This window comes from Pyrgilauda ruficollis, unplaced genomic scaffold (assembly GCF_017590135.1).
Source record: "Pyrgilauda ruficollis isolate IOZ18807 unplaced genomic scaffold, ASM1759013v1 scaffold73, whole genome shotgun sequence".
NCBI classification, from domain to species: domain Eukaryota; kingdom Metazoa; phylum Chordata; class Aves; order Passeriformes; family Passeridae; genus Pyrgilauda; species Pyrgilauda ruficollis.
This window is the reverse complement of record NW_024529155.1, coordinates 1,934,763-2,078,941: the sequence shown is the minus strand read 5'-3', so window position 1 is coordinate 2,078,941 and position 144,179 is coordinate 1,934,763. Positions and strand designations below refer to the sequence as shown.

The following is a 144,179-nucleotide window of genomic DNA, read 5'->3' as shown; positions in this document are numbered from 1 at the left end:
TATCATGTGGCAACTATTTTAATACATTCAAATAACAAAAGAGACAAATACAGAGAATTTTCCTTTTAGGCTGGGTCTTCCACACCAAATGAGGGTATAAATGAACACAATTAATAGCTTCCCATTAAGCAGAAGCACAGAATAGCAGAAGCTGTTTCATTCAGGGCTTTTGAGTTCAAATTTGAATCCTGCTTGTAAGAGCTACACCGAGCGATGTTGCTTCTGTGAATATTGATCACATCACACCTTTAGAAGGCTGCAAAGGGATCCACAGCTCCCAACATCGTCCAAAATGCCTTGAATGTTATTTGATTTTGGGAAAATAAAATTCCTGCCCTGCAAATATTTATATTTTTACATAAATCTCTGAGTTGCTGCATCTGGAACCAGGTAACATAAATGAATCAATTAATGTGTTTAAAGCTGAGCATCTGCAGAAACACTTACAATCCCAAAATCTAAGGTGTCAGTGGTTTCTTTTAAGTGGTTTAGTTACCCCAGATTTCTAGAGAGAGAGTCTGAGTACCAAAGGGACCAAGGTGCCTAATCTACATTGAATCAAAATTCTAGGATGCCTTTAAAAAATGAGAAACCTCCTGGTGCCCTTTCATTAACACTGAGAAGGACCTAATTTTGCAACAGTGCCCCCAAGTTGTCAATATCAGGCTTGTGGAACACAGCCTAGGGATGTCATAGGTCCTTCTCTTCACAACACCAGAAGAGGAAGAAAAAGGACTGAGACCTTCACACCCCCTGACCTATATGTTAACCTCTGCAATAGTGTCTCTTCTGGAAGAATTCCCTTACGTTATTAAAACTGTTCAGTATTGAAGGGCTTGGTAGCTTATGTTCAGGAAAGTACTTAAGCAAGTACACATTGCCTAGATTTTGAAATTTTAGTGGGTGGGGGGGAATCAGCATTATTTCCTCCCTGAGTTGTTTCAGTGTGTATCAGTATTCCTGCTTCTAACACTGGATGAAAGCAGGAAGCACGGATGCTTGCAAAACCAGGGATCAGCCAGGGAATTGTGGAAATTAATTGCTCAGAGCTCGTAGGTGAACTGAGGCTGTGCTCAAACCCTATGACAATTGGTTGATATTTAAATCCCAAGAGTAACATACATAAGGTTCTTGGGATTTTTTCCCACTGGAGTAACAAAAGCAGTGCAACCAAAGGGCAGTTGTAAACTTCAATGCCATTGTTAAGAGAAAACTCTTAACTTCAATAAAAATCAAGCAACTTTGTGTAAGGTATTCTTAAGAATTACATTGATTTGTGTAAGGTATTCCTAAGAATTACATTGATTTCACAACAGGTTTTTAATTTGGCTTTAGCCTGCAGTCACCAGCATGGCTTCAATTCAGACGTGCATCTTGCACTTCCCAAAAACTTTCAATAAGGTAACTAGCAACCTAACCTGTGAAGAGAAGAGAAATAGAAAACTCTGCTCATAAAATAGAATTAAAACATCATTTGAAACAGATTGAAGTATATGCAAGTTGCAACAGATTCCCTTAGGCACACAAAACCTGTGTGCTTACAACAAGAGATAACTCAAACTGATGCTCAATTTGCCAGTTTATTGCGATGGGGATATTTTGACTTGTATTAAAGAGTCTTGACTGATGACCTCTCTAATTCGTTCAGTGCAAATGTTTTCTTTCAACATTTTTTAACCAACTACTTATTTGAGAGTAAAATCTATCATGGCCTGTGCAGACAATCTGGATTTTTAATTGTCTTAAGGGTTTTTGGAATCTGCTAGACAGTGCCTGAGAGCATTTGGTGATTTGATGCATTGATTAACCTGGAAACATGCTTGTTTCACAGGCTTGGTTCTACAGAGTTTTTGGCTCTTCTTTCAAATAGAATTTGCCAAAAAGCAATTACTAGCAAGAGGCAGAAAAACATGCCTTACGGATTTTAAATTCACTTTCTCCTTTAATGTACCAGGAATCTGAGCATGCCGCCTCCTGCTTCTTATCAGCTAAATATTTGCAGTGACACCAGAAAAAGCAACTGTGAATTCTGCAATCCTGGTTCATTGGAAGTCATCATATGGGGAGCATCTCTAAAAGCAAATGGTGCCAAGCCAGCATTTAAAGCTATTCATCAACTCTGGATTTAATAACTACCTTATTTATATCCCACATGCTAGGAAAAATATTGTAATTGGGATGGATTATATAAAACCTGAGGAACGGAATAATTGATGGAATAATTTAAAAATCTGCAGTCTGCTTTGCTTCTGAGATATTTGTTTGAGACTGGCTGATTCAGGGGTAACAATGGAATACCATTAGAGTCCAATTCCTTTTGCTTTTCTAGGCGACATCAGTGCTCAGGTGTGAGCATTTTAATGGAGGAGAGTGCTGGAAGATATTTCCTTCTGTCTCACCTGTAGGTGACAAGGGGCCTGCCCAGCTTGCTCCAGGTTTTTGTCCCTGAGTGCCCATCCCAGAGGCTGGTTTGCAGCAGGACAACCCAGAACACGTGCACCCCACATCTTAAAACTCTCTGAGAGTATGTGTGCAGCAAAGCAGGACAGGAGGGTGATGCCCTGACTTCCTTTCACCCTGCCTGGGCTTTGCAGGTTAAGGAAACGCCGTGTCCCTGACTGCCAGCGAGCCCTCGTCTGTCAGCACTAACCAGCCCCAAAACAAAGGGGAATTCAGTGTGTTGGGACTTGCACAGATATCTGATGCAATCTGAAAGGGAGACAGACCTGCTGCATTACCTAACATGTCTAAATGAATGTCCCATAACCCATTTTTTTGGGCTGAGGAGCTGCTGATTGCACCAGCTGTTCATGACTTACACCTCTACACCTCCAGGTCATAATCTAGCAAGAGAAGGCCTTTATAATCTGACATATTTAATATACATGCTTCTTATTTAAGGATATCAAGAACACTGAGAGGTGTTCCAGCAAAGGGGGACTTGTCCTGAAGTTCAAAGGTTGAACCTTAACCATGTGGGGAGGAACATCATCAGGATCCTTTGTCTTGCAAAAGCTCTCATGCAGGATTTCAAACAATACCTTCATTTTGAGTAGCACCTTAAGAGGGAAAAGATTTTTTAATAACCTAAAATAAAACTAATTAAAATACATTACACATTTTAATGGTTTTCTTGGTGTTATTTTTATTATTACCTTGAAGAGAAGAATGGATATAGCAGATTTAAATAAATAAATAAATCAAAAAAACCCCACCAAACCCAAAATGAAAACACCCCAAAAAAAACCCCAACAAAAAGCCCAACCAGCAAACCAAAAAAACCCACCCCAAATCTCACTTGTGGAGATACATAGATTTGTATCATGGATACATGGATACACGGCTATGCAATGAAACATTTAAAACATTCACTGACCCCTTATTAATATGCTTGTCAAAACCCTACATTTTGTAATGTACCTATCTGGAATCAACTCTTCACTTTTTTGTTGTAGGCAGAGTATTAAAAAAAACCCTCACAAATTAGATATTTGATCCTGGAGATAAAAAAGCAGAGAAAGTAGTGTGTGTGCACATTACAATTATATTATCAAGGCTTTCTGTAATGCTATTATAGGCTGTTCCAAGTTACCATGTATGAAAACAAACCACACTGATTCCAAGCCCCAAAATGAGAGAAGTTAGAGAAATATAATCAGTGCAGCTGTGGCAACAATACTATTGTTAAAGTACAGGGAGATTTTATAAACAGTGAGTAAGAAGTCAAGAAGGAAATAGTTGTAGACAAAATCATTGCTAGAAAACATGAAAGCAACTCTTTCTTTCCCATCCCATCCCATCCCCTCTCCACCCTGTGAAAAGATTATCCATGGAAGGGGAAAAAAGGGTGAGGTTGAGGGTGGTGTCCCACAGAAGGCCATAACACACAAAAAATATGTGTACTTTTTTTCTCTTGGAAGAAGATGAGGGGGGGAAAAAAGAGCCTGGAATTTCTTTTGGAACACATACTGTACTTTCAGGTGCCATCTGTGGACTATGAAAAAAACTCTATGTTAAAACAAGAATAAAAGAGGTAAAGGACAATCCATCACAGCCATTGCCTGCAGCACGACAGGGATGTTCCCAAGCAGGTTTGGAACAGCTCTGCTGGGAACACCAGTGGCACTTCAGCTTCTCTGCCAGTAATGTGTAAGACAGGGCAGCAAATATTTCAACAAACACTAATTTATCTTGCCCCTTATTGACAAAACTGCAGATGCCTTAGCAAAGAAAAACAAATGCCACTGAGTCAACAGCTGTGCTTTACAGCGGTTTCCATCCACTTTGCTTTGGCACTGTGTGGGGAACCTCAGTGGCATTGCTCCTGCTTTACATCACTGCACAAGAACCACTCATAGCCTGATCCTTTGATAAATCACATTTCAAAAGAAATTGATGGTGCAACTCCCCTCAGCATGAGAGGCCAGGCTTCAACCCCCACATTTTTAACTGCTTCTATGAGGCTTCAGTGGTGTGATAGAAGAAACCAAAGAGATGAAACTCGAGTAGTGTATCATCTATATGCACATTACAAAAAAAGATAACCTTCTCTCTGTAGGAAATAGGAACTGCAAATATATGAAATGTTAGAGCAGTGTTCCCTGATATCACCAAAACTAAAGGTATAGAGAAGGACAGTCTAGACAATTTTCACCTTCCAGTTTTTAACAGTGTTTGGATCATATACTCAGTTTAAAGCAGTTCTAGATTGAACCTGGGGAGTATGGCAGAGCTGCCTTTCTTCTCTGCCAAGATAAAATATTTTCATCATTTCTTTTGAAGTTTAGAGTCTATTAAGCAGCAATATAACATTCACATTTTGGAAAAATAGGGTTCTTGTGAACTGGCAGGAAGCATAACATGACTTCCTGGTAATTATTTCCATGATATTAAGCTATTCCCTTTTGAGGTTTGCTTTGAATATATGTATTTGGTGGAGCTAGGGAAGTTTATTGAGCAAATGTGCACACTGACGAGTGACAATGAAATTTTAAAAGAGCTGTGACTGTTTCTTCAGACCACTTTGATATGATGCAGACATTCCATGCCAGATCTTTGAGGGGAGATGTACAATGTCAATTCAACTCTGGAAATTGAAAGGCTCAGTAGAACTCAGTCCCACAGACAGTAGGAATTCTCCCTAAAGATTACTGTATCTCTTAGCAATAAAGATGATACCACCACTCCTATCTCACATCTTATCTTTTTCAGAACCAGGTTACTTTCCCTTAACCCCACCACCAGTTTAACAACTCCTCAAAAATAATTTCAGCCCTTTTTGACTGCACTTTCTCTGTAGTACCTTCAGCATGTCCTCTGTCTTCTCCCTGCCAAAAACACTTCCTGTCCCCCAGACACAGAGCTGGCAGTGAGGAGTTGGGTCAGCTGTGAGAGGTTTCCGTGGAAGCAATTCAGGCTTCCTGGCTGTGGGAAGGCAGACACTGTGGGATGTGATGGGACTCACTTCACACAGAGTTTTGACCTCATCCAGTCTCTGAAAGTGCTCCTTGACCTCCAGCCCAGCATCTCCACTGCTGCTACTGCCCAGAACACAGAGTTCCCAGACAGACCAGGTGTGCAGTGAGTTCTGTGCCTCCCTCTGGTACCGGAAATTGTTTGGGATTCAGCAGAATCCCAGAGCAACAATTAATGCTACTAATTTTTCTGACAGGAATCTAAATGGCTTAGAGCCAGTCATAGCATCAATAGAGTTGCTGCCAACTACTAAAAACAAGCAAGTCAACCATAATTTACTGGCATTCCTGACTCTTTTTCTGAATTAGATTAGTGCATTTTGAGAGTTTTCAGAGAACATTTGAAAGAATTCAGCTGGAAGAAGCACAAAAATTGTTTCACCGACATAATTTATTGGGATTTGTAAAGCACTTTTGACAATATACCTCACAAGAGGCTAGTAAGGAAACTGAGAGGTTGTGAGGTGGGAATTGCAGTTGTGTGTTGATCACAAGCTAGCTGGAAGAGAACAGCATGGAATAAAAAGCTCAGTTTTCAATATGGCAGTGGTTAGCAGCAGAGCACTGACAGAACTTCACTGTACTCATGGCTGTCCTGGAAAAGGCCTTAATCAGCCTGGTGGCATGGTTTGCCATGGAACTGTATTTTAACAAGGAACAATTATTTAACTGAGCAGTTGTTTAAGGTAGTCAAGACAAACCTAGGCAATTAGGCAGCACAATGGCAGAGGAAGTTCATGATGGAAAATTCAAAATAAGGTGTGTTGGAAGGATATTACTAACACACATTGTTGAATTTTGAATTAACAGTAACCACCCAATAAAATGACCTGTGTGTCACCTTGGAGAGCTTAATAAAAACATCTGCTTCGTGTGGAAAGGCAATCAAGAGCAAATGAAATGTTACCACAAATAGAGAAAGGGGTGGGGTCCCAGTGAACCTGCTCTGGCCAAGCCTGCCCAGGATGTGGGGACATGTTCTCACTCTGCTGAGCAATTCCAGGATGAGCTGGCCGCTCCCCCAGAGGAGAGGAAAACCTTGAGTACCTTTGACATTCCTTCCCCTCCTCTGCCCCCAGTTCTCTCCAAAAGGCCTTCCTGTGGCTGCAGAGCAGCTGTTCCCAGGCTTTTTGCTGTTGGAAAGAAGATGAGTTCATAAAGCAAGCCCACCAAAATGCAGTAATTTAACAGCATACAGGATTTCAAAACAGATGAATAACACCCCATCCACTTCAAAATAATAACAGAAAAATCAAGTAAGCAGAGTTTTCAATGCAGTTTTTTTGAAAATTGGTCCAAATGCAAGGGCTAATGTTCCCAAATATAGAGACCAAGATTTTTTTTTTTTTTTAATTCCATAACTCAGTAGTCTGTAGGCTCAAAAGCTGTGAATACTTACTATGTTGTCATGAAGAAAGATGGACAATACAGGGCAGCAGGGCTCATGAACTCCTGAAAGCCTAAATTAAAAACATCAAGCACCCACAATACCCAATTAATCACCAGGTTTTGTCTGTGGGAGTTCTTTGCACCTCCTATAAGCATAATCCCATAATGTCAAGATACTCCATTGCCTCAAACTTACACACTATTATTCTGCCTGTAAAATCTCATTCTCTTTGCAGGGAAGGTGGGGATTAGAAGGACTGATAGAACCAGTCCTGCTCAAACTTACAGCATGAGGCAGAGATCAAACTTTGATTATATCTAGTGGAGAATGCATTTTTACTCCACTTCACAGCACACTAAGTGTCCTGTACATGTCTGAAAACAGCCAAAATAATGCTGACTGGAGGTAAAACAAGAAAGCAGCTGATCAAAATGCATAGAGGTGAGGAAAAAAAACCCCAAGCAACACAAACCCCAGAATTATTGATTTACAGAAACAGTAGGGAACAGGGGTGTACTGGAAGGAGAACCAGTGGCCACATTCATTTGCCAGGATTACTTTGTGCTTGCCATACAGGTCAGGTTTAGGTTTAGGAGGCACATTTCAAAATATTTTGTCCCTTTAGTAAGTAAAGGCAGGGAGAGGGAAGGAGGATGCTTGAATAGACGGTGAGGAGAAGAAGAGGATTTAAGTCATGGAAGACTGGAGGAGGGAATAATACTGAATTGGACTTTGACAGGAAGAAAGGTCATATCATGGGAGATATTGGTGAGGTCTGGGCACAGCAGAGGAAGGGATTGATAAGCAGTCATTCCCATCAGTCTGGAACTGAAACTGCCTGAAATTCCAACTAAAGGAAAGCTGGGCCTAGACGTTCCCAGTGGGCTGGATGTACATAAGCATGAGTGAGAGGAGAAAGAGCTGTCCAGTGAATATCTGCTGGCCCTCCTGGTAGCTGTACAAAGAAAGTCAATCTGAATCAAAAAAAGAATCCCAGCGGGAAGCAAAGAGACTGGTCCTGGATGGAACCAGGATTTATCAGGGATCATGTTCTTACTTTGGTAGAAAAAAAAAAAAGTATTATTTCTGTTTATGCTGGTTCACCTAGACAATGGTTAGTCATCCTGCAATCAATCACTTTGTCAGTTCATGTAGGGCAAAGCAGTACAGTGGATTTGGGTTCCAATCCTGCTGACATTTCCATGCTGCCAGAATACAGTACTTTTTTCCAATTCATTTCTTAAAAATTTAAGAAGAAATAAAACATTACATGGCAATTATGCACTATGGTCATAATGTCAACTGTTAACATTTATGAAAAGCCCAAACTAGAATTATTTATGCAACCTTCATTTGGCCACCATATGCAGGGTTGCAATATCATATTTAATTACATAGTTGAAGAGTTATTATACAAAAGATCCAAAGTTTTTTTCAGTATAATGAAGGAAACTTTAGCTACAGCAGAAGTCCAAGGCAAAGGGAGTCATAAGGCAGAGAACACAGTTTAAGAGAATGTCCTAATGACTATTAGACACCAGCTTAGAGAATTCTCTTCCAGACTCTGGTACTTCCCATGGAATATCAGACAGCTGACTTAAATTCGTCTTTCCCAGGTGATCTGCAAGTATGTTCTCCATTTTTTAGGCATCTGCTTGGTTTATAGAAATACCTGCAGCTCAGGATCCCATTGGGTATGTATGGGACTTGTGCTTTGAGCACATGAAGTGGTAGATAATTCTGAAAAGATTGATTTCTAGGCATGCAAGATCCAACTCACAATCAGTGAAAACTTCTGACCTCGAGACCTTTGTGTTTCTCTACCCATAATACTGTGTTCCATGAGAATGTCTTGTGAAAATTATACCAGAAATATTTGTGAACCATTCATAAAGTGTAAGCATGAATATTAAGCAAAATAGGCCAGGGAGAAAGGAACAATTCCGTGTTTACATCAGGGATCCAAGGGCTTGCAATAAACAGGGCATTAAATCACATGCTGAAGAAAACTCTGTATTAAAGATGCCAGTTCATTAACTGAAGTCTCTTTACCCTCTGTCCTCAACGAGACAGAGATTCCCTGGAGAAAATTAAAAATCAATATGGTCTTTAATCTCACAATCTCAACGGACACGAAAAAGGTGACACAAAATTCTGACAGTCTAAGCACTTTATGATTTCATCATACTATAAAAAAGTTTAAGGCTTTTAACTCAATTTGACCTATGTGTGACGATATGCAAACTGCTCTTTTGTAACAAAGAAAGATGGACACAATGTTGGGTGACTTGATTAACTACCAACAATTATTTGCATCCTATTTTACATTAAAATCACATCAAAACCCATGGCAAAGAAAATTCCCAAGATTTCTCTATGTCAGAGCCCCATGATCCTCCTCAGTCCCTTTATTTGTGCAGCAATGGGATGGAAATTGCATTGGCTCCATCAGTCTGAGACTGAATTATGACTTCATGGCTATGGTAACACTGCAAGGCTTCTCTTCCACATTTCACTAGCTTTCATATTACACAACAGTGGTGAACATTGCTTTTGAATTGCTTATTTCTCCCCTAATTTGTTCTTCCCAGAGCATCTCATGCAAAATTCATTTCCTTCACTTGAAGGCTCTCTGAGGAGGGACTACACTGGAGATCTGCATTGTCATCTTTCCTGTCCAATGTGTATTTGAGACTGTTGGCTGAGAGGGAAGTACCTAGCATCCAGGTATTGTTTCTAGGGTGTTATCACAATTTTCTCACTCCTCCAACCACCAGAGCAGTAGTGCCTTGCCAAAAGTCTGGGCAAACTGCAGAAGGGGTGAAATCTGCTGATGCACCCAGTGCAAAAGGGATTAAATTGATGGCATGGTTGGGCATTGCAGCTGAATTTGTAAAACCCCTAAATCTTTCATTGTTTCACTATTTCTTACTTTTGCAAACCTGCGGTTTTGATGGGTAGCAGCTGCTCTCTGATCATAGAGCAGAAGCTACCAAAATGCTGTATTGCCTATGCTTGAAACATTAACTGTGGAATTTCCTGTTAGGATCCTTGCTTTCATACTTCAGAACTGGACTACCTCAAAGTAAACTACACTGGGTGCAATCCAAAATCCCACAAAACACAGCACCAGAGGGAATCTGTGGCTGTTAGCAGATCAATATATGCCCCCAGTGCTCCCTGCTGTGGAATGATTCCTAGCTGGAATATAAGAACTTGATTTTGGCTGCAAGGTGCTGGTTGTGAGTCCCGAGGACCTGGGTTCTCACGGCCTGAGTAGACACACTGTGTGTTTTTGGCCTAAGTCACCAAAGGCTGTCTCAGTGGAAATACCCTTGGAAAATCTCTCTTGACTTGAGGGACAGCAGGTTACCTGTGGAGTGTCCTCTGCTGACACGCCTCAGCTTGGGAAGGACTCTCTCTCCTCCTCTTCCTCACCCCACTGCATGACAGAAGTACTCAGCTGACTGCCACAGGAGTGGGATTTTGAGGGAGATTTGGGATGATATTCCTATGATATATGGCAGGGATAGCCAGAGGATTTACAGCCTTCTTCTTGTGCTTTCCCGTAAGTCTCATTAAACACAAATGTTGAAGATACCTGGGACGCAGAAGGTGCCTGGCATGTGCCAGGTGTCCTTGGGCAATGGGAGATGCAAAACCAGTTTCAGATTGCAACCCCATGCATAAAAAAAAAAAAAAAAAAAAAAAAAAAAAAAAAGGTGAAAGAAATCCTTCTGTAGGCAGAGAACACCATCACAGAGATGTTTTCTGTCATTCCTTTCTTTGGGCCAATAAAACCCTGCAAACTTATGAGAATCTGCACTTGTTATTTCATCACTTATGAGCAATGTAGCAATTCCAAACTCATGTTTATAAAACTGTTACATCCTTTCAACATCTGTTTCCAATATATGTGAGAGCTGGGCTTATCTTTGTTGTCTGCTTCAGTCTGGCGGTTTTACTTGGGATTTAAATCCCCTTTGAATGCACTGTTCTGTTGATCTGGAATTTTGGACCAATCCAAAAAAGCTCAAGTGGAAATGATAGATCCTTATGTTACATAAATGTCTTTCTGAACTTTTTAAAGTTCATTACACTGATGGACCAGAATATTCAATTATTGTCCTTCCTATCACTTTTTTCTTCTACTGTTTTCCTCTATTATGATTATAGAGTCAGAATCCATGACATGATGGCTGAGTAAGTTGTCTTGGCTATATTTCACACAACCCTATGAACCATCTAGATTAACCCTAAGTCTGTCACTTCCTAAGGAATTATTTCAAAATACATAATAATATGTGGTAAAAATTAATGCAGGGTAGATGATTTGAGGTAAATTGAACAGATTTGGTCATGTGAAATTTTATACTACTGGAAGTTAAAAGATAAAAGGCAATTTTTTACTGACCATTTTCATGATACTGATAGTTATTTTTTCCAAAAATGTTCAAAAATTGCATTAAATTTGGAACTAGTTTTCCCTACCTCAAGTAGATTTTTTATATAACATATTCATAAGGGTATATTCTTCCTTTCCTATTCCCATCCTTTCTGTTTTTCCTTACTAGCCACACTATTACTGTGGCTGCCAGATTGGCTGTGCTTATCACCTTTATGGGACAAATAAGGAGAAAGGAAATAGAGTTTGCTTCAACATGACTTGTGCCTGCCAGCACAAATATAGGCCTGAGATTGGAAAGACAATTTATTTCATTTTTTTAAATCAAAGACTGCCAACATATGATCTGATGGAAGTTGCATGAGAAGCTCCAAAAAGGGGATGATCAGAGACAAAAGGAATAAGATTGAATTTGATTTAAATTACTGTAATACACTGACACAACTACTTTTGTAACAACCTGGGATGAGTTCTGACAACTTTTCCTAGTTTTTATTCACTCATTATTCAGGCAAAACTCCCACTAACTTCTCTCCCACGGTCTGACTAATATTTATGTACATTATCTCTATGTCACCTTGTTATGGATCACACAGATCTTACTCATTTAGCTTCAGGAGACAAGTATTTCACACTCTGAGACAGGCAGAGCTGTTACAGCCTAAACATGAAAAAGGATTAGAAACATCATAACACTCATTACTGCTTCTCTGTGCAGCTTTATGCTCCCTTATGTAAAAACCTTTCTTTCCAGATGCAGAACTGATTTCATTATACCATTCTGACAAATAAGTATGTAGCCATATGATGGCAGCAATATGCTTAAATATGTGGATTCCAACATTTAATATGTTTTACTTGTCCAAAAAAGGAAGATACAACTCAAACCAGTGTTCTGGAGAGCAAGACACAGCAGTCAAACATCACATTCAGACTGAAGCTGTCTCAGTTTTTGACTACAAAATAAAGATTGGCTACAATTTTTGCTGCTGAGTACAATTCTAACGAATCCAGTCATTTGTTCCAAGACCATTTTAACCTCTTTAAATGCAGAAGAAGCATTTGACAAAACAATTTGCCTTAGCACGGTACATGCAATGAATGACATGGAATTACCTGTGCACTCATCACTCCACAGTAACCAAAGGAAGATTAAAAAGTGCCACAGTATCAAAATGAGGTCTAGAGGGAAGATCCTGGAAATTTAAACTTTCACTGGTTGATCTAAATTTCTCTGAAACAGATCTTTTAGCAGGTGATGAAATTGAATGAACACTAAATACAAGCCAAAATGGAAAAGAGATTTCATAAAAGTGCCATGCTTGATAAATTATTCAAATTATTTACCAGAGAATTCTTAAATTCTCAAAAAGATGGTGTAAAAAGAGAGGTATGTAAAACCTGCATGGACATACAATCATGCCTATAAGGCTTGGATAAATAATTACAGCATTGTCAAAGAACACCTTTCTTTGTAATTTCCTGGGTTTTCTCATCTTGTGATCACTGGCTTCCTTAGGAGATCATGCTATCTAGGCTGTACAAGAGAGCTCTTCTAAGACTAGAAGTACAAAAAAAAAGGAGGTAAGATCTGGAAGGATAAGGGGACACTGGAAATATATTCCCTTAACCCTCTGGTAGTAATTTACACTAATATTTTTCCCAGGACAGCTCCACTGAAAATTTATTGAACACATATTTCTAGCCAGTGAATTTGAACTCCTCTGATTCCAGGAGGAGAAATGCTTCATGGAAAGGAAGTGGCATGCCTACAGCCTGGCCAGTAAGAGACTCTTTAGATAAATACAGACAGATTCAAACAAAACTTGAGGTCCCTCTAGACTTTAGTTCAGAATAAAGGTCAGAGCAAATCAGAAATTGAGGGGTCAGTTCCCCTCTAGTACCTGCTGTGTAATTCCAAATAGACCTTAAGGGGCATAACAGTGTTTGAACAACTTGAAGGAAATTGGGTAACACAACTCCACACCTCTTCCTTCTTTATTTTAATTGCTCTCTCAGCCTTTTTTCCCTAATCTTTTACTAATTTGTGCTGCTATTAAACAAGGAAGATTATTCAGAAAAAAAAAAAAAAAAAAAACAAAACCAAAAGAAAACATATTTTCACTGATTTGATTTCTTGTTAGTGGAAAGAAGCATTTTTTAATTCAACAGCTTAAACATATTACAATAGCTTTTAATATTTTAAGAATGTTAAAGCACAATCTCTCATCAAGGGATCCAAATAATTTCTGGAAACAACTTTGTGGTAGGAGATGATATATGGAGAAGATTAGGGTGTTTTAAAAAACAATAAATATCCATTTGGTTTGTGTGTGTCTGTGAATTAAGAATACAGAAGACAATTCTTTCTTTTTAACAAATGTTTTCTTACAGATCATTTTGAGGGTCCTCTTGTATTGTCTACTTTCATGGCCATGAAAAGAAATGCAATTCATAATGAAATGGAGAACAGGAAGGTTTTGTACCTTAATAGAAATAATTAAAATCCAAAAAAAAATCCTGAAAACCACACGGTGCCTTGTTCTTGACAAATATACTTTTATGTATTTATCAGCAACCGAGCTCTGATATCTACTGAATGCTAAAGATTTCATGTCATTAATGGACAGGTTCCACCAAATGAAAAATACTAAAGTAATATGATTTTATTTTTTAAAAAGTAGCAACTTTTAGAGAATATAAATTATTTTCAGTGAACCTTTCAAAATTTAAGTATTTGTACAGGTTTTAGAAATTAATGTTTACAGCCAACAGGAGTTCACACAAACAGAAAATCAGTTAAATCCAGTAAAAAGTTCTTGTTCCATTAACCTCTCCCACATTAATATTATTTTATATAAGAAAGGGAGGTATGTCATGTTTTTCATCTCCCATTCTTGCACTATTTTCTGGTTTGATCCTGCAAGCTGCAGCTCCAAAGCTCAGATCTTTCTCAATGAGCTACACTTGTATAGAAAAAGTGTCTTGAAAGAAATGTGGCCTCATAGATTCATTCCCCAGTTATCAATCAACCTCACCTATCACCATCCTCACCATGTTTTCAAGTTAAAAAAAAAAAAAACAAAAAAAACCCTGTAATCTGCATTTAGGGAATTTCTTGTAATTGTTACAATCCTGTTTCATTCATAATTCAGGCATGAGAAGTGTCTGATCAACAAGTGCTTTATCAGAGAACACCTTGAACCAAAGCTGAAGAAGGCAGGGCTGGAGAACCTGCAGGGAACCCAGGTGTCTGTAGTCTAGCCTGACAGCCAGTCATCCTTGGTCTACAAACAACACTCTCAGCTTCTCCAAATCTTCACCTTTGGCCATCAGAAATCGCAGAAATGACCCGTGGACACTGCTGGCCTTTGGACCACATCTCAAATGTAAGGGAAATCTGTTTAAACAGGTGGCAGTACTACCATGTGAACTGAAAAACACCTATATAACAAGGTATAGCAATGTCACAGACACTTTACCAAATGTATACTTCCACACTTAACTATGACTTAATGGGTGCTTCCACTACATTCAAATTTTCCCTGTGTGTTTTGACCTTTTCTCCTCAGAATATTGCTTCTAATTTTCGGTTATTTGCCATATGAGACGAAATCCACACACAGTTCATAGAAGACTCTAACAGAGTTTCTGCTGCTTCTGTTTTCATTTTATTTAGGTTTATTTTTCTAAACCACATGTTACCTTATACCTTGCCAATGTAACTGGTTTGGAAATAACATATTAATTCAAACAATGTTTGTTTGGAGGAACTCTCTGATAGCTTTCAGCTGGCTAAACACACTTAGATAGCATCCTGTTGGTTTCTGAGACAGAAGTGAAAGGCTGATCTGCTTACCAAGCGACAGCTTTGATGCAATATCCTTACAATATATGAGTACTTACACTTCTGTGTTCCTGGTGGTAGCTTTTTCTCAGGAGTCCTTCAAGTGCCAAAGTTCACGCAGTTCATGTTTATATTCAATTAAAACCCCAACTAAAATATTTGCAGACAAATGCTGCATTCTCAAGCTCTACGGAAGCCATTCAGACACATCTTCTGCACAGATAACAGCATGGGCTAAGTAGATAATTCCATGACAAATCACCTCTACTGCTGTTTATTTTGGTAGAAAGTAGTTGCTAAATTTGTTTTCATGCATCCAAAATGAAATGTAACTTGATAACACTTCTACTGAAAATACAAAATGAGTTCAGAAAAGGAAACTGCAATTCAGATTTGTTTTAAAACATTTCACAAACTGACTGATTATTTTGTTTTCCAGGGGAAACAAAAATCTAAATGTGCCATGTGCAAAACTGTATGAAATTCAATGTGTTTCTAGAGTGAACTTGAAATACTAGTACTTAAATATAATTATTCATAACCATGTTTTGATAGTGCTTTTCTCTTTTACTGCTCTCTGAAAGCCTTGTAGGAGCAATCAAGGAAAGCAATTATAAACAAATGCAGTATGAATAACAATATACCTCTTTTTAGCATATTTCCCTTCCAACTGAAAAGAATTAAGCTATTTCATTAGTGTTGTGGCAACATATTTTATTATCTACTGTAATTAAGCTCAAACCCCCTGAAATTTACTTAGAGAATGGTCCAACAATATAAAATACCTTTATTATGGCACACCCATAGCCACACATTAAATGTTTCCTTTTCTAATGATTTCCTTTTTTTCTTTGTCTATGAGAATGGCATTGACTTAAAAGTAATTTGTAAAAGAAGGATACAGTAAATAAATGTGTTGAACTTTAGGTAGATATAATCATTATTATTACAGCACCATGTAATTTACTGCTTAACCATTATTTACTGCTAAACCACTAATGGTTCAGGTTGATCAGGACAGCATAATCAGGTGATCAGTAATTAATCATAATTAATAACATCCAAGTTCGATGATGGTAAGACAAAGCAAGTACAGAAAAACAGCATCCATCACTTGCCTGTCTCACAAATGCCCTGCTCTATTTATTGTCTTTATATAGAAGAAGAGCATCTTTTGTGGGATTGTGGGCAGGATATTTGATTTTCTGTGAAGGAAAAGGTCTCTTTCAACTACCCAGCTTTAAAAAAAAAAAACAAAAACAAAAATGAGAAAAAAAGAATTAAAGTGAAATACAAGTAAAAATACAGAATGTGAATAATTCCAAGATTCTCCAGTTTACCCATTTCTGGAAGCCATAAGCACTTTCCCACTCAAACCCCTGCCTTTGAATGTTATTTGGAGAGGTCCATGGTATGATTATTGATAGTACCCTTCCTTTCAAATCCCTGATAAGAAGCCATGACTGCCACTGACAGTCTGTCACAACCAGACACTGTCTACACATCATTCATGGGGGTTTTCTACTCTCATTTCATATTTGCTGCACAAAAGAATCATAACTGGCAGTGTTGATGTAAGTCTTAAGTAAATTTTGACTTCAGTCAAACCTCAGGATATTTGCTGGAGTAAAGCCAAAACCAACCCACTCTAAACAAAATGGAATCCCTGAGAATGAATCCCTTCCCAAAACTAAGAACAGGTTTGGTCCTGCGCTCCTGAAGCTGGATAGATTCTATCAGTACCATATAATTACTCTCATAGCTTCATACAATGCCTGCTAGAACAGAGCAGTAGACCTGAAATGTGTCAGTGGACATCAGAATGACAGCCATCTTCTGAATAAAGGATGTTTTCTGTCAGCAGGCCCTGTACCAGCGCATAAAATTTCCTGGTTCCTTGGGATAGACCTGCACTGCTGCTTGCGCACAATCTCAGGCTTAAAATGTAGTTTCTGCAGCAGCTTTATTGTCTGTGTGTAAATGCACGTTCAGACTCAGCTTCAGCATATACCACCATGCTCACTGGCAGGAAACTGTGTGCTGGAGAAGGAACACGATCAGAGGATTAGGTCTGATTTATGATTCAGCTCTATTGTTACAGAAAGCAATGGGCATGGCTGAATTAATTTGTCCTGGCTCAAGTCCTCCAAAAACCATATCAGCTTGCCATGTCCTTCCACCATGACTCAATAGCCACATAATCTCAGAATTCTATTAAAAATCTGTTAGGCATGAAACACACTTGTGCCTCCTGAGGGAGTCTTTATGGGATTACGTAGCTCTTACATGAAGCAGTTTAGTGAATTACAATATAGAAGAGAATTATGTGAGCCTAGGAGAAAAATAAAATTTTTGAAAATATTTAAAGGAAGAAAAACGTTTTCCTCTAACCGCCAAACAAAGGAGGCCACAGAGGGAATATGATTCTGATCTGGATGCTACAGGAGAATACAAGAGAAGATTAAAAACTGAAGAATTTAATATTTGCTCATACAGATCCTCAATATCAACCAGCCCTGCAGGGACACAGATGCCTGTTCCATGGAAAGCAGGGTGCATATAACCTACATGATTTAATTTTTGAGCCCTTGTAATTCAATGGCAGGACCACAAGTGAAATAGGTAAGTTAGGCATATCCCCCATGATGCACTCGAAGTATGAGACCACAGGGCATCAGTCCCTAAGAGGGTGGATTTTGGAAATCCCTCTGCCACAGCTGTGGATCCTACACACGCCTCAGTTGCAGACCATCACTGCAGGTCCTGTAGAGCAAACCCCACTGACTGCACAGGCGTAATGCAGATGTTTGCAGTGGTGAGCGCAGGTGTGAGGTCTGTCATGAAAGGTGCAGTACATACGGAAAAACTGGGAAATTTAAAATTCTATTGTGAAAATTTTCTAAGTGTTTGATCCCAGGATGAGTAAACATAAGCTGTGGGGACAGTCTGTGCACAACTCCGGGGGCTGCACCTTTCAGATCTTTCATATCTCTGTGAAACACAAAAATATGGACATACTAGAAGGTCAAAGTACAAGAGAATAGGTATCATACTCTAGAAAACAGGTATTTGAACAATTATCTGGTGAAAATTCCTATCCTACATACATCTCCTACTTTCCTTGGCATGACTGAAAATGAATTCTCTACAAACCTAGTTAGAATAGTGTGATGAATTGAAAAGCCATCACAAAGTAAACCTGAGCGAATAGAAAATGTACATTGCCTGGGATAGCACACCTTGCTTCACAAATAGGTATACAACCTATGTAGAAGAACATTACTAATGATGAACTTCAAAAAGTACAGGCACTTTTATGAGTGTGAGCTGGGTTTATCCCTGCAGTGTCTGTGGAATGTGAAGGGTTAGGTGCAGGCAAGCCCTACAGCCTGTGGGGTCAATCTCACATGAGACACACATGCAAGTGTCATTTATGTGCTACAGAGCTCGCTAACACTTGCTGACTTCAGAAAGTATGTGCACAAAACCGTGGGCAAGACTGAACAGCCACTTTTCAAACTGAAGTTTGTTCACAGAAATGCAAACACTTTTTGCAATCTGATTCTAATTAACAATAGAGTCATTCATTCATTCTCTAACAAATGAGCAGAAATCCCCTTCCTTTAGCAATACACAGACATTTGATAGTAACTGTGTATTTGAGGTGATTATATGTTACAAGATCTGATTCTCTTGTATTTAAGACTCAAGTCTTGTTTCCATCTCAGCTATACGCCACAAAATCCACTGTGCTGGATTATTTGCTTTGGGGCATTGGAAGAAGGAATCTTCTATACACAACTGCAAAGAAAGCAGTGTTTTGACACAATGAAGAGAACTTGAGTTGTCCTAATACTTAGCTCACAATCCACAGAACAGAATAGAAAAGTACCTGCTGAGTGTCAGCAGGAGCAGCTAGCACAGTTCTTTTTTATGGTCTGAGATCTCTCCCACATGAAGCATCCCAGTGATTCCATTGATCCCAACGAATAAAACTAGATCTGTGAGGAAGCATCCCTCAAGCTGCTGGCAAAGCCCAGTTGCTAGTAAGCACTTGATGGAGCTATCAAGCTATTGCCACTTAAAAAAAAACCCAACCAAACCAAAACCAAAGAAAAAACCCTGCTGACCATTAAGCAAGTGTTTTAATTACAAAAGAAAAAGCAAAATGTTTGCTACACTAGAAATTAAGATTCCTGCCACAAGAGCCTACTGTTGGCTTATGTTCAATTTGCTGTCCACCAGAACTCCCAGGTCTTTTCTAGCACAACTGCTTCTCCAAGAATCTTGTTTAAACCATAAAATCTTCAAGTTTGGAAGTACATTTTTGCTTTCTTCACTCATGCAAACAATATACTGGCGTGATATTCCATTATAATATGCTAATAAATAATGTTATTTCCAATGTACATAGTGTACTAAAATGTGGATCAATGGATTAAGGTCAAAATTCTCCTGAGTAATTTTGCAAGCATTTATCTAAATTTTTTTACCATGTGGACACATTTCTTAACACATATTTTCAAAAAGACAGATGTTTCCATTACTTTTAAGGTTTAATAATCTTTTGTACAACTGAAAAATGCAAATTTTATTTTATATGCATAAGTTATCTTACAAACATCTTGCAAGTAAACTGAGAGATTGTAACATTTCAGGCCATGCCAGGTGTTCAATACTTTCTCAAAAATTGTTGATTGCCCAAAGTAATTCTATGCAATTAATACGGCCCATGGCATAGGGTTTGGAAATAAATGATTTTTAAGGTCCCTTCCAACCCAAACCATTCAACGATTCTGTGATATTAAAGGATACAAAACCACAAAACACTGGGACCTAACTTTCAGGGCCCATGAATTTACCTGCAGTGTTCCCAACAGGAATATTCCTTTGCTCATTGTGAAATGAAAATTTTGGTTCATGAAAGCCACCAACAATAGTGGCCAGCACAATTTGCCCACTGAAATGTCTCACCAGAAAGCCAAGAATCCATTTTTTTAAATTGCTTTTTTTGGTAAAAATAATTGCCAAGCATTTCAAGTACCACTGGCAGATCATGAGTAGAGGTTAATTTCTAATGTTATAATGGCATCTTTTGAGGATTAGATGTAAGAATCTTAGTTTATAGTATAGCAAATATTTTACTTTTGCTTTTGTAATTAAAATACTTGCTAAATAGTCAACAGGGTTTTATGTTGGATGGGTTTATTTTTTTTTTTTTTGAAGTGGCAATATCTTGATAGCTGCATCAACAGAAGATTTTCCTTCTAAAAACAGTACCAGTTGCTAGCATTTAGAACCTGCTTAGCAATTTCTGGGTTTTCCCAAATAACCATTTTTAAAAAAATAATCATTAGGAGCATCTTTTTCACTCATTTTTCCTGTGTAACAATGTAATTTATGAGTGTCAAAAGTCTACAGTGCTACTTGTAATTCTTTCCTTGACAGGAGGTTTCTCTGATACACTTGCACATTAGCAAACATTTACCTATTTTCAATAAAAATATCCAGTCAAACTATCTTTTTATGGTCTTAAACTTTTGCATAGAAGCTTAACTACTTGGAAGTGTTTCAAATAGAAAAGAAACTCTAGTACATGAATGAATAATCAGGATCAGAATACCAATCACCTATTTGCTTGGCAGTTATTACTATAATGTTATTCCCCCAAAAAGGACCACGTGGTTAATCATTCTCCCTAAAATTTACTGTGAAGAGATGGCAAAACACGTCTTCATTCAGGAAAGAGAAGTGGAACAGGAGTATGTGTTCCTTTCAGCTCTGTAATTTCAAGCTCAGTCTTTGCCTATATGTAGACATGGGTATGACATTCCTGGCGGTGCAATGGCCCGGCACTGTCGGATTACTGCTGGAGAAAGGAATGGTCAGTCCCCTCTGACTGCCAGTGGAAGGAATGCCATTCCCTGGCTAAGAGCTGTCCAACAGTGATGGCTGCAGCCACCGCTGCTGACAAAGTCCAGGTCTCACAAAAAGGTGCACACTTTTTACGAGAACAAATTGAGGGCTTTTTTCTTCCAGAACCTTTCTGGCTGTTTGCCTGAGTCTGTCTCAAACATAACAAATTCATAGGTGGTTATAAATAACTCCAGGATTGCATTCAGACGCTTAGTCTGAAGATTTTTAGGTATTACCACAAACTATTTTTAACAGTGGATATTAAGACACTCATAAGGAACTACATGCTAATATGCTGAACAATCTGAGGCAGTACCTGGTTCCAGCAAGTTTGGTCAGAGAGGATTCCAGGACTGAATAATGTGGCACTGCATCTGGTTCAACTACTGCACTGGAGTCATGCTTTGCACAGTAGGACAGACAATTCCAAGCAGCTGTTCCAAAACAATAGTATTTGTCCTTCTTTGGGGCTCCAGCTTGTCCCCTGAGTAACTGAAATAGTTGCTCATGCAAGTTCTCTGTAATATTTTACATCCACCTTTTTAGCTATTGGATCATTTACCTGACATTTCTGAGATTCTAGAAATTCTGAGATTCAGCTCTGAGTTTCAACAGCTTGGAGGGAACTCTGCCAGTTCCTGCTTAAGGGAAGTTCAGGATGGACTGCATGACTTCCTAGATTACCTAATGTCTATTTCAAGTCCTTACTACTAACAGCAAACTCATTATTATAAATTTTCCCAGTAATCTTAGCAAAATAATAATAAACAGCCAAAATTCCTATGATAAAGCTCTATCCTTCAAATATATGTACAAATATATGTACAAATATATGTACTAAATGTAAAGAAGTGGCATGATTTAACTCTTTTCTTGAGTTAGCCTCCACAAAACTGTGTCAATAGCATAAATACAGTAGTGCTGCAAAGCCTGTAATTTTCTTTTCAAGTATTTATTAAAAATTAAAATAAATGCAGAAGAACAACAACGCAGCAAAAACTTAAAAAGAGGACCAAAAGCTTTAGGAAAACTTTTGGTATGTTGAATTTCTCTGCTACTGGACATTAACCCACAACATCTGCTTAACTTCATGCATTTTGGCAACATTGTGGAGAAGATACTGATGATGTTATAAATAAAGTTGTGTTTCAACCCAATCCATAGAAGTCTTGAATACTGAAGCTCTAAAAAAACCAAGTGTGAAAATAGAATTGTTTTCAAGTGGCAATACTTTTGTCCTCTGAAAGGATTTCTTCTGGGAGTTCTTACCCTAGGTGTTGAGAGAATTTATGGACCTTGCTTGTCCACTCTTTCAAACACCCACAAAATATGTGTACATTAGCTGCCAGCTGAAGAATCCAGTCCTACTTGTTGGTGAGGTCTGGCTGATTTTAAGTGCCCCAAGTATGTTCATAATGGCTTTAAAAAGAGCTACTTGGACATTTCCCTCACAGCTAAACCATTCTCCCAGCACTTGTGCAGTTCTCTGTGGTTAATTAGGTGACCTCTTTGTGCCCTATTGTTTACTCTGGAATTTCTGTAAACTCAAAAATTTATTTATTTTGACATTAAATAAGGGAATCTAAAATACTGTAGGAAATTACTACCTGAACTAAGAGCACCGTTCATAATTGCTCTTCCAGATGTAAGCAAAAGCTGATTTAAAAAGAACTGTGCTTGTGACCCAAAAATCTGTCTTAAACCTTTTAACATGATTTCAAAAAGATGTCTCCAGTGTAGCATTGCTGCTTATATAAATGCACTTAACATATAAATCAATTAAACCAGGAAAAAAAGGTAGCTGAAAAGTAGATCACTGATTGCAAATTCAAAAGTATTTCCATGGGATTTAAAAAACAGCAGGATCCAATATTTAAAACAAAAACACCCAACCCAGAAAAAGACCAAAAGACCAAACCACCTAGTACCATGTTTATTTAGATGCACAAAAGCCGTGATAATTAGAGAAGGTTAGTTAGGCAGATACTACTAATTGACTGCAAGGACAGGACTGCATGACTCGAGATGGCAGATACAGTACAACATGTTACCAGAATGATTCTTGGTGAAGCTGCAGAAACCTTGGCATTTCTGCTAATAAACAGATTCTATAAATGGTGGGAAAAAAAAACAACCAAAAAAAAAAAACAACCCAAAACCCAACACTTTAGAATGTGGCATCTGGGTTCTGCTACTGTCATCTAAGAGAATAAATATATTTTAATAGGTAGAGGAGAAACATTACTCTATAGCGGTTTTTGTTTTACAGCAAGAATTTTAACTGTCTACTTTTAGTAAATTTTCTTGAAAGGAAATGACAATGATTTCTATACTATGTTTTTTCCTATAAAACCCTAAAAGGCAAACAAGTACAGTATGCCTTGACTGTGGGTTTTTTAGTGGGTAGAAAAAGGTGGCAGAATTTTGCTAAGCTGGATTGTGGTCTAGCAACAAATACACTTTTGCTCTATTGCCAATTGTGAGATCTGAAGTACGTGAGTGCCTCAGTAGGGTAAAAATCAGAGATTTAAGTTGAAACAAATTAAATTATCCTACACATGACAGCTACTTTCACAGTTAATACAGCATTTTCTTCTTCTGCCCTTTCAAACTGACTCGACATTGCTCCTAATAGTGACCACAAGAATGAGAGAGGATGTTGGTTCTCGTGGAAAGGGTAGTGTGGCAACAAGATGAACTTGGTCCATTCTTCCCTGCTGATCACCAGTGGATCATAAAGACTTTAGATTCCCTAAGGTTTGACTGTGTTTGAAAGAAAAAAAATAGTGGTTACCTTTCATATAAAGAATCTCACTGTCCCACGCCCCATTGTCTCCGTCTGCTTCAGGGTAAGAAAAGTAAATAATTCATTTTTTTGTGTTCTATCGCCAAATTCCCTCAGTATGGAAGTCAGCCCTGTAGGTTAATGATGGCATTTAGTAGTGGTAAATCAATCCATATCTACTTTAAAAATCATGCTTGTTTAACAGTTTTGCTTATTTCTCTACTAGGATTTAAAAAAAAAAAAAAAAGCCTCGAACAGCATTACAAACATAGTTTCCTTTGGAAGACCCACAAATATGACTGGCTTCATACCACACAAAAATGCTCAAATTAAGGAGGGTAACATCCACCTATTTATAGCCAGCCAGTGTTACCATGTAAGGCTGAATGAATTAAAAAAAAAAAAAGTTCCAGAACTGACAGGAGTCTCTATAAACTTTGCTCTCTAGGAGACAAAACAATACCATTCAGCCCAAATAAAGATGTTTTTTGGTCTTAGATTGGTTCAAACTATTTTGGGTACAATTATACTGGACCTTCTGCTTTTCAGTATTATGAAAGGTCTTTTTCATATTTCATAAAGCTTTAGAGACAAACATAGTTTAAAGCTGAGTACAGCTAAAAAATATAAACAATCAACCTTTTGCTATTTACTACATGCAACCTTAAGCCAAAATACAAGCCTCTCATACAGCTTCTTCTTCCTGATTCGTTCTAAAAGCTGTAATCAGTGTATAATTTGCAATGTGTTTCCTCCTCTTGCTTTTTTCTCTATTTGCTGAATTTGCATTTAATAAATTGTCCACTTCAAGGAATGAGTCTGAGGCTGAGGCAAATGGATTTTCTTGTTTCCCTTTTGCTTCTTTGCTCTTCAGTTTCCCAAAATACAGTGGCTGTCGAAAATCAATACTGCTTTGGAAAAAAATGCCAACAATTTATACTGACAGTCTGCCCAAACTGGGGTATTCAATGAAATGCAGTGCAGGACAGTAATAAAATTTTGGCTCTATTTCCTCAGGGTGTGCTACAAAAAGAAATACTCCTAAATTTTAAGGGGCGTTATCCAGGGAGATTTTCAAAGTGAGCTTATGGATGCCCTGAGACAGGCCAGATGAAGTAAGAATTGAATTAGATTCACCAAAAGCAGTTTATTTCAATGACTACAGTGTGGCAAATCAGTAGGGAAGATAGGAAGACGATTATCAAAACAAAACCACATCAGACCACAAGAAAACCCCAATATTTCCAAAATTATAGCCTTAAAAAACCCAATAAACAAGTAAACAAAAAATCCCAACCAGAGATAGAGGCCTGTGTTACAAAGATCTAAATTGTGTGGAAGAGATGTTGAAATGGATTTTTGGACAAGCTAAATATAATCATACACAAAAAACCTTAATATTTGAATTATTTTTTGTGCTCCTGGTATATAAATTAAGAATAGAAGACACAAAATTAATGCAGCTGCTTCAGTGCAAAATCAAAACAAAAGTGTTTTCATTTTTCTCATCTACCAAATTCTGACATGGAAAAAAAAAGTAAGAAAAATCTGATATTGGTCATAGAAAGATTAACTAAATTCAGGAATAATAATATTGAAATAATAATAATAATAGTAGTAGTAGTAACAAATAATACATTTACTTCTACTAAATTTCAAAATGGAGAAAATAAGCTAATTAGAGAAGTCTTCATTTTGAGGGGACATTTTTCTTTAGATAAGAAGAAAAGTGTAAAGTTATATGTACTAAATATTAATTTTCACAACCCAAAAGGCACAGCTGTGCTTTAAAGACAGAGTGAAATTGTAATTATCTAATTTGGCTTGGTAAGAGCTACTTTTTCTTGGCTTTTTGCCCAGAATACACTTATTCTTCCTGCAAGAAAACAATATATCAAATTCTAAAACAGAAAAGAAACATGCTACAAAGATGCAATACAAGAACACATTGATGATAAACATAACATACTTGTGGATTACTGCCTTCAGTAATCCAAATTTACATTAATCTGTACAAAGAAAATAATATCTTGAAAGTAAAAATAAGCAAAATCTTCAATTTATTGACAAAACAGGAGCAGGCACTCCCAGCCTCAGAGCAGGTTTGAACACCACCCTGGAAAGAACCTCCTGAAGTCCTGAGAATCTAAACATTCACTTTTAGCATTATAGAAATCAACCAAATAACTACTGACTAAGACTTTATAAAACCTAGTGAATGTACCAACATTAATATAGAATATTGAGAAGGTGTTTTTAGGGAGATGTTTTTCCCCTCTACATCCAAGAAGAAATTCTACCGTATGACTGATATAATGGTCTTTAGCTGGGATAACACTGTGGTAGAAGATTAACTAATGCAGAAAACAAGACCTTAATTGCTGTTTTTGCCTGCTGAGTATGAATGTTTCAGAAACTTCTATCAAACTGTCAAATTTTATAGTGTTCAGCACACAGGCACAAGCTTTTTTTTTCATGGTGTATCTTAGAAGACTGATAAAGTTGCATGCTATTTACCCTTCCAAAAATTCATGCCCTATAACTACCTTCAGGAACACTGCGGTCAGGTATAACGGGACACAAAACCTACGCCATAATGTCTCTTTATTTTTAATAATATTTTGGTGAGGCCCTGGCACAGGTTGCCCGGAGAAGCTGCGGCTGCCTCATCCCTGGAAATGTTCAAGGCCAGGTTGGACAGGGCTTGGAGCAGTCTGGGGTAGTGGAAAGGTGTCCCTGCCTATGGCAGGGGTGGAAGATGATGAGCTTTAAGGTCCTTGCAAGCCAAACCAATCTGTAATTCTGTGATCTTATGTTTCTTCATGTAGTATGGAACAGCAAACTGCTGCAAGGTACTGCTGCAGTGGCACAATGTTACATCTTTTTCATTCTATGACTTTTAATGTACTGTTCATTAAGTATCTTTCTACTAGAAACTGACACAGTTCTGTTCACAAAAGAGTTCAGTAGTGAAATTACTGGAGGTTTTTTTCCTCCAGTTCATCACAATGTGTCATTCACAGCTCAGCAGCTTGCCCTTCCTTTGGCCTCATTATGCCATGTCCTCTCACAGAACAGCACAAAGGCTCATCTCCTCCTGCCCAGCCCAGGGCTGGCACAATCGTCACTGTCCTGCCAGTTCCCGATTCATTTCCATGCTTCTCAGCACAAGAAAGACAAGGAGAAGGGTCACAAAGGTGATGAGTGTGGAGCAGGTCTCTGATGAGGAGAGACTGCAGGAGCTGGGGCTGTTTATTCTGGAGAAGAGAGGACTGAGAGGGGACCTTGTTAATGCAGATAAATATCTCAAAGGAGTGCCAAGAGAAAGGACCAAACTCTTTCCAGTGGTACCCACTGACAGTATGAGGAACAAAGGCCATAAACTCAAACATGAGAAATTTCATTTTAACATGAGGAAGAACTTCTTCCCATTGAGGAGGGCAGAGCACTGGAACAGCTGCCCAGGGAGGGTGCGGATACTCCCACTCTGGAGACATTCCAAACCCACCTCTGTGTCACCTGCTCTGCGTGACCCTGTCCTGGCAGAGAGGTTGGACTGGATGATCTCCAGAGGTCCCTTCCAACCCTCAGAATCCTGTGATTCTGGGAAGACACTGAAGAGACACCGCTGCTGCTCTGCCACGCACCGAGCCTACGGCCGGGCTGGGTGAGCAAACACGGACCGGGAACCAAAGGGCAAGGGGCAGAGGCTCCATCGAGGGCCGGGGGTGATGCCAGCCGTGATCCCAGCCAGCATGCTTCCAGCCGTGGTGCCAGCCGTGATTCCAGCCGTGCTTGCAGCAGCTGCTCGGCAGGATCATGAGCGGCGGGGGCGGCCCCGAGCCCGGCCGGGATGAGCAGCAGCGCCCGGCGCTGCGGGGGCTGTTCCCGGCTTTAGGAGCTCCCTAAACATAAACAGAGCAGTCTAGAAAGTTTACAGAATAATTTCTGTTTATTCTCTAAAGGGCGCACAGTGAGGCTTTCCACAAACCGCGCTCAGGTGGTAATGACTCGCAATCTTTTGTAAAGCAAAACTCACATGGACCCGCCTATCTAATCCACGCTCTCCGCCTACTTAATGCATATTTATCCGATGATGCAATCTTACGCAATGCTACAAACACAAGGTTGTTTCCTTCATTAAGCAACTCGTATTGTAGAAGTTATCTGACGCCATCAGTTGCGTTTACACAAGGTGAGACAACCCAGCCTGGGGACAGACAATTCAGCTCGGAGGCATCAAGGTGACCTCGGCCGCGGGGAGCGGGGGGGCGGCGGATCCACATCCGGGTGAGGCCGCGCCGGCGGGAGCGGGGACGGGCCGGGGCAGGCCGGCAGGAGCGGCGCTGGTCCCGGCTGGGTCAGAGCCCTGCCAGCCCCGGCTCACAGCCCTGCCAGTCCTGGATCACAGCCCTACCCACCTAGGTCACAGCCAGGAGTCGTGCTGGCCGAGCGGGCGGCAGAGCCCGGCCGGAGCGTGGCCGCAGGGACGGGCCCTTCAAGGTCCGGCTCCACCTGCTGCCATTCTCCTGCCTCCAGCTGCTTGCAGTTTCACCTGCTTCCTCCTGCCTCCACCTGCTTCCACTTGCCTTCACCTGTCTCCTCCTGCCAGCACCTGCCCTCTCCTGCCTTTTCTTACTTTCCCCTGCCTTCTCTTTCCTTCATCTGCCCCCTCAGCTGCCTGCCCTGTCCGAGCCGGCTGTGCCGCAGCACTGACCGCCGTGTGTGGCGCTGGTGATGCCCTTAATGATGGGGCATAAGGGTCGCTACCAAAGGATACTTTAGAATTAGTTCAGAGGAGCAGCAGGGGCTTGCCTTCCTTCCCTACGCTTTCCTTCTCTGCACCAGAAAATTGGTGTCCCTATCAACGGGAGAATTCTTGGAGTAGTTCTCTAGCCCAGAGGTTTGGAAATCCTGGCTATGAGTTCTTTGCTCTTCTGCTTCCAAGGCCAAACTGTACATGGCCAAGCTTTCAAACATTGTCCAGAATCTTTTAGTTGGGAAATATCCTGCGTGATTTTTCAGAGGTGTGTGGGGACCTAGTATCTGTTACTGTAAATGGAGTTAGGTGTTGAAGTATTCCTGAAAATCTCTCCGAATCTTCAGGCATCTAAACCACTTTCTGTAAATATGGTCTTTAAATATTTTAGGAGTTTAGAGGCTTCTGATCTGTGTAACAGGGTTGATTGTATCCTCTTGATACCTCAGTGCCCGAGCCTACCCTTCTGCTCTGGGGTATTGTCATGATGAGCTCTGCCTGCAGCTGTGGTTCTTCTCAGTGGACTCTAGTTTATTTCGTGAGCAGTTTTTCTTTCCTGTCTTAGCAATTCTTTTTGCCTATCAGTTGCACAATGTGAGCGCATCTTTTGCCACCTTACTGCAGCATTTTAGTGGAACTTTGGGTAGTGTTTATCACAGTGCTTGAACACCTGTTTCAGTAGACCTGCTTAATAGTTTTTGTTCTCAGCACTTCCTGGCTCTTTGCCTTTCTGTTCTTCAGATTTTGCTCTTCCACATATATTTTTTTAATATATGACCATGATCTGAGCGCCTCCACATCCATGGCCTGACTGTCTAAAGTAAATGTTGATGCAAGTGTTGTAATTACTTCCTTGTTTTTCCTTCAGGGGCTATCAGTTTCTCACTCCCTAATACTGGAAGCAGACTGCTGACCATCCTCAAACACAGACTGCAGGGCAGACATTGTCTGTTGAGTGCAGTAGTCCTCATGCTGGTAGGATCTGAAAGAAGAAAATCACAGTAGCGTTCAAACAGGTGATGCTTGGAAGCTCAATGAAGGTTAGATAATGCCAGAGCCCTTTTTCAGAGCCTCTTAAAGAGATTCTTAAGCATATTTTGAAAGGAAGACGATTAAATACAGGAGATAAGTTTATGTGCCCTGTGCCTCAATGTGTCTGTGTGAATTGTTCCACCAGTAACACCTTCTGCTGTTAGTCTGGGACACTGAAGCTGAGATGGTGTTTTACTGAGGGGGTGGATGGGTCATGTGCACACCAGATTGAGACAATTGGCATTAAAATAGGGTCTGTTGCCTTTGGATTTGTTTTCATCCAGATCTTTCTCTGACCGTTGTTATAATTAAGTTTAAGACTTCTTACCAGCTTGATTCTACCTGGAATGGTTGAAAACTGAGCATACCAGATGACACATTTGCTTCTGTTGTGTTCACACAGAAACCTCCAGGAGGATTTGGAGACACAGTGATCAGACCATGCCTCACTAGAACTCTCAGTGCAGTTTTAGTTCTTTTGCAATTGATTAGGAACTTCTTGACTGTTTTCTGCATGTCTTTGGAAACAACCATGGGCTGTTGGGCCAGCTCCTTCACATTTCTTTCCAAGTGACACAGCTACTGCCAGAGCTTGGTGAAGCATATCTGCTGTCTAGGTACTGTTAGCTGCTTCTATGGTGTCAGGCTGATGACAACCACACGGATTTAGAGATGCCAAAATGCAGTTATGCTATGAAGCATGTTTCTGCTCCAGAGGAACAATTGGATTGCAGTCTTAAGGGCAATAACTCCCCAAATCTTTACGGTACTGCTGAGACAGATACCTAAGCGTGGTGTCTCTCTGAGGGCTTTGCTGGATGGCACTGAAAACCCAGCTTCCAGGAAAGCAACACCAGGTGGGAAAAGGTTTGTGGTATGATGGAAACACACTTTCTGTGAGTCCTTAAATGTAAAGTTCACAGTGCCTTCCTGCCCATATTCAGGTGCTCAAGGTGTGGTTTGTGTGTGCAGGGCATGATATCCTCATGTGTGCTGTAATCTGCTGCTGTCCATCTGTGCAGTGCTTCATGCTCAAGTGCCCTTACAGGGAAGTTCTTTCTGCTCAAGGAAAACTAATTTGGTTATAATAATGAAAGAGAAAAATTCTTGTTAAACCAGTCTTGATATTCAGAACTTCTACAGCTGGGTTTTTTTGTTTGTATGTTTGTTTGCTTGCTTTTTGTGTAGGGCTTTCCCCTCAGTACACTCCAAGTCTCATGCTACAGACTAAGTTTTAAGTCATGTGGATTAAATCTGCCTTTAAGTGCACTGTAAGTGGCAGATCATCTTAAAAAGTTTTTCAAGGTGACTTTCAGGCACTGTATTTTAACATCTGTTACGTTTCACTACTTTGTTACTTTGATATTTATGAATGTAAGAATACATCAGAAATTCAAAGTGCAGGACTTGTTTTTCTTTTTTCTACCTCATACTTCTAAAGACTTAACATTTATGTGGAAATAACCCCTGCTGGTGTTAGTAAAAATAAATACCTTAAATTTGAAGGTTGGATTTATCTTTTCTGATAAGGTCTCTTGCAACCCTAGTCTTCCCTCATCACTTTTCATCCTTTAAGCAAAGGTATCTGCTCTCCAGACCTTAGTCTTCAGAAGCAGTACTATTTTTACATATGAAATTTAAGTGGCTTGTAAATTTCTTAATGTAGGAGTATATTATCTAAACTTTCTTGTAGGATTTGTATTACTTTGTCCTGAAAAGTTGGGATTGACCAATGTGAAGAATTTTGCTTTTCTGACATAGCAGGCTTTTTTTCCTTTTCATTGTTCAGTTGGCAGATTTATTTTAGGTGTGACTGAAATGAATTCTGGGGATGCTGTCCACTCTTTCAATTAAACCATTAAAAATGTAAATTCCATTCTAGGGAGTGGTTGGAGAAACAGAATTATGTACCCATAAATTTCTTTATAAGTAATCACAGAGGACTTTCTGAATTAAGAAAAAAGTGAATTAAGTTTTTTTACTTACACATACAAGTAGCAATGGATGTTCCTCAAGTGGTTTTCAGGGATGTAATTTTTATAGAGTTTTTCTGCAGTTTTCCATCAGATTTATGTGACTTCTGTGTCTGCCTTAAGTTTGTTGGCATTCATGAGGCTAAAATTTCCTGTGATCACCTTGTTACAGACACTGTGTAGTAAACATTCCCATCCTTTGAATCACAGCTAGAGGAATGGATATAATATATATACAATAATATATATACAATATAATATTTTGGATCCTCAGAAAGAGAAATAGTTATCATACCTATATTATGCCCATAAGAGAAAAGCAGGTTTTTGTATTTGTCATTGGAATGATAAAAATTCATTCATTTGAATGTCTTTCAGAGAAGAATTTGGAAATGGATTTAGCTTAAAAATATGTCTTGTGTTATATTCGCAAAAGTTCTAATTTTCAGTTTTAAGAAAATCAAGTATGTCTAAACTATAGTGCTAATTTAGTAAGAAAAAAAAAAAAAACAACAAACCAAAACAAAACCAAAACAAAACAAAAAAACCCCAAAACCACACCTAAAATCTCAGGCAGTTTGTAGAACTCTGAGGTCTTTAAAAACCTTCCACTCAGTGAAAATGACATAGGGCTAAATCCTGATTTTTAAGGCTCCCATGAACAACTGGGGTAAGTTTTAGAATGTAGAGTTTTCACCTATTCAGAATTTTCTTTGATTAAAGAACCAAATTTGAACTTTTTTTCGATAACATATGGCATCATAATACTCAAATATTAAATAGCCAGGCAAGTCTTCACTTGTAGTGAAACATAAGTCAGGTTCAGACCCATTCAGACCCATTCTTCCATACACTCCAGGAATATTCCTCTCATTTTAGTGCAGTCCTGGAAAAGATGACAAAATTTTGTGCGCATACATAAATTGATTTACTGTGAAACAGTAATGGTTGGGGTTGTTTGTTTCCTTTCAGAAAAAGTAATTAAAATGCTGATAGCAGAGGTGGTTCCAAATGGAGACTTTTGCTTCTCTTCATCTTTCGTCTGGATGATAAGGCTGTAGCAGATCAATCACAGCAATATCTGCTGGGGGGTAGGTTGCTTACAGGAATACAGTTGGAATCTGGCACTAAGGGCTGACAGTATTTAAAACTTGGTATCTTTGGAAATGAAGGGTTTAGGGTGTGCAAGCACATTTTGAAGTGTAAATCATCCAAACTCAAATTATTCCAGTGTGAAAACTAGTAATTTCAAGGTTGTAGCCTTGGATCTGTTACTAGAGCTGTTGCTTTTCCTTCAACAAAGGGTTTAAAAAGGGATTTAACGTGCTGTGGTATTTCTAGAAAAGCAGTTCACAGGGACATTGCTATCAGTGTTTGAGCGTGCTGGCTGATTGGGTTTCGTTTTTGTACATACTGGAGAATTGTACTCTGGCTAGGAACCATGGCATGGCATTCATGAGAGCTCTCAGCACAGCCACACCAAAGCACTGCATCTTTTGGTCTGAGTAGAAGATGAAAAATTCACAAATGGCAATCATCTCTTTCAAGTGACAACAAGTGTGTATGAAAATGGAGTGGAAATTCCATACTTCAGTACGGATATGATAGAAGGCACGTCCTGTGAGGAGCAGCCAAGGACTTTGGATTTGTCCAATTTGGAGAGGGAGGCTGAGGGATGCCCTCCATGAGGGTGGCTAGGCAGGGCAGAGGCGTCCAGGTCGGTGCCCCGGGCGTGTCCATGTCTTGGAGGCACTTGGATAATGCCCTTCCTAATGTGCTCTGACTTTTGGTGAGGGCTCAGGCTGTTGGACCAGCCTGATAATTGTTGTATGTCTGTTGTAGCTGGAACTAGTCTGTTCTGTGAACACTCTGGGGAGGGGATGCAGCTGTGGGAGAGGATATTGAATAAATACGAGCTGAAAGGGATGACAGATGCTTGCCCTAAGCTGTGGATATTTCAAGAAAATCACTGCTGTAGACATCCTTGCTGTTGCACATGTGCTTTTGGACACATCAGCTGGAGGCAGAAGAAATCTGGAAGAAGGTGAACAGTTTTAGAGGTGCTTCATCAGTTAATAACCGTGCTCACAAAAAGAGAATATAATCTGCAGCAAAACAGGAGATAACCTAGCGCTGGAAGTAGTTTAACATTAAAAACCCAGCTGAACAAACCCCCTTCGTCTGGGAAGCAGAAACTAACAATCCATTACATCAATTCATAAGCAATTTGATCTCAATATACAAGATTATGAAAGGATTCTTTGTAACAACCTTACAAGCCTTAATATTAGAAGCTCATAAGTAATTTTTTTGTCTCCTTCCCAGGTGTTTATATTCAAGTGAAATGATTCCACATAAAATTTAAATATTTGAAATACAAAACTTCCAAAGGTTTAGAAATTATTTTGTTATCTAAACTTCTGTTAGATTGTAAATAAATAAATGCCCTAAATATTATGAGTTCATTCTGTGTTTCCTTAATGTTTATTCTGTGTCTCCTTAAGGTTTCTGAATAAAGTGAATGCAGGTAAAGGCTACCCAATATTATGTGTATTGTTGCAAAAACTTAGTCTTGTAGTTCTTTATTCCTAAATCCCACTTTGGCAGAATCCACTGCTAGAATTTTTTTATCTTGAGGTGAGTTTACAGAAAGATGGAATTGCTTTACTTTGAATTTGTTTTAGTATCCATTTATATTAAATACCTGTGTTTTCATATAAGTATCTTCTGTTTATTGCGGAACACAGTGATGTTTGGGATTTTTTAAACATTTCTGAGGAAGAGAGACCTACAGTCAAGTTCTTTGTGCTAGGCTTACTTTTTTAAAAATTTTAACAACACATTACTGTGTTACCGTTCTTGAGCTTGGTGTGTGTGTATAGAGAGAAATAAAGTGGAAATCCTGTCTCTGAGGATTGGAATTTAGTGTAGATTTAGATGGAAACCAAAATATTTTAGCATGCATTTGCCAGTTAAGCTTTTAAAAGGACTTTCCATGGGGTGCAGCTTCTGAAATAGTGCAGTAGTGAGTTTCTGAAGAGGTTTCCACATGATGCACATGCCATAGTCAGCTTGCTTTTACTTCATAAGTGAAAAATTAGTATCTTGGCCTGATCAACATACACTGAAGAAAAGTTGTACTTACTTTGAAATCTTGGAATTTTTAAGGTTGAAAAGACCTTCAAGATGGTCGGGTCCAACCATTAACCTCACACTGCCAAGTTCACCACTAACCCATGTCCCCAGGTGCCACATCCACATGTCTTTTAAATGCCTCCAGGGTCGGTGGCTCCACTACTGCCCTGGGCAGCCTTTTCCAGTGCTTGACCACCCTTTTGTGGAAGATTTTTTTCCCCCAATATTCCATCTAAGCATCTCCTGGCAGAGCTCTTTCCCCTTTTCCTGTCTCTTGTTCCCTGGCAGCAGAGCCTGACCCCCATCTGGCTGCACTCTCCTGAGTTGTGGAGAGCCAGAAGGTCCCCCCTAAGCATCCTTTTCTCCAGACCAGACATTCCCAGCTCCCTCAGCCACTCTATTCACTCTGTGCCTGTTCACCCAGCCACTTATTTTACCCAGCAAAGAGTGCACAAGTTCAAGCCAGCAGCAGCCAGTTTCTCTAGGTGAAGACGTTGGAAAAAGATAAGTTCTATTAAAGTCCAGGTAAAAAAAATCCAAAGCCTTTCCCTTATCCGAAAAGCAGGTCACCTTGCCACAGGAGATCAGGTCAGATCCTCCTTCCCTCTCTCTTTGTAGGTGGGAGGAATACTTCTAATGTCCAGCCAACTGGGACCTGCCTAAATAGCCAGGACTGCTGGTACACGGATGGAAGTGGCTCTGTGGGCTCTCAGCAGCTTGCTCAGCACCCTCATGTGGATCCCAGCCAGCCCTGTAGATCTGTGTGAGTCTGAGAGGCACAGCAGCATCATCTTCTGGAATGTGGGGGTTCATTCTGCTCCCTCTCGCTCTTTTCCAGCTCAGGGCTGGCTACTGTGGGGACACCTGGTCTTGCTACTGAAGACTGAGGCCAAGACAGCACTAAGTACCTCAGACTTTTCCTCATTCTTTCTCACTATTATTTTCCACTGCATCCAATGAGGATGGAGATTTAGCCCTCCTTTTCTTGTTGTTGTATTTATAAAATAATTTTTTAATTGTCTTTGGTGGTGGTAACCAGGTTAAGTTTTAGTTGGGCTTGGGCCCCCCTGAATTCCTCCCTGCAGAACCTCATGCCCTCTTTGCAGTCCTGATTCCCTTCTGCTGGGTTAGATTTCTAGCAGACACACAGTAAAAGGGCCAACAATCATGAGACTTTTCCAAGTCCTTTAGAGAATATTTCATCTGTCTCTATCCTGGTTGGGTGGGCTGTAACATATTCCCACTGGGATATCTGCCTTGTTCACCTTTCCTCTGATTTTTACCCAAAACACTTTCTGCCCCCCCCCCCCCCCCCCCTTCTTATTTTTTTTTTTCCCTCTGGACAAGTTCCTGCACATTTGTTTAGCACTGATGGACAATAGCATTGTAAAATGACTCTGGAAGGGGTCTCAGAAACTGAGTTTAAAACCACTTTTGTTTAATCCACTTAAAAATATTTTTACAGAAATTCAGAGTTAATCACAGTGCGATGAATGATAAAATGAGATATTGATACTCTGAGACCAGATTAAATTTATTATTAGGAGCTAAAAAATAGATTCTGCTTTACAACTTTCATAAACACATTTGCTAATTAAAGAGCGCTCAAAAAGTGCGATACAGCTATTTAACTTCCATCAGTATTGAATGTACCTGGGGTTTAGTTGAATTGTCCTTACAAATGCACTTATGAGCTGCCTTTAATAAAGAGGCCTGACTTGCTTTCTTGTTGGGGTTGAAAGAACAATATTGGTTTAAGAATTTTTAAGTGGAGAAGAGACAAGAACTAATATGCTTGAAAATTTCAAAAACCGAGTCAAATTATAATTATGTTTGGAAGCTATTTCATTTAAATTGACTGTGTGCCCTGAAGACTTTGCTATACATAGATCCTTTTGTTTTACTATCTGAAAATAAGTGTGTTCTTTGTCTTTATATATATATATATATATATATATATATATATACACACACACCTATATCTAGGTACACACACCTGTGCTACTTTCACAGTAGAGCCAAGTTAGTAGTTGTTTCTTTGGGTTTTGTTTTGTGTTTGTTTTTTTTTCTTTTTTATTACAGCAAGCTGAAATAATGTAGTATAAATCCCTAGTACTTTCACAGCATACCTTTAGAAGTTAGCTACCTTTGTCATTCATTTATGAGGGACCAAGGTAATACTGTTAAAAAGTGAACTTATCAGTAAAAGGTTTCAAAATGTTTTTACAAGATACTGGCTTGCTAAATTGCCTTAATGTATTCCAGAGTGTGTTAAGGAAAGATGGAAGAGGTTAATTTATTGATTATTGTGATGTGAACTGTATAAAGACATGTTTTTAGTAAAACAGATTAATACTGAGTAGCAAGAGTACTCTAAAATAGTTACAAAAATGTAAATCACTTTTTACAAATTATGATCTAGATGTAGTATCTGTAAAACAGATATGAATTACTGGAATATGAATTACTTGGAAATGAAGTAATTCTCCTTCTAACATACTTGAATTTTTTTTCTTTTTTTTTTTTTTTTTTTTTTGGAAAAAAAGGAAAAAAGTTAACAAAGTTGTTGCAAAAAAAGAATACATTTTGATTTTAAATGGTTGTCTTCCAGTAACATCTATGCTAAAATCTTTCCAATTTCCTCATAGTGTAAAATGCACCTAATAATCTGATTAGAGTGTCTAGTTAATAAATAAGGGTTTTGTGGAGTTATTTTAAAAAGATTTTTTTTTTAATGTTAATTTTTATGTCATTCAATTTTCCATTGAATCCCATGGAAAAATTATTGTATTAAAAAAATTATGTGTATTTAACCTGGTTTAACTCTACATGACTGCAGAACATATGACGTTGGTCAGGCTAACAAAGGATGGAACACTGACAGTGCTTTGGTACAGCGGGGGCTAATGATTAGTTTTTGCTTATTAATCCAGTCCAGGTTCCTCCATAAGGTTTGAATTACAAACCCACACACCAAATAAAAAAGTGAGGGAAGGCTAAAAGGAGACCAACAGTCTCAGAGCTGAGTTTAGTTCTAGTCTTAGGCAGACTAGAACAGGCAGGCTCCTGGTCAGAATTCTGGTGCCAGCCAGCCAGGCTCCCTCCTGAGCAGCTGCTCTCATGAAATGCACTGGGTCTGAATTTCTTAAAATTATTTTGGCATTTAAAAGGGTTTTTTCTTTGTTCTTATTTAGTGAAATGCTTTACAATATTAATTTTCTGTGTAAGTTGTGCAGTGTGCAATATTTGTCCTGGGGAAAGTAGTAGAAGTTTGATGATAGGAATAACCTATTAATTATGAGTGAAGGAAGATAGTTGTGAGTTTTTCAGTTGATTTTTTTTTAGAATCATATATTTTAGAAGATGGCTGGATTATCTTGAGGTTGGCCATTCACATACATTTCTTTGTCAAAGCTTCTACAGAAGATTATAGTTATCACCTGAAACTTTAAATTGCTAAATGTGTTGTTTTTTTTTTTTTAATTACTATTGAGTAGTGTAGTGATATTAATGGTTAGTGTTGTGATATTCAAGTTTTTTCTTGCTGACTTTAGTCAAGCAGAACTTGTTTTCATTGGGAATTTTGCTGACTGAAGACTATGTAATTGCCCAGTAATTAACATAGTTAAAAGATATCACTCTACGTGTAGTTTGCACTTTGGAACCCAAATGTTCTGTGGGTTTTTGCAGCATTGCCAGAAGGGATACTTTTGCATAGCAATTTGAATAAATTTCAGTAGTTCTCTTTAAACAGTTCTGGTTTCAAAACCCATTCGGCTCTGAGAATATATAAGGCGCTTGTTACCTTAAATAATTCCATGAATTCTCAAGTATATTATTTCTAATTTCACTGTGTGCTTCTATAAATAACTGTCCACTACAACTTGTTACTGTTTTGTTCTTGTACGTGCATGTTCTTGTATGTGCATATTCTACATGCATGGAAGTTTTATACTTTGGGATGAGTATCTGTTAGGCATGCATTTACTTCCAGTTTAGCAAAGGTCTTAGAGGACTTACAGAATTGTGGTTTAAAATAAATTAAAGCTGGGAGAAGGAAAAATTGGTTTCTTTTAAACTGGGAAGATGTGGAGCATTTTGCTTTTGTCTGTTTGGGGCTGGGGGGAGTTTAACTCTTCTTGAATGAGAAATAATTTTTTGCTTAATTGTTAACTGATGTGTGATATTCTTGGTATGTGCCTTCCTCACTTACTTGGTCCTTAAATGTCCTGGTAACTCGCTGAGTATGGAACCTCTTAGGAAACGTCTCCCTCTTCCTGAGAAGGGCCTGGTAGTTCTGACAAATCTTTGTCAAAAGCTTTGGGCCTGGAGAAGAGCTGTATTCTAGAAATGCATAGTAGGCATAAAGAATCAACCTGAAGTGATAAATTATTTTAAAGTATTGTGATCTGATTAAAAGAAAAGCATTTAGGTGTTGAGCTCAAATCCTGGTTTTGCTCTGGCCTAATCTGGAATCTCTGTTTGCAGCTCCCTCAGCATATTCCAAAGGCATTGATGGCAATCAGCCCTTTCTGTGACAAATAAATATTTTATATTTCTTGATTGCAACAGAGAACATACAATTATGATAATATCCATTTGGTCAAAGGTAATGTGATAAAAAGTGTTGTGTTGCATGCTTAGGAGCAGACCAAAAATGAAGATGAAAAAAAAGAAAATTAATGTGCACAGACATTCTGGCAGCACTGTTTTCTGTTGGAAAGCACATTAGCATTTTCATTTTACTTGTTTTTGAGTTGGGAGTTGGACAATGTGAAACCTCTCCAGTTTGCTTCATAAGAGTCATATGAAAAGGAATTTTAAGTCACGTCTGAGTTGCTTCTTCACGAACCGGACTATCTCTTTGGAGAGCATGGAAAATCAAGTTAATCTGATTAATATGTGAACAAAAAGTCATCAAATCTTCTTTTGAGTATTAGTAAATGGAGCAAAAGGTGCAATGATGATACATTCTTCTTTTTGTGTGGGAGGGAGAGTAATATCTGACTTTTTCTGCTTCTAACAGTATATTTAGAGTTTGCAAACAAAGGTTTAAAAGGGTTTTTAAATGATCAGTTGTTTGTACTTCAGTTTTTGCATTAAACTTCCATAAAATCTGAATTTCTAATAGGTGGGCAAAATGAATATTATTAGCGTTATTTAAGGTTTTCTTTTTCAAGACCAGAAACTGAGTCATATAAAATCAGAAGGACTTGAAAATTTGAGGCATAATGTCATGTCAAAGGAATAGATTAGTGTCTTTTTTCGTGCCTGAAATGAGTACCTTTTCCTGTGAGAGGTGCTGTGCTTTCAGGGTTTGGAGGAAGCTGAGGGGAGTTGTTTTATTAATTGGAAAAGTGAGTCTTCCAGTCCATTAGGAGACATAGAGGAATGATAAAAGAATGCTGTGTATTTTTATTTAGTACAATCCTATCTTAAATAATGTATTTATTTAGTATAATCCTATCTTACTATGCTCTGCTAATTTTTGGGTTTTTTTGGTTTTTTTTTTGAAGTATCCATGGTCATGTGTCAGCTTTTTTAACACAGGATTAGAATGATAACCTGTACACGCTGACATTTCACAGTTTTTGTGAACTGTCTATATGTAATTTAAAGAGTATCTTTTTCATAATATTTAACTATGAGGTGTACTGTTTATCCTTTGTATTTAGACCTTTACTATCTTATTTTACTTTTAATTAAGAGAAGAGGCCTCATTTTTAAGTGCATAACAAGATGATCTACAGAATTTTTAAAGGTTGGGCTTTTTTTTTTCTTTTTTTATTTAAAGATTCTTCTTCTTGTGAAAGAGTGTTGGTTTTAGAATAAGTGATTCACTCAGCACCAGATTTTCCTAGGCAGTGCATCCTGCCAAAACCTGGTATTACCCTGGGTTTGGTTTTGTTTAGTTGGGTTTTTTACTTTTTATTTTCCTGTAAAGCATATATTCCTTCTTAATGTAAAAGGTCTTGAGCACTCTTTTCATAACATTAATGACATTTATTAGTGCAAGTTACCACACATCCATATGAGCATGCATTCAAAGACTAGATTTTTGTTTGACATGTTGTTATATTAAATGGTGTTGCTGTGATGCTCTTACTGTTACTAAGATTGTGTCAAACCTTCTATTTTCACATACCTGTTCTGTGACAAAGTTCGCTTGAGGCAGAACTTGGTGCCTTTTACTCTTGGAAAGCTTCTCCATTGTGCAAACACCTCTTTTTAAGCTCTGTTAAAGCACATTACTGTGATTTGCTGGTAAAAATAATTGATTGCATTTGCTAATGCTGCTTATTAACAGTAACATGGAGAAGCAGGAGAATTTCAGTTGTCAGTCTGAGTTCTTGAAGCTCAATATTTTAAGTGGGAATGCATTTGAAACATGTGACCCTTTCTTTTTGCTTTTAAACTGTCCATTTCTTAAGTTTATCAGACATGAACTGTAGAAGAAAGGCCATGGTTTGTTCTAGCATTCCCAAACTCTTAACAGGAGGTGTTTCTGTACCCTCTATTTGCTTCTAGGTAAAAAGATTATGTTCCTAAATCAGCGCTGTACAAAGATCAAGCATATAGTTGGAGTGACTGGCTGCATGAAATTCTGGGAACTGATACCAGCTCTTCTCTTGAGAGGGAAGCCCTGAATTGCAAAGCACTGTATCTGTTCAAAGGCTGAGAGGAAGATGAAGGCTGAGACTACTGAAACTGGCTCAAAGAGCCACTGATTCATAATGAAGCGTTACACTTTTCTTGTTGAGAAAAAGAGTTATTTGTAATTGTCTTGCCATGTTCATGATCAAATAGTACCATTTAATGATTCCTAGGAGTGGTTTTGAATAAAGTAACGAATTAACAAAGTAATTTATTACTTCCAAAGAAGAAGCATCCCCATGCAGTTCTGCTTTCTTGTCGGGATATTTTTTCCTTAATGCCAAAAGTTCACCTCAGCCTTTCTCAAGAAACATTTCTGTGGGGTACAAAGATTTATGTAAGACATTTTTTTCTTTGAAATCATGATGAAAATATTTCTCAGAAACATAAAATCATAGAATAGTTTGGGTTGGAAGTGATGTCAAAGCTCATTCATTACCAGCCCCTGCCATGGTCAGGGACACCTTCCACTATCCCAGGTTGCTCAGAGCCCCATCCATGCTGGCCTTGGACACTTCCAGGATGGGGCAGCCACAGCTTCTCTGGGCACCCTGTGCCAGGGCCTGACCACCCTCATAGGGAAGAATTTCTTCCTGATAACCAATCTAAGCATCCTCTCTGTCAGTGTGAAGCCATTCTGCCTTGTCCTGTCACTCCAGGCCCTTGTCAATAGTCTGTCTCCATCTTTCCTGTGGGCTGCCTTCAGGTACATTTCATTAGGCATTCAGTCGTTTTATTCCTCCTACAACAATGAAGATTCTAGAGCTACTCTTTCCCCTTTATGCTCCTCTCTTGAGGTTGGTTCTTCTGCCATCAGCAAACACAGTCTGAAATGATCTTGGACAGATGTTGGTAGTTATGAGTACAGTTCAGCTGAAGAACAATGTCAAAAGTGTATTCACTTTTTCTTTTAATGATACTCTTGTGGATCAAACTGAATACATTGAAACACAGACCATCCATGGAAGGAGCATTTGGAATTTTCTAATCCAAACCACTGTGTAAAGCAGATCTGGTTAGAACAGGTGGGTCTTGGCACTTTCCAGTCAAATTCTTTATGATTATCCTCAGGAATAACTCTTTGTGGTAGGGTAATTCCTTTTGATTATCCTCAGGTCCAACATGTTTGTGGGCAGCCTGTTCCAATATCTGGTCACAATTTTCACTATTCCACCTTCTGTCCTAAGGGTTTTCTCCGATCCCAGTGCAGCTCTGAGAACAGCCTGGCTCTGTCTTTTAGAGGCCTGTGTTCAATTTATGGGTTCCAGTAAAATTAGAATACTTTATGTATGAGACTTTTTAGTATACCATGGTCACTTTTTCTCATTTGTGGGATTTCTGGTGTCTGATCTTTGTGACCTAATTAGCACATGACAAGTCAGGCTTTTATCACTTTTTTTTTTTTTTTTTAGTTTTGTTGTAGAATACAAGCTAAATTCCAGAATTCCAGACCTTCTGATTATCATTAGACTGAATCAGGTTTCAGAGATTGTTGTTCTGGACTAGGTGTTGATTAATTGTATGTATTGCCTACCTGTACTTAACACAAATGTTTAATTCCAGTTTAATTCAAGCTGCTTTCTGAGATTTTTTTGGATTGGCGAAAGGAAAGGGATTTCCTCCAAACACAGTATGTTTGAATTGTATGCACTTTGCCAGAATTCTCACAGAAGTTTATGTGCATTTTGTAAAAATGTGTGGCTTTTGAAGTAAAAGGATACTTGTGATAGAGAAAGCTCAGAGAAGGCCAATAGAGAAATGTGAAAAATAGTTAACGGTGTGATTTCTTATTTTTTTAAAGCAAAAACTAGCCTTTCCATGTTCTGGTCACAAGAAACCAATTATAGTGAAGACTGAAGCTCTAACCCTTGAGTTCCTGAAATTGTTAGAATTAAGTCTTGGGAAAGATAGTTTCTGCAGGTATTGAAATATGCTGAATAATACTATATTTTAATATTTCTGCTGGAGTAGGTAATGTATTACTTGAGACTATCTTTGGATATCTAAAGAGAAGAAGCTGGCATTTTTTAAGTAGATGATTGTCAAAGATGGGGGAAATCTCATAGAACATGGGTTTCCCAGTTTTCTCTGTTAGTTTTTTCTAGGATATGGTTGAGGAATTGACAGTTTTTGAATATGTTTTCCACACAAGGCTGTGGTGCTGTGGGTTGTTTTTTTCCCCCCCTCCTATGTCGTAAGTGAATTTGAAAACCAGTACTTGCCCTCTCTGTAGGAGCTCTCAGAGCTCATTTTCCTCTTGTGGGTAAAAGTGGAACTCTTAATTTCTTCTTGTGTGGTTGTGTTTGAACTATGGAAGTGAAATGGACTTGAAATTTGTGTTTCATTGCTTTGTCCTGCTTTGCTCGCTGTTTAAAAAAGCCAAAAGGTATATGATGAAGAATAGTGCCCTCAAATTCTAAACTACAAATTTTTGTGGAATTGATTTTGTAGATTATCTTAATACCAGTTTTTGTGGAGTTTCTGAGGTTTTTTCTCATACAAATTCTCATTGAAGATGAGAATATTATTTCTAATGATTATTCAAGTTTCTTTAATAAACGCTATATGAAACTCAGGTGTTTATTTATACAGTGTGGTTCTTTTTCCTTCTAAAAAGGCTTTTAACATTGGGAAAGGCAGTTATGGAAGTCCTACAAATCGTGTAAGATGGTCTTGCTACATGAAGCTGATACAAATGCTAGAGCTTTTTCTGTAACTATTTTGTTACTTGCAGCATTGGCAAGTGAAAGTAGAGTTATTTCAAAATTATTGGTGATTATAGGTGTGGAGCATCACATCATAGGATATGGAATCTTACATGTTTTTTGCAGTGTCTGGATCTTTCACTTCAGGGGATCTCCTGACAAAAGGACTAACTGGTAACGAAAGTCCCTTCCCTTCCCTTCCCCTTTCTTTCTCTTAAATTCACTGAAGGATTTGATAGAAGAATTTTAGGTATTGCCATTTGGTTTATAAATTCTGTTTTGTGTAAATTCATCCTTGACTTTTATTGTCTCATTCGTTAGTGTGTGTTCTTATCTCTAAACACTGAAACCTTCTGGAAACTCTTCAGAACAAATGGATCAATGTGTAGACCTGAAAGGTGAACAGGAAAAGAAAATTCTCTGGGTGTTTTCTCCAGTGCTTGACTGCTGCTGCTTCTTAGACCAAAGTTCCCAGTCCTTGCAGATATTCTGAACTTGACTGAGTGTAGCTTTAGGCAGTGCCAGAGCTAGCCTTTCTTTCAGGTTGGGTTACATGAGTTGTCCTGAGAGGCTTTGCAAACCAAATTGTGATTACTTTAATGTCAAGCTGCTTTATTTGGGCTGTGGAAGAAAATTCATTACAATGGGCTGGGCTTTAATTTTTTCTTAAAAGTACCATAGATTTGAGTGGAATCAATTGTAATGTAAGCAACTGCTACTGCAAAATAGATGGGTGTGCAACAGCTGTCTTTTTTTGGGTTTTGTTTTTTATCTATTAGAAAAGTTTTAACATTACTTAATGTACTAAGTGTTTATTGAGTCAGTACTGAAAGTGAAATCAGAGAATAATTTAGGTTAGCAAAGACCTTTAGGATCACGGAGTCCAACCATTAACCACCCACTGCCAAGTCCAGTCCTGAACCACATCCCCAAGTGCCACATCTACATGTCTTTTAAATACCTCCAGGGACTGTGATTTAACCACAGCCCTGGGCAGCCTGTTCCAATGCTTGACAACATTTTTGATGAAGAAATCTTCCCTGATATCCAATCTAAACCTCCCCTGGCACAACTTGAGGCCATCTCCTCTTCTCCTGTCACTTTCTGCACCCTCCTGTAAGGGAGTGGTAAGGACTGATAATATTCCCCTGATCCTCTTTTTCTCCAGGCTACATGAACCAGCCTCAGTTCCCAGGAAATATTGCTGTGACACATTCTGTGTTCTTTTTCCCCATAACCTTGAAGTATCTTAATTGTCAGTGTGGGTGGGCAGGCTCCTGTCCCCTGTTAAAGTGAAGGTGCTAACAGCCCTGTCACTGTGCCTGTCACTGCTTCCTGGCAGGACAGGTTTCCCACATGTCCCTTTTTTATGATGGGGTCCACACCAGAACATGATGGAGAAAACTGAATTGAGAAATGTGATAGAATTGAGGAATTTTGTATTTGGTCAAATTTTCAGCGTTGTTATCAGTTAAATTTATAGTGAATTATTAATACATTTAGTGTTGCCTGGTTTTCACTGCCTTATGATGGGGCAGGACACACAACATGCAGAATTGTTAGGGTGATTTTTCTTCTGTAGGAAATTCTACAAATGCTCTAAATGTATTTTAGTTTCCATTATGCTTTGCATTCATATTCTGTTCTTTCTTGAGCTAGGCATCCTTTGGGATATGTGTATTCAGTAATTAAATTTTTCCAATTGGTAAGATCAGGATGAAAGCCGGTATCAGCCAGGTAAAAAGAAGGAAGTTTGTTCCTGAATTTTAAAATTTGTAAGTGGTACTTGGAGTTTTGGTGAAAGCCATGGGGAAAAGTGCATGTGAGCTAGTTAGACCTTGGTGATACAGAAATTTATTATCTGCCCTGCTCTTTATCACAAAGGTATTGCCACTGTACATGCTTTCTAAATGACATCTTTTTAGTTTTGTTTGATTGGGGTTTTTTAGTTTTCTTTTTCTTATATATATATATATATATATATATATATATATTTTTTTTTTTTTACATCTCACATACTTATCCTGAGTAGACTTTTTAGAACCTGCAGTATTGGCCAATAATTTATTCTTCAAATGCTGTGGTCTGTGTTATGTCCAGTCAAGGGACAGCTAATGGCCTGTCCTGGACTGAACACATTGGATGAGGCATTTAGGAAACATAAGAATGAAAGTAAAACTGACAGGTTGTCATAGATAGGGAGTTACCCTGGGGTTTGCCAGAAATACAAATGCAGCAGCCCCACCCTCAGGCAGCTCCACATACACCATTCTGACAAAACAAAAAGCAGTATATTCTGCCAGTTTTTCCATTAAAATGTACAAAATCTGGCCTCAAACTCAAATTTATAGGCCAGGTTATACAGAAGTCACTTGATTGTACCTGGCAGAATCAGATCTCAATTACCTAGACAAATTTAGATTATCAAGACTTGATTAATTTGAATTCTCACTAACCAGAGGGGGATGTGAATGAGGAATTCTTCCTAATTCACAATTTGGTCTTTCCACCACTTTTGCCTTCTGGATATGAAGAATACCAGGATCTCTGGTGGGATTACAACATTCTTTCTCCCCCTAACTGTTGGAATGGGAAGGAGGGGCTTTTTTTTCCCGGCTTACATTTTTCTGCCGTATTTCTTGGGAATGGCTCTTGATCTTCCTGTGTATAAAAACATGCTTTTGGTGTGTCTGTTAGGTAAGTGCATTTCACAAAGTTGTCATGACCTGTTTTAGGCTGCTGTCCAGGCTTTGGGGACTGTATTTGGCACAGGAAAGCTTGTAAGCTTCTCAGGTATGAGAATAAATCTGAATAAATCCAACATGCAGCCTTACCAGCCATGCAGGAGAAAGTCTTGAGCAACCTCATCTGAAATGCAGTGTTGACCCTGCTTTGAGCAGGAGCTGGGGTTGGATGACCTGCTGGTCTGAATTTTGGCAGAATTTACTGTTCCATTTGGTGGATTCAAACTTGTTGATAAAACCTTCTCAAAATTCAGTGGCTTGCATATTCATTGTCCATGGAAAGTTTCCTTCTTTTCACGGCATGTGACTGGAGAGCTTCTCAAGCCTTTTAGGACATGATTGTCTGAGAACTGCAGTGTTTTGGAAATGACCTGGGCTGGATGACCTACTGTGTCTTTTCCAACCATAATTTCTATGACTCTGTAATTTTGAGGTTGACTTCTTGTTGCCCAATTTTACAGTTACTTAATTCCAGTATCGGGCATATTTCAAGAGACCACATTTAGTCATGGTAAGACTGTGTGGGTTGTTTTGTCTTTTTCCGTTATTTTTCAAATCCTGAGGATTGTCAGCACTTAATGTATTCCTTCCTATTCCAGTGCCACAAATAATGTTCCTGCCCTGTGAGGAAAGAAAAGTCTGATTCCCCATTTTGGAATAGATGGTTGATTAAAAGAACTTGCTCCCGGATTTATTGCAGCTCTAAGAAGAGGTGTTAGGCTACTTCTGTTATTCATTTGTACCAGAAATGTATTTCCATCTTGAGAATAAGGGATAGAATTGGGAAATTTTGTGTTTTGTCAGATTTTCAGCATTGTTATCAGTTAAATTTATAACGAATTATTAATACATTTTTAGAGCTAAATGCACATGTACTTTGAGGACTGTGAATGTCTCCTATTTCTTTTTCTAAACATTTTCTATTACATTGATGTGGCCCTATTCCCTGCAGAAGGCTCCATTTTATGCAAGAAGAGATCATAGTTTTGGGAAATGCATCGCCTAATAAGAACTCTTGCACCAACACTCTCTGAAGAGAACCTCAGCCTCTGAGTTTTTGAAGTGCCTTTTTGAGTTTTTGAAGTGCCTTATATCAGCACCCCTCAGGATTTATTCCATGCTTTCTATCTTAATGTGGTGCCTGCATATTTATGACACACGTCAAGTTTCTGGTATTTTTAGATTTTATTTTTTTTGTCCACAGCAATCAAAGCATGGAAACAAATCAGGATTTCATTTTGAAACAGAGGTGCATATACATGTATGAATATATGTTATACACACCCAAAGAGCAAGCAGACCTAGAATTCTCTCACCTGGGAGAGAATCACTTGACCTGGAATTCCTGTGGGGTTTTTGAAGAACAGGAAATTGGAGGATTAGCATCTAGGTGTGAAAACACCATTGGTACTACAGAGACTTGTTTGGGGTTTGTTTATCTTTTGTTCCATTGGAGTGATATGTGGAATAATTCATAAATTGATCATGCTGTTACAGCCACAAAATATTTGTGTTTAAAATTTGTGGGGTAAAGGTAATCTTAGGTCAGAATAGTCCTGGGATTGTTACCAGGCTTAAAAAACTGTATATGAAATGCAGTAAAAAAGATGATGGATTCAATAACAGGTTGCTCTCCAGTTTTTCTTCTGCCCTACATTCTTTTTCTCTATCAAAAGTTCCGTTTTATTTATGCATAGTTTCTTATAAATGTTCTTGAAGGAGAAATGGAAATCCTCACATGTTTTCCTTACAGGGCCTTCTGTCTTTACTGCCTCAGGTCAGTGTTGTATTTGAAGAGAAATCAAAGTAGTTAATCACTTCTTAGAACATGATTTTACATATTTTCTATTTTTGTTGCCTTTTATTTTTTTAGAGACTCTCCATTTTAGCATGCCTTTGCAAAATTGCTTTAATTCTTGTTGAACTCCTCTGAACTTGTTCCAGTTTGTGTTTTTTAAAATACAGTGCTGAATGTACTTTCCCTGGTTGAGATATAACCAGTTCTGAGATGATGGGAATAAGGTCTCATGCACTTTGTGGAGAAGATCTGCTTTGAAGGAACTTGGTGTAGAGCCTGTAAGACCTGTTGATGTGATACAGAATGTATCACAGATAGAACAGATAAAATACCTGTTTGCCTTCCTAAAGGCTCACTTTCTCCAGCTGGCTGCTCTGCCTGGTGTCTGAACACTGGGTTGTGCAGTGATTGTGTCAATCACCAGTCTGGTTTGGGTGGTTTTTCCCAGAATGTGGCATGAGTACAGCGACATTCTCAGTTTGTGCTGTCTCCATCTGCAGTCCTGCGCTGTCCACACAATCTCCATCCATCACCGGTGCACACACGTACTGCATTCTTCAGCTGTCTGTTAAAGCTCTGAATGTTGATAGACTGCATGAATGTTTAACAAATTAACCTTAACACCGATTGGAAAAATACCCAGCTACCTTCTTTGTCTCTTGGAAAATGAACCAGCACAAAACCCAACCAACACAAACCCAACAAACACCTCATAGTCCCTAGAAAGATACTTAGTTCTTGTGCCACATGAGACTATTGTACAGTATTTCAATTTAGACAAATATTTCTAGTTACACTGTGATAGTGATGATTTATCATTGAATCACAGAGAGGTTTGGGTTGGAAGGGATCTTAAAGATCACCCAGTCCCATGGCAGGGGCACCTTCCACTATACCAGGTTGCTTCAAGCTCCATCCAACCTGGCCTTGGACACTTCCAGGGATGAGGCAGCCACAGCTTCTCTGGGCAACCTGTGCCAGGGCCTCCCCCCCCCCGACATTAAAGAATTTCTTCCTGACATGCAATCTGAACCTACTCTCTTGTAAACAGTCCTTTTACATTTTTTTCTGCAGTAGTGAAAGTTTATCCAGCCTATAGACTGTTTTAACTGAAGTCAGTTAGCTTTATAAACATTTTAACATCCTAAAAAGACCATATAGGTTTTTTGGATCATCCTTCATTTACCTATCAGAATTACAGATATATATATTTTGTTAATACATAATACCTTTCTTTCAACAGCTTTGTGTATCTTGAGTTAGTTTCATTAGCTGAGTAACTTAGCCTGCTTTTTTTTTTTTAAAGGAACTGCAATTTAACTATAAATATATCCAAATGCCACAGAATTCAGGGCTGCAAGTCAAAAATGCTGATCAGTTTGTAAAATCTTAATCAGTCCCTCCACGAAACCTAGGGACAGACCTCTGTGGTAGCAGAAAAATTTCCAGAAATTCACCACAGTCTTTTTCCAAGCTGCAGTTTGTTCTGATGTTGCCAGACAGCTAAGAAGATATGGGAAAAGCAGGAAATCTTTTTGGATTTAATCACAGTGCTGATTTGGAAAAGCAACTTAACAATGGAAAATATTTTTTATGCTTTAAATCATAAACACAAAACTATGCGAGGTCCATGGTAGATCGTGACTGCATTAAGATAGATTTTTTTCCTTATGAGTAGAGATAACTCTTCAATTTGGAATCTGGTGGGCAGAAATCCTATTTCCTAGACATATTTATGAATTTATTTGTTTGATTTTTAATATATATATATATATTTCCAGACTAGATTATCTGATGGTTGTAGTACCATTTGTTGAGGTACAGGGACCAGTTTACTATACCTGAAATCTTTAGCTATAACTTTTAGGTAACATCTTCCTATTTTCCTCTATGAGGAAGCTTTTCCTGCATTTTTGCTTTCAAAAGATGTTGGACTATGTTGATGGGCAGTGATTGTGTTTTCCCCTGAAGTTATTCAAGTTCTGTTGTAAAACACCCAATGTTTACTATTTTATTCGATCAATAAAAAACCGCTTCTTAAGTGAGATCTTGCAGTTCTTGGCCTTGCATCTTCTGTGTGAAAAAGTTCTTATTTAGGCCCCTTTATCTGTTTTAGGACTTAAAAATGATGGAGACTTCGGGTGGACTGTGGAGATGAGACTGGAGGGAAAGACTGAATGCTCATTTCTGAGCGAGCAGGGGATGAGGTTATGAAAATGTTTTAAAATCAAGATTTCTTTTGTGTTCTAGTGCCTGCTGAAAGATGGATGATGATGACTTTGGAGGCTTTGAGGTATGCTGTTTGGATAACTTTGCTTTGAAATTTAACAATTTTCAACTATTTTATGGACATTTATAGAGTTTTATAAAATATGTAACAGTTTCTTCTTGTTTGCAGGCAGCAGAGAGTTATGAGTTTGGAAATGGTGAAAAGCAGACCACATCTCCTGCTATTGCTTGGGCAGCATTTCCTACAGGTATTGAGAGAGTCACTGTGAAAAATCTTAATATTCTATTCCTGTCCTTATGTACTCACTGTAAAAATCAGGACTTAGAAGGGTGTATACAATAAAATAATGCACAATAAAAGAGTAGCCAGCAGTCAAAACCTGAGCATAAGAATGTTCCTGAGCAATTATTTTGGGAAGCTGCACTTCTCAAAGTTAAACTTTAGAGAGGAATGAAAGAGAAATTCAGTTTATACAGTAGAAAAGGAATGGAACTTCTTCATTCAAAGGATAGTCTTTTCTACAGAGTGTGGAAGATCTGTTGCAAATTGTGGGAAAACAGAAAAGTTAAAAATAGGATTGTGATGAAGTCTTCTACTTGCTTTGGGGATGATGGGAGTGATGAGAATGATCGTTTTTACTTCAACCATTTATATAGTTGAAAAATATATTACATATTCTTTATCTCAAGCAGAAGCAGAAACATTAGGGAACTGATTTATTAATTTTTACACTGCCTGGTGCCTGTCTGGATTTTAGGAAATTGATAAATGTATATTATCAGTAGAACTAAAATATTATGGAGGTGTTACCGATTTTGTTGTGGTCTAGATTTCACCCTTTCCACAAAACAAAACAGCACTTTTGCTGCACCAGGGAAAAATGACCAACAACCCACATTGTGTTGTTATGAAGAATAAATTATGCAAAATAAGGCAGGGGTTTTTCTTAACATGAGCTCTCTATAAATCATGTTCTTAAAATGTTTTTATTAATTTATTTCTGGCTTTTATCTGTTACAGAATAATTAGTTTTATTTGTCATTGAAACAGAGGGAAACAAATACTAAGGAAACAATATTTTTCCAAATAACATTATTATTCATCTTGTCATTTTGACTGATATTTAAAATTACTGCTGAAATTCAGAAGCATGTTTTATTGTGTTTAATAAATTAAGTCCAATATAGCTGGGCAGTGTCTGTCAGTGAAGTCCATTAAAATCCTGTAAGGTGTGTAGAATTAAAATTATTTGTACGTAACACAGAAGCTTTTTGTATGATTTTAAGTGACACAGAAGTCATAAGATAAGTTATACCAAGGTATTTTAAGCATTTCAAAATTAAAAGAAAACTCCTGTATTCTGGATATTTTGTTACTGTAAAATCTTTATGTGACTTTTTCATGCAAATATTGCTGTGAATAAATTAGTTTATTGCAATAGGCAAAGTTTTAATAGTATTGGCCAAGTGTTTCTTGGGCACTGACTTGTAGATGAATGTTTTTAGTAACAGAATTAACTGAATTGTCTGCCCAATGTTATCTATATATAAAGATGTTCCTGTCTGACCCTAGAAATTTCTTAGTAAGGCCTTGCTGAAAAATTCAAATGTATTATGGTGCTATTGAGGTGATTTTTGATAAATTTGGGGGCTGAAAACATTGTATGCACCCAAGATTTGATAAACTTTCCAGAGGAGGAGTTACTCGTCTTCTGAATTTCCTACATATCTGCTGTTTGAAGTTATAAAACAAAACACTGAAGCCTGTGGCTGTATTTTTAAGTGTGCAGGCAGAATTCAGAAATTATTTCTAAGGCCCTCAGTGGTAACTTCATTACAGCCCTTGAAATTGGTCTTGAGCTTGTTACTATTTTTTTTTTTGGTAGTATGGACCACGTGGCTGTAGATTTAAAATGTTAGAGTAGTAGATGCAATTACTTTTCTTCTAGAATAGTTTGGCTTTGGAGGAATAAAATGTGGGGAAGAGCTTTGTGCTGTGAGTTACCAGAAATCATCTTGAGGGTGCATCAGAGTGGTTTTTCCCACTGTGGTCACAAACCAGTTTTAAACTCAAATTTTCTACCTGAGTGTTACTTATAATGAAAATGTTTAGGGATAGAATTTTCAGTGTATGCAGTATAACTGAAAGTGTCCTTGAATTATATTATCAAGAAAGGGGAGTTGAGGAAGGAAATTTAATTTTGTTTCTGGTTTTTTTTTTTATTTTTTTTATTTTTAACAGCTGAAACCTACATGTAGGGGAACTATGCTACAAGTAGTTTGCAACATTCTACAAAAATATGTCAAATAATTAATATATGGTCTTTTGCTCAGAGCCCTGCTGTCATATTACTTCTTAATTGCTAGATATGAGTAACATCCAATTAGTAAATATTACCCATGTGATACATTTGATATTTCACGTCTTCATTCTGAAACTCAGTACGAAGGATAAGACTCAATTGGAATGTTGATTTAACAGTTCATGTTCATCCATTTGGTTTTGTTTTCAGAATTTCTGATCCCCAGGGAATTTTAATAATTGTTTAAGCTGCATTGCCAGCATAAAGACACAGAATTTTCCTTGCATTAGCAAGCTTGCAGGCTGTCCCTGATCTCTGCTGCTATTAGCAAACTGCATGGTTCTGGCAGTTCTTACAAATTTATGACAGAATATTCTTAATATTGGGAAGCCTGGTCTTCAGAAATTATTAGATAATTTTAAAGTACAATTCTGGCAATATCTGCATCTTATTTCAGCCTTTTCAGGTGGTATGACTTTTGATATACCTTCAATTGAGTGAATGCTTCTTTTCTCTATAGAGCTGCAGCTTTGATTATTGAACAATAAGTTTATTTGAAAATTCATCAGACTTAGCCTGCTGAAGTCAGGTCAGGTGGTTCCAACAGAGGCAAGTTTTTGTTTCAGGGGTTGTGAAACTGTTCCATTATGGTAACTAAGGCATGGTAAGCAGGAATGATTTAGGGGTTCTCTTTATAAGCGGATTTTGAGCTGAACTAAATGCAATTTCACCAGTATATACACAAGAGGAATGAATTAAGAGAGCTTGAATTACAGACATAGCACATATAGTTCTAGGAATGTCTAATTTATGAATCTTTAGCATTACTGAAAAGTAAAAAGAAGGTTTTGCAATAAAAGATGTCTGAATGATACCTTGGAAAGTTGCCACCTTTTCTTGTCTTCTGCAAGGTCATGTGTTTAGTTGAAAATTTTAAACCAAAATGTTCAGAAGTGCTCACCAGTGGTTGCTCCTCATTTCCTAGGTTTCATTTTGACGTGGGGATTTTGTTTCTGGTTTGTTTTTTTTCTCCCCTTCAAGAGGCAAAGCATTCATTACTATAATTAGAACTACCGAAAGCTCCACCTGATTGTAGAAGATTCCACATAAAACTCTAGTGTTTTGTCTCTAGGATTGGGCACCCCAAAATTTGTGAATACCTAAAGCTCTAATCTCAGCAAGGCTACATTCCTCATATGTGCCCAGTCTCCATTTCTGTTTTTACTTTTGTGATAAATTATTCATATGTGAACTATGCCTGTGCTATGGTAATCCTCACCAAAGGTTGAACACTCTCATCGTAAGGATCATGGTCAGTTTTTCCATGTGAGCTGACAGTTTTAGTAAGAGAACCACTTGCTTGCTTGTTCAGAAATTGCCTGGTACATTATTTTAGCTGCTTTTCCATCAGATAGAAATTGATTTAAAATTGAGACTCAGGCCATTAAGTGATAGCATAAAGCTGAGACTTTAAGGTTTGTTTAGATACAAAAAGATCATCTTCTCTGTCGTTTCACTGCCATTTGAACTAACAGAGTAGGTAATTGTTACAGGAAGCTGCCTTTGAAAGGAGACATTTGGAGTGGGAGGGGACTTCTATTTTAAGGTACTTAAAAGAAAGCCAAAAAAGTCCCATTTCTATTTCTGGAGAAGAGTTAACTATTAAAATGCAGTTACCTAAACCAGTTCCTGTTCTGTTTGCTGAAATACTCTCCTCTAGGCTTTTTAGCCAAGTTTCCATCTTGTGCTGAGCTCTGATTTTTTCTTTTTCTTATTTTTTTTTGATCACATCCAGATCTACTGTCATTGAAGTTACCCTACTGATACTTTTCTACCTCATGGTCTATTTTCTTTCTTCCTTTCATTCAATGTGGTTTGCATGTTCCTCTGTGTTATACCTGAATGCTAGAACTGGCAGCTGAAGAAGATGGGACAGAGAATCCAGAATCCTGGATTCAAGGATTAGTGTGCCCTTTTGAATGCCTCGAGGCCACTTACACACTCTGGTTTGTGCTGAGTACTTGTGCAGTATGAAACAGAGGCTGAGCCTTGCTCCAGGCTAGTGGCATCTTTTACATCTTGCCAGAGTTGTAATAATAATGGGAGCTGCTTTTTCTGAAACAATTGGATGTGCTTTTTTGCCTATTGCAAAGACACACCTGGAGCTGACCATGCCAAAGTTTGCAGGACTTTGCTGTTAAGTTAAAAATGTGTGCAAAGCTTTATCTTTTTCTTTCTTTGCATTTAGTTTGTTTAGTTTATGTATTTTTTAAAACCAAGATTTTCTCTTGTGCTGGGTTGGTAATGCTGATCCACTGTTGAAGGTTTTTATGGCATAACTGTAATTTGGTATAGAAGAGCTCTCAGTCCAGAGTTGATTCCACTTCAGTTTTATTAGCTAGAGAGTTACTTACTTTGTTCTCTTTTTATATCTTAAAAAATATAAAGCTGTTTTATTGTGTGTCTTGGCAAGCTGTTTGTTTGTGGCTTCTAAGATTGTTGTGGATTATTTTAGCTTAAAAATGTATAAAACTTGGGAAATTATAAGTATAGTTTTCCTGTTGACTGAAACAGGTTAAAGATCACGCTGAAGCTGTAAGGCTGTGTGAATCAAAAGAGACAGAGTTAAAACTGATCCTTTTGAGAGCTGTTGTCTTGTAAAACCTCTGTGTAAATGAAAAGTCTAAATTTATTGTGACTATGATTTTGATTGTCCTTAAATCGATACTGCTGAAAAACACAGGCACTTTGAGTGGAATTACTTTTCAGTGCAATTGAATTATAAGAGGTACATAAGCTTACACTGGTATGACTAGACTTGTGATGGGTTTTTCTAGGCATGGACTCCAGAAACAAATTAATTTTTGGGTGTGTCTTCATATTGTGTGTTTTCTGTTTCTAGTACCTGAAGTCCATAGATCTGATGTTCTCCTGGAGCACTCTGTGCCTTCTTCCTGCCTGCTTCCTTCTGACTCTTTCATTTTATCAAGTGATAATGTGGCAACAGTTATTCAAACAGGCAAGAATGTGATAAATCCAGCTGTTCCTGAAGAACAGGTAAATTTTTGATCTTCAGTGTGAGAATTCAATGTATTAAATGTCAGTGTTGTATCTTTTCTGTGCACATTTAGGTTGAAATGCTTTTTAAGGGCAAAAGGTCCTTGGATTTCTGTGATGCAGACTTTGAAGTAAGATAATTCTTAGATTGTTTATGAAACCTGTAACTGATAGAAACCATACTACTTTGATCTGAACTAGAAAAGAGGTAACTGTATTGGAGTTACTAAAACTTGAAGGCATGCTGATGGTGCTGGGCATGCATGAAGGAAATATCAGCAGGAAGGTTCTCTCAAAAAAACTGGCTGCTGTTAAAGCTTGTCATACTTGTATGTTTTCTCAAGTGGTTTGAGGACTAGGTTTTTAGGATTTTCAGGATGGGGCTCTGAGCAGCCTGGTCTAGTGAAAGGCGTCCCATCCCTGCCCATGCCAGGGCATTGGAACAAGATGATCTTCAAGATCCCTTCCAATCCAAACCATTCTATGATTAAAGAATTAATGTTTAATCTTTACCTAATTATGATTAAATTAGTTTTAGGGGGGTCTAAATTTTACTTTGCATTACTTTGTTTTTTCCCCATTACTTTTAAAGTTGATTTTTTTGTTTGGTGGTCTAGTTGTGGGTTCTTAATCTCTCAGATGGCTGCAGCGCTGCTGAGAACTGAGCTTTGTTTCGTTCTGTGATGTGAAAATGTTTAACTTTTAACTAAACAACTAGGTGAACAAGGAAGAAAAAAGCCTTTCTGCTTGGAGATTATCATAAGAATTCTGACAGAATCACAAGAACTGCTGCAGATGAGACTTAAATAGATTTATCCTTCTGAGTTTTTACTGCCATTAATTGCAGTGACCCCCATTTGAACACTTTAATTCATTGTAAACTTCCCTGTTTCGGGATCTGGGATAGTACATACTTCAATTAGAAAAGGCTCTTGCCTCACTGTGAAGCAATCAGTATTTCGGGCTATTTGTCAACCCTCCTGTTTTCAGCACTTCCTTGATTTTTTTCTTCTTCAGGTAGACTTACCAAGTCTTAAGGCTGCTCCTGGTGAAAGTTGAATTTCATAATTAAGTCAGATTTTCATTTTCTGATCATTTAAATGCATTTCTTTAGAGCTTTTGAAACCAAATTCACAAAATACAAGTTTTGCTTTAATTGAGCCTTATCTTTTTCCTTTGAGGGGCATCTGTATGTTCACACTTCCAGAAAGACTGTGGCACAAATTGTGAATTGATTAATTAATAAGTTACCATTTTGTGTTTGTACCCAGGCTAATGTTCTGTGGGAAACCTATAAAAAGTGAAGAAGAGATGTGCCCAGATGCAAATGATACCAAAGAAATTTATAAATCCAAAAGTTACATTTTTTTTTTTTTCTTGAGAGGGAGGAGTGTTTGTTTTCTTTTTTGACTGATGCCAGGCACGGTAATTTTCTGTGTTGAAGGCTCTTCATCTGGCTCTTTGACAAAGTTTTGATAAGCAAATTTCTTTTACTGGAAGCATGATCAAAAAGTGATTTTCTTCAGCCACCACAGATCCTGCCTTTTTAAATTTTGGCTAACAGTGAATAACCTTCAACCTTTCTTGTTTGAGCTAGGCCAGCAAATTTAGCTTTTGTGTTCTCTGGAAAGAGCACTTGGGTTATTCCAGAACACTAAGGCTTAGGGGTATTTTTTTAAACTATAAAGTCATTTAGTTAGGTAATCTTACAGAAAAATAAAAAATACACTTTGTTACTTCAGATTAAGTGTGTGTGCAAATTCTAGTTGTAGTCTGTGTTTCAGTTTTTCTCATCTTGTTCTGTTCAGCTACCGAGAGACCCATCATTCTATAAATTTTCTGTAATGCAGTATGTAGTGCAAATTAAAAAACTTTATTAACAAGTCCTGCTGGAGGGAGTTGAGTGCAGGTCCTTTAACATTATTTTGAAATGGAGATGACTTTGCACTATGGAGTAAACCAAAGGAAAATGGTGGGCAGAAAACTAAAATAAAATACTCTTATACCTATTAGAGGGTATATTATATATATTAGAGGGTAGTAGGACTGTATTCTTTTATAATTCTATCTCCAGAGCCTCTTGAGGTCTCAGGTAAAAAAATCCTTCCCTGTTACAAGTTCCATACTCAGTTTTTGGTGGTGCCAAACTCTAATCTTGAGTACTACTCAGAAATGGAATTGGCAGATATGGCTTCTCTTTGCTTCTGATAGGAGAATTCAGTGCACAAACTGCAGTTTTCTGTCTGTTTTGTCTGCTGTATCTTATATATTCATGTACAGTCAAGATCTCAGCTGGTTTTGTTTGTTACTTTATTTGAATAATTTGAGAGATATTTGTGGGAAAGTCAATGCATTATCTAAATGTATGTTTGGAATAAAAAGGTGCTAGGGGCTGGATTAGGTCAGATCAGTCAAACCTCTCTTTAATAAAGACACTGAGATGTTCCTTTCACCACCCAAATCTCAAGCATGCTTGGCTTTCAGCTTGTTGAAAGAGTGGCAGCTGAATTAATATGCCAGTTTTTTCCTTGGAGTTCTTTTGTGGCAAAAAGAACAAGTTTTTGCCCCTTCCTTTATTTTTTTGAAGGGGAGAAATAAAGCTTTTAATTGTTTTATCTATACCACAAAATGTTTTAAACATCTTAACTTTATTTCTGAAAATGTGGGCTTACCATCAGCATTTCACCTGTTTTCTGTACTTCCACAGTTTGCTGAAATAGCAGTCACTAAATGTTTAGAGATGTCTGGATTACTTTTATTCTATTAGTCTAGCCTAGGGATGAGATATTTATTTTAGCACAAACCCTTTGTATTCCCTCTCTGTGACCACTGATTGCAGTGTGCACTCGGTGAGAACATGGAATGACTAATCCAAGGAGAGTTTGTTTCCCTGAGGCATTGAGAGAGATGATTCAGTTCCACTTTTCTCCTGTGAACTAGGCTCAAGCAGATATTCTAGTTGCCTCTTCAGATGCAACTGAAGACAAGACTTCAGCTGATGTTGAGACAAAGAGAGCAAATGAACCCAAGAGCTGCCTTCAACAAGCTGTTGCAAACCTTGAAATCAAGCTCTGCAGTGCTGAAGAAGAAAAACTAAAAATCAAAAAGGTATGAATAGTCATTTTGAACGAAAACATTTGGCATTTATATAGGAAGTAAATATAGGTGGAGCTGGCAGTGGTTTAAAACTAATTTGAAATTCATTTTTTTTTAATAGAAATTAGCCAAATTCCAGAGAAACTGGCCCAATTTAGAATCATAGACTTCCAAGACTTCCAAGATTATCAAGTTCAGCCTGTGCCAGATCCCCACCTTGTCACCATCACAGAGCACTGAGTGCCACATCCAGGCATTCCCAGGACACTTCCAGGGATGGGGACTCCACCATCTCCCTGGGCACCCCCTGCCAGTACCTGACTGCCTTTTCCATGGAGAAATTCCTCTTGATGTCCAACCTGAACCTCCCTTGGCACAGCTTAAGGCCATTTCCTCTTGTTTTGTCCCTTTGTCCTGGGAGCAGAGCCTGATCGCCACCTGGCTACAAGGGATAAGGTCACCTTGAGTCTTTGTTTTTTCCAGGCTGAGCCCCCACTGCTCCCTCAGCCTCTTCTCCTCAGATTTGTGCTCCAAACGCTTCCCCATCTCCATTGTCCTTTTCTCTCTAGAGACTGGCCAGGACTGGGCATACCACTCAATTTAGCTGAAATACTTTTTTTTTTTAGGTCTGGTGTCTATTTTAGGCTGAATTTTTGTAAACTGTCGGGAAAAAAAATACTTTTTTAGCCTAACTGATAAAAAAAAGAAAGGGACCAAAAAAAAAAAATAAAGAAAATATAAGCTTTCTCAGCATGAGCTTTGTTTTGATTTTTTGGGGGGTGGGAGTTCTAGTAGCTAAATTCTTCATATTCCTTCTGATCTGAATACAATATGAGCACCAAGCAGGGCTGTGCCTGCAGTTACACATCTGAGTTAGCAAAAGGTCACTGAGGCATGGGAGAGTGAGTTTAACTTCTGTTATTCTTAATACTGTTTCTTGAGAGGCCTCAAGTTGTGCTGGGGAAGGAGAAAACAGCTTTTTGGAAATAAAAATGAGGGTGAATAACTCGAGCCAAGGATGAGGAGGTCTGCAATGGGCTGGTTTTGCTAAGTGTGTGAAGGAAAGGTTGAAGGGAAGCAGGAATACAGGCTGGAAGAGGAGACAGGTTGAGAGGGAGGCTTTGGTGTTCCACAGTCTGTTTCTATCTCACCAGTAGGAATACAGGCTGGAAGAGGAGACAGGTTGAGAGGGAGGCTTTGATTGGTGTTCCACAGTCTGTTTATATCTCACCAGGGAAGTCTCTCCTACTGTTTTGACGATTTTGTCCAAAAGCAGGGTTGAACTAAGACCTGCTCTGTCCTCCTCATGACCCTCTGGGTCCTGCCTTTGTTTGAATAGCTGTGCAGTGACCTGGCAGGTCCTTTGTTTCTACACTGGCTTCCTGCATGGCTTGGAGAAATAGATGCTCTTGAGCAACTGAAGGGGTGCCAGCAGCTTATGTACAATAGCTATGGGTGCATTAAGGAAAAATAAAAATCTTTAGCTCTTTGTGCAGCAAATAATTTTGAAGTTTATTGTCAGTGGTGTTATTCTCCTTCCTCTCTATAGGTTCATGTTGGGCAGGCTTCCAGAGTGGCTCTCTGCAAGATCCCAGAATATTTTAAGATTTTATTCATTTTGGAGATGTAGATAGAGATCATTGTGAGAATGCATAAATGCCATAGCATTCCTGCCTTTTCAGTGAAAACATTTGCTGACAGTACATTTAATATGCTGCTTTTCAAGTGCAGAAAGGCAGAACAAGATACTAAAAATATTAAAATAATTGGAACAGAATAGAATAGCTCCAGTTGGAAGGGACCTGTAACAACAGGTCCAGCTGCCTGAACCCTTCAGGGTTCAGAAGTTAGAGGTTGTTATTAAGGGCACCTTGGCCACTTCTCATAGGTCATTCCTTGTACATGGGACATGCCTTGGGCTTTAAATACCTCACACTTGAAAATACTGTGCCAATTTAAAGACTGCAGTCAGATTTTTCTTGCACAAGAAAAATCTCTTGTGCAAAAAAAAATCTTCTCTTTTTATCTCTGTGATAATTAATGAAGCAAATATCACAGTTATCAGAAATTAAATTAGTTTGAATGGTTTAATGAGTCTGTATTTTCACAGTTCGCAAGTGTTTGTAATTTCAAGTGTTTTATTTTACGAACTTTATAGGAATTGGAATATTTGCTGGAAAAACATAGTGTGCTAGAAATGGATTTCTTGAAGGAAAAAAAAGAAAAAGTGCTTCCACATCAAGATCATTACAAGACACTCCAGGTAATTTTTTTCTTGTAATATCTTTGATTTTCAGGAGGGTTTTTTATAGAGTATATTTATGTCCAACAAATATTCTATCAGCATCTGTGGGCCTGCTCCAAAGCGTTTTGAATTTAAAGAATTTCTAAGGTTTTTAGATCAAAGCCTGATTTTTTACATTAGCAGGAATGCAAGTTTAATATCCCACTTTCCTAATTACATTTTTGTAACCCAGAACACTCTTCCTTGTTAGGAGCTATTTCATAAAACTGACGAAAAGGAAACCACTTTGCTCAGTAGTTGTCTTTAACAGCATGACTTAGCATGTTCTAGAGTGCCATGGCCAACTGTTTGTGCTGTTTTACCTAACTTCAATATGGAATAATTCATGCTGCATAATAAAAATCTGTTAAGTGTAATTAGATGATAGACAGTGGAATTAGATTTGTTCCCATTGTAAAGGTTAACATCTTCCATTAAATACATGTGTAAAGTTTCACATTCCAGACAAAATTTTCCGTAAATTTTTCAGTCATCTTCCAGTGTTAGAGCAAAGCAAACTATGTTTCAGCATTGCAGAAGCTTGTGTCTGTAACTCAGCTTCACTTAATTTTTTTGCTGCTGTGGATGGTCTCTAATAGCTATTGTATTGTTTCCCATTTTTATTCAAAGGGTTGCTGTAGCAATTTGTTTTGAATTCCTGATAGCAGTACATTCTGGAATTTACAGTAATATAATAATCTAATACTGGTGTTTTTTTCCTTTTTTGTGTGTAATGCTTTACTCAATGAAAGAAATGTTTGCTTAACCATGATGTAAAAGGAAGTTCAACTTAAAACCATCAAGATTTATGGAGTACCACAGTGGTTAAAGTTATTGCTTGTCCTAAACAATAGAATGGGTGGAATGTTGTTAATACTTACTTCTCCTTGAAGACCACTGTGAATTTGAATAGTGGGAATGCTACTGAAGTTTGCAGCTATCAGCCTATATCATAACTCTTTGAGTCAGGTACTGCAGTTTTCAAAAATGCCAATAAAAGGGTCATAACCTTTAACTTTGTAGAAATGGTCATGTGCTTCCTCTTGATGTCTTCTGGGTACAGCCAGAATCAAACCATAGGAGGCAAGTGAGTCATGCTTCTAAGAGCTGCCTATTAAAGTTGCTTTCATGAGACTTGGATTGTGGATGCCTTCTGTTACTACAACTTGTAGTTTCTTTTGTCTTCCTCTTCTGGCTCCTGCAGCATGAGGGTCACCACCTGTGGCCACACACGAGCAGAGCTGGCAGCTCCCGAGGACAGATGTCTGCCCCTGGCTCTGCCTGTTCCACTGGTTATCAGTGCTGGTTATCAGTGCTGGTGACCTGAAAAACTTTAAAGCAGACTGCAGTGGTGCCTCTGGCTTTGGGAACCCTCAGGATGAGATTTCCAATGGAGCTGATGCCAGCATCCAAAGCTGTAGGTGTGCATTGACTTAATTCCTTTTAAATGAAATTGCTCTGTTAATGTTTGAGTAAAAAGTATAAAACGAATGCCTCAGGAGACTTTTCTAACTGCCTTTTACATGAATATGCCCTGTTTCCTGCACCTTTATATTTACTGATTAACTGGCTTCTGGCACTTGTGGCAGGGAATTCTCAAAAGCTGCTCTAGATATAACAAAGCCAGTTAATCTGTTAAAACCTTGTTTTAACAAGGTGGTATTTAGATAAGACCCTTTTTTTGAAGAAGTTACTGTGCTTAGTTCTGAGAGAAGATTTCAGTGATCTTTGTCAACTAAGTCACTACTCTATTTTTTAAAGTATCTTTTCCTATTGGTTTCTGCCTCAGTCAAGGGTGACAGTTATGTTACCCCAATTTTGTTTTCACAGTTTTGTTCTCACAAAATTGCATCAATTAAATATGTTTTAGGTTTTTTGATGTAGAAAAAAATAACTTTGAAAGGCAAGGCAGGAACATAAAAATATTTTCTCTAAGCTGGGTTACCATTCTAATGAAGCAAGTTTTGTTCTGGACTAATCAAAAACTTTCTTCATCGTAGGTGTGCAAAAAAGCCCCAAACTGAATTTGGTAGTTCTGAAAAATTGAAGAATTGAAGGCTAGTGATAATCACTATTCCTAAGCATGGGAGGCAGAATTCCAAATCTTTGGTATAGTGTTAACATTTAACCAATGGATGACAATAGAGTTATCATACCACATTTATAATTGCGTAAAACCAAAAAGTAAAAAGTTCTGTGTTTCATCTAAATAAAATCAGCTTTTAAAAAAATCAGGATTGAACAGACCATGTAGTATTTTCACATTCTTAACATTATTTCCATATGTAACTGCAACAACCAGAGACAGTAAAGGGGCAGCAGTGGATTCATAAACAGAATAAACAGATTGCTGTTAACTGGTATTATAGAGTTGTTTGGATATTTAATGCAATGGTCTCTTTGAGATCTTGAATTTGTATAAGCTAATAAAATTAGAGTTATGATTCCCACATTCCTGCTTCAGTGTTTGTACTATTTAAGAGGCAGAATAACATGGTATATTTCTAACTTCTTTACTTGCAAATTGGAACTGAGTTAAAATTGCTGTGGGAAGTGTAATTTTAGGGGTTTTGACTTGTGTGCAGTGTTGCAACCATAAAGTTGCAGTCTTCACCTTATAATTGCTTATTTTAGGCAACAGAGAAACAGGTGCAAATGTATGTCTGATTTTTATATTTGCTTGGTTGGTATGTCAGTTTTATATTTTTTTGATCAGAGTATATATATTCATTTCAACTTTTAACTTCAGCTCTTCCTTAGGTGTGAGTTGCTACATATTTTTAAGTCATTTGGGGCTAGTAAGTCATACAAGGTTTTGAAGATAATGCAGATTTAGTGGTCACTTAATCCTATAAATCTAAAATTTTGTTGTAGCCACATTACAGTAAGTTGTAGAAATAAGCAAAGGCTGCATTTTAAAACTACCAAACTCCAACTTGTAATGCAGTGAAAACCATCAATAGCAAAATTAACATTCCTGTCCAGTAGGTGATGTTCTCTTGTTCACAGATCACTGAAGGAACACTTGATTTGAGAAGGGAAAGTAGTGCCTGGTTTCCACTGCTCTGAACAGGAACTCAATTATTCAGACAGATTGTTTAGCTGATAAGGCTCCTGATGTTTGGTCTGTCTACAGACAAATGGTTTTGATGATTCACTGAGAACTGGATCATACTTTTCACTGCTATTTGTTTGATTTACCACACACTCACATTTGAAGAAGTGCTGCATTGCCACTGGAAAATTCTACTTGCGGTTGTACACATTTTTTCCCATCATCATCCCTTTCTGGAAGTTAAGCAGGCTGTTTTTCTAAAGAACAATATAGTTGCTGTGGTGTAACCTTTCTTTTTGAAATAAACTTCTTTTTTATCTTTGGACAACAGACTTCTACTTTTTCCAGCTTATCAAACCTGTAGTTGTTATGAAAACACCAACAGTTTTTTTTTTTTCTTTTGGAAACCATTGTTTCTGTTCCATCTTTCTTTAGGGAATATCTTAGAAAATTTTATTTAAAAGGGGACTTTAATATGCTCATTTTATATAACAATATTACTGTTACTGCAAAGAATTGTGATTGGAAATGAATTGGTTGCTAGTGTGACTTCACTTTACGTAACATTTTTGTGTGTAAGAAAGCAGTCAGATAGGCTCCTTGTTTGAGTGGATTTGCAGAAGCGCAGGAGAGGAAGATTGTCCTAAGGGAAACATTGACAGAACAGTACAGAATGATCCAAAGGACGTTCACTAGGTCATGCAGTAACACTAGCTGCGACTAAAGGTAGCAATAACCTAAGTTCAATCATTGCAGGTGTTAGGTGTTGTTTCATTTATGTAATGGTGTGGTTGTTGATGTTTTGGGAGATTTTTCATTTGAGTACCTGTACAAATGTCACATTTAAATTATACAGCTTCAAATTATGAGGAAAAGTCTCTAAATGCAGTTATATAAAGATAGAAAATGGTAAACCTGAGATTTTGGACCAGTTTGTTCCCTCTTAACTCTGAAGGATGACTTTATTTTGATTAACATCTCTTGTTGTTTTGGATGTTTTTTTATATTAGACCCATATATCACACAAATTCACATGAACCAGGATGCATATTTGGTAGTGTCTGTCTCCTTGTTTTTGAAGTTAGTGCTTCCACTTCCCTTTTATGTCAGAGTTTAGTGTTCATCCATGCACACTTCCTGCTGCCTGTGCTTGACTTCCAGCTTGTCCCTATGGACCATTCTAGGGTTTGGAGGAGATAATCCCTGAGCAGGAGGAGATAATCCTTGGAGGAGACAATCCCTGAGCAGGAACCAGATCCTTTGGAGCTTTCTCTTTAGGGTGCTGTCCCATGTCCCAGGCAGATCCCAAAGAGGCCAAAGCCTTCTTCCCTCAAGTCCAGTGTTGTGATCCTTGGTTTTGTCCTTCTCCTCAACTCACCATCTCATGGTCACTGCAGTCAGGGCAGATCTTCACATCCTCAGAGAGTCCTCCCATGTTTTTAAGGCTCGGGTCCAGCAGAGTGCCTCGTGGATTGTTCCTCAGCTGCCTGTGTTCCAGGGCTTGTTATCCACGTGCCCCAGGAGTCTCCTGGATCGCTGTGCTGTCCCACTGTCAGGTTCCAGGGTTGTAAAAATGCAGGTGTTAGAATGGTAGGTGCTGCTGCCTATTTCTTGTCCCCAGCAAACCCCTCCTGGTGAAAGGCAGGCTGAGTTAACATTCAGGCAACGCAGTCAAACCCCCACACAACACTCACCACAGCTGGCTCAGCGAGAGAGGCTGGAAAGGCCCTTTTTGCAAGGTTTTATTCCAGCAGGGTCTCACGTAGCTGAAAGGGAACCCGTGGAGAAAGAGGAAGAGCCAGGTGGAGCAGGCGGCTTAAGGAGGGGAAGGGGTGGGCTGGGCAGAGGGGACTGGCCTCCAGGGGAAGGGGGTGGCCACCAGAGATGCCAAGCCAGTGAGGGCACAGGGGAAGGAGAAGCTAGGGGAAGTTGTGACATAGAAGTCCATGGGGGAGTCTGTTTTTCCCCCAGGAGGGATAACTCTATGGTCAGTAGTTACAGCTGTTTCTAGGGCCAAGGGCTTGGGGATTGGCTGAGGCGGGAGAGTTCATGGGATGCTACAGGGCTGGACACGTTCCTTGTGAGGAATCATGTGAGGCTCCCTCCTGTTGTCTGGAGAAGATCTCACCTGCCCTTATCCTTCTGGAGACCGTCTGGCACAGCAATTCCCACTTTGCTGGCCCGCCTGCTAATCCTGAGCCCCAAATCCTTCACTGATGCCCTACCCCAAGACAGAGCTCCACACATTCCAAGTGCTCCCTCACACACGAGGCGACGCCCTGTCATCGCCTTCCTGGCCTTTCCTTCCAGGAGAGTACGATCCTGGAAAAGGTGTTCTGCAGGAGCTTGGAAACAGGTCTTGGAGGTAGGTGGTTTTTATGGCTGGAGTACTAGAAAATGTATGTTTTCTTACAAAACTAATATATGACTTACATCCTGTTAAACACTATCTTCTAAGAAAATATTTAGGTTGGTTTTAGGTGCAGACATAGAGGAGACAGAATGTTAATAACAAAAAGAAAAAAATAGGTGTGAAAAAAAAGTTTATGTGCTGTACCTGCAAACAAATTTATAAATGAGATTCCAGGAAATTTCATGGGTCACAGCAGGGTTTAAAATTACAGAATATGGAAAAAGGGGGAATTTCAGAAAAGACACTTTAACAGATAGCAGTGCATCTTTTTGCTGAACTGCTAAAGGTATTTATGGATATGGCAACAATCCCTTGCCCACCTCTTTTTCAAGTGAGTGCCAGATACCTCACGTTTATTTATTCACCTTTAATTTTTTTTATGTTACTCTCTGTACTCTTCTTTCAGACACTCATTTTTATTCAAAGTCTTTATTTATTAATAATTCCAGAGCTGTTTACATTTTGGCCTGTTTCCCCCCTGCCCTCACTGCCCCCCTCTCCCCTCCCCCCCCCCCCCCCCAGTTTTGATGTCTTATTTCCTCTAAATTATTTTTCCATTCATGAGGAAAAATAACTTTACTTGTTTCACAGAAAGATTCTGCTCTTTTGACTTATGTTTTCCTTTTAAACTTCAATTATTTTATTAATGGTTTTGTTGTCTTGTTTCAGGATTATTAATTAGAAGAATGAATGTAAGACTAAGCATTCTAATTTTGTTTTAAAAATATACCTCTCTTGTGCTGTTGTACTGTTATTTAACAGCTTTGAGATGCCCAACTTGCCTTATAATCTGATATTCAGTTACAGTCATAGGGCGTGGCGAGCATTTTTTTACACTTATGTGCCTCCTTTACCTCCCTGATTTTAAAAGTATTAAAAAAATTGTGCTTAAATAATGTTAATTTTCTTAGTGTGCAAGTAGGTTCTAGCAAAACATTTTAAACCAAGTTTTGTGTCCTGACTGCTTTGTATGTGTCCTGATCTGTTTTTTGCCAATGCATCCTGGATTTGAGTGCATTTACTGATTTATGTTCAGTGTGTTAAGGTCTGTGCCAGCTACTGCACAACTCCATTTGCACATTCACAGCGAGTGCATTCAGAGGGATTAATCTTTTACTTTTTCTCCTACTTGATATGGAAATTCTACTTAAGAAGGCTGTGAAATGACCGATATATTTAGCACTGGTTGGTTGGAGTTCTTTACCACCAGTCTTGTCTCATCAAGATTTTCACATCAAGATTTTTCCTTTGTAGGTAGGAGTAGTATCATGTTGGATTTTTGAGGGAATAATGAAAATGTGCAAAATGTATCAGTAAAGAAACCTGTGTAGAAAGGAACTTGGGTAAGTGTATTGCTACGACAATACTTAAGGCCAGTTATTTGTTACATGAATAAAGTTTAAAGGTGTAGCAGGTTAATGAGCTGTAAAATTGTCAGCAGTCTGTAGCTGCTCATAGTTTATTAATGAACTGTGAACCAGACAAGCTGATTTAGCAGTTAAAGAGAAATGTTGCAATGCTTGCAGGACAGTTACCTATTACTTGGCATCCTTAAAAAAATGTGGGGAATGGTGCATCCAAAGCATCTCCATATCTCTGGGTCCACTCAAGTCCTCTTTGTGTTCAGCGTGAGGCACCTGAGACAGGGTAATTATTGTGAGTACCTGAGCATTACTCACCCCCAAAATAATAAATCCTAGCCAATATTAGCCAAAATTAGTCAATACTTTTAAAAGAATTTGTACTTCCTGTTTATACACTTGGAGGCAGAAGATGCACAGTAAATATCAGGATGATGTTTTGGGGAGAAATTTGAAGGATTGTCCCTTCATTGTCCTTTACCTGTTAAATCATCTTATTTGGTTTATAATTCATTAATAAACTATGAATGACTGCAGAATTCAGCTTAATACATTACTGAAACTTCTATTGCTAAATTAACCTGCTACACCTTTACATTTACTTTTTCAGTCTGTATTAAATTTTATTCATCTATAGTATACACTTGGTGTTGAAACACAGTTTACTTGTGTTTCTAAACCCAGCTGAAATGTATAATTTGCCAAATATTAAGCAAATTTATTTGTATAAATGTATTCTAATACAACTATTTCACACACTGGAAGTTACAGCCAACAAACTCATGTGATTTACATATCGAAGTTGAACTTACTCATCCCTTCTAAGTTCCCTTGGAAACTTCCTTATTAATAATGGCTATACATTTTTTTATTTGAGTGAACTGCCAAAAAGTTAATACGTAGGCAGTCTCAACAAATAACTAGTATTTTAAACTACTACTACAGGTGTGTAACAGGTCACTTCTGTATAACTCCTGACATTGAGAAAGCAGTTCCAGAGATAAAGTATTGGTTACTTTATTGTTGCTGCTCTTAAATAAATAAATAATGTTTTGCTGCTGAGACTTGTACAAGGTTTTTTCCTCACTAAAGACTTAAAAGGTCCAGAAGGGCCTGTGATATTTAAAAGAATCATGTACTTAAACTACTGAGAACTTTTTTACTATTCTTGGCAAAACTTTTATCACTGAAAGAAAGCTGATATTAATGAAAACCAGAACATCTGTTCTTAAACCTGGAGGATATTGAGATAAAACAGATTTTTCCAGTTCTATGCAATTCCTTAAAAATAAACCTACCTTAATTGAAGGTATTGATAAACACAATGCAATGTTTTGGTTTTGGATATGCATTACAAATTAAACCATTCTCAGGCAAACGATTGATTAGGATGATCAACATTAATTTCCAGAAGTGAGTACCATAATGATAAAATGAAATTATGAAAATGAAGGTCTGAATAATGCTTAAAACATAATCTAAGGCATTGCGATAAAGGACTGAGAGAAATTCTGAATTTCTTCAGTTATTATAATTTTTAAAATATATTTTAAGAATAATTTCAGCCAGTAAATGTGTGCTTAATGTGCTTCCTGTTTATGTAGGGAGAACGTAAAGTTTCTGTGCTAGGTTTTGAAAGGGCTGAGTTTGGCTTTTGAGATAAGTAAGAAATCAATGTGTCATTAAAGAGCAAATTTCCATCAACTTGCTAGGCAGAGAATTTGCAATAAGTCTTGATAACTTCAGGGAAGCTTAGAAGGAAAACACCTACTGAGCTCATAAGCAACGAAAAATGCAAAATGTTCTCCCTTATATTCAAACTTTATAACTGGAAAGGTACGTTTTATACTTGAAGAGCCTTTTTGTTAGTGGTAAGCAGAAGAGGAGATCCATTTCCATCTTTTTGAGCGAAAACCTAATTCCACACAGTGTGTGATGCCTGCTTTTACGAAAATACTTTGTGAAATACTTTTGTGAAATACTTTGCTTAAAAGAGTAAATAAAACAAAGAAAAAAAAAATCAGACTGAGAAGGGTCAGCAGAGGGAACAATTGTGGGGTTTCATATGGAGTGTGATCGTATCTGCCCCTTGGGAGTTCCACTACCTGCACAGAACTCCCAGTGGGAAAACAGCTGTGTTCAGCTGGGCTGCTGGGGAGTTCCCCGAGTCTCTGGGACTTGGACTCACTGCTTATAAAGACACATTTCAGCTCTGTGTCACTCTAACACGTTCTGTGGTGTTGTAAGATAGATTAGTCTTAGATATCCTCTGCTGTTGTTTTCTATAAATGTGGTGACAGTTGTCAACTGAGGAGAATTATTCAGGGCTTTATGGAATTCAGCCAGAAATGCAGTGGACTCATCTCCCGTGCCAGAAGAAAGGGGATGTTGTAGCTAAAAAAGACTACAGGAATAGTTTAAAAATATCTCATATTTCGCATAATATTTTTGTTGGAGAGTTCTCTCATGAATGGGGGTCTAGTGGCACTTGCCATCCTGTTTATATCAAATTTGTCTGTCTTTACTTTCACCTTTTTTTTGAGAAATTATTATTTGTTAAATTAAAATAGCAGCTCTTTGAAGCGTGTTGCAACTCTTGTGACAATATTTTATCAGCTTTCAGCACAGTCCCATTCTATCACCACCAATTAAATTACCTTATCCTGTACCAATCACTGACAGAGCTGATGAATCTTCCATTGCACAACAGAAACACAGTAGTATTTTTTAAGGAACAATAAAATTTTTATTCATTTTTATGATATTTTGTATTTTTAACTGGTGCTGCACTACTTGACATTTTAAAATGTGGCCTCCAGTCCTTTAAATACCTTTACGTATGTTTAATAAATCTGCATACATCCAGTTGAGAAGGCTATATTACAGCAGGATTTGCTTTCCCTTTTTGCAAACACTTTTAGCCAAGAGCCTTACTGTAAGCAATGTTTGTGCCCCTCTGAAGAGGGGAGCTGCTCAGAACAAGAACGTGTCTTAATCATGATTTTTCTCATCTGGGTAAGCCAATTTGTGGGAGGTCTGACGTAGTGTAAAATACCAAGAAGTTTCAAACCAAGCTAAAACACAGCTCAAGATTTCTATCGAATTCAGTTCTAATGCTACAGCCTTTTTAAAATATATTTACTTTTTAATTTCTCACTAACAACAAAGAAGAATGAGTTTGGTTTTGCCTCCTTGCCAGTTGGCTTGGAAAAGGGAACTGAGGGACTTCGAAAGGGGCAGCGTTTTTATGGTCTGGGTTTGTAGAGTTAGAGGTAACAATATTTGTGTCCAAATTAGAATCCCTCTGCTTCTCCCTCTCATTCTTTCAGCAACAACAGGGTTCTTACTGGGGAGGGAAAGTTTAGGCTGCTGTGGGATATTTGGTGGGGTTTTTTGGTTTTGGGTTTTTTTTAGGGGGAAAAGGGGGAGATTGCCTTTTTGTTCTTAACTGCAGCATATTGAATAGATTAAAGAGGGAGCTGTGGAATTAATGTAATTCAAAATAAAAAATTCAAATATGAGAATCGTGGTTTTAACATCGTTGGCAGGAAAAACAGAGTGAGGGGTGAAAGAAAGTGAGGGGTTCTCTAGAAACGGGGAAAAGGCAACAAAAAAAAGATCTGGAGCGTGAATGACTGTTAGATACAGTAATGGGAAAGTCAGTCCCTGCCTCATGGAACCTATCAAAAAATATTTCTTTTAATTTTGTTTAAGTGTTAATGTCATCAAGATGAAGAAGTAAATGGAGTGTATAAAAACGTCAAGAATCTTGAGTTTTATTACTCTTAGACTATATTTTGAAAAGCACAGGTATATGTCTATTTTTCTTATTTTCACTGTACCGTTAGAATTCTGAATATTTGTCTGTATGAATCCATTTGCTTGTTGTGGTCAATAGTAATACATATTAAAAACAGATTAGTTGATATAGCTTAATGATCTGTAATTTTTAAAATTTAATGGGTCTGTGTTTTTTAAATCACAGTTTAATTTAAAAAAAAACCAAAACACCAAAAACCAATTAAATCCTAACATAGCTTTTAGTTACCTCTAAGAAACTTAATGTGGCATCAATCATTGCTGACTCTTTCTGAATGTTCCATCTGATGTTTTTTTGGCTTAACTTAGAAAAAAAAATTGACTTTGGTTTAGTGATTTTAGTGAGATTGCTTTGCTTTGAGGAAGAGATTAGGTTGAATTTATCTTTTTCTTTTAAGAGAATGATTAGATTTACTACCTGCCCCATATCCTCAAACGTAACTTTTCTCCTCTGAAGTAACTAGTTTTGTGGTTAGTTCAGTGCCATCAGTGTTTCACAGCAATTGAAATAGAGACATTAATAAATGTATGTTATAGTTTTCACCTGGGGTTGCTCCTTAGATGCCCAGGTTTATATCTGGCTCCAAATTATAAGGGGGTTTTGTGGGAGAGGTCAGGGTGTTTGTTTGTTTGTTTGTTGCAAACCCTGTAGAATTGGAACTTCATTGATGTCAGGCAATTTGATGATGCCAGGATGTTGTCATCATCTTTGCTAATCAAGCCCAAGTTCTTTAACACATTTTTGAGAATTAAATACTGTCATCTTGATTTGTCCAGCTTATGTGTTGCTTGTAAAAGAGCAAAGCAAGGCTTTCTTTCTCCTCCCACGTGTGAATTTGACATCTATTTGTAAGTGGGGGTTTAGTCACCCCAGAGGTGGGAGGTGGTGAAAGAAATAACCCAAAACAGGCTCTCATGCTTCAACCAGCACAACAATTGACTGGGTTCTGGGGACCCATGCCAAATGTACACATACAAATGCATGGTGTCTGGGAAGCAAGCAGGACCTGAGCTTCACCATCTCAGCAAAAAGGAATGGGAGAGAAGAGGTGTCATTTGTGAAAACGAGCAGCTTCAGCCCTCAGAGCTCAGGAGTGAAGAGAGAGTTGGCTGTCACCGTGAGAGAGTTCTGCATCCACTCAGAGCCTGGGGGAAGCCACTGGTTGTTGGAAAGAGACAGGAAGGATGCTGGATGGATGCATCCAGGCACACCAGCCTCTTGGTCTTTGGGAATATCATGGTGTAGGTATCTTGGCAGCGATTTCCGGGCACGTGAACAAGGTGATTGGAAACGGCCAACATGGATTTTCCAAAAGACAAATGATGCTTGACCAATGTGATTGCCTTCTGTGATGAAACTGCAAGATTTTGGTTGAGAGGATTGAGGTGGAGAAAAGAAGCTTAGAGGAAACTTAGTAGCAGACGGTCAATACCTACAAAGTTGTCAGAAAAATGGAGCCAGGCACGTTCTGCAGAGGTGTGTAGCAGGAACTTGTGATAGACTGAAGCATGGGAAGTTGCAACTTGTTATAAGGAAAAAAAGTATTTTATGATGAAGATAAGCATTAGGATGTCTTAGCCAGTGATGTTGTGAAATCTCCATCTTCAGAGTTTTTCAAGATCTCACTGGACAAGGATCTGAACAATCTGGTTTGAATTCAGTGTTGATCTTGCTTTCAGCAGGAGGTTAAGCTAAATGACCTCCAGAGGTTCCTTCCAACCTGAATGTTTGTGTGATTTTGTGATTTAATACTTTGGTCTCAAACGGAGAAAAATAAATAGCCTACTCCCAGTCACTAAAGTTGTAAGTCCAGTCCAGGGGATATTCCCCAGGCTGAATTATTTGGAATATTTTACTCCAATCTGGCCTACCTCATTGCCAATTAAGGGCAGGGTCAGGAATGCCTGAACCAAAAATCTGATTAATGCAGTATTTGAAATGGTAAACTAGTAAAAATATCAGTTACTGTAAACTTAAATAATTGTTGTATGGAATATAACATTTTTGGTGGTTTTCAGTATATCTGCCATGTTAGAATAGGAGCTTGTACTATGAAACCTATCCATGTTCAGTGTGGGGTTTTACAGGAAGCAAAATAGAGTTGTTCAGCTGCATTACAAGTTCCCTAAGATATGCTGGAAGTGTAAAGGACTCCTTATAAAATCTGTGTATCTGTGATTTGGATACCTTTTTCTAGACTGTGGGAGATGCTCCCATCCAGCTGGAATTTTTCTGAGGTTAGGCAAAAATCCCTTCCTTGCAGAATTCATAGCAGTATCTTAAAATAAGCGAGCAGTAGTTAGTTTTTCTCTTTTCTTTATGTACTTCTTTGTTTTCTCTGGTAAAGGTGTAACTTCTATCTCTTTGTATTTTTTTTTCCTCTTTCATGCTTAGACTACTTATGACTTTTTCAGGAAGAAAAACAAATAACCAACAAGTTCATCCTGAAGTTTACAGCCTGATGTAAACTTTACAGCAGTTCTCTGATGGAGGAAAATTTTGGGAGTTCAGTTTCAGATTATGTTTGTGTTCTGGTTTGGACAATATGGTCTGACTGACAAGCATCTGAGCTAATCAAATCTGATTATTTCATATCCCTCTTTTCTCTGAAACAACACAGACAAGAGAAGCTTTTCATCCAGATCTTCAGCTAAGAAAGAATTTAAAAAGCTGTATTGTCATCTTTGGTGCCTGTATTTCTTGGAATTTACTTTATCCAAAACTCCTTGATTTGATGCTCAATTTCCCAAGCTGATGGTTATTTTATTTTTTGATCCAAATTCTTCTCAATTTTCTTATGAAAAAAATATAGCAAGTTGATGCAAATATGGATACTTGTGTCTCTGGTTGTCCAGTGAATTCTCTGAGTTTTGTTCAACTTGCACATCATCACTTCTCTTCTGGAAACCAACAAACAAAATTGTGTTTGTAGCCTGGAATGAGCATGGCAACAATTTGTGTTGAGGCTGCTTTGCTTGTACTTTGATGGGAAGATAGCTGTTGATCAGCTAGTTTACATATAGTATGTCTGCTTTGGAAATCTTTTACTGTTCTAAAATATATTTACAAATCAGAAAAGGAGTTAAGATTGAAAGAAGAGATAAGTACATCACCGTTGTTTGCTCCCAGAGTTTTAATTAAAGAGGCAGACAAAGAAAATAGTTCACATACTGAAAATGAAAAGGAGATTCAAATGTAAAGATGTAACTTACCTTTCTGTTGATTTTTGTGCTAAGTATGATTGTTTATGTTATAATGAAACTTATTTTCTATACTTCAAAAACAAGGAAGAAAACAATTAAGTTTTTTATTACCTTGGAAAAAATTTCAAAGATATGGTAATCCTACACCTCGACATAAAATTATTGGAGTATTTATGTATAGTGATGCTATGAGTTCTTATTTTGTGTCTTCTAGAAGTAAATCTTGGAAAGTTTTTATTCATGCTGAAGTGAAATTTATTCCTGCATGCTTTTGAAGCTACTTGACTGAGTGTCAAGTTTCTTTGTAGTTGTCTTGGGTTTTTAAACATCCATGAAAAGACTGAAGGTATCCTCTAGGAATGTGCTGTGAACACCATTATGTGTTACCAATAGTACAACTCTATGAAAATTCAATATACATTCTTTCAGTTAGTTATATTTCTATAGCATATGTCAGTTACTTCTCAAAGGTTAACAGAGGTGCAGATGGAAATGTTACCAATTTTTGGTGCATAAGGTGTCCCTAGTTAAAGTTTTGTTGATACAAATTGTGGGTTTGATTACTATTGGTTTTGACATTTGGCATTTCATGTGTTTGAAACTGGCAATAAAAGATTGTATCCAGAATAAATATTGGGAAACAGCATGTGTAGTGTAGTGAGCTGTATGCAGTGGGTCCTTTGGAAGGGCTCACCTGTGATAAATATGCAGCACTCCACTGTCGTTTGCTTTGTAAGATCTTTTTTAGTACTTTATGTGGAAACATTTTGAGAAAACCCAAGTAGCCTCAGAATTCATACCTAGTGTATTAGGACTTGGTGAAAACAATTACAGAGTCAGCTAAGTCAGCAAAGACCTTGGAGATTATCAAGTCCAGCCTATGACCTAACACCAGCTTATCAACGAAACTGAGTGCCACATCCAGTCTTCCTTCAAACACCTCCAGGGACAGTGATTCCACCACCTCCCTGGGCAGCCCATTCCAGAGCCTGACTCTGCTCTTTTTGTATCATCCCTTCAGGTATTTATATACATTGATAAGATCCCCCGAGCCTTCTCCAGACTTAACAGTCTTAACTTTCTCCGTCTCTCTTTATGTGTAGGATGATCCAGACCCATCATCATCTTTGTGTCCCTTTGCTTCTCTCTCTCCAGTAGCCCATGTGTTTTTTACTACTGGGGAGCCTAGAGCTGGACGCAGGAATGGCCCTAACAGTGCTGAGTGGAGTGGTGGGATCACCTCTTGTGACCTGGGGGCAATGTTTAGCGTCATGCAGTCCAGGATTGTTGTCCTCATGTTCAGCTTCTTGTCCCCTGGGACATTCTGCCACCTTTGGGGTGTGGCAGTTCAGCCAGTTTTCAGTCCACCTGTCTTTCAGCTTCTCCTGACACACTTAGGCAGCTTCTCCATGAGGATTTCAGAGAAGTGTCAAAAGCCAGCAGTAACTAAAATACCCATGAGTTACGGATACTTCTTCCAGCACAAATCCAAAACATATAAGTGAAAAACTTCTACTGTGAAAAACCCTACTGTGAAAAACTTCTACTATGAAAAACGCTACAGTGAAAAACTTCCCTCTGTCACAGGAAAAACTGGCACAATTACCTTCTCCGGTCCTGAGTTGCGACTGCCTAGCCTGTAGCTCCTTGTGGATTCTTGTCATTTCTTGAAGGCAGGGATGACATTTCCTACCTCCAGTTCTCAGACACTTCTCCAGTCATTGTGATCAGCCTTCAGGTATTGAGTGGAGCCTCACAATTACATCTGCCAGCTCCCTCAGCACTTGTGGGGTCATCCTGTCAGGCATCATGGACTTAATTATGTCCAACTTGCTTAAGTATTTCCTAACATGATCCTCTTTCACTAAGCTACCCTTTTTTCCAGACCCTTGCAATGTGCAGGTCTCCTATCTACAGAAAGAAGGAAAACTCTCCTAGTGTAGTTTTTTCATACATATCTATATGTATCATGAAGTGTATTACAGTAAATAATTACATAAATACTGATATATTTTTAAATACATTCACCATGTAAAGTTGTGTTGGGTGTTACAACTGGTTTCAGTATCAGTAGCCATTGATGGCACCCTGCAACACTTTCCAAATTAATATTTTGTTCTTTACGGACAATGGTGGAATTTAATTTGATCTGAAGACTGATGCATTTGAGATAAGAGACATACAAATATCCTATTGAAGCTCAGAATTCCTTTTATGCTTACTGTGTTGTTTAATGGAAATGCTCTCTTCTTGTCAGATTCCCTGGCATTGTTCTCCTGTTCACTCCTCCTTCCTTGCTTCCTCTTGCTATCCTGCCTCACCATTTAGATTATGTGGGGAAGTAGGAAACTATCCAGGGCATAAGTTGACCTGGCACATTTGTGGCTTCATCCCAACGAATTATCTGTGTAATATTTTAAAAACCTCAAGGCAGCCAGGGAAGGCTTCCTGAGCCAAGTGTAGGTGCTGTTTACCATATCATGCAGTTTTGGTAGTAAAATGTGCTTTCGTACTAAAAACACTTTAGCTTTAGCACTTCTTTTTATTGCTTAATATCTTCTTCAGTGGAGGGTCTCTGTATGCACATCCTCTAGGGAAGAAGAAAGAGCAGAGATAAACTATAATTGTTCTTCACAAAATATTAATGTCTTAAATGTGACAGGGTAGAGATCCTTGTTATACACCTCAAATACTCAGAGAGTGGGAACTGTAATTATATTTCAGTGTGGGGCATGTGCAGGCTCTTCCATACTATTTCCTTTGCATAGTTTTTCACATTTAATCAGTCATAGTATTCTCAGCAGGCTGCTCTGTTCACACTCACTCAACTCTGGCTCAACTCATTTCTAACTCAGCAGGAAATGTCCTCACCACCACAATGTTAGGCAGTTGTTTGTGAAAGTTCATTTGCTACCCCACTTCATTTTTCACCTCAGAGTCTTCCATTGTTATGCTTCAGGTACAAATTATGTTTACTCGTATGAATCATTGTCTCCTTGCTTCCTGTGGTGAGCTGAAGGTTGTGTATAATGTGGGGGTTTTGGTTATCCTGGGATATCTGAAATCTTTCTCTCCTCCCTGTATTTTTCCTTATCTTTAGGTTCTTAGCTGTATCTTTCACTAGGATGTTGATGATAGGACCAAAGTGAAAATACTTGCTTTGCTAGAGACCTGGAGATGCTCCCATGTCTTAGTTCTGTAGAGCTCACATTCTTATTTCACGTGGACAGAAATAGTGACCAATCTCTATTTTATACACAATAGCACACTCTAGTGTGTACATTAATTTGCCATTATGGACTGATTCTCATCATGTTTACCTCAATTTCTCCTTTGCATTCAGTATTGCTATTATTTTTTCTCTGTACTTGGGTGATTTGAAGGAAATATTTATGTCTTCAAATAAGAACTTAGCGTTTCTTAACAGAATCGTTATGATGCTAAGTGTTATTAGTAATTTTTTTTAAATGATGCTCATAAGGAAGAGTTGGTTTTATGGAGACAAAAATTTCAGCGTAGTGGACTCCATTGTGAGGACTTTTAATGATGTGATTGTGTAAAACAAAGCTGCATAAGATGGATTTAAAATTTGTCTTCTACTTCAGCTACCTGCAGGGAGCTACAGTTTGCCTTCTTGCACGAGAACTGAAATGAAGAGTGCATTACTTTCTGAGATACTGGCTCAGACTGGCAGCTACCTCTGAGGGTACCACAGCCTTACAGAACACAGGCAGTCAGCAGCAGCTCAGATACCTGCCTTGAACTTTTCCTGCAGGAATAGAAGAATATTTACAGGTGTTACAGGAATGCCTTGGTGTCGATGCTTCAAGTTGTGTTACCAGTTCACATTTAGGACATGACCTTGAACAAGTCACCTGGTTCTAAAAACTTGAGGAATTGATTATAAAGGGACAAATGGCATTTTTTGCTCTGTGTTTTGCTTTGCCTGGTACTGCGAGTGAGAGGCACTGTGCTTTCTACCAGAATGGGATGTCTTACTTCCTCAGTCAAAACAATTGGGGTTTTTTAACCTGTATAGTGTCAGAGTTTGAATGATTTGTGTTGTCAGTGATACATTACTGCATCACAGTGGGATTAAAATGATGTAGCCACATGTTGTGTGTTGTTGTCTGATGTAGTATTTAATGTGCACAGCAAAATATTTCCATCTGTAATTCTTCTACTTAGCAGTTGTTCTTGCTGGGCTTCACAAAAGCCCACAGTTTTATTAAAGAAAATGCAAATGTCTCATTAGATTTCGGCTAGAGGTGAGAGGATCGTGTAGCTGTAGTTTCCTAGTTTTTGCTAAGAATGACTCTTTCAGAAGGAAGGAATTGAGTGAGAGCAAAAATCTCTAGTTAAATACAGTTACAGTCTGATTAATTAATTTTTAATGGTCTTACATGCTTTGTTAGACAACAGGTTTTTCTTGTTCCAAACACACAGGTCTTAGGAAGCATAGAATTCTATTAATTAATTTCAACTTTATTATGACCCAAAAAGCAAAAAATTATATAGTGTAAGTTGTGTATGGTTTTGTCCTAAATTATGTTTACTTGTATGAAATGTGTCCTATGATCACTGCAAAGTAACATTTGTGATTAATGTGTTTCTGCTTTCTGCACCAAGAAAATCCAATGATTTAAACCCAAGATGATTTAAAGCAACTACATCCTGCCATATGAGCTGATGCAAGAACAGACCCTGAAGCAAAGAACAAGGAGGGAGGGAATGTTTTTCATCTTCTTACTAATTGATGATTGGAAAAAGTGGTGCTGCTCATTGATAAGGGGGAAATGCTGGTGAAAATCCAATGAGGTCTTCACATTGCAGCCTTAGCAAACTATTAGATAAAGGAAAAAAATGCTAGAATGTTTCTCTCCAGGTTCCTTTTACATAACTGTGCAGAAAATAAAAAGTGAACAATGCAGCTTTGTTTGAAAAATCTATATAGGTTTTCTTTTACAAGAAGACTTTCCTGGGAATCTTAACGAATAAAACAAATGATAAAAGAAGAGCCCCATAATAAGTAGGAGAAAATGTGCATTTCTGAGGAAAGTCAATTTGATACTATTTTATCTCAACATTTTTATTGGTAGAGGCAGTAAATAACCTTTACTAAGAAGGTCATTTGGAAGTCCTGTCATCCACAGGTATACCAAAAAACAAAGAAATTTCTGAAAAAAAAATAAATTGGAGAACCATTTAGAACCATCTGGGGTCTATAAAGTAAAGTTAAAAAGTAAAAATAAGTTTAGTACTTGGACCTACTTGAATTTAGCATATAGATATATACACACATATATATTAATATACATTATATATATATATAATATCTAAAGGATCAAGCTGTGTGCATTTCTTCATGAAAGATACTAAAACAGGAAAATAATTGACATTTATTTCTTACTTTATTTACTTATTCTCCTGAATTAAAATTGTTATGTCATGTGCCTAATGTTTTCTGTATTTTTGTACAGGAAAAGCATAAACAGGAATTAGAAGACATGAGAAAAGCTGGACATGAAGCCTTAACTATTATTGTAGAAGAATTCAAGGTAAATGAGTTGCCAAGCTAGCACAGTTTCCAAATGGTGTTGTTGTAGTTGTGAACAGGATGACTGCCTGCAGTGCGCAATTATTAGTATTGCTTGTGCTGATTGCTCGACCTCTCTCACTGTCTTTTCTGTTGCTTTCAATTTAGATTGTTTGGTCTGAAATTTTGCATGATATGTTTTCCCAGTCTGCACTTTGGAAAACTTCAGATAGAGTTGGTTAGCCATTTTCAGTAAGGAAACTTAAAACCAGAACAAACCAAACATTCTCAGTCAGTTGTGGTAAACTTTGGGTTGGATTGTTTATCACAAATCCACATTTTGGACCTCTTCTGTCTCCAGAGCTGCGCTTGCAGGAAAGCAGCATCACAGAGCAGTTCAGCAGGTTTTTATCCACACAGCACTAAGGGAAGGAGTTCTGGATAAAGTAAAGCTGAATCTGTAGTTCTTCTTTCATTCTGTTTTAGTTCCTGTCAGCTTGTAAAAGAAAAGAACTGGATGTTACCATGGAGCATAAATCTGTGTCTTTCGTTCTGTTATGGAAACTATTGGGTAGGAAACTCACAAAGGACAAAAACTGAATCGAGTTAGGAGGAGAAGGTAAAGCTAAGAATTCTAATTAGACTTAAAACTGGTAATAGGAAATGGAAATTAAGGCTGGTTTTGAAAATGAAAAGGGAAACTTAAGACCTGGTAGGCAACTGTGAGCTGAGAACACAAATCTGACAATGGAGTTAGTGAAGGGGAATTTCAGATTTTAACTGTTTGGTAGCAGTAATTTGTAACCAAAGAATGATCTGGCATGGAGGGCAGGAAGATGTAGTGGTGGGCTTGGCAGTGCTAGGTTAGGGGTTGGACTTGATGATTATATTAATATTAATGATTTTATGATAATAGGAAAGCCTTTTAATATCTTGCTAGTAACCGTTAATAGTGTTCTAACTAATATTGAAATTGGCTCTCTGTAGAAATATGTCTGTCTCCATCAATATGACTTATAGTAATTTCATTCTGAACCTATCCAGAAAAACATTTTAAAAGTTTCCATTCCTGAGAGATCTTAAACATGGCCACTGGTGGTGTCCCACTTCTCCATGCCTCCCTCATTTCACTTCTGGGGCAGAATTTTGCTCCTCTTCCCTTAATTCTTTGAGGACTCTATTGCCTTGGTAGTTCTCAAAAGGGAATTGTATTTGGAGTGTGCACCTTTGGATGGAACATCTTCAGTGGCAGCATTTTTAGTTTCTGTTTTGTTCTAGATACATGTAAAATGTCTGTCTGTTCCTGTGTGGACTTACATTTGAAAAAGCTTGTGAGCTTTTGGTAATTGCTACACTTACATTTCCTTCTTTTTAGTTCTGAAAATATAACCAAATTGTGAAATCCAACGATTTTATGGTGTTGAATGAAAGTTTTAAATGTTTTTGAGGTGTAATTTTTCACCATTTTAATTGATTTGTGTGAACTTATAAAGGAGATCTCTGCATGGGTTATATTGGCCCTTTAAAGGAATAATTTCTTCCTGTGTAGTTGGGTAAAGGGATACATTTACATACCATAATAATTTCTGAAAGCTGTTTTACCAGTCAGCAGCGGCTGGGTATGTCTGACATGCCTTCTGCAAAATAAGATTTATGTTTATCAGTTTCAGTGATTTGGCACAAAAGATTAGGGAGTTAATTGAACCCTATGTTTCTAAACAATGTTTATATTCAGTGTATTATTTCTCATAGAATGTTTATATTCAAGTTACATAAAGTCCCTCTTTAGTACCATGGAACCATGACATGAATACACCTCCTACAAGCCTTCCTGTGTCCTCATGTGGTTAGTTGAACACTCTGATGAGAAATACTATCAGATATGCCAAGCTCTGAGTAAACTGCAATCAGCCCTGTCTGCAAACATGAGGTGACTTATTCATTAGGGTTTTAAAAAAACCCAGGCACGTTTTGGTTGTTTGTTTAATACCTTTCTTGTAATCCTTTGCTATGTCCTTTAAATAAAAAAAGTAACGCTGTATCATCAGTGGAGGCAAAATCTGTTCTGTAGTTCTGTTTGAGAAAATTATCTCATAGATTCTTTTAAAATGCTAATTCATTGTTAATATTTCAATATGGAACAGGGCTAAGATTTATTTTTTCCTAAGTAAACGAGTCAAATCTGGCTTTGTAATTATAAAAGTAGTATCTTACATTCTTGAAGCTTTTTAACTGCTCAGATCCTTAGGAGTTTATTCTCTTTTTCAGATATGAAAATTAGATAACAATTTAAAATTAGATAATAATTTCAGATGGCAATTAGATAACCAGATAAGGGTTCCTAATGTAGCATTTGTTTAGGAATGTAAAGTAAATCTGATTAGTCCTTTTAGTGAAAGACAGAATCGTGAGATTCATTAACTCTTTTAAATTACTCATGATTAGCCAGACTTAATTTTGTGCTGAAATACGTCTTCTTTAGATTCAGACTGTTTCACTCTAATACATATTGTTTATATGCAGAAGTAACTTCCATTTTCAGTAGTTTTTTTGTAAGTACTATCTAATTAATCCCCAAGTTACCTCGAGTGTGGAAATTCACCTAAATAAGTCTATGGGTCATTTAAAAAGGCATGGGAAGGAAAATCTTGTTTGCGATGAAAACAGGCTTGTTTTACATTCCTGGGGATTTAACAAAGTGAACTGATGAGGGTTATTCCAATCAGGGGATTGCTCAGACCCTAATTAGGTTGTGTTGCAGTCAGGAGTGTTGGAATTCTGACTAATCCTCCCTGAAACCAATCCATTATAGTTCTGTGGTGCTGCTCCAAGCAGAGCCATAGCACAACTTATAATGCCCAAATTGGTTGTTTAAGGATAGTTTGTGAAAATATGAGCAGTTCACCCTTAGTGCCAGGAAATAATCCCCAGAATGCCTCAAACCCCAAGTCCTGTAACTTTTATTTAACTTTTATTGAAACCTTGAGTGGAAGAACAGTGGAAGAAAGTGGACTGACTTGTCTTTTCTGTATTCCTGGCATAGGTGAGTGTTATTGTTGGTGGATTTGTAAACATGCCTTCCTTTTGGTTTACTGAGGTGGAGAGAGTTGCTGTTTTGTAGCTTCTGTGTCCAGTGCTGCCAAGCTGGTAACCAGAAAAACACAGTTTTCTTTCATTCAGAACTAAGTCCATTCCTTCCAGATGTCCTGCTGCAGACCTCTGTTGTTGATGTATCTTCCTGTACTTCCAAATGGCTTACACTTCCTTCTAGTCCCTCTCCTGCATTTTGGGGACTTATTTGTTGCAAAAGGGACAGTATTTCTCCACATGGATCTTCCATTAGTGTGGTATCCCTGGGCAGACAGGTACTCAAGTTTGAGGACAAACCCCCTCAATTCCTACTCCTGACTGGTCCTTCTTAATATGGCAGCAGTGCTGAAAATGCAGCTTACACAAGAAGTCAAATATTGAACTACCTATTTTCAGGGACCTGGATATACCAAAGCCCTTAGAATTAAATTCAGTTGTCTTTGGCATGTCCACTCGTTGAATGTGTTTGGAAATCCATTAATAGAGACCATTAGATGCTTTGTAGCACAAACCCTCAAAAGCCTTGGCCATTGTTAAGCATCTCACATTCTGATCTTCCTTACAACAAATAAACCATCCACAACACAGTCACAAAATCTGTATTAAAAACCACAGGAAAGCAAATTAAAAATTAACGCAGTGTTCTGTGTAGGCCAAGTTTCCCCTTCTCATGTTTACCTAATTTTGTTTAATTTCTGTCTTTCATGTCATTGTTGTTTTAAACTTTTATCCCTTGTAATTAGCCACGGTAAAGAAAAGTAAATGTAGATCTTGGAAGTTTTGCTTGTGGGATCACATCACATCTTAAGATATTTACCACAAGCAACGTAAGAATTTCTCCTGTGCTTGTTTAGTCAAGCTTTTGTTCTGAAATTGTCACAGTTCTGTAGATAGATGAGTTAATAGTTTTAATCTGTTTTATTTCTCATCCTATGAAACATCCTCTAATGTAAGCTTTAAAGAATATGAGGTTACAGGCAGGTGTATTTATTTGATGGGTTTTATTTTCTTAGATTATTTTATGCAATTAATAGTGTTCAAAAAGACAACCTGCATGAATCAGATGTGTGTTCCCTTTATAGAAATGGATTCCAAGGTGCAAAGTTCTTCCCAGCCCTTGCTGCAGTAAGAGTTTTGTCCACCAGTTTTCAGTGTAAGGTGATGTTTTTTTTTTCAGATTTTCAGAATGCAAGAACAGACAGATTTTCAAAGCATGGAATATGTGGGGGCCATCAGATTTTCTTTCAAAAATATTTGTGCCAATAATACACCTCTGAACTGAAAGGTTACCCTCTAATAAACGAAAGAAATTTTAAAGGATTTCATTACAAAAGAAGTTAATCTAGAATCAGGATATCTTTTTTTAGACATAGTTTATCCCTAGTGAGGGAAAGCTCTGAAATGTGGCCAGTTCTCAGCTCTTTTAAACATCAGCTTAGCTTATTAAGTTTCCAAGTTGACATCCTGGCTCAGAAAGGCCTGACACATGAATAAAAGGACAAATCCAAAATTGTTGCAAGGGCTTATATTTCACTTCCAACTTCTGTGCTTGTTCATGTGCAAGTCAAACTAGAATTCAAGTGAGCCTAGAATATAAAACAACATTGTTTTTTCTCATGGAGAGCTGGTGGCTCTCCATGAAACAAGAGATTCCTTGGGATTTTACAGTATAAGAGTACTTCTGTACAACATTGATGCTACCACGGAAGTCTCTCTACAGAATTTCAATAATAACAAGGTGCAATCAAGTCTCATACTTTCAGAGATCTGGCTATCAAAAATATTTTATTATTAATTAAAAGGCCTTTACATTTTGCAAGCAATTATAAAAATTGCAATGAATCTTTCCCTCCCCTTCTAGTAAGGATCAATTTTGTATGTTCTTCTGACTATAGAATAATAAATAGAGTGTTAAATATTATAAAAACTGGAAGGTTAATAGAAGATTAAGAGGGAGTTTGCAGTTTGTTTCTGGCATGAGTCTGTGAGAACATTGTTTTGTGGAAAATAAATCTTTTGCCCTCACATACCAGTAAAACTGAGCTATCTAGATAAACCCAGCATAATATTCAAACTGTAAGCTGTTGGTCCTTACTGGTATGGATCAACACTGTTTCAACCACAAGCTGTTGAATATGTTTGTGGATATTCAACAAATATCCACAAATATTCAACACATAAAAAATTCAATTTTTTATATCACTGCAAAAAAATACATTATCCCTTTTTTTTTTTTTTTAATTTAACCTCCCGTATTCCATAGTACCTAAATTGACATGTTTCATTTTCATTAAAAAGGCAGGCTCACCTGGAAATTGCCCAGTCATGAAAATCTGCAATATTTTGGGCTGAAGTGAATAAGTTGAATTCTTTTGAAAAAGACATTTTCAGAAATCTTCTAAATAGTTTTATTTGTATAATTTCTGTCTTAGCTAATAGCTGAATTAAAACCCAGCTAGTCAAATACTGCATTTTATTTAGTTAATGCATCTTTTCCACGGGTCAGGAAAGAATTTGCATTGTGTCCTCTGCTCTGTTTTATCATTCAGCAATTGGTTAATTGCATTTCACCCTTAAACTAAATACTAGCAAGTTATTAAGTGGTGGAGACAGGATGCTGAATTAGATGAATCATTGTCTAATGCTATAAAGCATAAAAATTCCAAAGTACTATTGCTGTATTTAATGCGGTTCACATGTTTGAAGCAGTGTGGTAAGCAGTTCTCATTAGTAACTTTTATTTTTAAGAATGACTTGTTTTGGTCATCCTGACTCATCAGTTTTGAAGTAAAGAAGTGGTTTGATGTACTGGCTTCATTTAGTTACTTAAACAAGCCAACGATGTTGATCAGGATATCTTTTGGATTGACTATGGCTTTTGATACAGTGCTTTTAAGAAACATTCTGAAAAATAACCCAGCAACGTGTGTACCATGATTTGTATCTTTGTTTTTCCTGTTGCCTTTATTCTGTCTAGCTTTTCCCTATAGTAAAAAGAGGGAGTTGAAAGAAAGGGGTTTGGTAATTTGTTACTCTTGGGGAATTCAGGAAGAATTGGGATAACGGTCTTATTTTGGCTATTTCATTCAAGAGGGTTTCTCATAAATTTTAGCTTCTAGCCTTACAATAAATTCTGTCTGGGCTGTGGTTTCTATTGCCAGTAGAATGAACACATTATGCACTAGGGCTGTGCAAGTAGGTTTGTATTAAAAATAGGCTGGGGTGTCCACTTTTGGCAAAACCGTAGATACTGCACTTTTGCCTTTTTAAGTATGAGGAGAAATTTTAGAGATAATGTGGTACTCAGTACATAACACACTGTAGAAATGCAGGATGAAGTGTTGTGATCATTTGTGGTTTTAAACTTTTCATATTGGGCATAGTGCAGTATTTCAGTCCCTGGTGTGTGTGCAGGAATGCCGTTCTCCAGGATTCCCACCACACAGGTAGTGTGCTGTCAGTTCCAGAGCTAAATACTCTGACCAGTGCTAAGACATGGCATAGATGTGTCTTCCCATAAGAACCTCCCAGGGTGATCACGGATCTTATTATGATATTTGAATTTACTTTCAGCTCAAGGTCTTCTAAAATTATTTCAATGTATGAAACCTAAAGCTTAGTTCTTTATCTGAGCTCAAACAGGAGTTCAGACTAATTTACTCAATTTGCCTAATTTAATTTAAGAATGTTTTGTTCAGTCATTTAGATGTGTGAAGATTTTTTTATCATGGTTTGCGGAAATAACTTTTTTTCTGTGATTTTTATAATGCATTACATATCAAACTAAAATGACGACCCTATAGAGAACTTAAGGGGTTTCACTCTATTTGTTCTGTCAGAAGCCACCATGAAGTTTTGGTTGTTGAAGGAAAAGCAGCACCAATTCTCTGACAGTTTTTTTGGGTTAGTAGAGAGATCAGAAAGTGGGGAAGAAGCCAAGGTTGGATGGGGCTCTGGACCACTGACTGGTGAAAGGTGTCCCTGCCTACAGCAGGGAATTGGGGCTACATGATCTTTAAAGTCCCTTCCAACCCTTAAAATCCTATGATCCTGTGATTCTATGATGATCCTTCTCAACCAGTGTCAAGGAAGTTCATTGCAAAATATATAGAAGGAAAAATTAATTAACAAGAGCACTTCTATTGAAATCCTACCCTGGACTTGATGCAACAGGTGCCATAGGCTAGATTCTGCTGTAACCTTACTTGAAATTATTCCATTAAAAGGTGTCTGTTTCAAGAATGCCAGCTTGGTATTTGGTCATTGGCTGTAGGTTTATGGAATGTCAGCCAGTAGCACAATTAAAAACTCCCCCTTAAGTAATTAAGGAAGAAAGTCGTGTTTCAGCAGTGATAAGAGTATTTGCCCAGGATAGCAATTAATCAAAAGACTTTTAGTGTCATTGTCATTGTAACTATCTAATATATATCTAATCTATAATATATATATAATCTGTAGATTAGAGATACTAATCATCAAGTAGCCAAATGTGTGTTTCAGTTTAGCAAATGAGCTAATTGGTAAATGATGGAGTTTTTTTTTTTTAAAACTATTAAATTTGAGTAGTTGATTATCTTGAAATTTGCCAGAGATTTGGATGGGTGTCACATATCTGTGCTGTATTTCCCACTGAGAAACCTGCAGTTCTGTGCTACAGAAGGAGATTTTTCTCTCTTTCTCCTCACTTGGCCAACTAGTGGAACAGTCAAATACAGCATCAACCCTGTGGTTCTATTTAAACTGCATTAAGAGTGAGTATGACAGAAAAGGAAGGCTTTTGTTTCTGCATGTGGAATTTTATGTATTTTCCAAAGAAAAATAGTAATAGTAAGTTAATTTAAAAAATTTATCAGCCTCTACATGCAATCCAATGAATAATGTTTATTTCATTGAAAACTGAAAGTTCTTTATACCATTTAATAGGATTTTTGCAGTTGCCAGTGAAGTCTGCACAGCAAAGTGCATAAAGTGACTCAACCCTTGGCATGAGCAATAAACTGTCTGAGAAGTGCCATGGCAGCCTAATAACCATTCTGTTACTGTGCTCCCTAAGAACAGAATTATTTTCTTTTCTTTTGTACTGGTTACATGAAACATTCCTTGCTACAATAATTTAGGCCAAAGAAAGAACCCAAACCCCAAGGTCCCGGCTGAATTTTTGCCAGTGATATGTTCTATGTTCTAATTTAGGCAGAGTATAAAGATTTATGTACAGAAGTTGCACTTCTTTGAGAGTTCAGTTTTTTTGAGTGCTCAAATTTCTATGAATGAAAGAATTTAATTTAGTTAGCGATAAATTGGCTTTTTTGAAAGTAAACTTACAGTTTGCTATATACCTTGCACCTACCAGTAAATGTATTCTTACACTTTGATTAAGCACAAATTTTAACCTTTTTAATCACTGAGCTTGTGCCAAGAACTGCTACCATAGTACAACATTACTGAAGAGCAGTGATTTTGGCATAGGAGGATAGTTAGTGGAAAATTTAGAAAGGTAATTGAAAAATTGTCAGAAGATTTTATCTTTTTTATACATTCTTGTGTTTTTTTAAAAGTATTCAAAATTTTATTTGATGTGTGTGTTATGTTCCATGAAGTAAATGTATCTCTAAAATAAAGACTGTTTGAACGATGGGGATTTTTTTCTTTGTCTGCATTTGGGCCAAAGGTCTGTTTTCTGTAAAAGTCATGTCTGTTTTAACTTACCCAGTCATTTTGACTACTTCAGTATATTGATTACTAGTTTACAATACTTTGGTACACTGTGTATAAATAGCCCAATGGATATTTGGAAAAATGACTTTATACTATCAGGGAAAAAGGCTTAAGTCACATGAGCCAGATAAATGTTTAGCTACCATCATTGTTTAGGGAAGTCTGAGTGTTATTCTCCAAATGATAATTTGGTTTCTTCATGTATCTTCAAGTTTTTTATTTCTATTTCTGCATTGAGATGCTGGAGGTTTTGCAGGGCTCAGCCAGGCGGGTGTGAGTTCAGGCGTGTGCACAAACACGTGCTCACACACTCAGCTCCTGCTCCCATCAGCTGTTTGTTACTGCCTTGGTGCTTTGACTTTCCACACTTCGACTTCCACTGCTTCACATTCAAGTGTGAACATCCTGGGGGGGCATTCTTTTATGTTTTATGTTACTCAGAATTTCCATCTGCTTTTACTTGACTTGTGGTTGTGAAGATCATGCTTGGCCCATGGGATCTTACACAGTGCCGAGAGGATGTGGAGTTTTGTCAGCCAGGGAAATATGTCTGGCTTTTTCTTCTTTTTTTTTTTTTTTTTTTCTTCTCTTCAGCAGCTTTCATATGCTCCTCTTCTTGTGTGGTCCCACTAAACTGAGTGTATTTAACAGAAATACTCTCCCTCTCTATCTTCTGTGTGCTGCTGTCTTTTAGGCAGACTGTATGAGAAATCTGAGATACAAAAAATGTTAGTCATGACTGAAAACAAGGTAGTGTTACATAGAAAGGTACTTTAATCATTGTACATTTCAAATTTATAACAGCATTCCACCTTCTGGTTGTAGATGAGTCTTATTGGATCTGCAGTTACCAATAAACATCCCAGTTATATCTTTGTTGAGTATTTTGTGCCTTTTTTTTTTTGCAGGCACTGCTACAATCTACAGTTCAGCAGCAAGAAGCAGCTATTGAAAAGCAGTATATATTAACCATTGAAAAGCATTCTCACAAATGTCAGGAGCTCCTTGATGCTCAGGTATGGATGTGCACATGCAAGAATTTCCATGATTTTCTCTTAGTATCAACTCTTTCCTGTTTGAAAAAAATATTAACACGTATGATCCCCAAAGAAAATGATCCATCTCTCACCTTGTTTCCTCAGCATGCCACTAAACACAAGTATTTAAAAATGCTAAATAAATAAGGACTCTTCATCTGTTGGGATCAAAAACGTTCTATGACACTGGAGCCTGCTTGGAAGAGATTCAAGGAGAGTGTAGCACTGAGAAAATGTCTCAGAGCAACTTAATACTTACTTCTTAACAGCTGCCATTTTCTGTGGTCTTGGAGAAACCATTCAATTGTTTTTCTTTTATGTAGTTAACTGCAGGATTTAATTGTGTGGGATTTGCATGAATTTTTGGTCCAAATTTTGAGATTGTTCTTAGATAATAGACGAAAACATGTGTTGTCCACACCTATTTTTATTTCATACAAGTCTTACCTAAAAATAAAAAGCTATGAGGAGTTATATCCAGGAATATATATGTGCATTAATGGCCTAAATTGGCTCATTTAGCATGCCTTGAGTAAAAGCACACTGCACAGCAAGTATTTGAGATCAGAGCAGTTAGAGATGAGTCTCTGAACAGTGTCAGCCTGGTTTTTTATCAGTAAGATCTTGGTTTGACTGAAGTGCAGCTCTTGAATCTAATAATAATGACCATGAGCATGGAAATTTAAAACCATTAAAAAGAAGTTAATTTGTTAAGAGCCCCCTTTTGTCACTTATATTGCAACTAAGTTACCTTTTAAGTACTGTTAGCAAGGATTCTGCAAAAAATACAGAGAATAATTTTTTAAAATTTTCTTGGAGTATCTTAGTTCTAAATACATCAAAAGTCCCCTTGAAGGACTCCACTATTTCCAGAAGTGTTTTATGACCATTTGACTGTTCTAACCATATCAATGAACACCTAGTGCAAATGTGTATTAAATACATAAGCATCTGTGTAAACAGTATGAAGGAAAGATGTCATAATGTGGAGAAACTGATTGTTTCATGAGTGAGATTATTGCACAGAATTGCAGTTATTTAATGTTTGCTATAAAGTTCTGTCAAAGAGCAAGTAAAAATGAATTTTTAAAAAAATGTTTTGTGTTTTTGAAATGAACACATTGTTTGCTAACTTCATATCACTTTCTGAATGTTAAAAAGAAATGAACCTCATGAAATACAGAAATTTCACAGGAAGATTTTTTGGGATAGTTCTTACAGACTGAGCAATAACTTGTGCCTGTGATCAGTCAGATTTGCATCAAAACCCCAAAAATGGGACAGAAGTGTGGAAACATGTTGAAGAGGTTCAGTTTTACCTGGGGAGAACCCAACAATGTAAAAAAATGTTCTTGGTCACAGGACAGGGAGTGGTTACGACAAAACACAGTGCCCAGTTCACATCATGTCTGCATTTAATACCCCTTTGGATCCCAGAAAAAGTGTAAATTTTGTTCACTAACTTCCAAGTCATTTCTCATTCAATACAATTGAAGTTTTTCACCTCTGATTGTAATGTAACACTGGGATTTTGAAGCCTAATCTAATAGACAAGTGTGGGTGCTTGTGGTTGAGCTATCAGGTTTAATTATATACTATTTATATTGGAAGATTTTATTCACTCATAAAACTTTATTGAAAGATCTGAGAAATGGGTGGTATGTTTTTTATTCTTTTTTGAACACACCTATTTTTAAATGTATTTTTGTGTGTTTATTTTCACACTTCTTTTTCTTCAAATGATTTTGTTATATGCTAACAGTTGTGTTTGATGAAATTACTGCTGATATTTATACACAGATTTCATTGCTGTTTTATGTTATGGGCTGTACATGCATAGCCACCTTTACATGGAGATCTGTGAGTGTTTGTATCACTGTAAAGAATTTTTTTGGTGCAGCAGTAATCTCAAAGTGCAAGTATACACTCAACACAAAAATCGCTTCCTTTTTTGTTCCCTTCAAATATTTGTGCCTTACAAGCAGTATTTTGGCTTCAAACTTTTAAACCTGTGTAAAACTGTCAAACCACATAGTTTTTTGGTGCTCATTTGCCATTCCTTTTAAATGTTCTGCTGTTTTATTTCTAGTTCCACACCAACAAGATTATCTCATGATAACTCCTTTGTCAGGCCTTCTGTTTACTCTCGTTTTCCCCCTAAATTCCCATGTCCCTCCATCACAAAAATGTCTTTGAGATAGAGGAAAAGCTGTTTTTTTCTGTTTGTCTTTAACCTTTTGTTAGAGTTTATTGAAGTTTGTGATTTTGAAGCTTAATTATATCAGGTGGAGGTGCAAGTTAAGATCCTGTCCTGAGAGGTGCTATCCTGCTGACAATGTTCAATGTGCAAGGTTGTGTTTTCCAGGATGGGGAAAGAAGTGAAAGACCTCATTGCATGGTCTTATCCCAGTTTCCAGCTGGAAAAATACCTGCAGTTGCTATTTGATCATTGTGTGTCAGGCTTGTCAGCAAACCAGCTCTCTGTAGGCAGCATCCTGGATGATGATCACTGGAATGGTTCCGGCCCAGGTGACGGCCTCTAGGACTGCTGGTTTTCCCAAGGAGATACACTCCCATATCCAAAGTGGTGTAGGGATCAGGGGAAGAAAATGCTGTTAAATGTAGACAGTCTTGTTTAAAGGAGCAGAAAAATGTTACTAGTATTTTAATAAGGTTGCCTTTTTCCTCAGGAGCAGGGGAAGGGGGATTCTGCTCCTTTGCCTCTCTGCTCTCCTGAGCCCAACCTTCAGGGCTACCTCCAGCTCTGGGATCCCAGCACAGGAAGGACAGGGAGCTGCTGGAGCCAGGACAGAGCAGGGACATCAAGGGGATCAGAGGGATGGAGCAGCTCTGCTGGCAGGAAAGGCTGAGGGAATTGGGATTGTTCAGCCTGGAGAAGAGAAGGCTTTGGGGTGACCTCATTGGTGCCTTCCAACACCTGAAGGGAGCCCACAGGAAAGATGGAGAGAGACTCTTGACAAGGCCCTGGAGTGACAGAAATAGCTTCACACTAACAGAGAGCAGGTTTAGATTGGATATCAGGAAGAAATTCTTCCCTGTGAGGGTGCTGCGTCCCTGGCACAGGGTGCCCAGAGAAGCTGTGGCTGCCCCATCCCTGGCAGTGTCCAAGGCCAGGCTGGATGGGGATCTGAGCAGCCTGGGATAGTAGAAGGTGTCCCTGACCATGGCATGGAACCTGATGACCTCCGAGGTCACTTCCAACCCAGGCCATTCTGTGATTCCATTATGTCAACATTTCACAAAGCAAAAAGGCACATTCTTGTGGCACATTTAGGGACACCAGTGTCGTGGTGTCCTCCATCAATGAACAGGACAAAGAGTGCTCTTTTTCTCTGTGCCAGAAATCAGTCATGTCATATACTGAATATTTAGGAAAGCTGTGCTTGTCAGTTTTACTTTTCCAGAGTTTTAACAATATCAGAAAATGCCAGTAGAAAACATCAGTTCTTTACAAGTTGGAAAATCACAAATTTCATCCTCATCTTTTTCTGAGACACAAACCTTTGATGCCTTCTGAAAATGAACATCAGCTGTGATCTTGTGGTTTTACTCATGTGCTTTGTGAAAATACATGGTGAAAAACATAATCAAAAAATTTTTGAATAGATTTTTTTTAATACTCAGAAATTTGTGATACAATTAAATCAAAGCAGTTGGTGTCAAAATGTGTCTATAGCAAAGTACTTTTTTTTTATTCTTCTTAAAACAGTCAATGATCTGTGTATCAGAATAAAATCTTAAAAACCTACAGCAGTTATTTTTCATGATGATTTTATGTGTCTGAAGCATGCCTCACATTTGTAGATGCAGCAGCATTTAAGACAACTAGAGTTACCCCCATGTCTTTAATGCTTTTTCCAATGCTTTATCATGATGTTGGCTGTAATTTATATGATAAATAGTAGTTTAAAATCTCTTGAATTAATCTTTTGTCTCTTTGAGACTCACTCAGAGTGGTTGGTTTATCTTTAATATGAAAACAACTGCTGAAAGGCCAGTCAGAATAAAAATTCCACTGGCTGGAGCTCATCTTTTAAAGTTTATGATGCTTTCAAGAACAGCCTGTGGACAAGCAGGAAGCTGGTGTGACAATAGTCATGAGCTGCTGGAATGTGATAGGTATCTTATCTTCTCTAGTATTTAGATGATTCATTTTGATGTGCTTTGCATAACCTTTTGTGAAAAGTACCAGTATGTCTCCCAACAACTCCTAGAATGCAGGATGTAGGAAGTACTATTCTTCTACAGCAATTGTTAGTATGCCAGGGAAAATGTTTGCTTCCATTGGAAACTTAGTTTCACAGGAGATATACTTCTCTTTGATTCCAAATAATTGCATTTATAACTACTCAAAATGTGCCTCATGTTTCTCTAATAATGCTTATTTTATGAACTTTGATTGTGTTTTTCTTCTCTTGAAAGAGGCTCAGTGTTTTTCCCATCTGATGGTAGTGATTGTAAAATTTTTTTAATGCCTGATCTTGAAGGGGCCATATGCAAACTAGATTCTGAGAGTCTTGTGAATATTTGCATTTTTAGGAGACATTGGCCAAATTTTTGCAGTGAGAGTCGTAATGCTAAAGACTTGCAGACTGAAAATACTAACACTGCGGTGGGCATAACCTTTCTAGTTCAATAATTCCAACTATGATAGGTTTGGAAATTATTTAGAGTACTTACCATGTCCCCTTCTTTGAGCATTTCCTCTCAATTCCCAGAAATCTTGTTTGCTGTTGTAGAAATATTTGTTTATTCATTCCCTTCAAAACCAAGTACTTCCAATCAGTCCTTCCTGTTTCATTTTCATGTAAGTCACCTTCACATAATTCATCTAGTTGTGTGTTTTCAGGTCTGCTGCTCTTTTGCCAAGAAGTTACACTTTCTCAGAACTTAAAGGAGCAAAAAACAAGGGTTGATTAAAATCCTGTGGTAAATTTGAGAAATGAATTCCTGATACCTCCTTGATTTCCATGTATATAGAGAGAATCAAAATGAAAAGAGCAAGAATCAGCTTTTCCTCTACTGGGATGGCTTTTTGTTTGCTTGCTTGCTTGTTTTTTCCAAATTCTGAATTTTTTCAGGATTTATCCTGCTTGAGCAGGGAAGTGGGACCAGATGACCCACGGTGATCCTTCCAGCTTGACCCATTCCGCGATTCTGTCGTTCCATGAAAAAACCTGGTAACAGGCAGAACTGTTTGGTAACTTTTCTTAAAATATAAACCCTTACCAGAGTTTACTGACCCAGTTTCAATATACCCACTCTCACATGCTAGTTGGAGGTTGCTTTTGCAGTCCCTTTGCACTGTTAATTCAGCCAGGATACTTTTAGCGTTTCCACCAAAAATCTTATTGGGAAATTACATTTGCTTCCTTGATTTTGTCAAGTGGCACTTGAAAGTAGCTCTTTAGAGTGATTTTTTTTTTCTTTCTCTCTTTTGCTTACATAACGTGTCTTCAAATATTCACTGCTTGTTAGGAATTTATGCCCTCAACTCTTGTCGATACTCTGAACAGCTAAGCAACACAGAAAGATTTTTCTCCTCAATGATTTTTCTGTCAGCTGTAGTTGAAAAAAAAAATTGGGTTTGTTCTGTTTTGCTGTCTTCTATTATTGAATATTTTGCTGTTTACATTGGTCATATTTTAGGAGTTCATTTCCTTTATTTCTTCCTGATAAATGGAGCAATTTGTGGAGAACTCACATGGGAAATGAATTAGATCACAAAATAGAAGAAGTAATTGATACTTTTTTATTAGTGTCAATTTTTATGAAGTTGCTTATCTCTGTATCCCCAGGAGCTTGAAGTGTGTTGTGTTTTTAATGATCTCTATTACTATGTATGCTTTCCAAGAAAAGTATTTTCATTATTGGATGTCTTTATATATCTTCCTACGTTATTTTTAAAAACAATGAAGTACTTATGCAGCAAAATGTTTTAAACCTAATTTCACCCTCTGATGTGGCTCAAATGATACAGTTTGTTCACCCACTGTATGCTGCTGAGTGGAACCCTGAGTACAAGCCTATCCTTAGTTATTTTATTACCACTATTTCACTTTTTCTTTATATTTACATTGTTTTAGCTTTTCTCACGTAATAATGTTTTGCTGTTCCCTGAGCTGCCTCATGGAAAAGCTCTGCTGCTGCTTCGTTAGACACTTGGCCCTCAAACTGGCAGAAAGATACAGTTCAACCATGCAGTAATAAGTTATAATTTGAGGAAGTGGAAATATGTACCAGATGTTGGAATTCTCAGGACAGGTTTTCCACCTTGCACTGCCAAACACTCGAGATGCCACAGATAGTGAGGACAGTGTAAGAAACCAGTTACAATTACCAGTCCTTGTCATTTGACTTCGGCAGAGCTTAGCAGTGCTGAAGAAAAGGTGCAGTATAAAAGAAAATGCTGTTAAATGTAGACAGCCTTGTTTAAAGGAGCAGAAAAATGTTACTAGTATTTTAATAAGGTTGCCTTTTTCCTCAGGATAATATTTTGAATAGGGTGTAGAAATGGGAATATTTTGATAACATTACAAAATCATGATGTATTTTTGTTACATCACCTTCCTCTCACATAGATAATAATGTTTCCCATGACCTGTGTTATTTCTTCCTACTGTTAGATCCCTTCATGAGAAGCAGAAATAAAAGTAGAACTTAGTGAGTTAAGGTTTCTTTTAAAATAGGTGAACAGATTTGAAGTGCTGAATTCTTAAGAAGCCTCATCCAGTGTTTTATTTTCCATGCTGGTGAATGAAGTGCTGAAACATTTACTAAATATTCCTGAAGATAATTTTCCCCAAGTCTTGAGGGAGGAGGATGGTTCTGTGTCCATATATTATGAAAGTACAAAAAAGCCCCAGTATTGCAGATGACATTATTTAGTGTTTCTCTATTAAGCAATTAACTAAAATGCAGTTTCATTAGATTAAAAAATTCAGTAGATACTTGTTAAAAGGAAAACTGGTCTTTCACTGAGGGTGAATTAGACATATGAATGTCTCAATATGGTGGTTTTGGTAATGGTGGCATTAAAATAAGTTTCCAAATATCATTTCTTTAATGTATGACAATTGTTTCCTCAGATGAAAGATCTGTGGAAGAGGGAAACACCAATAAACTTGTTGTAGTGATACACCAATTAATGTAAGGTCTCTTTTTCCTGTATTTTTAGGATAGTTATATTGACTTTGGTTGTTCTGTGATGTTCTTTGCTGTTTTATTTTTGGATTATTATCTAACTGACTACTTTTACATAAGCTATGAATAGCAGCTGACAAAATTAATTAATCCTGCCAAATTTGGTGATCCTTGCATGATGATTTACTCAATATTGAGAAGGAACCAATCTGCAGAAACATAAATTGGATGATAGCAAAAAAAAAAAAAAATTATTTATGGATGAAATCCTGGACACATTTAATTTTAAATGAAACAGTACAGGACTCAGAAAGAAACTACTAAAAAAAAATTCCAGTTCATGCAAGACACCCAATTTTTTTTACTTCAAATTTGGAGTTTACGATCAATAGGAATATGCAAGGAATTATAACTGCACTAAATTAGGATTAGTTATTGATAGCTTTAATGCATCATTTTAGCTGTGAAGGAACTCATCTCATGCATTATTTCATTCACCCCATAAGCTAGTGTAATATCTTCTATGTAATCCTTCGAATTATGCTTACCTGAAAGAAAAATTTCATGATTCTTCAGAAAAAAATTTAATATATAAAAATAACAAAAAAGACTGACTAGTTACTATTGTGATTAAATCTGTTTACAATGTCTTCTCTGACTCACATTCCAGGAAAAAAAAAAGAAAGATTTTTTTGATTTCTTTTTTACAGGAATCAAGAAAAACCACAGGACCTCTGTATTTATATTTGAATCTACATCAAACGATTTTCGTTTGGAACCATTGCCTAGAGAACTTCTTGCAGGGAGGAAAACATTATAACCTATTTTTGAATGCCTTTTGTTTTAAGCTGATTTTCACAAGACTCTTCTTGACCCTATCATGCTACTTTCCAGAGGGTAGGGTAGAAATACTAGTATTTCTCTCTACTGTGGAATACCACCACGTCTTAGAATAGTTTGGGGGTTTTCTTCAATTTTTTTTTTTTTTTTAAATCTCTTTCTTATGTTTTACTGGGCCATCATGTCATGAGACAATTTGCTCTTCAGAATTTTTACAATTCAGAATTTTGCACTCTTAACCCTATACTCCCTGTCTAAGGAATAAAAGAAGGTGAATTATAGCTTTGTTGGAAAGAAGTGAGAGTTCTGGGCTATGGAAACCAGGTAAAGTGATGTATTGAAGAGCTGTAGTATTTGTTGTACCTAAGCTAAAGGTTTTTTAGATCTCTCTCTGGGCATCTCTACATAGTGTTCAACTCTCTGCTGTGCCTCGTAGATAACACACACAGAGTGTGAATGTGCAGCCTAGGAAACTTAGGGTGAAAACTGGTGCTCCCAAGTGCAGCTTTCACTGACATATATTTTTGTCCCTCGCTGATTCATGCACCGTGTTTCCAGTTCTGTAGCCATCACTTTTTATCACTTTCCGTCTTTGCTCTTCATTCCAGAAACTCAGTAAGGGATATTTGTTTATTAACAGTTGGATAATTGGATTCAAGGTTCCAACATATTTAGATTGGTTTTTTACCTTTTTTCTGCTTCTTAGGTTGTTTAATAAAGGAAACCATCACCTCAACTTCTGTTTAAAAACTTCAGGGACCTTTGCAGGGGTTAATTGCTTTTTTCCAAATTCAAGGCTTCCTATGTAATTCAACGTCCTAACTTTCACAGGAAACCTGGAAGACACTTGGTTACTTTTCACAGGACTACCAGGTCTGATGAACTCATTATCCTACTTACAGGAGACAGATCACTCTGCCTTGAAAGCTTTTATTAGGTTTCCTGTTTGAAGCATGGGCAGTGTGCCCTTGACAGGTGCAATTACCAGGAGAAAGTGGCCTCTCCATTGCTTGGGAATTAGAGTTCAGGGTGTATGTAACTCAGAGTGGTTCCTGAAGTCTCAGAGGTCTTCCATTATTCCTTTAATACTGTCTGAGGGGGAGAGGAACTATTATGTTAATAATTCTTACCTGTGGAAACTGCAAATGCTGAATGAGATTCATTCAACTCCCACCCTTTGTCTGGCTTTAATTGCTGTTGAGAAAGGGAGGGTTTGTGAGATGAAGCTGCTTAGCTGTACCATTTAACTCAAGAGATAAGATCTTTAATTCTGCAGTGGGCTATTGTTCAGAGGCCTTTACTGTAGCAGAACAAAAATCTACAAGCCAAGTAAATGAACCTAAAACTTCTTGTAATCTCCTGTTGGCTAAAAACACAAGGACCTTTGAAAGCTCTCAAACGTGGAAGTGCTGAAGTGAAACTCTCACCTTCTGTTTATTTTTAACCTTCAACTCTCTTTGATAAAGTTTGTCTGAAAGACCAACTGAGGAAGCACTGATTGTATGTAAAGTTCACTGTGAGCATTTAGTATCAGACTCTGAAGTCATCCTGCATGTCTAGAAATTCAGTGTACCAAATGCTTCTCTGTAGTAAGTTCTACTTAAAAGGTTGTATGGATTATTTTAAAGTCTGAAATACAAACCTAGCTGCCCAAACTAAATAATAGCTCCGAAAGGCTTAGAATAGCTTGTGCTGCAGATCCATTAAAACTAACAGCTTGGAATTCTGTTGATACAATTGTTAATAACTTTCTTTGAATTACTGCTTTTTTTATTTTTTTATTTTTTGGCCAAAGTCTGTCTGAATGCTGTCATTATACACAAAGAGCTAAAACTTCTTTGTTGACAGAAACCTTTCCTAGCCATAACTTCCAAGATTTCCTGCTCAAGTAATATGCACAACCAAGATCCCTGAATATGCCTTTGAAAGATCTGTGCTTCTGAAATAAGGAATTCAGATGCATTCGGGTACATTCTGTTCTAGAAAATGGATTGCTAATACCACCAAGATCACTCTATTATTTTAATGAGCACAGCTTTCTGGGACATTATGTGCCTCTATAAGAGGGCTAACACTGCTGTGGGGCATAGTACTGTGGAGAAAACCACGACATTCTTGATTAGTAATTAAATTGCATATTAATTACATGCAGAATGGAAGCTTTCATGTTGTATCCATACTAATTATCTCATATGGGTTTTCTGGATTTAAGAACTGTTTGAGGGAGAAGCAGTTCACACAATATTTTATTCTGTTTTTTCCATTTCCATTTACTTTTTTTTTTCATATAATTTATGTAATGCAATAGCTTAAGGTATTTTTCTCTCTGAAAAACAAGAGTCACCAAATATAGATTCTGAAGCCAAATAAACAGTTCTCCAAGGTATTTCTCTGGAACTAATACAAGAGAATTTGCTTTACTGGGTTGTATGGACAGCTGTTGCTACATTTGTGATGATAAATGATCTTTTGGAAGTTCAGATATGAAGGTAATCATCTATGGGGGGAGTATTCCACATGAATAAGCATTTACATTACAAGGAAAGGACGTACCAAGCTATTCACAAGAGACTTACAGTATTGAAATTATAAATTCTGTACTTCCATGAGAAGTAGTGATACTATTTAGTGTAAAATAAGTTGTATTGAATTATGACAGAAGTTACTAGCTTTTATTTTGAAAGCTAATAGGGTTTGTATTTAGGGTTATTTGTAAGGACATTTAGAAGGCATTCTAAATGCCCTTACAAATACTTGCCTCTGGTATCTTGAAAAATATGAACTAACATGTTTTTGTGCTGAATTTCTGTGAATTCCGTAAAACTCCAAATGCAATACCATGTAGATCTTCTAGTCTACCAAGGAAATAGGAGAGCCTAGCTTAATCAAAGTAATCACACTTCAGTCACAGCAGCCTTCAGGTTTTTGGAATTGTTTACTTACTGGGCAACTTTTTCGTAGTTAGAGTTTTGGTTGTGATATCTGTATTTTTCAGGATTTCAGGTTCCTGACAGGTTAATGAGAAGTTAACTCTGATGGAGGTTTAGATAATGTGGAGCACTGTGGTCATCAAACTGTTTCATCATCGGGGGGACTGACATTGATTTCCTCCACTGGCCATGTGTACATGTTCTAGGTTGCATTAATGCAAATATCTGCATTCCTGGACTTTATTTTCCATGTATGTATAAAAAGACATTGAATGTGTTTTTATACGTACATGGAAAATAAAATTTTAAAACTCTTCTGGAGTTTAAAAGCTGAAAATTTTGGTCCCATTGAGAATGGTGTGAAATACGTCTGGTATCTGGCCTGTTGTGGCAACCTGAAATGTGGATACAGGTAACCCAGAAATCTGATGGACAGTCTTCATATAAAACCTGGAAATCAGATGGTCAGAGTCAAGCTGGAATTCACTGCCTGCCAGGTGTAAACTAGAAAGTCTCATCTCACTGAACAAACTGACTTCTATTTTCTTGCAGGTGTTTTCAAGATAGAGGTGATTTTCTCTAAGGAACTCTCCTTAGAATCTCCTGTGCCAATTCCCAGCAAGCAAAATAAAGATTCAGTATTTTGCTTGGCATGATTAGTGAGCTTGGATTTGTGGCACATGTCTGCGAAAATATTTGCATGTTTTTGTTTTATATTGTGTCATTGTGAAATAACGTATTTGTAACCTGTGCAGTTAGTCAAGTGAAGAGTCATGGAGAGAATTTAAGAAATAAAATCCATTTATTGTTTCATCTTTGCATTACTGGGAAAATGTAATTTCTGTAAGTGCCATGATAGTTAAAAGCTAATGTCTGAAAACACAAGAAAAGAGAGTTACAGATCATTAAGTATAAACACGATGTGAATTTTGCTACTCCTTCCACAGGTGTTTTCCATTAGAATATGTCTGCCACATTCAGACCTATTTTAAGTAAATTCAGAAGGAAATGCCTCTTTACATGTTTATCCTGGAAGGGCAGATAGGCGTTTTACTTTATGAAGCAATCTAAAAGTTTTCTATTCTTCAAATGAAAAAATATTTTTCAGAATATAGTATTGTAGTTTGGTAGAGTATTTCTAGCTGCCATTAGAGACACTTGAAATTAAAACATAATAAAATTTGTGAAAAAGAAAATACTGTTTCTTAGATATGCTGGTGAAAGGGGGATTTGCCTGCTTAATTGTATGTGTAAAATATTTATGTTTGTTATATACACTTATACTAATACAGAACTCTACTGTAACTTTCCTCTTGGTGAGCTTGTAAAATGTTATTGCATTGATACTGTACTTTCAGGTTATAGTAGATAATTTCTTAAATAACTTGTAAAAAAATGTAATGACTTGCTAGCAGTTCTATCATGACAAATACGTAGCATCAATAATTTCCAGCAATAATTTTTGGGTTTGGGAAACAGCTTATCTCTTAGAGAAAAAACCCACATCCTGCAAATTCTTTACTTGATACAGAGAAAAAAAATTGATGTGATTATGAGCAGTTTTATATCTGCATATAGAATACGTGGTCACTTCAGAGTTCATTTTCTCCCTGAAAAAATGTTTAGGATGATGAGAAATTTACAAAAAAGCAGAATTCTCATTTGTTCAAGTTTCCTGGCTCTCTAGGGTCACAATATCACAAATGGTTGAGAGAAATATATTTACCTTCTACTCCCTGTACATGCAACTGAGGTAGTGCTAGACTAATTTAAATTCTGCAACTGTTTAAATGAAATAAAGTGTGGTGTTGCTAAGACCATCTGTATCAATTGTGTAATTGTTGCTTTACATAGAGATTCATTTTTCAACTTCTTTCACAATATTTTTTAAACTGAATGGAAATATTAATTATTCAGGAAACTAAATATTTCTTATTATTGAAATTTTTCCATGACATGAAATCACTTAAAGGAGTGCTGTGAATGTAATTTAACTGAATCTACATTTGAAGTAATTTTATGAGTAACTGACAAGTCTAAGTGTCTTGGATGAATTCTTTTTGTCTGTTTTACTCACATGGTTAGCAAAATATTAATGTTTTCTCCCAATAGCATCAGCGACTTCTTGACATTTTGGAAGCAGAAAAGGAGGTGTTGTCAGAAAAGATAGAAGAAGCTATGATGCAGCAGTCGCAAAAGCACAAGGTACTGCTTTTGTTTACCAAAAAAATAAGAGACCAGCATCATGGAGTTTATTGGGAATGATCCTGTCTCAGTTACTGACAGGAAGAGGAAGCTTTCTTAAGCACTTTGACTGTTTGAAATTGTTTTTAGGCACTCTTTATTGTCTATTGCAGTTTAATTTTTCATAACATTTGCAGGAACTGCTGGATAAGTGTTTGGATGAAGAAAGACAGAGAAGCAAGGAGGCTTTGGCAGCTGCTGCAAAGGTATCTCTCATTAATTAGTGGACATGCCATGTGGATTCAATGTGTGTCATTAGAAATGCCAAGCTCAGACACTCACTTTTGTTTCATACCTGTATTTATCAAGCTCTTTGTTCTCTTTGTGCTTAGAAGAAGCTGGTTCTACTGAAGATGAACATATCTGTTATATCCCATGTCTTGATGCAGAGATGGAACTGCCTTCTCTTGGACAATAGCCTCTGAATTGTTCATAACAAGAAGTCACAGAATTGCAATTCAGTTGTTGCTGTTACCTAAATATTTGTTTTTGTGGTCCTTTGACATCAGTGCATCTTGATTTGAAGAACTAGGTAGCAGGGTCAACTGATGATCTTAATCATGTCTTATTTAACTTTCATTGAATATGGTAATCTTCAATGAGGAGAGAACTATTATTAAAGTCATATACAAACAGGGACAGTTTAACAGGTTTTGAATTATTTTATATAAGCTGATGTTTGGCTAAAAGTGACTATTCAGGTTTTGAATATGATTTCTCCTATCTATTTCATTATTAAGTGCATTGGTGTTAGGACAATAATTTTGTAATTTTTAAGCTGGAATTAATTTCTAATACTGGTGTAGAATCCAGTACAAAAGTTCAGTTGCATGTAATGATCTGGGGAAGCTGGTGGTATGTATTACCTGGAACAGAGCATCAGGCTATATTATAATTTTCTGTATGTCTTTCTTGTGTAGTATATGAGCACTGGCTGAGCGCCTCACTGAATAGCATTCAGTAGTACCACAAATATTTCTTACATGGTTGATATCTACAGGAAAATGTGTTTATAATAAAACATCCTAATTTAATTATTGTATTTTTAATATCTAAGTAGAAAACCAAGTCCCAGTGAATGGGAATAAACAGCTTTAGTTGGAAGTGTAGGTATCTGATGAATACAGTATTTTTAATCTGAGGGATTTGTGATTAAGTTTTGTTAACCCACGTTTGCTTATTTTGAACTTCAGTTTGCCATTTTTTATTTGTAGATATTATGCAGTGGTTGTCTTGCTGATAAATATATTAGTGTAGCTATGCATGTGTGGAGCTGTTGGCTTCAAATTCTCAGTGATTTCAGATAATGTTTGAATATAATGATTGGGGAGCAAATAAAACAGTACTTGTAGCATGGCTAAGGAGCTTTGGGAGGGAAGACACATTTGTTTTAACAAATGTATAGCGGCTGATTTTCTACAGAAAATGCTTGAACAGTTTTTGCACTTCAGATATTTGTAGATAAGAGCAGGAATATCTCTTACTTCCATGGGGATTTTTGGGATTTTTTTTTTTTTTTTATTAAGCAAATTAGTTATGAATGCCTGTGTTTTCAGTAGGTGGAATTTAAGAGCCTTCCTGTAACTTCCTTTTGCCTTCTGTAACTACACAAGTCATTGCCCAGAGGTAATACCTGCTTGGTAGCACTGTAAGATAAATTTAACCTCATAGTTCAGAAGTGAAAATATTCACATCCCATATCTTGTGAAGGTGATAAATATGAGTCATTCAGGTTGGGTGTGTTGCTCGTCTCATTGTACCTGGTCTGTTTCAAAGGCTGAAAAGGAAGTAGTGCAGGAAGCTGTTCTGAAAGCAGTAGAAGAGGAGAGGAGAAATATGGAGAAGATTCATGCAGAAGAAAGAAAACTGTGGGAAGCAGAACGTGATAGTCATAGAGAGAAGATTGCCCAGGCTGTTTCAGAAGCCATGCAAGAGCAAAGAAAGCAGAATCAGGTTAGTATGTTTTACCTTTCCATGCACCTGCTCTGTCTTTTTTTTGTTTTACTTTTGTTTGTCTTCTCTTGTGGTAGATTTTCCTGTGGCATCTGTCACTTAGTTGATATTTGCAATGCACAGCAAGCAGTTTATCTTCACCTAGACTGTGTGTATGGAGAGAGGCTGGCACATACAGAACACAATTCCTATGACCTTTAAAGGTACATATATTGAAATGATATAAATCATGCCTGGTTTTGTCCCCTGACTTCAAAAGGAGCCCAGGATGAGCTGCTCAGAGAGTGGCATTTATGCTGTAAACAGTTCAGATGACTTCCATACCTGTAGGAGACTACAGATGTTACATTTGTTTCTTACAGAACAGGTACAAAATAAAGAGAGAGTTATAAAAACAGGAAACGTAAACCACTAATGAACCAGAAATGTTTCTAATCACTGGAGAGGTGCTTCTATAACAATAAATGTTTGTCACTTAACACAAATTGGGAGGGATATTGCCAACAGTGCTTTTAGCATTTCTACAAATTGAAAATGACATATATTAAAACTGAAAGTAAATTACTGTTCCACAAGTTGCATTTTGTGGTCTGTGATGCTGGATTTTGAGGGGCAGCCTGTCAATTCACTGATTTCTTCGTGGCATATTTGAATGTTATAGTCGTAGTCTTCAGAAATTTAAGGAGTATATATTTCATTGGTGTGTTGTAATTTGATATTGCTGTATTTCTTTATGTGCTGCATAAGAAAAAAAAACCCAAAACTTAAGAATTTTGAAGTAAAATAAAAGTACTCTTTGGAAACAGACACCATTTCCCTTTCCATTGTTAAACAAAATTAATAACCTCATATACCTAATCAGCTACAAAAAAAAAGTTTTGATGCTATGCCATAATCATACTCTGTATTGCCTAAATTCCTAATGTAAATAGAATGATTTGTTTTTACTATATCTTCTTTACTTCTTTCAAATGTCAAGTATCAAATGGTGAAATGTCAATTTTTAAGACTTTCAGTGATCCTTCAGGCAGTCAAACTCTTCTTCAGAACAGAAGGATAAACAGCTGAGCTCAAAGCTGAATTCAAGCTGAGAACAATTGCTTGGGTTTTAGTTAGATACAAATCATCCAGACTGTCCAGAGGGAGAACTGGTGCCAGGGTGGTAGAGACTCTCTGGAAGGGAGAGTGGTAAAGTGTTCATTTACTGGAGTAAAGACAGCAATCCTGTCACTTGTGGAGCATGAAGAGATTGCGAGGAGGAGGAGGAGGACTGTGGTAATAAAGTTTGAGAAGGTTTTTGATGGATGCTGAGGATTTTGGGTGGAAGAGTCCCGTGGTGGGTGCTGGAGTTCAGCCAGGGTTTGGGGGCGCGGGGTGTCCTGGGTGTGGGAGAGGTGTGAGCAAAGCTGGGCCAGCGACTTGAGGCAGGTTTGCCTTCACTCTGCAGCCTGCTGCAGACTCTCTCATACTTGATGTTGCCTTTGAAGTTGTCACAAGACAGGATGACATTAGAAGTAGTTTAATTTGGATGGATCTATTCTTTGATAAAGGACTGTAGTCCTTTGATAAAGTCCTAAATCCGCTGCCATGTCTGCGTTTCCCTGAGGAAGCGATTCAGGCCTCTCCAAGGGACAGGTCCTTCCACTCAAGCTTCTTTTAGATCAAGTAGTTCCTAGTGTGGAAGTACCTGGTGATGTACTTGTGATGGTGAGCAGCACTGACGTGTTTGAGGCCTTTGAGATTAATTCTGTTGTAAATATCTTGCACTTTATGTACTCCTTTAGTAGTGTCATTAGTTAATTCCATTTCTTTTAATACCAAACAGCTCTGACAACTTTTATTGTAACAGGAATAATTTATCTTATTTGATTATAACATGATTAATTCACCTTCATGTCTAGTTCATTTTTCAAATACCTGATCTATTTTTACTTAAGGAAAAATGCAGATTTTTCTTGAGATTTCCAAATTCTATCACATATATCTGTGGTATATATGAAGTTGCACTCTTTATTCTCTAATTAATGAGTACAAATTCCCTGGGGAGGAAGGACTTTCATGGAGAAATTGGTTTCTTGGAGAAATTTTCCCTTCTTCCTATGCCAAGAACTTGCATGTCTCCTTTAGGCCATTGCAATTATAAGCATACACAAAGTACAAAAATTTTCTGTCAACAAAGTCCTGCAGAGCTGATGTGCCAAATGATAACTTATATGTGGTGTCAGATACAGCTTTGGTTTAACAATGAGAAACACTTGGGCCTACAAGGCACTTAGTGTGTGGGCAGTAATTTTCTCTGTGTAGAGCCTTCCACACAGAGTTGTTTCTTATTTATGTTTTGTTTTCTGTAAGATTTGTCTTACAAAAGCTATAACTGCAGTCTTGACTCTCTTGTAGTTATTGTTTAGGCAATATATTAAGTCAGCTCTGTAAAGGCCAAAATGCAAACAAGAGTCTAACATTTTAGACAATGAAATGTAAAAAACCCTAGAATAAAATTTTATTTTGCTGTAAATTATTTCAAAGCAATTTGCTTTATTGATTTGAACCCAAAAAGAAATTAAGCATAGTATTAAAGGGAAGGAGTTTTCCTTCACTGATGCAGTAAACCTGTGAAATGGGAAGATCACAAAGGGTCAGTCTGGTCTTCTGCAAATAGGTGAGGCAGAATGGCTTGCAGTCAAAATGCCACAATTAACTCTAGGAATAATTAATGGAAAAATTCAAAAACATTGAAAATTTTATTATTAGCTTCGAGATGGAAACCCATAGAGAAAAAGGCATTTTCATCTGCATGGTGCAATAGTTTATAAAGGACATATTTTAAAAACTGTAGCACCACTGTGTATCTGTAAAACATTTAGGTTATGAATGTGAGGGAAAATAAATTTCCGTGTAAAAGTGAAATGAATTTGTTGGCTTCTTCTTTACCCTCTGGACCAGAGAAACATGATTAGGAGTTTTCATTTGTTGGTTTAAAAGAGTAACTTGCCATCCATTAATTTTCTTTATTAAAATAAAAGATATGGGTTTTTTCCACTGGTTTTTAAATACATGCACTAGAAGTTATATGACTATGTAAGAGAAAGCAAATGGGAAAAAACATTAAAGTATGGGTTGTTTACATTACATTGGTTAGGCAGTTTTAGCCTAACAATAGAAGGTTTGAAGAAGAAGAACAATAAAGGTTTGAAGATCCCACTTGTGCTGAATTACGTGGTAAAATTTTCCTTCATCACCTAAATAATTTGTTTAAAAGAAGAAAAGATGAATGTTTCCTTTGCAGGGATGATCCAGGTATTATTTTAGACTTTTTTGGTGCTGTTGCTGCAGAGTGGCCAGGAAGGAGACCCAGAGGGGATCCGAATCTGGAAGGTTTATGCAGATGCCTTCTGGTTGTGAGAAATTCATGCTTGACAAAACTTTGTCCTGAAAACAAATGTTTGTCCTCAGTCAAATTGTTGTCCAGTCTGCAGATAAGGAAATACTACTTCCATTTAAAATTTATTATACTAATTTAACATTGCCAGAGAAAAATTGGAAGATGTAGAGACAGTTTAATAAATAAATAATATTTAATATGAAATATTTTGTTACCAAATATGAAACAGCCAAGTAAAGATAAACTTACAGTGAAAGTAGGAACTAAAACATACTGAGTTAATATTTCAACTTGACGGAGCAACCTTGACATACCACCTTCTTTGCTTTTTCTTTAAGAAATTAAAGGATTACAGTAACATGAATATTGTTTTGGGTTTTTTTTAATGAAAGCTTTTCATGAAAGCTTTGACTGTTCCAGTGACTTGGGGTCTTTACTTAGAGGTATGGTATTTGTACTTAAAGGTATTATTTTTTGAAGCCTTATAACTCTAAAGGGATAAATGAGATATTTTACCTCATCAGGGGAATGGAAAAATGTTTTTTACAGCATGCTCTTGAGGTTGTGAAGTAGTAAAAATCCAGATGACTTCCATTTTGGTTGAGACTAGCAGCATCTTCAGATTTTATAATTGTGTTTTTCAGGTGCTTGATGCTTTTATAAGAGTTTTTTGTGGTTTTTTGGTTGTTTGTTTTTTTTTTTTTTTAAATTTAGAAGAGCATTCTCAGTTTGGGGAAGAGCAGGCTTGCATTTTAAATCAGGAAGAACGAGCTCTCCTTGAAAAGAACTAGTAGTCTTTTGATTAAAGATAATGTTCATTTGCACAGGAACCTCTTGATCCTCTTTCAACACATTAAAAAGTCATCATAGATTAGGAACTCATCTATTTAACAGACTAGATGTAGCTTGGCATGTCTCCAGTATTTTCTTTTCTGGTTTTTTCTGGTGTTTTTTACTGTGGCATCTTCCCTGCAAGGAGAGTTTAATGTCTGGTAGTTGTCAGTGTTGAGAGTGGTGAAATTCCTTCACTAGAATTTTCTCTAGAACACCTGTTTAAATAAAAAGGGGGTATCCTCTAGATAAGGAGAAAATATAAGAGGCAGTTTGTCTGAGGCCGAAGTTTTTACTCCAGAATCCAAAATTGCAGTGAAGCTCTTGTGGTACAACTCTAAACTGAAAAAACAATGGACAATTCCCTCTATCCTCCTTTACATCTATTTTTACTCATTGAAAAAACAGAAGTCCAAAAATTCTTTGGGGATATATGATGGTGATGTCCATACAATTCTGAATAAAGGCTGCTGTATTAAATTAATAATTCGTGGGGAATGAAGAGTAGCTCCCATAGTTATAATGCACAGAGCTCTCTGCATGGCAGTTGTTATCATTTTGCAGAGCCAAATACTCAGCTACACAAAGGAGGTGAAATCTGTGGTGGTGTGGAAGAGAATTAGCAAAAGAAACTGAAGAGAGTTTATGCACCACTATTTTTGTTTTAAAATAAATTCATTAAAAGTAAAAGGAAAGCTGACAGCTGCAGGGTGAGCCCTGGAAATTTAAGTCCATCTCATAGCTTGAAAAAAATAATTCTGCTAAGGCATTTGAAGCAAAGAATCACCTTTGTCATTTCCTGAAGGCTTAAATTTAAAATACTGTATATAATCTAGTGTAGTTTACCCTAATTCTCCAGGGAAAAAGAGCCTGAGTTCATCTCTGCCATAATCCACACAGCAGATCCATTAGAGGCTCAAGTGCTCAAGTGTTCTGAAAGCTGAAAATATTGAGGAAAGAAAAGAAAAAAAAATACCTTTAATTTATTAAAAGAACTAACATAAACTCTGCTTCCTCTTGGACATGAGGAAAAGCAGTAAGGCAAAATTATCTTACCAATGGGAAAGTGTTTCAGGAAAACTGAGGCTGTGGTGTCTCATTCAGCCAAGCCACAACTGAGATATACTGAGATATACAAAGAAAAAATATTTTTGCAAGAGAAGCTAACTGAAAAGCTTATGGAAAAAAAAATTTAAAAAAGGAACTTTTCAGTGGTCTTTGATGAGTAAATCTTTAAAAATTTAAGATGATTGAGTGTGTTCACATTTCTGAAGGTTCATGTTGTAGTGTTCTTTGCAGAGCAATAAATTTGTAATCTATGGTCTTAGAAAGCATTAATACAATTTTACTGGCAAACATCTAGATAGTTGAAAAAGAATTTATTATTTAAATGGTGTTTAATGAATTTCCATGCATTTATGAATATCAGCATATGCCATTGCTTAGATAAAAATGTATAGAACACCTAAATCCTAAAATTAAAATGTATAGATCACCTAAATCCTAAAGAATGAGTCGTTCCTTACCTGCTACATTATCAAAACTTTTTTGGTTCTCATCTGAGGATGAGAACCCTCATACCTAAGGGAGTGCTTTTGCTGGTAGTTTGGCAAACCTGAAGGAATTTGGTATTGGAATTCTCAAGGATTTCCATACCCAGTGATGTGTAAGGGAATAAATGATATGTAAATAAAAGCATGAAGCTGTTGCCTTTGTTCCTAAGGATCTGGTTTTTGTTTCTTTTCTACAAGTGCTAAAATTAGCTGTTAAATTCTTGTTGAAAATTACTGTTTATCTAAATATTTTCCCAATTGTCCTGAATTTGAGAAGGTTGTAAGGACTAAAAGGAAAAAAGGTTTTCTAAAAAGTTATTTTGCACTCTAGCTTTCAGTCAGATTTATTAGCTATTAATTGGCCCTTTCTTAGCCCTGTAATTTGTAAAAAATGCATTCACTTTTTCTCATGCATCAAATGAGTAGATATTGAAGGAATTTTTTGGTAGACATTATAAGGGAAAAAGAGGAAATATATGGGGATTATACATCTGTCTTGTCTTGTCATCTGGCCCCTTTGTGAGCTATTTCTGTACACCATGAAAACCCTGATAAATCTCTGTGATGTCTCTTTATAAATGCACCACTGTCACTCAAAGGTTTCTTAGTCTTTCTTTTTTCCTTTCCCACTTCCCAAATACTTTTTGCACCCTCAAGAACAATTGTGTTGCTTGTTGCTCTGAACTGTATCACGGTTTTGTTTCAGATCTAGTTGCAAATATAATTTTTTTTTTACAGCATGCATTTGGCATCATATCTGTAGGAAATAAAATATCGTATCTAAAGAGAAAGGTGCAATCTTTAAACAAGGTTCAATCTTCAAAGCTCCCACTTTTCCTTTATTTTTTTAATGCATTTTTTTTCTCTCCTTTGTAAATATTGCTATAATTACTGTTGCAACTTTCCAGCCCTTTACTCCATCACACTTTCTCTGTTAATAGGCTATAAACTGCTTTTTGCCTCTGTTTCAGGGTTTGGTGTTGTCTCTTTTTCCTCATTAATCACTCTGTTTATAGTATTTGTTACCTGCAGATCAACTTTTACCTATATTGGCATTGCTTGCCCTTCCTCTATGATTTTTGTTTTTCTAGGGAGAATTTTAACATATTAATAATAATAATTTAACTTCCTTGAAATTTAATTTCTTTATCCTCAAAGCTCTTTGTATTTATGATATACAGAGCTTTGAGGGCATTGTCAGTTAAGGGAATACAAACTATTATGTTTATCAATCTCTCTTTGTCCACTTGTTATTTTTTTCATCTTTTACAAGGGTTGCAGAGTCCTGTGGAGGAGTCAGAATTTGAAATATTCCCTCTATTCTGTTTCTGAAGTACTTAGCAAAGTGGCATATTTTTTAATGTATTTTCAGAAATAACTTTTTCCAACCCCATAGGATTTTGATTGGGTGGGTCAGTGCTAATCTTTGGAAGACAAAATGGTTTTTCAGTAACAGGCTTGTTGTAACATTGCTCTTTATGTTCAGTATTTTGTGGACTTGTACAAGTTGTTGGGGGTTTTTTCCTCTAAATCCCAATACCTAACTAATTGTCTGTTGATAACATGGTATCACACAATGCTGGAGAAGAACTTGCTCCTCAAAGGAGCTCTTCTCCTCTTCCTCTTGCCTTTATTGCTCAGCTTCCAGTGGGAGTGTGTGCTTACATTTCTCTCAAGAAGGTAGCAAACCATCATTTTCAGTTTTACTTCTTGTTTTTCAACCATCTAGCAGAAACATTAGTGTGGCCAGTGTTTGTGGAGACACATTGAAAGAAAATTCTGTGTAATCTTGAATGTGTGAGGAAGGACACAACTCAGCAGGACTGAGTGGAAAGAGATCCCTGCCATTAGATGAGTTTATTTTTAATATGCTTGCAAAGTCTGGAAAAGGAATAGTTCACAGCACACAGACCTTAACCATGTCTGAGTTCAGAAGTAGATTGTAGTAGTTTGTAACCACAGACATTATAATTTGAGGGTTACTATTTTCTGAAAAACCACTAACATTGCAGTCTGTGGTTGCATTTCCTAGATAAAGTTTAGTACTGCCACCTGATCCTTGTGTGGAAACAAAAGAATTTTCCTATAAAATTGCAAAGCAACATATGGCTTGTTTTATTTTTTAAATACTGTCTGGAGTTCTCTGGTGTATCGAGCACACTGCTTTTTCTTTCTGTCTTCGTACACATTTATATGTTGTGATTGTGTGGTTGTCATTTCTAATACGTGGTTGACTGTGATTTGTCAATTGAGTATTTGAATATCTGTTTTTATTTTTGATTAGGTATTCTTAATCTTCTAACTGGTGTCATGTCAAGCACATGTATAGAGAGTCACGTAACGAAGCCAACTTTTTGACTATAATTTGGTACTCCAGCCACTGATCAAATATGTAAAAAAAAATAAGGGGAGGAGAGAGAGGAATTGCACCTCAAGTGCCACTTTGTGGAGTGTTCTTCCTTACCTTCTTACAGGAAACTGGGTTTTTCCATTTTCTTGAGTCCATTAAAATAGCACTAAGAGGCTCAAATAACACTCTACCCTTTCTAGTTAAAGATGAAATAAAGGCCAATTTTTACCTTTGCAACCAAAATCTAAGTTAGGATAGTGTCTAAAGGTAGATATAGCATTAGAGGAAAGAGCAAAGAGATGAAGGAAAAGTAGACACGTGCTGAGAGAATGTACCTGCAGCTAAGGCTTTGTTCAACAGTAATAGGTGATATCTGAATTTAAATACCTTTATATTAGTTGATAATTTGCTCTAATGGCAGAAATAGAGCAAAGACAGACAGTAACTGAGTACCTAGAGGAGAGCACTTAGTGGAAGGTTGTATAAAAGAAGTGAGGATTCTTGTCACAGAAGGAAAAACTATTATCAATGATTAAGATCAAAAGGCTATGACTGAGTTGACTAGGGAGCTGTTGTCCAGTGTTTGCTCTTTGAAGACTTATGAACTGAGTGCAAGGGATAAAAGAGTTTTCTTTCCATTTATTGATATCACAGCAAAGCTGTCTTTTGACAGTCTCGAGTGTCGTAGTTTCACAGGACTCTGTGTTTGCCCATTTTGAACTGCAGGTATGGGACAGTGCAAACCAGGAGCATTGTCAGAGGTTGTAGGGGCTGGTTTTTAAGACATGACCTCTGAAGAAAGCTGTGTATTTTATGGCACTGTTTCATTTCTCCTGAAACCAGTCAGCGGGGTAACATTTCAGCTCAGATGAGAAACAGATATTGGGATCTCAGAGAAACGGATCTGTATGATTCATCCTGTGAATAATCACAGAAAAACCCCAACAAATGAAAAGTGTTGTGGACAGCTGCCAGCAGTCTGCTAAATCCAAACGCTGGGATGAAGTCCACTAAAGCAGGAGTCTTTTTGTGCAGTCACATGAGATTGTCCTGTCTGGTGGCTACAGGATCTGTCTGGTGACAGTAAGTGTTGAGATGATTCTCAGGTGGTAACAGGAGGTGATCAGTGTCTGAAAGAGAGAATTGTTTATAAATTGGGAAGATGCATCAGCACTTAATGTGGTTAACTAGAATGTGGTAGATGAATCATAGTCACTTAGGTTGGAAAAGACCCTTAAGATCATTGAGTCCCTTAACCTCACACTGCAGAGGCCACCATTAACTCATGTCCCCAAGTGCCACACCTACACATTTTTTAAATACTTCCAGGGATGGTGATTTAACCACAGCCCTGGAGACTTGTGCCAGTACCAGCAGAAATGAAAAATAATTCTTTCCAATTTTACTTTTTCTGTTTTAATGTCAGTGTAATGAACCAGTGTTGTACCATAAGGGTATTGCTACTGGTTTCTGTTTTCTTCCATTTTATTAATAGACTTGTAGAATTTAATTATGTTTTTATTTGTACTTTATAGCCCAAATACTTATTTGGACTATGTAGTGTTTCAAGTATCTTATCAAGGATACTTAACATACTTCAATTGATTGTAAGTGTTTTATGGGTGTAAAATTTTCTAGACATTAAGATATAGCAGTTTATCAGTTCTGTAATTTGCTTTGAAGAGATTAATGGGATAAGTTATGGGATTTTTTTCCATTCTAACACAAGACAGTATTTTGGGACCTTTTGACAAATTAAACTGGCATGAGAATATAATTATAAGAGCAGCATATTTCTGTAATATGTAATTTTCTGCTACTTTTTCTGTTAGTCTTGCCAGAGTTCTGTAGTGAAAGAAACCTTTTTCTCAGGATTTTTCTTTGGTAAACTGAATTAAAACAGAAAAAAATCATAATCACTTTTCACAACTGATTTTCATGTGTACTGCATTCCAGAACAGTGGGGACTACATAGTTACACATTTTAAATTTGGGATTTTAGACTTTTTCTGCTATAAAAATAGCAAAAGTGTAGTTTTGCAGAAACTATTCCATTTTGGCTGAAATAGAGCAAACAACTAAAGGTAAGAAATAGAGCTTTCTTTTTCAGTTGAATAACTTCCACTGAAGGGACTTTAAAAAAAGAAAAAAAAAAGTTTGATCCAATTTGGTGGATTATTCATTTTGTACACTAATAGCATATTGTAAAATGCCACTCTTAAATGTACAGATGAATTATGCAACTTCATAAATATCTTCTATTTCCAAAACCTTAGAACTCCACCTGTCCTCCAGCCAACCTTCCCTACTCCCCCAAATCCAAGTTGTAAATAAGTATTATAAAAAGTCTGTATTACTCTGCAGTCAAGCAAACCTGTAAACAAATCTGTGGGTAATGCAGTGTTATGTCTAACCAGTGAAGAGTAATAAGGAATCCATTTATATTTACCTTTGATTTTCTAAAAGTTTTGATTTAAAAATTTTAAAAAATCATAAGTCATGTATGTGAATAAATACACTACAAGTCATGTCGTGTTCCTGTTTGAACCACTGAAGTTTTTTTCCATTTCCTGCTTAATTCTTCAGGTGCACCACTAGAGTTTCTGTTTCTTTGAATTTGGAATGTCTAGAACAAAGGCATAGGAATTGCCAATTTCTCTCTAATTTCTGAGGCACTCTCCATCTTCCTCTTGATCTCCCTGAAAAATCATTTAAGATCATGTGATTACTTTTACTGGGTGCTGTTTTTGCTTTCTGAAAATGTTGCATTTTCAGGATTTATAGGAATCTGAGTCTTGTCATTTTGTTCTCCTGAATCTTGGAAACAGAACACTTGGATTAATAATGTCTTTACTTATTCCATGCTTGGCTTTGGGAAGCTGGGACTTCAGTTTTGGGACAGTGACTTTAGCCCAGCAATTTGCTTCCTTAACCAAATACTGCAGGTGATAGGGATGCTTAGGAAGTGGTTCCTGGCATTCTCTACTGTGATGCATTTGATGGAGGGTAATGCTAATTTAGGGGAGTGGGTGGGCATCTTTTGCTGCTTTTTACTGCTGTGTACAGAATGTCCCTGGAAATTCCCAAAGTTTGGAAGCAAATTAACAATTTTGACAAGTTTTTGTATAAGTTTACATGAAGCTTTGATGACTTGTATCACAGGTTAGAAACCGACTTTGGTTCAAAATGGCATCAGGGGAGGTTCAGACTGGACACTGTGAAACTCTTCTTTAGAAGAGGGTGGTCAGACACTGGGAGAGGCTTCCAGAGAAAGCTGCTCATGCCCTAAGACTGTCAGTGTTTCAGAGGCTTTTGGAGAATCCCTTAATAATTTAATTCTTGGGCCTGAAGGGCTCAGGCAGCTGGAGCAGATGATCTTGTAGGTCTCTTCCAGTTGAAGTTGTCTGGCCTGATAACAGCACCTGGTAAATCCCTGCCATCCCTACTCCTGATGGAAGGTAAAACCTGAATTGCTTTATTATATTCAGCTCTCAGGGAACATTGTATTTCTGTTAATATAGCTTTAAATTGATTATTTATCTCTTTTTTTTCTCTCTCTCTTATTTGCTCTTTAATACTGAATTTATCAATTTTTATGAAGATACTGCATACATTTAGGATAACTATAACTGGGAAAAGAGTATAGTGGCAATAAAAATTTAGCAGGAGGAAAAGGGAGGACCTTTTATCACATTTGTGACTTTTTTTTTTCATATACACTTACATGCTTTTCTTTTGGAAAGGAAATTGTCAAGGAAGCATTAATGGAGGAGCAGAAACGAAGTGAAAAGGCAGTCGAAGAAGCAGTAAAAAGGACAACAGAGGAATTGATGGAGTATATTAAAGAGCAGAAGAGGGTGAGTTACCATAACCATAATGGGTTTCATCATGAACTGAGAAATTGATAAAGTTTGCTAAACCTCAGACTTCTCTTAAAATTCACAGGAAAACAGAATCAGGAGTTAGGACTTCAGATCCTTCACTCATTTTTTTCAAAAAGTTTGCTATTATACCTTTCTTCATGTATATTTGTAGACTTTTAAGTCCATCACAAGTTGAAAAGCAGACATTAATGGTTCAGTTAAAATTTATAGCATTTCTTATTACATAAAGTAACATAAAGATGGGGCATAAATGCTGTCTATCAGATTTAAATTGTGATCTGAGCTCAGATCATAGAAAACATTTCAGTACAAATAACAGATGCTATTTTATGTTCACAAATGAACTTTATTGTGCAGTTTTTATGCACACAAAGGCCATTAATTTTTTCCTCTCAACCCGTATTATCTGAGAACCTGAAAATGTACTGGTATTCTATTAAGTGTGATTTATAGTTAGTGCATTGGTCTTTTTATGAAATGTTGCAATGTTCTGAAAGTTGTTTTCAGATGTTCTATTCATGCTATATCCTGGCAGTTTAATGCTTGTGTATAAACAGTAAAATGTAGCTCAAGGCACTTTGATTTGCTTTCAGTAGGAGGAGAAAAAAATAACACACTTCTCCCCTTTGAAGCACTTTATAAAAACATAAGCAAAAAATAATTTTTAAAAACCTCTTTCATATGGCAGTAGCAGCCTGAGATCAAATTTCAGTATTCTCAATAAACAAAATCACTCAGCTTGAATCTAATTGGGAATGTTGTCCCGAGAAGGAAGTAGAAATAATGAGTTTGGCCTCTGCTTCTATATTCCCTGCTTTTATAGGTTAAATAATACTGTGGGAAATAGGATTTGCCTTCAGAAGTTTCACTCTGCTACTAGTTAAGATTGCAGTTGGGTGAGTTCCTTCCATTGTGCTGTGTGCGGAGACATTTCCTTTTAGCAGGATTTGTTTGATTTGGAAAGACAGTTTAAACAGAACCCAGTGCAAAACATGATCCATAAGGATGTTTGAGCATATCTGAAGTCAGTTATTTATGAAGGATAAGCTGTGGGGAAGGTGAAAGTAAGTCTACTATTAAAATGACTTATCATAACTTATCATAAGTGTCGTAAATGAATGGGTCAATAAGGCCTGCAGTGCAGATATATATGAAAATATCACCTTCAAAGAAACACAATCTTTGGTTTATCTGGTAGGAGCATAAATTCCTTTCATTTCATAGAGCATATTCAAATATTTCAGCCAACCTTTTTCTCTTTTTGATCAGTTGACACATATCCATTAATTTTTAAAAAAATCATACATAAGGGGAGAACTAGACTTTTCTGGCATAAGATTTATAAAGACTGCCTGGATTCAGGTTGGAAGTGAAAGACTTGTTTAACTCCAAATCATGAAGCATAATAGCTTTTATATAATTACAGAGACAGAGGAAATGATCAAAACTCATACACCTGTAAGAGTATAAATATACTTTATGGACTGTGCTAAGTAGCAGCTTATGTAAGGAATTCCTAGAATGCACTCAGGGAAAATGCCTTGTCTAGCATTTGAAGAGGTTTTTTGGGTTTTTTGATTGACAGGGGCATCCCAGATACAAACTGGCAAAGCTGGTGGGCACTGTGTGTCATGATTGTTTTGAAAATCTGTTTGTAGAACCCTTCAAACCATGGGCACAGCAGTATTTGTGCTTGGTTAGCAGGGGATTATTTGAATTAATAGAAAGTTGCTTAACAAAAAGCAACAATATCATCATGCTAAAATGCTGACAAGAATAAATGTAACTTCTGTATTGCAGCCAAAAAAGTCACCAAAACCAGGGGAGGATTTGTTGGCATGTCTTTCCACCTTCAAAAAAAGAACACTAAAGCTAAAAACAAGAGGGAAAAAACCCAAAAGAAAAAAAATCCCTGTGACTGAAACAGGTATTTTCATACGATAAATAAAGATGTGGCATACATTGTAATTATGCCATATGAACCCAGGTTTTTACAGATATATAGCACTATGTTGGTAGCAGTTCTAATTATATACTGCAGTCTTAGTTTTATTTTTTCTGTTCTATAATTAATTGAGATTTTTATAGTAGAAAAATGGGGATTTTTTAATGTTGCCACAGCTAACACCTTAAGAATGTGGATATCTAAGATGTGAAGGAAATTTCAGTCAGGAATTTAACTTTTTGTGATGTCATGATTATCTCATAACCACCACCATTCCAAAGCAGGTGTCAAAACTCAACTGGAGCCAGGCTGTCCTGTCTGTTCAAAGACATTTTCCACAGCTACCAAACTTGTAGAGATTTATTTCAACATTTGTATCACCTTGAAGAATCTGTCTGAGTCAAATTCAAATGCACATGTTAGCCAGAATTGTTTTCCCCAGAAAAGGTCCATCCACATTATGTCCAGAAAGTTGTTTATTTTAATTGCCTGGAGGTATATTTGACTGTGCAGTCTTGCTTTGCCTTCATCTGCAATAAATATCAGGAAGGCAAAACAATGCTTCAGGTTATTGCTGGTGGTGTGGACAATGAGGTGAAGGGTAGCACACAGATAAAAAGGCACTTGTCTTGGTTTGGAAAGAGTGTCCCCAGAGGGAGGAGTGGTTGTGGAAGAGATAAGGAAAAATTAACAGAAGACAGCTGCTGTACAGATGACAAATAGAATACAATTTGCTTGGTGATCCAGGACAGCACTGAAGTCAGGCTAAATGGCAAGCCACTGCTTTCACTTCTGTCATCCAAATAAACATTATTTTTGGTTTGGATTCAATGCATATCATGTGCCATAGAGCTCTATCTGCGACACAGATGTAGAGGGAAGCAAAATCTTTCAGTTTGGTTAGAACTGAGTAAAGAAGCGCTTGTCCTTGAGTATCCAAAGTCCATCTGTTTTGATGTAAGCTCAAGAGTCACAGACCTGTTTATCAGTATTGTCTTTTGTTGCCTGATGTTCACCGTGCTGTAACCTCTGGCCCTGTGTTGTGGTTTCTGGTCACCTGAGTCCTCTGGAAGCACCCAGCCCTGTGAGGAGCCCCAGCACACTGATTGCCCCAAGATGCACTAATTGGCACATTCCAGCCCCTCAGACTGCGCCTGCCTCAGTGAGTGCAGGAAGTGCTTGCCAGCTTTTTGCATTAATTATTTAAAAATTCTAGTGTTTGTTTTTATACTGAATGCTTGTGGAGGTACCTTATATGAGGTAGTACAGCTCTGGGGGGTTTTAAGGATGAATAGTGTTATTTTGCTCAAACATCTTGCTGATGTGGTGGAATATATGTACATGTCTATACATAGGCTCTCACTTGTAGGTGTATGCATCCACATTTCTGTTTGTTGCCTGGACATCAGAGCAAGGAGTAGAGCCTAATGTCCTGTAAACTCTGGTTTAGAGCTCCCAAACCCTGATCCCTGGGCTACACAACAGAAGCATGGCAGTGCCCTTCCCTGACCTGTACAACTGCATTGCTTTTGCAATATTTTTGGTTAAAATCTGATAAATGGGTACATGCTGCTCTCTTAGGAGTAAAAAGACAGGCTGGGCCTACCCCTGCTCCACTTCTTATGGGCTTCACATGGGGCTTTGGCCCATTTACTTTGGCCCATTTACAGTTTGCTTCAGCTGGCTGCACTTTCCCAAAGTGCAGCTTGTAAGAGCTCCAAGGAGCTTTCCCATATGTTGTTTCCTCCTGAACGTGATGCAGTTCCAAGCTTGACTGCAATTTTGGAGGTGTGTTGTAAGCATTCTAGCCATGTGAGCAAAGGAGAAGTGCGACAATTCCCTGGTAAAGTGGGGTCCAGATCACAGCTTTTCCCTCATCCTTTGCTTGCCTGTTGTATCCTCTCACTGGGCCAGGATGTGAAGGAGGTGCTGCCTGCACCTGATGGTCCAGGGAGCTGAAGAGGGAAAGGCAAGAATTGCTTTAAGGTAGTAAGGTGAATTTTCAGAATCCACTGGTCTGAGAGAAGCCAAGCCAGCTGACTTAAGAGAGCAATGCTTCATCTCTGAACTGAAAATAGGTTTGAAAATAAATAGTAAAATAGCAGATAAGTAATATCTGAATAAAATAATATTAGTGTTGCAGTATATGAATCTCCTTGCTTCTTAATCTTATTTTGAGGCTGTGTGTTGGCCTTTTCTTTGCATTCATACTGTGAACCTACAGATGTGCAGTTTTCTGTAACTCCTGCTGTTCTATGGAGACAATTCCTGAAATATATTTACATTTTATATGACTGGCTGAGATTTTTTAAAATTAATTTGCACATAGGAAGTAAAAGACACAAACAAACTTTATACTTTTTTTTTCTATTAACTGAATGAAAATATTGAAAGCTATGTAATACTGACTTAAACAAGTATGGCTGTTTGTCAGGGGACATCTATACAGACCAGAATGTCACCCAGAGAATTCCGGTGGAGCTTTGTATTTCCAGGTGTCTCAGAAAAATTCTGATGATCAAGGCAATTGATTGATCACTGCCGTACTTCAAACTAAGATTTGTATCCAATTATTTGTTGTTAGAAAGGTCAGGAAATTCTTTTCTCTGCTTCTTATTTTTTCATACTTGGAAAGTATTCTGGCTCCTTGAACATAATCTGCAAGTGTTAAAAACTTTCAACAAAGTTAAAAACTAAGTCTTGTTAATTCTAAAATCACACAAATGTTAGGAAGTGTTGTAGAATAGAGGTTTACAAAAGTATTCTGTTATAATATTCAGGTTTTGCCTGTGCTGCAGGTTGCAAGTTGTTTATAAATGTCATAGTTCAGTAATTTACTGCCTATTCACTTCAACTGAATGCTTAAAAATATTAATTAAATATGTTTCATTTATTTATTATATATTTATAGCAGACAAAAAAGTGATCTAGTATTATTGTGCCTAATTGATTTTTGTGACCATTAGCTGTACAGAGATAAAAAATAATTCTTGAAGTTGGTATACAAAGGAGAAAGTAAGTTGCAAGAGGAAAAGTTTTCTACCAAATAAATCATGTGCCGAATAGGTTATTTAAAGAACTCCTCCAAATCACAAAGATTCACTTCATGAGGTGAGTAGCTAGCCAATAAGCAAATTTTAATTTTTCCTATTTACATTGACATTCATCTCCCCTCGGGAAAATCTGCTGCTTGTTTTCTGACAGCAAAGCTGAGGACATTAATCAGTCACCTTTTGTCTGCTAATTGTACACAGTTCTTGTTGGCTTTAAAGGACGTATTTCGGCCTGACAGGAAAAAACTACGTGTTAGGGCTTGAGTAATCACTGGAATGACAGATCTGTTTTTAATGCAGCCCCTGTTTCCCTGAAGGTCAGACACTTGCCATAAATGCACTCCCATCCTGATTTAAGGGTCGGACTCTGAGAGCAGAGATGTCACCATTATAACAAAACTCTCTGTACTACTGTGTGTTCCCATATGATTTGTGCAGCTGTGCCTCATAACCTTTAGAAGAAAACAGAACTAAACATTTCTCTGACTAATGTTTACCAAAATACTGCAGAATTGAGCATAGCCAAAGAGAAACTTCTGGGGGTTTTGTGTTTAATAGATAATTTTTTCTGATACTACAGAAAACAAGGGCCTATTTCAACCACAGTATTTATATTTAAGAATCACTGGCAAGCTGATAAAAGCAATGTCTGTCTCACAGGAAAGCAAAAAAACCCCAACAAGTTTCTCTTCTAATTTTTCATAGAGGAATTACCCCTTTAGTTTGGTAATAATGCAGGTGCTTTTGGAAAACAGAATTCCAGGCTCATCCCAGGGATGTGTGGGATGTGCCAGGACAGGCAGCTTGGCTCTTTGCCACATAACCAGAGGAACCAGAGTTATTTTTGCTCTTTTCTGAAAAAGGACTTGGAATATTTGGAAAACACTGTTTTATTCTGATAAAACACCTTTATAGAAGGTCAGATTAATCCAGGCAAGAGCAAGTCATACCTTTTCCCACTTTCAGTGGGATTATTCTGCAGTGCAACAAGAATTTACCACTTGAAAGGGGAGCTGTGCATTTTATTCTGTGCACAGATGCAGTGCAGTAACAATGCTTTTGAAGGGAAGAAATATAGTGACCGAGTTATATCCAAGACAGCAGGACATATCTGACACAATCTGACAGTAAATCAGATTAAAACTGCTAATTTCCTCCATGGTTATCCTTGTTTTTCAGGGTTATTTCCAATAGCCTACTGTGTTTATGGAGTGTATTTTGTATGCTTATTTTGTCTGAAGGAAGCAAGTAGACCTTTGTTTCCACCTTTTGAGTAGGCTTCTAACTGATACACTGATCTTTGGGGTTTGTTGTGGTAGAAAATCCCATTTTAGGGTTTTTTTAAGTGGCATGTGCTATGTTTCATAATTAAATATATTCATACAGATCTGATTTATCACGAATGCACTTTTAGAACTTCTTGGGGGTTTTATGTTTGATTTTGTTATTTAGCAGCAAAGTCTATATAAATATATTGTGAAAGCACCTTTACCAATACAGATTGTGGAAGGTGATCTGTTTTACAATTGCTATAATCTCTGTTATATATGTAGATTTTTTTTCCTTAAAATGTGAAGTATTTTCTGTGCAATTTCCTCATCCTTTGATATTTTAAGAGAAGATTTTATGATGAAAACTAATGTCTTACATTTAGTTATTTAAAGTAAAGACTGAAAAAGAATACATGAAGCTCAAGTTTAATTAGATTTATCCACCTTGTGGAGGAGAGGCTGCTGCAAATTCATTTGGGTTTTCAAATTGTCTGAGGAATTGTCTGTAATTCACTCCTGAAATCTGACCTTATGAGAAGATGTGTGCACCTCTACATAGTTACTCTGTTATTCATCCATCAGAACTGTCATAGAAAATGGTCAATTTTCTTAAGTTTTTCTTAAACAAACCTGACTAAAAGGTCTGCCTTTACATTTCAAGTGATGCAGTTGAAATAACATTTTAGTTCTTTACAATATTGGCATAAATGCCTTAGTTATCCTATAGGTCATATAGTCATTATAAAGACCTTGTGATTTATAACCCTTTTTGCAGTAAGAATTAGATCAAACTAATTTGGAAGGTCAGTACAGCAGAAGAGAAATAAGATGTCTGTCTGGTGGCTGAAACTGGCTATGATTGTAAAAAAGGAGTTGAAACCAATTTTGCTACCAGAAAACACCTTCAAACATCAGTTTAATTGGAAATAACTGTGGCTTATTGGCCCCTCTTATCAGACAGAAAAAAACCACCATGCTTTTTCTTGCTATTATTTTCTAATTTCCTACTTTCAAAGGTGACTTTATTGTTTTAGAAAAATCTATATGTAATTGGTGTTTCTGCCACTGAGAAAGTGTCAGGAGGCTGGACTCATTTTCATCTTACCCATGCACCAATCTTCATGCTTGTTGTCCTAACTGCAATCAAAGCAAATTTTTAAAAATAAAAAGTGGTTTAAAAAGCAGTTTGGCTTTCCGTCCAACTAAGAATTGACATAGAGTTCAACTACTGGTTATCTGTATTTTGTCTTTCCTGAAATTATTGAATTGGATGCTTTCTAGACTTCCTTTATATGGGTAACATCTCTGTTTAGATGAGAAGTCCTTGACCTTCTGTTGTTGACTGCACTTTTGTTTCCTCTTTGTGCTTCCATGCATCATGATAACTCCTTTTATGATACATCTACTGAGAGTAACCATTGCAACTCCACAAAATCTCCTCTTGAAATGTGAATCCTAATGTAGCTTTAAACCCAAGAGCTCAGATTCTTCGGGTGCTAATCTCATTTGGATTAGAAATTACTGCTTTTGCTTTATTTAAATTGCCTAATTTTTTTCAACTGTGCACATCCAGTATTTATTTTCTTTTAAGTAAATTTGCTCAATTATTTTATTTCTAATGAAGTAGATAGTTACACAACTGACATGATGATGAATGGAAATAAAATAAGAAATCCCTATACCTGCCTTTCAGAAAAGTACTTCATGTGAATGTGAAACTATTGCTTTGAAAGGCTTCTAAATTACCTACAAATGTCTTGAACAGAAAAGAGCTGTTCCCATATAGTACTACATTAACTTCAGTAACTAGACTGGTATTGTAGTTACTGCAGGTTATTCCATCTAATAGTCAGTTTTTTAAATTTTATGGTTGACTTTATGGTTCCAGCAGGAGTGCTGATGTGATTCCTGTTGAGGACTGCTGTGCTTGCATGGTTAAAATGTGTCTGCTGCAACCATTTTTGGCTCTTGCTTAGAACAGTAATAAGGATCCAGCACTCTGCCCTCTTTCTAATTCCTTACTCTAGGAGAGGCACGAAGAGCACACAAATCTGCTGCTTTCAGACCTGAATCACAGAATCACAATGGTTTGGTTTGGAAGGGACCTGGGAGGTCATGTTGGGTTCCAACCCCCCCACCATGGGCAGGGACCCCTCCCACTGGATGACCCAGGGCACCACCCAACCCTGCCGTGAACACTTCCAGGCATGGAGCATCCACAGGTTCTCTGGGCAACCTGCTCCAGGGTCTCACCACCCTCTGATTAAAGAAATCCATTCAGTCTGCAAATCAGAGTGCTGTTGGTTAGGCCATGAATTGACACCTGCTTGGTCTCACTTTGTTATTCACATTGAGGGGCTGATTTTAAAGATTAAGCTTGGAATTCACTCCATTTATTGGGTAGCAGGCTAGAGTATGTTGTGTCTTATATTATTCAAGTTATCATTGTGTGTTAGTGGTGGAACAAGTCCTTGTACCAATTCCTGGTGCACCCTTTCCTATGTCTCCTTGGTAAATTGGCTGCTTCTTCAAATTCCTTACCCATGACAGGTAAATTGTTAGTCCCTGGTTTGAGTCATGGGTGCAGTCTGCTTCCTGAGTCAGATCAACCCAGATTCCCAACCCAGATTCCCATCAGGGATTGAGTGTCCTGGAGCAGTGTTTATATTAGAAGCTCCATCCATCCTGTGTAGATCCAGACTGCAATTTTTCCCATGTAGGGGATAGTTCCTATGCATCATGAGACATCACAGACGCTGGGATTAGGATAGGCAAGGCTGACTATTCCCTTCTCTGGCAAGAGATCCCAATCCCTTACCTGGAACAGGGGCTGTATTTTACATTGCATCCCTTACTCTAGATCCATCTGTGTGGAGAGATTACAGAAGGCTAGAGATTTGGGAGAGAGAGAAGGAAAAACTAATAGCTGGAGCAACACACTCTCACCTTGAACGCAGTGTTTAGGAAAAGAATGTGGGAATACAAGAGATAACTTAAAGAGATGCTGGTAGGAGGTGTTCCAGTAACAGAGTTCTGATATTAGTATGTCATATCTCTGTGAATAGGAAGGGTCCCACCTGAGATGGGAAATTTGTAACTTACATTACAAATGAGTGACATCCATTTATTGATCCATTCGTGTTAAATCACTTGCAAAATCCTGTATCAAAACCAGGGAATTTAGTTTAGAACTCGTGTAGGTAAAGCTTATGCCCTTAGGCAGTTATTATCAGAACTTTGATATGTGTTACTGTTTTGCAAGTGTGCTTGATTTCAAGAGTCAAGCACAGCTTTCTTCTGAAGGTTTATTATTTGAAGACAAGTGCAAGTGAGAGAGGTTACAAAAATCAGTTTCTTTTATGTTATTAATCTCAAATGAGTGATTTTTTTGCCTTTTTTTTATAATACTATATTTTAATGTGCCTTAGAATAAAATAGAGTGTCATTACCATTCTTGTTGCTGAATGTTTGGTTTGGCATTTGATGCAAGGCCTCAATTGCAGGCTGACGTGCCAGCAGCTGAAGCTGAAAACAAGACTGCGGTGGGCAAACTCAAGATTTAATTTCAGAAAGAGTGTTTATATTTTCCCTGGGGCCCCATTAATGGGAGTCCAAACCCTAAACGTTACCACCAACACATTTTAACAGACCAGTTTCCCAGTTTTTAAAGTGTGGTGTCACCTTGAGTATTTTTCTTTCAACTTTTTCCCCCCTTCTTCTGACTTTTAAAGAAAAGCAATGAAGTTGTATCATTTTTGGCTGAATTCAGTGTCATGTTTGGGGAACATAAATTTCTGTGTAATGCAACAAAGTGGCATTCAGAAAATATTTAGTCCTATCTTCTGTTTCTGCACCAGCTATTTTAATAACTCGGCTGCTGCAAGTTACCAGTGCAAAACTTGGTGTTACTGCAGAGCTCACCACCATCCAGTGTGTCCGAGGGGTCCCCACGGTGATGTCCTGGATCCACCTGATGTCAGGACATCTGTGCCATGCCCAGGATGAGCTTGTGACCAACAGGTCTACTGATGGGGTCACTGAGAGTTCCTTAGCTCAGTTTCCTGCTCCTTCAGCTGGGCCTGTTTTGTGGCTTTAACAGGATTAGAGAAACATTTACATTGACGCTTTAGGAGCATTTTCACACTGCTCCTTTACCCAACTCAAAGAGCAGTATAAATCCAAAGGATTAAGCCAGGGATTTATGGGAAGTTGTAGTGTAAGATGAGTTTGGTGCACCTGGCTCTCCTTTTCTCCTCCGTGGATAAGGATCCTGAAGCAGTGTGATGGATCTGCAGGGGATACAGAAGTGAGCCTGGCATTTCTTCCTGAACTTTTAGGTCTCTATAAGCTTAGAAATTATTGCTTCCAAATATTAAAAGGAAATTATAGTCTCCTGTGGAGGAATGTAGTATTTCTATTGATTGATATTAAAAGGAAATTATAGTCTCCTGTGGAGGAATGTAGTATTTCTATCAATTGATCCTATCAGGCATTTTTCTTCAGAGAACATTTTGGCATTTTTCTGCCACTCTTCAATAGCAAAACATCATGCATTCAAGAAATTTTTTATTTTCCTGGAAATTATAGCTCTGTTTTTAACAAATGGAAAGGGGAGTGGGAAATACAATTCTCTGCCACTTAGTTTCATTGAAATACAAAGAAAATTGTTAAATAACCAAAATTATAATTTCCAAACTCTGAGTGATCATTTATGCTGATGAAAGCGATTTAGTTGAAACTACATACATTTCCTATTGTAGGGTTTTATGCAATTACTTCAGCGTAAAATTGCCAGAGTTTGAAATTCTTTACTTAAGTAAAAACTGTTTCATATATCCTTTTGTGCCACAGTGTATTAATCTACAAAGACTGAGATTATGCCTGTACTCTTTAGTCAGGCGAGATTCCAGCTGAAACTGAAATCAAGTGGTATTATTACTGAGAAAATATTGTGCTATCAAAGCCAAAGAGGGAAATAAATAACAGGATGAATTATAATGTTCGGCAACAAGATGACTGGATACTCCACTATTTCAAAGCTACTCTTGTGATTGAGATGTATTGTGTTTTTAATCCAGTGAGTATCATCTTAATTACTGTAAGAGTAACTTTGGATTTGCTCTGCAGAAACATAATTATTCAGCTGGCTCTGTGGATGTAGAGTATTCACAGGGATAAAGACTTGCAGTGTGCACCGTACTAATGTCACCCAGATCTGTCTGTCAGTGGAGAGTGGTGTGGTTTTCTCATCATCAGGTGATTAGGCATCACCTGAGGTCCAGGGAAAGGCAAGATCTGCCATCCAGGGTCCCTCTATTCTGCAAGTATTTGATAAGGAGGCAGAGGAGGCTCCCAAATGTCTCTGTTGTCCATTAGGAAGGCTGTGTGTGACAGGAGGAAGCGAGGCATCCTTACACACCTCTGGCCCCCTGCAAGTCTCCTGTGTTACTCCTGATTCATCCCTCAGTGTTAGAATTTCATGGTGGACTTCTGGAAATGTGAGAATTGTAACCAGATCATCTGTTTGAAGATTGGTTGTTTTGTGTTGTGTATGACTTTCTCAAAATATGTTTTGCTGTTGAGTAGAGAAAAAGATTCAAAGTTCTTGATTAGGTGTGTGGGATTAACCATTTTTAGTGCAACTTGTGACTCTTGTCCATGGGCATTTTCAACAGACCTTTTGATTAACCAAGAGTAGGTAATTTAAAGAAAAAAAAAAGAACAACAACAAACCCCAGAAAAAATCTATGCATCCATGTATGCAAATGAACATGAATACCCTTATCTTGCCAACCTGGTGAGAAAGTTAGGTCAGCTGAATTTTGAAGCTTTAACATTTAATATTCTATTAGACTGAGTAAGTGAATGTTTTGAGGAGGAGGAGGAGGACTTTGGGGATTTTTTTTGTCATTCCTATTAAAATAAAACCTTAATTATTTGCTTTCTTTGTCTTTCAAATTCATCTATGTGCTTGTAATGGTATTTGTTTTTCACTGTCATTTCTTGATTCAGAATTTATGAGAATATACAACTAGGTATTTTTGTAACATAACAGCAGTTATAAATTTGATCTTTAAGTTGCTGTAATCCACATTGCTTTGTACTAGCTGGAAAGTTTAATCATTTCAATATGATCACTTGGATTAATTAAAGCTAAGAATATCATCTGCAGTTTTATTTTCTTAGTCATAGGTCAACTTCTTGGCTTTTTCCAAGTCCCTGCTGTACCATTCTTTTAGCACCAAGGGGATCCTAAAGAGTCTTAGAAAGTTAATGATGGCCGTGCTCAGCAAAGGCATTTTGGCATGCACCTGCAAGGCTGTCACACTCCAAAAGAGAAGAGCCAATTGTTCCACTCTGATTGATTTTATTATGAGTTCCCGGTGCAGAGATCAGAAGTTGGGTCACCGTCTCTTCCATCCCTAGATTTTTGTGATACCATTTTAATTACACTGGAATTGAGGCCCAAGGAGACAGAGACAGAACACAGAAGCCCCTTTTCTCCATTGTTTCCATGACATGCAGGGACAGTTTTGTGGTCTCTGTGTTTGTGTTGCAAAGATCCAGAAATTACAGTCATTTTAACGAGGTGCTCTGTAGAATTTCTCTGTCCATGTACCAGGATGAGATAAGCCCAGAGTCCTTGGAGAACCACCACAAAGTCACATTACTTGGCAGATTGTCTTGGCTGTAGAGTTTTGAGGGCAAATATTTTTTTTCTCTTGTTCACGGCACAAGTGAAATGAGTAGATAACTTTGTCTATAAGGATGGTTTATTCTGTTCTGAGCTGTGTTTTCCTACAGCTGAGGAATATTCATAGTTCAGGGTTTGTTTGGGGTTTTTGTGCTGCTTCTCATTTACCCAAGTGCTTTTATGTGGAGATGCTTGAACCTCAATAGTTTATCTGCTTACTCCTTTAGCTGGGGAATTATTTGAAACTTTTTGTAGTTGGTTATATGCAGGAAAATTCAGAGTATTTTTACCCCAAATCTTGCAGCTTCTTTGCTCTTTTTTTTTTTTTTTTTTCCTCAGGTATGTCTTTTAGTGTTTTCATCCTTCTGCTGAACTCAGATTTTTAAAAAGTAAATGGGAAAGTTGGCCTTACCATATGTGTTTTGATGAATTTTTCCTATAATTATTTCCTGCAATTGGATTCCTGCAGCAAAGCCAGTGGGATCAAAATTTGAGACTTAATCGAGTTGTCTATGAAGCTAGAGAAACGTGTAAAGAAATAAATTTTCTTACCTACAGCAATAGCAAGATTAGATAGATGAAGCAAAGGGATGTGGTTTCCTGTTTACTTTTTGCATTCAAATATTTATCTGTGTGTTAGAAATTCAGCAAGATGCTTCAATGGCTTATAGTTAATAAGTATATATGTTATTTTTCTGCTTTGGCTGCAGGCTACTGACTCATGTAATTTGGTCAAGTATATTTTTCCCCTCCCTTGCCCTTTACCCCCACCCCACCCTGCTAAGCAACAGTTTCTTCTAGTTTGTTTTTTTTTTTTTAGTAATGTGAAACAAGATATTGCCGATGTGAAAAACTGCTGTTCTCTTTGTGGTTGTATGTGAAAGAGGTTTTACAGCAACTTCTGTGAGTCAGAGAGAAGTTTGATAAGAGGATCCATGTTTATCCCTGAAAGAATTTTCTACCAAGGTTGTTGACATAGAGACCAAGAAAGAAAGAAGGATAAGTAAAAGAAACCTGCAACTGTCTATTCCAAGAAGCACTTTGTCTTTCCTGACCAGTGAGTAAACTGTAAACTTAGGAGTTTTGTAGGAATGTATAAGAAGCATGCATGCTGTGATCAAATGGGGTTGGAAGCCATCTGAAAATGGAGTGTTGCCTTGTATTGTGACCATCTCAACTACGACTCATACATCTCAATTGTATGTTCTGGGTGTAATTTCTCAGCAAAGCCTTGACACAAATTTGCATCTGGAAAAGCAGCAGAATAGCCAGGCAGGTGCCCAAAGGAAACTGCTTTGGGGAATGCACTCTATCCCTGCTCTTGAGGAGTCTCCTCTGGCTGGCAGTTGCAGGGAGGGTTTGGAGTAGCGTGGAGCAGAAAACCTGCAGATTATTGTGTCCTGCTGGTTGTTTCTCCCTCCTCCTTCAGAATCTTCCTGCCTGTGGTGTTGTAAGTGATGACGTGCTGAGAGCTGTGGGCACTCAGTCTGTGTGTGTTTTGAAATAAGAAAGTCTTGCCTTTGATGACAGTGTTGCAGCTGCAGCTTTATGAACTGCTTTGCCAGCAGCTGCCCTGAATTTTGCTGCAGTAGCTTGGCTTCAGACTCCAAACTGAGTTTTCCAGTAAAATGTTACTGTCAGTAGAAAACCTTGTGTTCAATCTTCTCAATACTGAAGAAGTCCAGTAGTAAATGTGGGCTCAAAAATTTTTGTCTGAATAGTAGGACATTAATTTTGTATTCCCTAAACCGTAATGTATAATTGCTTATCCTAATGCATGTATATTGCCACAGATTTAATGCTAAATTTATCACAGATTTGCTGCAGGCTGTTTTTCCTCATTTAATTTCTTCATTTGAATCCATCAACTGTAACTTATAATGTAACCATTACAGTGGTAATTTTAGAAAGATACCTGTATTTCATGTGATATCACCTTTGCCCATGACTGTTTCATGAATGTCCTGTTTCATCCTGTCACATCTTAAAGTTTCATTAAAATGAAAACCTGGCTGTTAAATGAAGTGTTCCTCAAAACCAAGAGGTGGGATTTTTCTCCTGCTGCTTCTATTTACCAAACTCCAGTGTGTTGTTAGGGCACACTTTGCTTTAGAGGTTGTGGCAGATAGTGTCAAAGTTTCCCAGGAACCTTCAGATAATCATGATGCAACTGCAGTCTCCTTGGTATCTAGGTAGATTAATTACAGCCTGACTCATTATGTTATTTGTAGATTCAGCTTTCCACATAACACAGTTTTTTCACCTCCCAGCCTAAAGCAGTGAATCTCTGCCATGTGTGTTATTAACCACCTGTTACCCTTCTTAGAGGCAAGGAAGCTGTGCTCCTGCTGAGCCTTCTGTTCATGAGGGATCACATTAGACAGAGATGTTTAAAAAGCATCCACGGCAATGGAGTAGCAGTTCTACAACTGTGGTTTCACAGTCATGCACATCATTAGGGTATTTTTTTCCAGTTTGTATACACTGCAAACACGATGCAATGATTATTTCTATTTTGCATACTTATTCACAGATAATGCAAAATACAAATTCACAGTAACAAAAAATATTGTTCTGATTAATACCTGCATTTGCTGTTTGCTTTTCAGTTAGGCTTAATTAATCCAGTTCTGTAGATATCATCTGGGTACTGTAAGGGAATTCTGTGAGCATGACTCAACATGAGCCCATCAGATAACATTTTTTTTATTTGGCTGGATAACAATAGCAATTTTTATGTGTAGGAAGATTGTTGCTGCTTTTAACCAAGCGTGGTTACTGTGGATTAATTTGGAACATGTTTGCATACTGACAAATGAAACAGATCTTTGATACCAGATCTATCACCCTGCACTCAGGGCTTTTCAGGAAGCATAGTCTAATAGTCTTCAGGCATTTTCCTGGAAAGGTGGCAATTTGGGTTTATGGAGCTCCACAGAAGCCCTGTGTAATCTCTGCCAAGTCATTTGTAGCTGTATTAAATCAGGATGTGATAGTGCCCAAGACTGACTTGGTTACTTAAAACAGTTGGAGATTAGGAGAAAACTATTAAGGACTTCTACACTCTGTGAGCATTCAGGCTCTGACAAGCCTGGATAGAAATCAGTCTGAGTCACTTATAAATCCTTTATTTAAGTGCTGTTGTAAAGTTCTAGTTCTTTTTTTTCATATCAGGGGAAGTGATCTGATGAATTTGGCCACATTGTGGTTAGTCTTCTGCTTGTGCCTGCCTTGTGGAGACTGCAATCCATTGTGTTTTAGAAGCTGTGTAGCTGTGTAGGCATTTGCCAGGGCCAAATATTAACTATTTGTCAGTCAGAGATTTTGAGGACGCTGTTTGCGTATGTTTCTGTATGTTTGTTTTAAGAATCCTGAATCTGTGACTTAAAACCACAACAATCAGATTACTGGATCAATCAGCAATTAACTATAATTGCTGATTATGGTAACTGCTATTTTTAGTGTATAGCAATAGTCTGTAAATAATTTTTAGAAAAAAGAAAACCCATGTTTGTAACCTGTTAAGTAGGTAGGTCACTGCAGATATTTCTCATGTGCTAATGCACGTAAATATTCATTATTATTTTTGTGGGCTTAGACAATGCCTATTTTTCACCTTCTCCAGTAGTCTGAGCAGATGCTGCAACAGTTTTTAGTTCTTTTTGCACTTGATCTAATTTCCTTGATTGAAAGCAAATTTCTTTCTCGTATTTATATGAAGAAAAGTTAGTATTTTCTTACATTCCTGGGTCCAGCTGGGAGACAGTGGAGATTCTGAGAGATTTGACAGGCTGTTTTCCCACCACCTTCAGCAAAGTAGGCAAATCTGTTTTAAAGATGTGTCCAACATATGGTATTATTTTAATGATCGAATTCTGAGCATAAAATCCTTAAGGTTTAGAAGTTGCAGCATTATTTATTTAAAGGGGAAAAACAACCCAAACATTTTCACATGGCAATATAATTTATTAAACATCACTCTTTCCTAGAGGTTGTCTTGAACACTGATGACTTTCTAATGTGTAGGAGATACTGTATAAATTACAGCCATGAAGAACCTTGTTTTTATATACTTAGTGTTATCAATAGTAGAAATTCACAGGTGGACAGACAAAAATGTCCTGTCCTGGGATTAACTCTAAAATAAGCTCTGCTGCACATATGTACCATATGGATCTGTTTTCCTTCTCATCCATTATAGAAATGAGAGGAAGTAGTTCATTGTTTCCTCATCCAACTCTCAGATTTGCAGGTTCCTCAAGGTAATAATTTTTCTATATGGTCTATTTAATGTGCTAGGGAATTTTTTTAAAGCCTTTTGTTGAATCTGTGGGGAGAAGTTTATGTTAGTAGAGTAAGAAAGAGTTCTGAACTCATAGTTTTACTAGAAATTCAGCATGTGGCTGAATTTCTGCAGCTACAGAACCTTTCAGGATTGTGTCAGGCTGATTCACTGGAGTGGGTTAGTTGTGGGGGGAGAAAAACCCAAACAAAACCTGTCTATATATAATAAAAATTGTACAAAGCAAAGCCCTTGTCTTTGAATTTTCCTCAAAGAGGAGCACTGACCAATCAAGCAGTGAAAAGACACTGATGAGTGTTTAATTACACTGCAAGGGTCTGCTGGACTGTGTTTGTTGGCCAACATCCAGTACAGTGGAATCTTAGCACTAAGGTGCAATAGTGCTTTTCACCATCAATTGGGCCACCAGGAGCCTGCAAAAGTTAAGCTTTTGATCATACATGAAAAGCCATTATTTTTCCAAAATACTTTGTCTCTAAAAATATTTATAAAGTATCACATATTTAAAATGCAACCATTTATTCACTTAATAATTCACTTCAGACTATTGTTCAGAAAGACCATAACTATAATTTATAGCTCAGACTGATGCAAAAATAATTTCAAAATATTTACCTATTGTTAGGTAATTATTGTTAGGTACAGATGTACAGGTGATTAGGAGTAAAAGAACTACCTAAAGGCAAATTCAGTTGCAACATCAATGGTTGACTCTAAGCAAGAAGTTGTGTTACATCTGGATTCCCTGCTCCAGGAGCAGCCCAGTGTATTTTTAACACGTCGTCATTGTCAGGCAAGTCCCTGCACAGAGGAGGAAGTGCCACTGACAAAATTGTTTAGTAAATTATTTATATACATGAACAAATCAAGCATCATTATAATTTCTGCCTTATACTTAAGTAATGTATATTCCTGATTCCACTGATTTCAAAGGGACTTAAATTTGTTCCTCTAGTCCTTAATAAGTGAGTATTTAAGTATTTAGAAAAGCAATCTGTCATCATCAGCACTTTTTACTGTTGTTCTGCTCTCCGTGGACACGTCCATCGAAGTGTTGATCAAACAGTGCTAAGTCAGAACTATGGAATGAAATTAAAATTATTCCAGAGTCTTTTCAAGTAAAAATAGGAATTGTTAGTTTAGTCTAATATTAATTTTCTTCTGAAAAGATGTTTAACTAAATAATAAAAAACATAGTCTGAAGTATGCCTGTCCTCATTCTTCAATTTCTATTTTCTTTCTTTTATAGAAATTTTTTTTAGTTAGTAAATTTATATCTTACAAAAGCATACAGACTAATAGCAAATGTAAATCAGTTTGTTTGCAAACAGCAAACAGACAAAGCTTTAGTATATTTATCAGCAATAAATTTACCAATTATTAAAACAAAGCTTCAATTGTTTTACCTCTGGTATCACAATGTCCCCTTTCTATTGAACATTCATCAGAGAGGGGACAGGAAATATTTAAGAATGCTTTTACTGCAAATCCTTTGGAAAATATGAAATTATGCCAGACTGATGTCTGTGAATAATTACCTGTGGCTAATAAGTATTTAACTTCAAAGAAATGCCTTGGTGATGAATCCTATTCAACAGCCAAGCAGCAGCTACTTGTAAACACTAGATAAATGGAAATCCTTATTATCAGTCCCTTAAATCCACCTTCAGAAGCCATTCTCTTCACACATCCATCTCTGTGTTTTCAGTTCTCCAAAACATTCATTTTGCATTTGAAATATTCCTGTCTTTGCATGAACATGATTTTCTTTGAGTAACAAGGATACTTTTGAGGATTTTAGGTCTTCCCCCACTTCCCCCTTCCTCCTGTATGGATGAACATAAGTGTAAATATCACTGCTGGAATATTTTCCTTATGGACTTCTTTGCATTTTTCCTGGAAAAATAACAGGAGTCAAAAACTTATTTTTGATTTTATGATCTTAGGGAAACTGCTCTGCTTCAATACAATATAATAGCATTATTTTTTATTTATTTTATGTGTGATCAACTACAAAAACACCAATAATAAAAGTACAATTAAAAGTTTTCTTCTTTAACATCTTTGCTCTTTCTTAATCTCTGGTCATTGTATTTGTTGAATTTCATGGTAAAAAGAAGATTGCAGTTTTTACTCATGTTAGTATCACAGAGCCAGTGTAGTGAGCTGAACTGCTACTGAATACATTAATCCTCTAATTATCATTTGAAGCACAGGTAAATTTTTCAATATGTGTTTGAATAATTGTAGCTACTATTCCTACAGCTGAAAATACATTTGGTATTGGGAAGTTGTGTTATCTGAGAGATAATTTTGAAAAATGCACTTTTAAACAGTCATATTTATACAGACAGGAAAACTGAAGAACCATATTTAACATTAATTTTGTTTTCTTCACTTTTCTGGGTGAACTTCAGGCCATAGTGAGATTAATAAGAAAATACACCTTTACTGTGGTGAGATCAGGATTTCATCTCATATCTTTCAGTGCCTAACCTAAAATGATATTTTCCATGTGCAATTTTGTTAGTTACTAGAAAGGGAGAGTACAATTCTGACATACAGCAATTTTTTTTAGAGTTCTGACTGGGTTTCTCCTCTAGTAATTTGAAGTATTTGAAGAAGTTGGTGAGTATTTAATAGAGGAAGATAAGTATGAATGCCACGAAAACAAACCTGTTTGCAAGTAGATATTGTAAGGGGAAGATATGAAGGATGTGCATACTCAGTTGTTTGTGTAAGAAACTAATTTCTACTTTAGGCATCACTCGTGTAGATTTCCTTTCCATTTCACAGAAAATTTGAAAAGTAAGATAAATTGAGGAAAATGTAGAGCTAAGAATGGTGGTTAACTTTGGTTTGGTTTCAGCTGTGGGTGGCTGAAGTGATGTAGGGGAACTTAAAGTGGTGGATTGACTTAAAGTGAAATAGAGCAGGCTGGGGTAGAAGCATTCTCCTGGTGGTAATACAGTGCCTTTTTTTTCCCTTTTTTTTCCATTTCCCAAGTCCAGTTCTTGCATCTGCTCAGGAGTTCTGCTGGGGCTTTTGCCTTCAGGTCATGCCTTGCATGGCCCCAAGGCACATCATCCTGGGTGGCCTATGGATATGACTGAGGTGAGAGCCCTTGTCTGAGGGTGTCTCATCCAGGCATCTTTGGCCAGAAGCAGTGTGGAAATGCACTTGGATCTAAGTGAACTGAGGCTTTAAAGAGAGGGGAACAAACAGCACTGAGTGTGTTGGATGGTCCTGCAGAGCTGGTCATTTTTGGTAAATGAAATGTATCAAGGATAGTGGAAATTTAAGGAGTAGAATTCAAGAAGTGTTTTTTTTTCCAAATCTCATATATCCAGTTTCTAAGCAGGATCCATACAAGTGCCTAGAGAGACAAAAAAAAAACAAAAAACCATACAGAGTTAAAAGATACTTTAGATTGGGTAACCTAAAATAATGAAGTTCTGGAACATTAAAGCTTTGAGCAAATTAAAGCTCCACCAAGTGGACACAGTCTAAAGAATTTGAGAACTTTGAAATAATAGATTTCATAGAGTAAAAGAGAAATATTGACTAGCAATGACAACAGTGACAGTATGGTGTAGGAAAATGCCCTTTCTTGGCTGATCTGAACCAACTTGATGCATTTTTCAGCATCTACAGAATCAGAACAGTTGGGTTCTTTTGGTTGTGTGAATGCTCCAGCCCAAATACGTTATTCATACCGATTACATTTGCATATAAGTTATATTTGCCTTTTCCAGATGTCCGTTTATGTTTGTTTAAATCATGAGGTCATTCCATGAAATGAACTGGACCTAAAAATATAGAGAGAAGACTGTTTGGAAAAGTGAGATTTAAAATATCTTATAAATTTTCCCATTTTGTGGAATATTATGCAAGCAGGAGCACAGCAGTGTGGAGGCACTCTTCAAGAAAGCTGTGTCCATTGCTAACAGTTCATTAAACAATATATTATATAACAAAGCTTCATTTGTTTCTATTTCCCAGCCAAGCCAATTTTCCCATTAACAAGCATGTTCTCCTTCTGAATACATTCAAATGTACCATTTTCAAAGACAGCATCATTGCTTCTCTTTTTGTGTTATGTTAAGATCCCAAGTCTTTCTGGATTGTTTTGTCATTTACTCTAGCATTGAAGATTTTTAGAATGCCCTGCTCAAGGCAATGCATATTCATAAACTGAGCCAACAAGGAGGAACTGAATTCTCAAGTTTTATGTTATTGCATTTACATAAATGTTTAACAAGCAATAAACTTTTCTTATGCACAAATGGAGACTACCAACTAGCCACTTGAGTTCAACAAAGATTCTTCAAATGTGTACTTAATTCATTTGAGACTTTTAAAATCTTGCTCAAGCCTGAAGAAATTCTGGTTTGTTCATGCTGCAGCCAATCACTACATACATTAAACATTTACTTCAGTGCTTGGTGAAATAAATTTAATCCTATACAATTTGAGATTGCAGCCTTGGTAAAGAAATTGAGCAGCAGCATATCAGAACACACATCTGGTGAGCTACTCTGGCCCCTTTAAAGCAGAATTTGCAAGGAAAGGCTGCATGAGAAGAAAATTGAGAGTTTAGCCAAAGCTCATGGTCAAAGCTCAATAAAGAATTGTCTAGGAGTATAATGATATAACATGCAATAAAAGGAAACCACCAAAATTCAGTTTCATGCTGAGCTTCTCCTGTTGATATACCTACCAGAAGCAAGAGAATCTGATGGCATCATGTGAGAATTGTATTAATTAGAGAAAGAGGTATCTTGTGTTCTTTCTTAACATGGAACAGATGATATTATGTGAACTGCGCTGTATCTGTCCATTCATTCCCCAAAGAAATACGGATCACAAGCACAAAAATATATCTGCAAGCTTCCCCAGGCAAAATATTTTGGTCCACAAGATACAAAGGAGGCAAGATACTTTTCAAGTCAGAGAAAATGCACCAGAACAACGGAGTGGGGTTTTTTTGTTCCATTGTTCCACAGTCTTCCAGATACAGCTTCTTTAGAGATTAGTGTGCTGTTTCTTCCATTTTCTTGTCAGTAGCAGCTGTTACTTGAATATATCAAGAACAGACTTTTCTGACATTTATTTGAACTAGATCTACTTTAAAATCTGTTGTAAATCAGTAGGCTAGGTTCTCGTCAGGCTGTGTCTGGAGCCCTAATGCCTGCTTTTGCAGACAGATGCAAAATTTTGAACAGCAGAAGTAGAAACACAGGCAGACTGGGTGGGATGGGGCTCTGAGCAGCCTGGTCCAGTGGGAGGTGCCCCTGCCCATGGCAGGGGGTTTGAACTGGGTGATCTTTAAAGTCCCTTCCAACCCGAGCCACCCAGTGATTATATGCTTCTCCTACTGAAGGAGAGTTTTATGATTGTGTGGTATTTAGAAAATACGTGTGTTTTCTGCTGGTGGCAAGATTTGGTACATTCAGCTCTGTTGAAACAAATGGCCAAAATATTCTAACTACCCAGTTTTGCATAAATTAGAGGAACTTACGGAGCAGAAAAGCACAGGGTCATAAAAATGTTTCCCTTTGTGTATTAAATCACAGCGCTGCCACTTTTTCCTGACTGCATTTTCAAAGTGAAGTGGGAAGCTGTCACTATCCTTGCCTTGCATTCTGTGTTGATATTTTTAAAAAAAGGCTATCTGTTATAAAACAAAATGGGCATTCAAGTGACTGTTAGAGCAATTAACTGGGCTGCTGATTGATAAACAGATCAGTTTTTGTTGAAAGCTGTAATTAAAGCTGTGAGTCCGAAATATATGAGTCAGGATACATTTTTTGAAAAATCATCCATTTTCCATTGCACATGAACTTGTGCATAATAATCTGACAGAAATGCTGACTTCTTCAAAATTCCATTATTTCCTTTCCCTTGAGTGGCATAATTTTTATGCCATATTAGCCTTGTACCACTACTTTTCAGTCTCACCCTGTGTCATAGTTATATGGATATTTAGTTGAATTTGGGCTGATTAAAGGATAGCCAGATTGAAAACATCTCTCACTTGTGATAATATTTGTTTGACGTCTGAACTTCAACATTCAAATGGAAGGAATTTTGCAGTGCATTTTATTTATTAATTAATGTTTAAAAAATCAAATGCTTTTCAGTAAACCATATTTTTGTCATTTATATGATAAACCCTGCCAAATCTTACTGTGGTGTTCTTACCTTTTTTGGTGGGGAAGATTGTCTATACACCAATGATATATATATATATATATATATATATATATATATATATATATGTATATATATTTCACATTGTTTGGCATTAGGGGACAAAATGTAGGAACAAGCAAAATAAATAGCAATATGTTGACTTTTTCCTCTGGGAACTACTTAAACATGCTGCCATTTAAATTGCTAGAAGACTTCAAAATTTTGAATATGCAGTCATATGTAGTGATGAGTTTAAACTCGAAGTTTAAAGTTTTGTTTTTATAAAAGCAAAGCTGTAATATCCGTGGGGATTTACCTAGCATGGCAGTTAGGCTGTTTAGCATTCTCAAATAGATTGTGTAGAATTTGACAGCTTTAAAGTTACTTTTATCCTTGTTTTCATTTTATTTTGGAGAAACTCAAATACTCCATTGAAAAGTTGTTATGAAATTATACACATTGAAATTACTTAGGTTCTTTAGTTGATGAATTTTTCTTGTATAATATTGTTGGATTTTTGCTGACAAACTCTGCCATTTGTTTTCAGGTTTTCTTAAAGTTGATTGATCTTTCTTTCTTTTATTTCAACAGCTTGATGAAGTTGTCCGCCAGAGAAATCTGCATAGTTTGGAACTTTTCCTTTCATGTGCACAGAAACAGTTAAATGTTTTATTAAAGGAAGAGCCAACCCCAGCAGAAAACAGAGACTGACATTCTCAGTGCTGATGATACAGTGTGATTTGTGAAGCTGCAAATCTCCATCTAGCAAATGATGAATATATTCCAATCATTTTGGATTGTATCATTGAGTCAAGATTGATCTGAAATTCTTGATAGAAATGTTTGTGGACGATGTTCTTCTATTTATTTATTTATTTTACTACTATTATCAGATAGCAAATAGGAGAGGGAAAAAAATCCTTGGGAAAAAAATTGGCTTATTTAGGATTTGTTTTATTTAGGATTTTGCTTTCATTAGATTTTCTAATAGCCCGTGTCAAAAGTTTCCGTGTTATGTCTGAAATTATGACATTTCCCTGTTATGTCTGTTTTAAATTTGGCACCATGTGTTAATGTGATTTACCATTATTTTTGATATTTTAAAAAATGGAGACAAACATTTAGTTGATTATAGGTACAAATCCATCTCTATTTCCAAAGTATCTACCCGTAAAGTCCATTGCCTCAGGTGAACCTGAGTAGCTTATTATTTCTTACTGCTTTTCTGATGTAGAAAGGAGAATCAGTACTGAAACATAATAGTGTTGTCAGGCATTTCTTAAATAGTTTATAAACAAATCCAGTTCTAGGAACAGAAAAAATTTAAAAACTAAACAGTACATCTGTTTAGGGTAGTGTAAAACATTGCCATGACCAATGTATAGTATGTATTTTATTTCTGTTTTACAGAGCTAGTTCAATTCCAAAAGTCATTTTCTCATGAAGTTACGATTAATGTGACTGACCTCAGTTTCAGGAAGAAGATGTATGTAATTATGTGGAGACTGATACTCACTGCCTCAGTGGAATTTCTGACAGAATAAGGAATGCAGATTGCTGACCTCACATGCCCTTTCGAAGTGCATCCAAGGAAGTAGAAAAACTCCGCACTGACATTATTGGACTTTGGATCACTCATAGGTCTTTCTAGTCTTGCTGACAGCAGATGGAGTGGAATTTCTGTGCCTACAGGCTATTGATTGTAGAACTGGGGCCTTAGTTGTAGAAGATCTCTGAATGAAATAAGGGAAAATAAGTGTTCATGCTTAGGTACGCAAATAAACTAAGAATGATCTCTCTTACAGTGAGCTTATGGACATTTTTTAAGTGTGGTTCTTCTTATTTGGAGGGGTTTTGGGTTTTTTTGTTAAGCTGATTTTTTTTCATCAGCACTTTCCAAAAATTGCTTTCTTATAGTAATAAGGAACGCCAAATGGTTGCACATGTATTGGCAGTATGAAATATGTATTGCACAAAGTTAAGGTTTTTATTTAAATCTTTTCCTGTGCTTCATTTTTGTAGTCAAACCCGAAGGTTTTGTCTTTTGTATACACAAAGGTTTACTGAAGAAGTAAACAGGGCTGGTTTTACTAGATGATGACCTTACTCTGCAAATGGATTAAAATCCAGTCTTCTATTTGATACTTGATTAACTGATCAGTTTCCATTTTTTCTGGCTGACAGGAAAATCCTGTAGTGTTAATGAGTTGCCTACTCATTTTTGTTCCTAAACCACTGAAATTTTTGTCTCTGTAACTGCACCAAAGATGACATAGATGTCCCTATGGGATTTTTTTAATGTCAAGGTACTGTAAAAGGAAATTGATTGACTAGTGCTTTCTCCCAATGTGTGTTTAATTGTGGAAATGTGGTATAAGCAGATTCCTAAATTAACTTCCTGATTTTATTCTAGGCCTGAATACATGAAACAATATTCCTTTTTTACTAAAGACATCCAAGTGTTCCCCTTCAAAGCCAGACCCTGTTTATCAGCCTTTTCCTAATTAGGAGAGATTTGTATTCTGACTTGCAACACTATGTAAAAGCACTTTTTGAAGAAGCTTATGATTGGAATCAGTAAGATTTCACTGGCAACTGTGATGTATCTTTCCCATTAGATCATGTGTTATTTAATTTCAGCTCTTGAATATTGTGATGGTCACACAGAACTGTACGTATTTTTTTCTTACTTCTGACAGTTGTAGTCCGTTTATCTTCCTTTCTGTCCTGCAAGCAAAATTACAGACTAGACCACAGATATGCAAGACCAG

The 144,179-nt window shown here is 37.3% G+C and overlaps 1 protein-coding gene across 6 annotated transcripts; it reads left to right on the top strand.

Annotated features, from left to right (window-relative positions):
- Window positions 1-27,922: 27,922 nt before the first annotated feature.
- On the top strand, window positions 27,923-143,210 carry CCDC91 (coiled-coil domain containing 91). Of its 6 annotated transcripts, none has more exons than XR_005956725.1 (14): window positions 27,923-28,012; window positions 50,868-50,910; window positions 51,016-51,094; window positions 56,052-56,206; window positions 59,147-59,314; window positions 61,461-61,565; window positions 80,919-80,996; window positions 90,688-90,795; window positions 103,863-103,955; window positions 104,132-104,200; window positions 105,771-105,947; window positions 117,807-117,920; window positions 131,731-131,967; window positions 142,000-143,210. XR_005956725.1 is itself a non-coding variant. In XM_041485966.1 (14 exons), exons 3-14 carry the CDS (start codon window positions 50,881-50,883, stop codon window positions 142,117-142,119), a joined length of 1,296 nt encoding a protein of 431 aa, XP_041341900.1. In that variant the 5' UTR covers window positions 27,923-28,012; window positions 35,335-35,479; window positions 50,868-50,880; the 3' UTR covers window positions 142,120-143,210. The 6 variants fall into 6 exon arrangements, 4 of the variants coding, with proteins under 4 accessions (XP_041341900.1, XP_041341899.1, XP_041341902.1 ...); XR_005956724.1 differs by lacking the exon at window positions 131,731-131,967 and adding an exon at window positions 118,771-118,843 and having other exon boundaries at window positions 142,000-142,130; XM_041485966.1 differs by lacking the exon at window positions 131,731-131,967 and adding an exon at window positions 35,335-35,479.
- The last annotated feature ends 969 nt before the right edge of the window (window positions 143,211-144,179 follow it).

Coding starts and splice junctions, on each gene's coding strand:
- CCDC91 (XM_041485965.1), top strand. CDS start 50,881: ATGGATGATGATGACTTTGGAGGCTTTGAG. Junction 61,566..80,918: donor ATCATTACAAGACACTCCAG/GTAATTTTTTTC, acceptor ATTTTTGTACAG/GAAAAGCATAAACAGGAATT. Junction 80,997..90,687: donor TTATTGTAGAAGAATTCAAG/GTAAATGAGTTG, acceptor TTTTTTTTGCAG/GCACTGCTACAATCTACAGT.